Source organism: Hippopotamus amphibius, chromosome 1 (genome assembly GCF_030028045.1).
Source record: "Hippopotamus amphibius kiboko isolate mHipAmp2 chromosome 1, mHipAmp2.hap2, whole genome shotgun sequence".
NCBI classification, from domain to species: domain Eukaryota; kingdom Metazoa; phylum Chordata; class Mammalia; order Artiodactyla; family Hippopotamidae; genus Hippopotamus; species Hippopotamus amphibius.
In genome coordinates this window covers 154,367,387-154,511,565 of record NC_080186.1, presented here as the reverse complement: position 1 = coordinate 154,511,565, position 144,179 = coordinate 154,367,387, and the positions used below count along the sequence as shown (strand labels likewise).

At 38.6% G+C, this 144,179-nt stretch overlaps 2 protein-coding genes and 1 pseudogene across 2 annotated transcripts; 2 read left to right on the top strand and 1 right to left on the bottom strand.

The window, feature by feature from the left end:
• Positions 1-32,412: 32,412 nt before the first annotated feature.
• SCGB3A2 (secretoglobin family 3A member 2) lies at positions 32,413-35,702 on the top strand. Its single transcript, XM_057713979.1, has 3 exons — positions 32,413-32,545; positions 34,961-35,163; positions 35,561-35,702. The coding sequence occupies exons 1-3, from the start codon at positions 32,491-32,493 to the stop codon at positions 35,582-35,584; spliced, it is 282 nt and encodes a 93-aa protein (XP_057569962.1). The 5' UTR covers positions 32,413-32,490; the 3' UTR covers positions 35,585-35,702.
• Positions 35,703-53,299: 17,597 nt separating this feature from the next.
• Positions 53,300-63,037, bottom strand: C1H5orf46 (chromosome 1 C5orf46 homolog). The gene is made up of 2 exons (XM_057748275.1): positions 62,893-63,037; positions 53,300-53,953 (listed from the first exon to the last, which is right to left on the bottom strand). The coding sequence occupies exons 1-2, from the start codon at positions 62,960-62,962 to the stop codon at positions 53,814-53,816; spliced, it is 210 nt and encodes a 69-aa protein (XP_057604258.1). The 5' UTR covers positions 62,963-63,037; the 3' UTR covers positions 53,300-53,813.
• A 16,133-nt stretch (positions 63,038-79,170) lies between these two features.
• LOC130842284 (eukaryotic translation initiation factor 3 subunit E-like) lies at positions 79,171-111,167 on the top strand (annotated as a pseudogene).
• The last annotated feature ends 33,012 nt before the right edge of the window (positions 111,168-144,179 follow it).

Sequence of the window (144,179 nt, the reverse complement as noted above, 5' to 3'; positions counted from 1 at the left end):
TCCCCCCACACAGAAGCCAAGCCCGCAAATGTCTGGTTGCTCCTTCTCTTTCCTTCTCTTTTACCCCCTTGACTCAAGAACAAAACCGCAGGCTTCTAAAGCAGGACCAAGTGACACCTAGATCCTTAAGATACCGTATCCAACACATTATTTTCCCAATGAAGAGAGTTCTTCCCCCAAGTTAAATTCTGGTGCCAGCTCTTAAAATAATAACATTTTCAGCGTGTTATATAATGACTGAAATCCCAGTCTTTGGAGAATGACAGACCTCATTTCAAATCTCTGCCTGTATGGCTTTGAGCTAAACTTCACATTTATCACTCTCAGTTTTCACAATCTTTTCTCCAAAATCCCTGGTTGCCAGATGAGTTTTGGAATTCAGAGCTTTTATGTAATTTTAGAAATGTCATATGATACATATACTATTCATTATAGAAGGCTCAGTGGTGTCTAGGGTGACACCCTCTAGAAAAGCACACTAGTAATTTTGCAGCAAAATAAAACAAAACAGAAACTTTTGGTTTTCAGAACTCTGTATTGTTTGGGATTATGAATTAGGGACTGTGGACCTACACCTACTCCATGGAGCTGTCATTAGAAATAAAGTTGATAATGTATATGACAGTCGTGGCTCAGACCATGACACTAAAGGCTTAATAAAACCATTACTACTGCTGCCACATTATAACTTATGATAGATTTGGGATCAACTTCCTGCCCTTTCTCTTTTCTCTGATTGGTAAAATCTCTCCCTAATATATATTTAATTTATAGGGAACTTCTGAACTACTCCTGCATTAACTTTTTAAAAAAGCGGCAAGCCATCAGTGTTGGGGACTACCTCCCATGGACCCAGAATGGTTGTGCCCACCACCCAGCCATGTTTTCTTGTTGATAGAGCCCTGAGTCTCACTTTCCAGGAGCTTCACTCTTTTCCCAACCTGGCAGTAATTCCCCTCCAGCAATGATTAACTAAATACTCAAACAGAGGAGAAGGAAACAGTTCAGTTGAGATATGTAAATATTTACTGGAAGAAAACAAAATGTTTTTGTGATATATGGAAACCCAGAAAAATTCTATAGCTAAAGGTAGAAGCATATATTCAGGGACAAAAGATCAATATATAACCAACCATGTTTCAAATAAGAAAATGTAGGTCGGTATGGAGCAAGCACAGCAAGAGGGAGAGAATGTTGAAGGAAATGAAAACAATTGGAGTAGATTCTGGCTTCTGGTCCTACTACTCTTAAACTAGCCTCTCATGTTTTATTGATGAATTCATTCTTGCCAATTCAAATGATCTTTTCTTAGTCTTTCTCACATCTCTAGATTTATGGTTTGTGTCTCCAGACTCTACCTAGCTTCATTCTACCTTGGAGCATTTCCACTGACGCCCTGGCATCATTTTCAAACACTTTACCAAACAAATCTGATCATCTTTTCTGTCAGTCCTCCTTTTCCAAACTTCTATTCTCTTGTGAGTCATCCTCATTTCAAATCTTAGGCTTAAAGCCATCTCTGGTCCCCACTTTTCCATGGCACTCGGTCTAATCAGCTATGGTTTTCCTAGTTCATCTTTTATCCACATCCCTCTTTCTGTTTCAATCCTATCACCCTGCCGCATGCCTGGATTAGTTCTCTATGTTCTTTCAGATGAGCTCTCCTGTATGCTATATACTGTGCATTTAATGGTTCTAAAGGGGCGGAGGACCTGGATTTATGACTTGGTTCATCCACTCACCAACAATGTACTCTCTGTCCTCTCTCTCTATATCACCAGTTTCCTTTGTCCCCTAACACAGTGACTGAGTCATGTTGAACCTACTTTCAAAATCCTCACTGTGCTCTCTGCTGGCACAGTGTCTCTATAATTCAGACTATTATCAACTCATTGAAACAATCTCCGAACTGTTCTCAATACATCCTGCTATTTTTTAAGGAAATTTTATTTTAGGATAGTTTTAGATTTATAGAAATATCCAAGATAATACAGAGTCTGTGTATACCCCTCACCTCGTTTTCCATATTGTTACATTATCTTGGTAGCTTTGTCAAAACTAAGGAATTGACACTGGAACCTTTCTGTTAATTGAACTTCAGACTTCATTCGGATTTCATTGTTTCCACTGCTGTCCTTTTCTTGTCCCAGGATCTCACCCAAGATACGCTATCATATTTAATTGTCATGTTTCCTTAGTCTCCTCTGATCCGAGACAGTTCCTCAGTTATCCCTTGTTAATATGCCTTGCCTATTCCTGCCCCAGTTTTGTGAAGTACTGGCCATATATTTTTAGAATGTCTTTCAACTTGCATTTGTTTGAGTTTTTCTCATGGTCAGACTGGGGTGGTGGATTTTGGGAAAAACATTACAGAGATGATGAGACACTCTTTCTGATCATGCGTCATGGGTACATGCTATTAATATGACTTGCCAGTGATGATGTTAAACCTGGTCACCTGGTCCAGGTAGTGTTGGCCAATTTCCTCAACTACAAAGTTATCTTTTACCCCCTTTTCATAGTCTATTATTTGGAACAAAGTCATTAAGTGTGGTCTACATCAGGGAGAAAAGAAGTTAAGTTCAATCTTTTTGAAGAGGGAAAATCTATATAAATTACTTTGAATTCCTCTATACGGAATATTTGTCTCCTCTCCCTTATTTGTTTGTTCATGTATCCATCAATTATCTGTACTATCAGGGAGGGCAAAATCCCTGCTTCGACCCCTCTTGAGTTCTTTTGGCTGGGCCAGACATAAAATTGACACAAGACAGATTAACGAGAGAAAAAGAAAGAAATTTTAACTCGTATGCATGAAGTTCTCATAAAGTTGGAACCTAAGATGTGGCCAAAGCAGGAAGCTTGTATACTTTTTAGACGAAGAAACTCTTTAGAAGAAGAGTTATTAACAGGACAAAGAAACTTAGGTTTTGGGTGCTCAATCAGTGAAGAATCTGAACAGAGTTTGAGCATTGGGTAGTAAATTAAAGCAGTAACAAGGTTTATTTATACAGCCATCTTGGCCCCAATTCTCTATCTCTGGCGATAAGGGTGTCCTTCTATCTCCAGATGCAGGGAGTGCACTTTTCACATGGGAGATTTATTTCCTGCTGTCAGGGAGACGGAGAGGTGGGTCAAAGTGTCCCTCCTGCACTGGCCATTTCTTAAGTCACTCTAATTCAAAATAATCAATATGTTGACTCGCCCCGAGCCCCAACAGTCTAGATACTGATGTAAGTAAGTACAAAGTCTCAGGAATATTTATTTTATGTGTTTAAAATAATCCAATACTACACTGGATTTTGTTGGTCAAATCATTCCAGCTTTGTCATTGGGAGTGATTTCTGCTTGGCTCTTGTAGCCCTATGACATGCTCCTTTTCTTTTGTTTTTTGAACATTTCCTTAATTTCAGTCACTACAAGATGCTTGAAACTCATCTTGTATTTTTCCTGCCTCAGCCCTAGAATCAGCCATTTTTCTCCTCCCAGTTTTTTAATCCTCTAATCTGTTCTTCACTTGGGAACAGGATGATAACTCCCTTAATGGTAATGTAACTCCCTTAATTCAAACTTTTCATTGACTCCTTTTTTACAGTTATAATAAAATGAAAATTCTTTAACATGGCATAATTGATCCCTTATGATTTGTCCCCTTTTTGTGAACCAATTCGCCCACATCTCAGTTTAGATTTCACTTCTTCTCAGAAGCCATTTTTCACCAAAGCCCCACTCCCCAAACATGGGTTTATAAAACCTTTCTGTGTGTTTCCTTAGTGCTCTGACTGCATGGTAGTAGGCTGTAAATAAACTGCATTGAATGAATAATATTGTAATCTTTACAACAGCAACTAACCCCTATGTCCTCATTGAAAATTGGGCATGGTGGCTTCTTACAGATTTTTAGTTTGAATGTAATGAAATAGATTTTTGAAAATTCTAAGTGAATTTTAATCAACTTACAGATATAAATTATGCTTGAAAATAGGGGTGAGGAATGAAATAATGAGACCTCATGAACCCTCTCCCCCCACACACTCCCCCTTCTTGCCAATACAGATTGTAAGACAAGAAGCTTACTTGGCAGGAAGCAGGAGGAAAGGAAATGGATATGTAAGACTATATATATATATATATACACACTATAATATAAAAAAATATATATATATAATACATTATTGGCCTGATTACCACTGTGGGATGTCAACTGCGATTGGCACTCGCCATTGGCACCTGCCATCTACCTCTGCAAAGATTACATCATGTGCTGCTACAGCTGCTGCCTGCCAGTGTTCCCCTGAAAGGTGTTCAGGGTGGAGAGTTGAAATGAGGCACTCTGTGCTCTGTGAAAAACTGGGAGAACAGGTCTTTAGATAGTCAGATATTTTCAGGAGCCAACTTTATGAGCCCAATTCTTGTATCTCCTCATATCTAGAAAAACACTAAAATCCTTCATGGTGACGACTGCTCCTTGTGACTAGCAGTAACCTTCTGTAAACAACATGTGCTTGATTGCATGTTTTTCCCCTTTCACTGAAACCACATGTATACTGATCTTCCCCCCACCTCTCTGGAAGTCTCTCAGAGCTATCTGGGATGATGTCTCCCTGGCTGCAGTCCTCATTTTGCCCCAAATAAAACTAAACTCGCAACTCTCACATTGTGCAATTTTTTTTTTAAGTCGACAGTGCAATTGTAGCTCAGTCCCCACTGGAGGGTCCTGAGGACATGTATAAAATTGGGAGCCAGAGTGTTTATCTGTGGAACTCTGATTCCCTTTGCTTAAGGGTTGGCTCCAGGAGGGTGCACTTGCCTGCATTTGCTTTCATGCTCCTTAGAGGAGGAAAACAATTCTGAGGCAGAAAGCCTGAGAGACCCAACAGTGTTCTCAGGTGAGACACTTTCAGTGTGCACAGAACTGGTCATTGCAGCTGTTCATACTGAAATCAAAGGTGGGCTGAGGGGTTGTGTTGGAAAGCATAAACATCACTTGCTATGCAAGCATATTCGTGGGTCCTCGTGTGGATAAAGTCATATAAGAGTTAGACACAGAGAACATGATAAAAGAAAATGAAGGACTGGGTTGAACAATAGAGTTATTAGCTTGTATGAATGGTCAGAACAGTGTAGAAATTAATACTTGCCAGAGTTTTTTTGAAAACATCATTAAAAGAGTCCTTGAGATGAGCCTTGAAAAATACTTAAGATTTGGATTAACAGAGAAAGGGAACTTCATTTCAGTCTTATTTTTAAGACTGCCTGGGATACGACTATTTGAGTACGCTGGTTGACAAAATATGACAGACCTACTCTTTCTCAAACTTTTATTACTAATGCCTTGAATTATCAGGCTCCTGTCACACAGGGAAACTTGACTACCAGCTTCTTTTACTATTGTGAAAAGTGCACATCAGCATTCAGAGTGTGATATGGGTAGATGGGAACTATGGAGAAGTCCTTAACCTTTTTGTTGGGGAGGAAGAAATTTTTCTCTACCCTTCTAAGTTCTTCTGTATGGTCTGAGGATTACATTGACATGCTACAGATTGACAGGAGAAAATCGAACAAAAGTTTAATAATGTATAGGTGAGCAAAATTTGCCACCCCAAATTGTGCCTCTTTGACATGAGGATTAATTTAGGCTGATTATTTTTAAGGCTCAAAGACTCAGGAAGATGTTTTGACCTTCTCCCTAACTGCCTAAAGAATGTGGATGGGGAACCTGCTCCAGGAAGGGAGCCGTCACCATAGGTAACTATAGCAGGAGCTACGTGTGTAGGCAGGGAGGAACCTAGCAAAGCCGTGGTTAAAATTTTTTTGTGTCCCTTTGTCTCTGAATGGCCCAGCAAATATTTGTTTACCAAACGTTTGCTTTTCCATCATTTGAGCATCTACTGAGTGTGGAGAGAATGTGAAAATGAATGAGACATACCTTTCCCCAGGTTTTGCTGCCTAAATGAAACGTATGCAATCAGAGAGTAAAGTGTAAAACAAAATCCTAGAGACCAGATTGAAAAGGATGTTTCTTGGATGCCTGGTCAAAAGTTTGTACTTTAAAGGGAATATATTGAAGGTATTTATGTGGGAGAGTGTCAACTGAAACAAAAATGCACAGTGTGAGAACTGTGAGTTTCAGTATTATTCAGGGATCTTGCTGAGAAATATAGCCTGGGAGTCAGGCTCTCAGATACCTCTGAGGCACTGTTCTAAGAGGTAAGGGAGGAGCTAGGATATATAGGAGATTTTGCTGAAAAAAAAATGTAGTTGAACATCACAATATTACTGTTAATCATTAAAATAGACATCTTGAGTTACTGATTTTAGTGCTTTTCTATGTATGGTAAGATGCAAGAGTCAGAAGTCATTGAAATTCTTTCTTAGATATGCATCTTAACTATCTAGGGCCCCTCTATCCAAAGCACAGAATGCTTCCTGTTTTTTTCTTCCTGAATTCCCCTCAAAGTGCAATGCTGGTAGGTGATTGCAATGGGCTGTGATTTAACACTTTGTCTAAGGAGATGATGAAGACACTCTTTGTTCCTTTTGTTTAGAGCCTGCTCTCTTTTGGTCATAAGTTCAGCCAAGTTTTGGGGGGCATTTTGTGACTGATTTGTCGCACAGTACTATGAAGGCTCATTCCTAGTCCAGGTGAGGGTTTTGTTGATAGGCCATTCATGTGCTATATCTAGATTAGCCTCTGTTAATAACCTGTAAGTTCTCTGGACTATATGTCTTACTTGTCTACCATGATCCAGGAAATGTTTTCCCTTGTTGCTTCTTCACATAATGAGAGTTACACTATACAATTACTTCTTTTTTTCTTTTTCTTTTTGGCCATGCCACATGGCATGCGGGATCTTAGTTCCCCAACAGGGATCAAACTCAAGCCCTCTGCAGTGGAAGCATAGAGTCCTAACTACTGGACTGCCCAGGGAAGTCGCCTAGACAATTAATTTCGTGTAGAGCTATATATGTGGTCAATTGCCTCAAGATGTTTAGCCATCATTAATTTTGTTACATACTTGGTGACACGTGAAGTAGATAGGATATAAGTAATATAGATAATAAAACTACTAAGGTCATAAATAGAGATTTAAGCCATGAGCTCCCAGAATTAAACTCTGTAGAAGATGACCAATACTAGGAAGTAGATCGCTTAATGCAGAAATCTGATTTTTCATGTGAGTCATTAAATGTCTTATATTAGAGGATTCATCTGGTATAAAAACAAAGCATTCAGTTTGAATTATGGTGCAGGTGGATCCTTGAGATTCTGGAAGGATATTGAGGGCTATGTGATTTTCTAATACCACTTTTCTCATCAAAGTGACCTCAGAATTCAGTAGGCTAATAGCCTGATCACTGTTGTTTAAAGCCTGTTGGGTGAATTTTGTTAAGGCTTCAATGTGGGCAATTACATCTTCCAATCTTACTGAAGGCTCAGAAATAGGTGCTAAATGGTCATACCAATGGAATACAGATCTCTTGGTACATCAGGCTATTACTAATGGTAAATTTACTGGAGTCATATCTAAATTGGCATGCATGTGGACTTGAGACCAAGGGAATCCTAGGGTGTCCTTAAGATGGAAATCTTCCTTTTCATACTGGAGGAAGCTAGGGGCACAAATTAATGCTGAAAGCCATTGAGTTTCATTAGATGTGACCTGGTATAATCCTGTTTGCCTGACCCAGTCTGGTCCATACCAATTTCTCTCTTTAGGGGAAAGGATATGTTGGTATTTTTTGTAAGGCACACAGCCTAATTTTCTAGCATTATTAAACTGATTATTTTTTTTTAATAAATTTATTTATTTATTATTTATTTATTTATTTATTTTATTGGCTGTTTTGGGTCTTTTTTGCTGTGCGCGCGCTTTCTTTTTAGTTGCGGTGAGTGGGGCTACTTTTCATTGTGGTGCGCTGGCTCCTCATTGCCATGGCTTCTCTTGTTGCGGAGCACGGGCTCTAGGCACGTGGACTTCAGTAGTTGCAGCATATGGGCTCAATAGTTGTGGCTCATGGGCTTTAAAGTACAGGCTCAATAGTTGTGGCGCATGGGCTTAGTTGCTCTGTGGCATGTGGGATCTTCCCCATGGAGCAGGGATCGAACCCCTGTCCCCTGCATTGGCAGGCAGATTCTCAACCACTGTGCCACCTAGGAAGCCCTAGGCTGATTATTTTAGTATGATTTAATTGTTCCCAACATAGGGGAGCCTTAAACTTACCTGACCATAGCTTGGTGTTAGCCATATAAATCCATCCCATAACTGCAGGTGGGTCCCTCCTAATAACTGATTAGTTATATTCTTTAACTGAAATTTAGCTCATTGCTCTGATTGAACTTGAGTGACTTAAAAGAATAGTATTATTTATGGCCACAGTCAGAGCAAGTATGATTGACTGGCCAAGTGAGGGGATCCTATGTAGCAATATCAATAGCAACCTGAACAGAATTACAACTTCTTTCTTCTAAAATAAATTTTCTAAGGGTCATCCAATTAGAGCCTTGGAGAGAAGAAATCCACCAAGGTAAACCAGAAGTACTGGGTGTAAGTAATTGACTACAAACCCCGCAATTGGATTGATTTCTAAAATTTGCATAGGATGTATCCATGATAGAAAAACATTTGATTCATACGTGAAAGTCTAAGAAATCAAGAAAACACTCTGCATAGTCATACAGGTCATGTCTGGCGTCTTGGGATGGCTGTCTACTTCTATTGTCATCTTCTTCCATCCTGGTATGGGTGTCATTTCTCCTCTGTTTGAGTGTTGCTTTAAGATGAGTTCAAAATCAGCAGTCCTCTCTATAGACCAATCCAGTGCAGGAGTCCTTTTTAAGTGAAAAATGTGAATCCATGAGTTAATTCCCTTGAGTTTTGTTGCTCATGAGGTAGTTAAGAGTACCTGATAAAGGGTCCTTTTATCTAGATGGAAGACAATCCTTTAAGTGGTGCTTTTTCCAGTGCACATAATCTCCTGGTTGCAGTTCATGGAGCATCTGATCTTCATCCAAAGATAGATTTATGTGATAAACTTCAGAAACAAGCTTAGAATGTCCTTTTAATAATTCAATTAAACTGTACAATAATGCAACATAGTAACAAGGAGCCATCTAGGAAGTGAAACTTCTAATACAAATCCTCAAAGACAATTAAAACTAGAATTTAATATCTGCTGAAGCATAATTTTTTCTCTCTTAAAATTACCTTCATTTCTAACAAATGTGGCCAATTTAAGACTAATTTGTTTGCAAGATAATTCTGGCTTTTAATAAACTTGACCTGATTATTTACATAAGTGTGATTGATCATATAGGCTCTTTTATTTTTCTTTTTGTTTGTTTTGTTTTCTTTGTTTTCTGTTTTGTTTTGTCAGAGTCTTAACAACTAGACTGCCAGGGAAGTCCTGATATAGGTCCTTTTAAATTGGCTTTGCTAGAACTTTTCATAAGGAATCTCAGATTGAACTTTCAAAATATCTCTCAAGACCTAGAGAGCCATGCCAAGGACTTGTCATCAGATTTCACCTACAGTACCTACAGATTCATATCAGTTCTTCTCTTCTCGAAGTTCTCAAAATATTTTTAGGTTCCTATAACCTGCCAGAAAGTGACCTTTCTTATTTACCTGGTAAGGTTTCTGGGAACTCTGTAAGCAAGGTACCAGGTTGTTTTTCCAAGAAGCCTTATGGCTCCATAAAGTCCACCTTAGTTCTTTAAAGCTGTGTAGTCTTACCTGATTCTATGAACATTCTCAAATATGACATTCCAGTGAAAGCCATGGTAATAAGACCAGTGTTTCCAATTATGTCCTATTATAAGAAAAGCAGATTCTCATTAAACTTAAGCAAATAATTACATTGTCATGAAAAAAAGATCTCATTAAAAGTTTGTAGATTGTGGAGTGATCTGTTAGAGAGAAAAGATAAATGTTTCAATTCTTCTCACAGAGGTATAATTTACCAAATTGCTGTAAGCCATAATTAGCTTAAGGGGAAAGGTTTCCTTGTATCTGGAAAACAAAGATTAAAGCCAGTAATAGTTCAGAAAATAAGTCATAAAAATTATCATTCAGCCCTCTATAAGTAATTCTTGTTGATCTTGATCTTCTTTTAACAGTTTTATGAAGCCACCAGGTTTTCCATTAGAATTCTTTAATTTATTACCCAGTTAAGTGGTATGATCTGAAAATTATCAGAAAGTGTGCTTGCCAAAAAATCCTTTCTATGGTTCTTCTTGAAGATGAAGAATTTTTGCAAAAGCACCATAGTGAAACAATAACTGTCTATAAATGACAACAGACTCAAAAAGTCACAGTTAAAGGCCTGATTACAATGTAATTGTCAAAGAAATTTGGTTATTTTTGTGACATACAATATTAAAATGTTACCTAGAATTATGACTGATAACATTATACCAGGACACATTCAATTATTAGAAATTCCATATAATTTCTAGAACATTTATATTAATGACATTTACTCATACAATATGACCTAAAAAGGTTTATCACCATCCATTTGACAATGTTTCCCATATAATTTAACACACTAAATAAGCCTAATTAATTTAATATCTCTCTGAGATGTTCCAGGGGCCCTCTGAAGCATGTCAAAGTTAGCTAGAGGTCAAAAGAATTTCATTTAGAATTCGACTTAAGGAAGTTTATCAAAGATATCAAAAGGTTTTAAAACACTTGGTCAAATAAGATCATAGGTCACTGTGAAACAATACTTATTCATTTAGCCCAGTGACAATAAAAGATTTCAAAGGAAAATACAGAGAACTGCAAAAGATTACTTAAAAGGTAAAGAAATTTTATAATCTGTTATCAAAAGCAAATCACTAATTCAACATTGTAAATCAACTATACTTCAATAAAAAGGAAAAAAAAAATCAGAGCAATAGTCCAAGAAAACTTTGGCCTCTAAACTTAGAGAAAACCTAATTCTGACTTTGTACTACCTTACCTTTAACATTAAAATTCATTCCAATCTTAGCCCATTCTGATCATATATAAAACTTGTTTCTCAGGGTTTCTTTTCCACAAAACTACAGATTCCCTCTTCACCTTCGGATTCCATCCTTTTCTCTTTTTTTAACCTCTTTTTAGGATAAAATCGCCTTCTTTTCCCTAAACAAAATGTACTTCCATTCTTTATATCTTCTTTCTTTTGCATACAATGATGTTTTCCCTATTAATTTTTAGTAGTTTTAATTCATATTTTAGAATCTTTAACCTTTAAAAACCTTAATTTCTAGTAAAAACTAAGAAGTAAGCAATTATAAACTGTCCTTTACATTAGCATTCTGTAGAATGACAATCTTATAAATGCTATTTATAATCTCTAAAAACATGTGCTTTCTTATAGAAAATGTCCCAATATGGCCCCAAACATATTTATTAATAGTGCTGAAGGTTTTTAGTTTCTCTGCAAAAGGAAGCCTACATTCAGTAATGCTTCCGTATCTTATTTTATTTGGGAATGATCTAAATACTCAATAAACTTCCATCATTTCTATCTATGTTGTCACAAATGGCAGGATTTTCTTCTTTCTCATGGCTGATAATATCTATCCATTATTTCTCCATGCATAATATCCATTCATTTATTATTGACGGATACTTAGGTTGTTTCCATGTCTTGGCTATGGTGAATGACATGGTAATGAACATGGGGGTATAGATATCTCTTCAAGATTCTATTTTTCATTTCCTTTAGATATAGACCCAGAAGTGGGATTGCTGGATCATACGGTGGTGCTCTTTTTAAATTTTTGAAAAACCTCCATACTGTTTTCCATAGTGGCTGCACCAATCTACATTCCCATCAACAGTTCATCAGGCTTCCCTTATTTCCACATCCTTGCCAGCACTTGTTATCTCTTGTCCTTTTCATCATAGCCATTCTAACTGGTGTGAGGTCATATTTCATTGTGGTTTTGTTTGCATTTCCCTGATGATTATTAATGTTGAGCGCCTTTTCATGCACATGTTGGCCATTTGGATGTCTTCTTTGGAAAAATATCTCAAGATTCTTTGCCCATTTTTTAATTGGATTGTTAGTTTTTCTGCTTTGAGTTGAAAAAAACTGTTATGAGAAATTTTGACCTGGAAAAAAAGATTTACAATAACATAAATTTCAAGAGGTTAAGGACTGCATTATTTTCCCTTCTGTTGTACTCCCCTAGTGCCGAGTACAGCTTCTGATAGGGTAGTAAGTAAAATTTCTTTTCTAAGTAAATTGAATAAATAAGTAATAGTTTAAAACATACAAGAATGATATGAAGGGATATAAGATATATCTGAAGTGTTATCGAGTAAAATGGGAAAACAGTTTCCTTTGTGGTACCAGAAGGTAGAAGTAGGAGCGATAAGTAAAAGAAGACAGATTATTAGGCAAAAACTTTTAAAGTACTTGTCAATTGTCAGTACTGTCCAAATATGTAATGAACTGCCTGAGGTATTTAGGAGGGGATGGGTGGCCACAGGACAGAAATAGTTTTACAGAGGGATGGGACATTGGATTAAGGTCTTAAGACTTTTTTCAACAGAGTATTTCTGCTGTGAACTGATAGAAACATTCAGAGAAAGGGATGTGCTTAGAAATGTAAAAAAAATTTTTTTTGCATTTAAAAAATTCTTTATTTGATATTGGAATATAGTTAATTTATGATGTTTTGTTAGTTTCAGGTGTACAGCAAAGTGACTTATTTATACATAAACACATATCTATTCTTTTTCAGATTCTTCTCCCATATAAGTTATTACAGAGTATTGAGTAGAGTTTCCTGTGCTATACAGTAGGTCCCTGTTGAAATGCCAAATCTGAAAGGTTTTGGAGTTTCTTTACATGTGTTCAGCATCCATTCTCATTTGACTTCTCCCCTAAATTTGGGCTTTATCAGAGTTGAGGGGAGAATGGTCCTCAGGCACTGGTGGTCTCTGAAGCTAGTAAAGTGCCTAATTCAGATATTATCAAAATTAAATCATCACAAATAACAAGTTTAGGAAAATGTCTACCTCTGTGAGTATGTGGTTACTAGGTAGGAGGACTGAAAATGCAGCTTACGTTATTGGTAATTCTTTAGTCTAGAAGCCAAAAATAACCCTTCTTCAGTCAATAATAATGGCAAAACCAAAAATAATTATTAATAAAAGCAGCAATAAAAATCTATGATAAATAATAAAAAATAAATAATGAAAAGAACTCATATACCAAGAACTTGCCTTATTCCATAGGACTCATTTGATACTACTAAACACATTAGGGACTGTTATTATCCCCACTTAACAGGTAAGAAAACTGAGATTATGTGGGTTAAGAAACCTGCTTGCCACACTTGGAGCCACACTGTTAGAAGTGGCAGTTAAAAGCAGATCCTAGTAAATAATGTGATTGTAATCTCACAATCACATTATTACACATATAAGAAACCATCTTCTACACCTGCATGCTCCAGTAAAGAAACTGGTGCAGATGAAATATTTGTGTGTGCCTCTGGAAAGTAGGTTATGCCTTAAACATGTGAGCAAGTTTTTCCTTTTTTATATTAGAAAGGATTAAGGAGGAATCGATAAGAACAGCATGTTTAGTCTCAGGTTGGAATTTGAGCACTCAGGAAAGTCGTTTGGTGAAATATTACATTGTCTACACAATTCAGGTTAGAGTGTGCCAATTAAGAGTCTTAAAATCCCATAAGTCATATGCTGAACTTTACATTAAGACTTTTAACAAACACTGACTGCTAATACAATGTTTACCAAAGGAAATATTTTTTCTAAAGTTTACAGGAAAGATCCAATGTTTAAAAATATTTAAAACACTTAAAAGAACAGGTTTTGTTTTTAAACCATAAAACATGCTCGTCATAAAATTTGGTAAAAGAAAAGCAGTATAAAAAGGAAATTTTATTGTTAGAAAAGACCTCCTTTCTAAGCCCTCACGGATCATAAAACTTCTACATATTTGTTCTGACTCAGGCTTTTGGAGACATATGGTCCAAGCCCTCTATATTTTCCTTAGATAGACCATCATGTAACTGAAGGAAGTGACCCACCCTCCCACCTCCTTACCAGACTGGATCTTCTTTTCTGCAGTCTGAATGTGGTAATAATGAAAATGTGTTGAGTTGAGGAAGTTGGCTTTAAAGGAACTGGGACCCACTCAGGAGAAAAGGTTATTCATTAGAAAGGATCCACATTGGTGCTAGAAAGCCATCAGAAGCTGTGATTGCTTTAGGAATCATCTCCATCTTTTAAGGCAACTCTGCTTCCTCTCTGCTCTACTCTTTCTCTCTTGACAGCAATTTCTCTATATCCTTTATCTTAAAGTTTCTACTTCCTTATAATTTCGCCTTGCCGCGATCCCTCTTGACTCAAAGCAGTGTTTAGATTTCAGCTTCTGCTACCTACTGCCTCATTTTCTTGTACTAGCACGTTCATGTTTCTAAAATGCAAATTCTGACCTAGCTCAGTGTGTGTGTGTATGTATTTATGTACCAGGTCATACCATAGTTCATAGTTCTCAGGCCAGCCTGTAGCTTGTCCACTCTGGAGCTAGGTGCTTGGTCCCTGGATAAATCCATTAAAGCCTCTGGATTGGGGCCTTGTGGTAAACCTCATGGTTATCAAGTGAACAGGGGCTGAGGGAGAGGCAGCCTCCTTCCACCAGCACGGCAGGCTCAGCTTATCCAGTGGAATCATAACCCCCTACATTGTCTTAAAGATATTTAAGTACAAAATGTCCTCAAATACACAGGACTCGTGTAATACTCACCAACACTGTGAGGCTCTACTTTTCCAATTTTAAAGAATAAAAAGCTAAAATGAAGTACTGAGCCCAAAGTCAACATTGTTAACAAGAGTTGTCTAGAATTGTGGTCTATTTGATCTTAAGACAAGTGTTCTTTCTTCTATATCAGAGGTTCTCAAACGTTGACATACACCAGAATCGCTTGGAGGGCTTATTAAACCTCACGTTGTTGGGCTGCAGCCCCAGAGTTTCTGATGCAATGAATTTAAGAGCAAGCCAGAGAATTCGTTGACAGGTTTCTAGGAGAGGCCCTTGATGGTGATCTAGGGGTCATACTTTCAGAATCACTGTTGTACATAAGTGGCTTCATCTGAGTCTCTCACTGACAAGCAACTGTAAGATGCAATTTTTTTGGTTGCCAAGTGAGCTGGTGACAGGAGAGTGTCATTCTACTTATCTCCTTTGTAGTCATTCAGGACCTCATAACTTTTTGTCTTCCCTGGAAAAGAGGGTGGGAATAGACCCAGTCATTTACAGGGCTGCGTCAGGGCCTTGGATACCTCTCTGAATATCATTTTGATTTGAGCAGTCCAATCAAACATCTGCATCTGTGTAAGTCACTCAGATTTGAAGACAGTCATAGACCACCAGAAAAACAGCTGCATTATGAGCCCTGAGTTTTGCTCAGTGGGTAGCAGGAAGAAACTTAGATTGAGAAGCAGATGACCTGGATTCTAATCCCAACTACCAATTCATGGTATGACATTGGGACCCTTTCAAATAAACCCAAACCTGTTTATTTCTCTGTATAATAGAGATATTAAACTTGTCAAATTCCTATATTTTGTGAATATTACATGGAATTATATATTTATTTCAAATATAAATATATTTTATAGTTTACAAAGAGCACTTTGTAAACTATAAAACCTAATCCATATAACGATTATGATGATGAAGATGATAGTGTTGGCCTTTGAGTGCTCTTATTCTGCTCTGTAAATAGAGGTGTTGAAGACAAGTTAGAGATTAAAAAATGAAATTCAGGCTTCACACCCATTAGGAGTGCTATTAAAAAAGAAAGAAAATAACAAGTTATTAGCCAGGATGTGTAAAGATTGGTACCCTTGCTCATTACATGTGAGAATATAAAATGGTGCAGACTCTGTGGAAAACAGTATGAAGTCTCCTCAAAAAAATTAAGCATAGAATTACTATGTGATACAACAATTCTACTTTTGGGTAATATTCAAAAGAACTGAAAGTGGGAACTCACAGATATCCGTACACCTAATACAATATTTGTACTGTGGATCACAGCAGCATTATTCACAATAGCAAAAAGATGAAAAGCATGTAAGTGTCCATTGAAAAATGAGTGAATAAGCAAAAGGTAGCATATACATTCAACAGAATATTATTTGGCCTTAAAAAGGAAGGAGATTCTGATACATGCTAAAACATGGATGAACCTAGATGACATTATGCTAAGTGAAATAAGCCAGTCACGAAAGGATAAGTATTTGCATGATTCCATTTAGAACTTAGAATAGTCAAATTCATAGAAATAAGAAGCAGAATGGTGGTTGCCAGGGAGAGAAGGAAACGGGGCATTATTGTATGGGTACAAGTTTTAATTTAGGAAGATTGGAAAGTTCTGGAGATAGATGGTGATGGTGGTTACACAGCAGTGTGTATGTACTTAATGCCACTGAACTGTATACCTAAAAATGGTTAAAACAGTAAATTTTGTGTTATGTATATACTACCACAGGGAAATTCAAGGAGTTGGTGAATTCTGAGCAACTGTGAGAGTTTAGGGAATAGCCTGACTCCTCTTGTTGAATTAGGAAAAATTTATTCTAGAAGTGCTATAGGCATGTCAGCCTTGCTGTCTGGGGTTTATGAAATAGCAAGTCTCATTGGGGAAGATTTGGGTGGGGCAACTGATCTTAGGGGAAGTTACTAGAAGAAAAGCTGATAGGGGACGCCCCTGGTGGCACAGTGGTTAAGAATCCACCTGCCAATGCAGGGCATATGGGTTTGATCCCTGGTCCACGAAGATCCCATATGCCATGGAGCAACTAAGCCTATGCACCACAACTACTGAGCCTTCGTGCCACAACTACTGAGCACATGTGCTGCAACTACTGAGCCCACATGCCACAATTACTGAAGCCTGCTCACCTAAAGCAGGTGCTCTGCTATGAAAGAAGCCACTGCACTGAGAAGCCCGTGCACCACAACAAAGAGTAGTCCCCACTCACAACCACTAAAGAAAGCCCAAGCGCAGCAATGGAGACCCAATGCAGCCAAAAAACAATAAAAAAAACTTGATGATGTTGGTTATTATTATTTTTGTTGATGTTATTTTTGTTGTTCTTATTATTTTTCATTTGGTTTATACGAGCAATTCCATAAGTATTTGAAAAGAGGAACTTGAAGACATGTGTTAAGGTTTGTCTAAAATCCCAGAATTCTTTTAGAGCCCAGGATAAGAACATTTTTTACTTATCAGGAACTTGAAGTTTGGTGGCTATTTGTCCAGATAATTGAAACTTTTAGGAAATGTAACCTTATCCTTGGTGGAATTTCTGTCTAAGATTTTTTTAGCAAATTTTTTTTTTTTTTTTTTTTTTTTTTTTTGGGCACACGGGCTTAGTTGCTCCGCGGCATGTGGGATCTTCCTGGAGCTGGGATCAAACCCGTGACCTCTGCATTGGCAGGCGGATTCTTAACCACTGCGCCACCTAGGAAGCCCCTTAGCAAATATTTTTAAGAAGACCAATAAAAGAGTGCATAAGCATAGTAAAGTTTGACATTAATTTTAACAGTAATAGCTAATGTTTATGGAGTTCTAGGTAGAGGGCAACTTTAACCTCTCTGTTGTCCTGTACTTTGGTGTCAGAAGCATGCAATAACAGCATTCTGAAAGACCACATGAAATAGAGACTAAGAAAACAATAGAAAAGATCAAAGAAATTAAAAGCTGGTTCTTTAACAAGATAAACAAAATGGACAAACCTTTAGCCAAACTCATCAAGAAAAAATGGGGGAGGGCCCAAATCAATAAAATCAGAAATGAAAAAAAGTTACAACTGAAACCACAGAAATACAAAAGACCATAAGAGACTACTACAGGAGAAAATATTTGCAAACAATTCAGTAGACACAGGATTAATTTCCAAAATATATAAACAGTTCATGCAGCTCAATATCAAAAATACAAACAACCCAATCCAAAAATGGGCAGACAACCTAAATAGTCGTTTCTCCAAAGAAGACATATGGATGGCCAAGAGACACATGAAAAGCTGCTCAACATCACTAATTATTAGAGAAATGCAAATCAAAACTACAATGAGGTATCACCTCACACCAGTTACAATGGGCATCATCAGAAAAACTACAAACTACAAATGCTGGAGAGGGTGTGAAGAAAAGGGAACACTCTTGTGCTGTTGGTGGGAATGAAAATTGATACAGCCACTATGGAGAACAGTATGGAGGTTCCTTAGAAAACTAGAAATAGTTACTATATGACTCAGCAATCCCAGTACTGGGCATATACCCAGAGAAAACCATAATTCAAAAAGACACATGCACCCCAATGTTCATTGCAGCACTATTTACAATAGCCAGGACAGGGAAGCAACCTAAATGCCCATCAACAGATGAATGGATAAAGAAGGTGTGGTACATATATACAATGGAATATTACTCAGCTGTAAAAAGGAACCAAATTGGGACATTTGTAGAGACATGGATGGACCTAGAGACTGTCATACAGAGTGAATAAGGCAGAAAAACAAGTATCGTATATTAATGTATATATGTGGAATCCAGAAAAATGGTACAGATCAACCAATTTGCAAGGCAGAAATAGAGACACAGATGTAGAGAGCAAACATATGGACACCAATGGGGAAAGCGGGGGTGGGGAGGGGATTGGGGTGGGATGAATTGGAAGATTGGGATTGCTATATATACATTACTAATAAAAAAATCAAATTGTACACTTTAAATACATGCAATTTATTGTATGTCACTTATATCTCAATAGAAGTTCTAAAAAATAAAAAAAAAATTAAAAAATTAAAAAAAAAACCAAAACAACAAAAACATTTGTTGCAAGGCATGTCTACCGGCCACAGATTCTCTCAATTTTTGTCTGAGAAAGTCTTTATGAAGGATAAAAGTCACTTATGAAGAATAATTTCACAGAGTACAGAATTCTAGGTTGATAGGTTTTTTTTCTCTCAACATTAAATGTTTCAGTCCACTCTTCTTGCTTATGTGCTTTCTGTGAAGTCATATGTAATTTTTATCTTTGCTCTTCTCTAAATAAGGTTTTTTCTCCCCCCTCTGGCTTCTTTCTGAATTTTTTCTTTGTCTGTGGTTTTCTATAATTTGAAAATGATATGCCTGGGTGTCATTTTTTGGCATTCACCCTAACTGGTGTTCTCTGAGCTTCCTGGATCTGTGGTTTGGTGTCTGACGATAATTGGGGGACATTCTCCGTCATTATTGTTTTAAGTATCTCTTCTGTTCCTTTCTCTTTCTTCTCCTTCTGGTATTCCTATTACATGTATGTTACACCTTTCGTAGTTGTCCTAGAGTCCTTGGATATTCTGTGTTGTTTTATTTTTCAGTCTTATGCTCTTTGATGTTCTGTTTTCAAGGATGGTATGATATATCCACTAGCTCAAAGACTCTCTCCTCAGTTAAGTCCAGTCTACTACTCAGCCCATCAAAGGCATTCTTCTGTCAGTGACAGTGTTTATTTTTATCTCTAGCATTTCTTTTTGGTTCTTTCTAAGGATTTCCATCTCTCTGCTTACATTGCCCATCTGTTCTTGCTTACTGCCTACTTTATCCATTAGCACCCTAAGGATATTATCATATTTGTTTTAAATTCCTAGTCTCATAATTCCAACATCTCTGCCATGTCTAGTTCTGATACTTGCTGTCTGTCTCTTCAAATTGTATTTTTTGCTTTTTGGCCCACCTTGTAATTTTTTTTTTATAGCTGGATATGATGTACTGGGTAAAAGGAACTTTGTGATTCATTACTGCCCTGCAGCACAGGCCCTATCATAAAGAAGGTATTCATGAACCTCGTCTATTGTTTTACTTTGTTTTGTTTTGTAGACCTGTAAATAGGTCTACAGTGATGTGGTGGTGAGGTTTTGGGGGAGGGAAAGTATCCTTTTGTCCTATGATTAGGTCTCAGTGTTAGTGAGCCTATGCCTCTGGACTCTGAACTTCACATGTGTTTCTCAGTTTTCTTCTCCCCACTTAGGAGGGACAGGGCTAGAGTGGGCTGGAGCTGGCTGTTTCCCTTCCTCAGATCCGTTAGGCTCTGACGATACTCCAGCTGCTTAGGCTCTGGTTAACTAGCTTTCCCTGATGCAGGATTTGTTAAGAACAGAGTGCTCTGGTATGCTTCAAATTGATTCCTTTTCCTCCTTCCTCTGCCAGAAGCCCAAGAGGTTTTTCTCTTATATTTACTCTGGGAATCTTGTTGAGCTCCTGGAGATAGATCTCACAATATGGTGCCACTCCCCCTACCATGGCTGCGTCCCTCTGGAGTTTTTAACTCCCAGAGTTGTCCACACTGAGCCTCCAGCATTTCATCAAGTATAGTTCAGGTTTTCCTACCCCAGCACTAGTTCCCCAGGTGGCTTCCACTCATGAATCTGCTCCGGTAAGCTGTGACTGCCTGTAATCACCTGGCTTTCTCTCCAGTCTTGGGACAGTTTACCCTGTGTCCTCATGTGTCTTATGGATCCAGGAAGAGTTGTTGATTGTTTACTCTTTTGAGATTTTTACGTTTTGTTAGAACAGAGCAGTGACTTTGAAGCTCCTTATATGTGGAACCAGAAAACAGCTCTAGCTTTTCTATATGCTTTCTACTCCTGTTGATGACAATATCTTGGAAGTCCTGGATTTGGCACCCATAGACTAGGGAATGCAGAGAGGATTGAATATTAATGCAGCCTGTGTTCACCAGAATGCCTGCTTATGAATCCAGGTTCTGGAATGACGGAAAGATCCTGAAGGTATCCCCCTACACTGCTAAATATTTAGGGATGTTGTAAAAACCTCTGAGGATTAGAGGCTCTCAGGGACATTATTCACTTTGCCTACTGCCATTACTCTGTGTACCTCTCCCTCACTGACAAATAAACACCCACATATAACCCCAAACCACTATAATAGTTTCCAAACCTTCTGCTACATTTCAGATAGTTTTTCTTTTAGCTTGTCATTTGAGAAATCAAACAAAAAGCAAAAACAATAATTCCCCCATCCTCACTTTTAACTTTGCAATTCATTACTGCCCTGTAGCACAGGCCCTGTCTTAAGGAAGGTATTCAGGAACCTCTTGCCTGTTTTTCGCTTTGTTTTTTGTAGACAAACCGTAGCACAATCTCTGAACTAGCCACCAGGGGGCACTTGTGAACTGTTTTGGAAATTCATTTGCGTTCAACATCAAACTTTCACCCTCATGGTTTCCCATGGTTTGGACTTATTCCTCCCTGGAAGAAATAAAATGTACAGTTATGGGGCTTCTAGAGCAGGGAGGCATTACCAGACATAATCTACTTCAGCTTGTCAATCTGAAAGCCCCAGATCTCAGGACCTGTGATAGTGTTACTCTTTTAAATATTGGCAAGGCATTGGAGTTATTGTGAATATTTCAAAAAAGAAATACTTTAAGTATTTAAATTGATGCTGGGATCACGTAGTTTTGCTTTTGACTTTAAATTATTACAGCTTTATTCATTTGATAGTCAAAACCTGAAAAAAAGTTGAGACCCATAGGGGAAAATAATTTGTGCATCAGCACTTACTGATTTGGAGACTTCTGCTTGTGGTAGAGTCCTAGAAATGGTGGTGAGGAAGCTTCACTAACCTTAAGGTGGTTTATGGCAGTCTTGAGCACTTTCTTCTTGAATTAAGCTTCAGGTTAAAGAAGCTGTTGGAATCTATGATCATAGAATTGGAAACGGTAATAAAGATGATATAATCTATTCTTTATTATAAGAACCTTGTCTATAGTACGTGTGACATTAGCTAACCTCTATTTTTGGGTTTCGATATTAAGTCACTAAACTGCACATTCTTGTAATTTCTAATCATGTTTCAAAAAACTCTCAAATTCTCTTTTACATCCAAGTCTATTCTTCCTTTGTTGTGATAGGTTCCCAAGTATTTGAACAGTATCTTAAGGTCTCCTTGATTCGTGTTATCTCCAGGCTGATGTTCCCATATTCATTAACTTTCATATGATCTTTCAAAAGTCTGGACACCCCTCATAACATAGGTTTGTTGTGGATTAAATATGGGCACATGTTCTTTCCAGTTCTTCCCACCAAGAAGTAGAGTGTTTTTCCTCTACTTGGCTTGATGGGAATAATAGAATATAGTGTAAAAGATGCCATGTACCTTTTGAGGCTAACCATTAGGACATCTACAGTTTCAATTTTTGTATCTTGAAATACACTTTCTTAAACTCATAGACAACAAAAGCTTCTTGTAGACAGCTTGCTGCTGAGCTCCTGGCCAGAGCCAACTGCAAACACCAGTGTTTTTTATATCCAGGCATCCCAGTGCACTAGTAAATAGAAAGCAAAAGAATGCAGTCATTTCAGAGAATTATGAGGACAATAAACTGTGGTTGTTTCAAGCCACTAAGTTTTGGAGTAATTTGTTGTGCAGCCTTAAATAACTAATAGATCCAGGTTGCAAATGGCTTCAAAGTATTAGATTCAGACCTAAATACGAGGGTGAGTCAAAAATTATCCGCACTCTGGCTGTAGAATTTATAGGTTTGCACTCCAGTTATATTAAAACCTGTAAATTCTGCAGCCAGAGTGCGGATAATTTTTGACTCACCCTCATATGTTGACTGTGTCTAACAACCAGTAACGAAAAAAAATTTTTTTCTTCTTTGATTTTGATACCATGTTTTTATAATTCTGGTACATTTTTATAGCTGTATTTTCAGAGCCTGTGGAGTTTGAAATGATTTCTGAAATCAGAATACTTTTTGCTCATATTGATGTTAAAAAAGATCGTTGAAATTAGTTCTGTCTTATTTCTCAGTTCCCTCTTCTGCCAGTCAAAGAATGAGTCCTGAATTTTTTTTCTAGATTTGATGGAACAATAACCATTATATTCACTATTATAATACCTATAAACCAAGGACATGAACATATGCCATCTCAATTAACCCACACAACCATATGTGGTTAATACATGATGTTCCTTTATAGGTGAATGAGCTGAGATTCAGAAAGGTGAAATAATTTGTTACAGGAATTAAATGAAAGAGATTGATTAAAACTTCTCTGATGCCAGTTAACTGTTCTTTCTGTTTTATCATCAATGTAAGTGAACAAAGCTGGCAAACTGAGGCACGAACATAGGATAAGAACAGAACAACTTCTTTTCCTCTGGAGAACTGATTTAACTAAGAGAAGTGAGGGCTTCCCTGGGGTTTGGCCTGGCAAGGGGAGTCAGGGCCCAGGTAGAGTAAGAAGGGCATCCACTGAGGGGAGGCCCAAATAGCAAGAAAGTCTAAGCCCTTGCAGAGAAAAGAGGGCATTTACATATGACTACATATGTATACATATATTCTCTAGCTTTGTCCACTGGGAGGGCCTTGAAGCAAGACATCCTGATTGAAATGAGTAACCTAGTTCCCGGATGATCCACAATATTACTTTTCTTCTAAAAAGACCTAAGTGTCACTTCTTGGAGAAAGGGTTTATTCCAGGGCTGGGGCAGAGAATATTGAAGATGACCCTGGATCATCTTGTAGTACCAGAAAGCAAGCAAATGCACAAAGAATGACAGGGACACACCAAAAGACAAAGAGGCCAGCTTGCAGGGGCTTTCACTGGCAATATTTGAGACATTTTGGTTATCAAACATAACAGTATAGTAATGGATCATACTCCACTTAATAAAGTGGGAAACCATGTGTCCCTTCTGGTATTTAAGCTGTAAATTGAACATTTGCTTAGGAATGGGATATTTACATAGTTCCAAAGTACATTCCCACAAAACAGTTGTTAATTAAACAGGAAAATGAGCACAATGGAGAAATCTGGCTGACTTCACCTTAATTAAGGGATTAAGATAAGTAAAAGTCAGTAAGGGGATGAATCACGTGCCAACTGATAGGATCCACAGAGAACACAGCCTGGCTTCTTGCATAACCGGAACCTGGCAATGAGGAAACAACAGATGAAGCCACATCCTACAAAAACAAACTGACCTATGGTCTTTAAAAATGTTACGGTCATGAAAGTCAAGGCAAGGCTGAGCAACTCTTCCTGATCAAAGAAGACTAAAAAGACATAATGGCTAAGTGTAATACATGATTCTGAACTGCATTCTTTTGCTACAAAGGACAGTATTCAGATAGTTTGTGAAATTTGAATTGGGTCTAATTCTTAGATGGTAGTAATGTATCATCAATGTTAAGTTCCTGATTATAGTCATGTAAGAGGATGTCTTTGCTCATAGTATATACCAGTATTCCTTGAGTGATGGTACATGGGGTCAGCAATTCACTTTCAAAAGATTCCAAAAAAATTCTTTGTAATGTACTGTAAGTGTGAAGTTATCTCAAATTAAAAACCTTGTACCAGGAAAACCTCCATTATTTGTTTACTGGATACAGCGATTATCCATTCCCCTCCTTCTATTCTATATAGCAAGTCAAAAGAAGCATGGAATTCTTTAAAGAGAACATCTTCCCTAATGGAGGAACCAGGATGTGAATCCAGGCAGGCTGGCCCCAGGACCTGTGCTGTTAATTACTAAAGGAAGAATAAGGGCATTCAAGGCATTCAAGGAACAAAAGAGCAGTCTTGGCACAGAAAAGATTTGGAGAAGTCCAAGACATTGCTAAGCAAACATCATCAACTATGCACATTTGTCTGAGGCTTGCCAGGAGCCCACTTATGGTAGTAAAAAGGCCTATCCCTCCCTGTACTTCTGATCAAGAGTCATAGTGTAAATATTTGGAAAGGGGGAAATGATTTATAGCAGAGGCACTGAGTGAGGACCTGTAACTTGGCAAAGTGCGCCACGAACTTTTTATGTTCTTTGAGTCACACCCACAAGGTGGATGTGCAGTTTGGCTGTTTCTTGGAAGGGTGTTAAGCGCACATGTTCGAGAGAAGGTAAGGCCGAGGCCTTGGCTGATTTAGCTGCTAAAGATACATTAAGCCAGACTTCCCTGGTGGCACAGTGGTTAAGAATCCGCATGCCAGTACAGGGGACACGGGTTCGAGCCCTGGTCCGGGAAGATCCCACATGCTGCAGAGCAACTAAGTCTGCACTCTAGAGCCTGCAAGCCACAACTACTCAGCCCTTATGCTACAACTACTGAAGTCTGTGTGCCTAGAGCCTGTGCTCTGTAACGAGAAGACACTGCAATAAGCCTGTGCACTGCAATGAAGAGTAGCCCCCACTCACCACAACTAGAGAAAGCCCGCACACGGCAACGAAGACCCAACATAGCCATAAATAAATAAATAATTTAAAAAAAGATATAATGAGCCACTTTTAGATTTAGACAGTTTATCACTTTACAGAGACAGCAAAGAGAAGAATAGGCCAAAAGTGTCAGCTCCCAGTCATCTTTGTCCCATACATTAGAAAGGATGACAAGGAACCAGAAGAGGCTGGATGACTCCAAGGGCAGCTGTGGGGAACTAACTTGAGACTGCAGCTGAGAGGCTTTGGGTTTTAGTATTCTGCAGCTCTGTTCCAAGGGGGGTAGGGCAGAAAGTCCCACACTTTATAGGACCTGGGGGGCAATGTCTTATGACAGCCTCCTAGGAGAAATGTGAAGGTGCATGGGAGATGGCTCATAGCAGATTCTGCAGTCCTCCCATCCTCTCAGATTCCAGGAAGATCACAAGGTGTTCCCCCAAGACTCAGATAAGCTATGGTTTGACCCTTCACCTGTGTGGATCCCTGCAAGATCACCAGGTGATATGGTAGTCATTCCCCTATAAAGGGCAGTTGAAAGGCAGGACTTAGAACGTGATCATGTCATGGAGAATGTCTGCTGGACACTGAAAAGCTACCCTTTGGGAGGGTTGACATCCTTGCTGGAAGGAAGGTATAGCAGATGCTATTCTGGTCCCCTAAGAAGACAATGACAGCTGTGGACTGGGCCATGGATTGGGAGTATGAGGTCATCTGGGCCCAGACTCTTCCTCACTGAAAGGCCTTTCTACTTCCCTTACACTAATCTGCTTTATAAACCCCTATGACCAGGTTTGCCCCAGCTCAAAGCCCATATTTCTCACTGTGAATCAAGTCTTGCCAGAACCAATGCTAGTCTCATTCAGGCCACCAGAGTTCAGTTTTTTACAGCCGTACTTTCTCATTAACTCATCTGACAATTCATTGATTGTTTGATTGTAAACTAAACATTTGTTTGAAATCTGCCATGGTCAGGCACTGTAAATGAACAGTGCTCACAGAGAAAGACAGAAGAGACTTTTTCCACATACCTTCCTTTTTAGCTTACTTACCTGTCTCAATTCAGTTTCTTAAAATAAAACATTAGAAATTCTAGTTTTAGTTCTCATCTTCTCTGCTTATCCAAATCTTTGAATTCAAGAACCACTTGAATTCACAAAGTCATCTTTGAAAAATCTAGCCTGGGCAAATCACTTTTATCCTTTTTTGAGGCTTCCTAGATTTTTACTTCCATTTGGTCTTGATTTACACATCATTTCTTGTTTTTCATCCTCATGGGCCCATATTCTATTTGGATTTCCCTGCAGTGGGCTAAAAGTTAGCTTTAAACAACAATGGACTGAATTTCACTAATAGGATTCAATCAATAGAGAAGAGACCCAGGAAATGATTTTTTTTTTTTGCTTTTCTCCAAACTATGTAAGGTTGGTATGTAAAGCTGTGATATTTGACTGTTACATGCTTGTGTTTTTCAAGACAAATTTTGAGGCTATATCCCCTTCTTATTTAGGCTTCACTTTAAGCCACTTTGACCATCCAATTTACAGCAAGTAGAAAAGAAGATAATGAGCAATACCTTGATGTCTCTAGTGTGACTTCCCAGTAACTGTCTCTTTTCAGCTAGAAGGAAGAGTATGAGATGAAATCTCAGACTGATTCTTTTCTTTTTTCTGATCTGTGTCTTGAATCTACATTCAGAACTGTCATTCTCCTCACAGAGACAAAAAGGACACAGTATATCTTTCCATCTGTTTGTGTCATCTTCAATTTCTTTCATCAGCATCTTATTGGTTTTGGAGTACAGGTCTTTTGCCTCCCTGGGTATGTTTATTCCTAGGTATTTTATTCTTTTTCATGCAATAGTAAATGGGTTGTTTCCTTAGTTTCTTTTTCTGATCTTTCATTGTTAGTGTATAGAAATGCAACCTAATTTTCTGTCTTGCAACTTGACCGAATTCATTGATGAGCTCTAGTAATTTTTCTTGTGGTGTTTTTAGGATTTCCTATGTATAGACTCATGTCATCTGCAAACATGGCAGTTTTATTTCTTTTTTTCTAATTAGATTCCTTTTATTTCTTTTTCTTCTCTGATTGCTGTGGATAGGACTTCCAAAACTATGTTGAATAAAAGTGGTGAGAGTGGGTATCGTTTTCTCATTCCTAATCTTTGAGAAAATGCTTTCAGCTTTTCACCATTAGGTATGGTGTTAGCTGTGGGTTTATCATATATGGCCTTTAGTATGTTGCACTTACTGACTCACTTCTAACAGTTTCCTTTAATATAATTAAGATGAAGCAGGAGTCATACCTGCTTTTTTCCTGCTATATTCCCAGAATCTACCACAGAGGCAAGTCCACGAAACTTGCCCAATAAATACTTGTTGAATGGCTAATTGAACTTCCACTGCTGCTTATAAATTTAATCTCCACAAAAAATTTATTCAAAAAACACATTCAAAATTAATTTAGAAACATTGGCATTCATTTCCCTTTTATTTATTTTCATGAATTAATTTCTTAACAGACGCTTACTAGAAAAGCATATTAGTTAAGTGCTTAAAAGTAAAGAAATACAAATCAGAAGAATTATCTGAGTGATCTTGGCAAATAATTCATTGCTTCTAGCTTCAGACTTCTCACTTATAAAATGGGATAAAATCTTCTATCATCAGGGGTTTTATGAGGATGAAAATGATACCATATGAAAAGTGTAGGGCCTGGCACTGATTGGTGATTCCGAATAATATTATCAAGTGTGTCGGATTCTGTGTTGGGATCAAAACATGAATAAGACAAGGCCCCTCAAGGTGTTCACAAATTAGTCCTGAGAAAGAAGACATTAATACAAATATATCAGGATCAGTAGCATAACAAAGGCACAAGAAAAGGCTAGATGGCTGTTTAAAAATATGCTTTATTATTATTCAGGTCACCAGATCAGAAGATGACTGCCATTGAAAAGATAATTTGTTATACTCACAGATCCCAAGAAAAGGGGCATGCCACACCACAGAGCAGCAGGGGCACATAAGCACTGGCTTTGTCAGGAGGGTGGGGCAAGTGAGTGGGCAGGAGCCTTTGCTTTGTTTTCCGTGGGAAGGGACGGGGAGACAGGGTAAGCAGGTTTAGAATAGGCTGGTTTGAATAATTTCAGTGGGCTCTGGGGTGTAGGGACTGTCCCTCATCTGGTACCTGGCCCGGGGGGTGACTGAGGCCGGTGGACAGTGTCCCACTTACTGAGCATGTTTGGTGGATCTGCCTCTGTGGTAGATCCTAGGAATACAGTGTGAGGGCTCCTTGGAGGAGATGGTTAGCAGCCTGCGCTATTCACTTGCTGGTTTGCATATGAAGGGTACACTCCCAGGTGAGCCATTAGCTATCTCTAGGAATTAGCTAGCCCTGGAAGGGGCTGGGGGATGGTTGTCCCTCCAAGGTCAGCAAGACCTCAAAGCATCAGGAATATGGAATAAAAAGACATGACTAATACATGGGCTCAGAACGCAGAAAGCATGGTATTAACCAAGTGTGAGTCTCTTTTCAGGTCTGACTGTACCCCCAATCCTCTTGTTCTTTACAATCAGAGCACCCCATTAGCTTCTTCATAGCACTTACCACTAGTTCTTTACTTGTTTACCTGTTTATTTGTCTGTTAATCCCATATGCTGTCAGCTCCACAAAAGCAAGAAGTTTGCTTGCCTGGTTTACTGCTCCAGTCTCCGTTCCTGACAGTGCCGGGCACAGAGTAGTTGTTCAATAACTATTTGTTGAACAAAAGAAATGAAAACAGTAAAGCTTGAAGGTTATGTGATGTGTCTGTTCACATGCACGTATTACTGTTCATATATGTGTAAGCATATGGACATTTGTGTTTGTAAGTGTGAGAAAGAGTGTGTGTGTGTGTGTGTGTGTGTGTGTGTGTGTGTGTGTGTGTGTGTGTGTTGTATGGAAAGGTTCTAGCCTTTAGTCTAAGCCATCCATGTTTACTATTAGGTTTTGGTCAAGACAATGTCTGGTCAATTATTAGATGGGCCCACCAGAAATCTACTAGCACAGGGATCTGAGGAGCTTCCTGAGAAGAACTCATCTCCAGGATCAGCAGACAAGCTGGAGACAGTGCCATACACTTCAGAGGTAGAAAGGGAGAAACATCTGTGTGTGTGTGTGTGTGTGTGTGTATTGCTCTGTTTCTCTTGGATTGGTCCAGCCCCTTGTGAACTCATAACTTGGCACTTGTGAGAGAGAGGCTATCAGTTTTCCAAACTGAAAGAGCTATTTTTACCTAAAGCTCTGCTATATTTTAGTATGCCGTGTTAGAGTTCAGCCACAAAATCAAAACCATGCCAGGTGATCAAATAGGAAAAATTTAACTTGAAGGATAATTTACAAACTACTAGAAAGGCAGTTAAAGCAACTGGGGGAAAGGCGAGTCTACCCTGAGATTAGAACGTTGCTCCTACTTCTTGGCCGGGAGGGACAGGGAGAGCAGGTGTGGCCGAGTCTGGGGCCACGCTGTGGAAGCTGGAACGATTGTGGGGCTCCCTGGCATGTGTGGGACTGTAGGTGAAAGGGCCTTTCTGGGGACTTCCTTGATGGTCCAGTGGCTAAGACTCTGCGCTCCCAACGAGGTGGCCCAGGTTTGATCCCTGGTCAGGGAACTAGATCCTGCATGTCGTAACTAAGAAAAATTTGCATGCTGCAACTAAGACCCGAGGCAGTCAAATAAATATTAAAAAAAAAAAAAAAAAAAAAGAAAGGAAAAGAAAGAACTTTTCTGCAAGGAGCTGGAGCCACAGAGAAGGGGCCATCACTGCCCAAGATGTCTCCTGAAGTGGAGAGAGGGAGAAGCACCCTGGTTTCTCCCTTTTTCTCTCCTCCGATCTTTTCCCAGTGCCTCCCAATCCTAACCAGAACGCAGTTGGCCAGGAAGTCTGGAAACCACAGTTTGGAAAACCGAGTTTCCTATATAGCGCAGGGCAGAGGTGGGGACGTGCACGGAGAGGAGTTGAGAACAAAATGGAAACAACCAGCAGCGATGAGGGCAGTACTGGTTACATATCCTGTAAAAAGGTCATAACATAAAAATAAAGGATGGCATCGACTGACCACCACTTTACCACACACAACCTTGGCCCTGTGAGACTTCTGGCATCTCAGCACTCCTGCCTACATGATAATTCCCCAGGAAAAACTGAAGTCATCTCTGGCAGAGAAAGCAGTAGAAGGGACAGGATGGAGCACGTGTGGCAGTAATACATGATCTCCTCCACACGGTTTATAACGTAGCAGAAAAATAAAGAAATGGCAGTTGTAACCTGGTAATGTATAGAAATGAACAGCAAGTGACACTTACTAGGTATTAATCTTGGTTTGGTACAGTTACATTCTGAGTCTACATAACTATGTTAAATCCTAATAACAATACCATACCCTCAAGCAGGGCCCCAACTCCTGGCCTTGCACCTAATGGGGACTATGCCTTGATGTATCTTCCTCAAAATGTTCTGAGTACCCCTCCAGTGGTGAGGGATGGCTGGGCCAGCAATGTCACTTGGTTAGGAAGCTCTGAGCTAGGACTGGGACCCACCTTGACCCTGAGCTCTATCTCTCTCCTTCAAGATTTGTTCTTTCTCTCTTTTCATTTGGTTAGGAAGCTCTGAGCTAGAACTGGGATCCACCATGACCCTGATCTCTCTCTCTCTCCTTCAAGATTTGTTCTTTCTCTCTTTTCATTTGGTTAGGAAGCTCTGAGCTAGGACTGGGATCCACCATGACCTTGATCTCTATTTCTCTCCTTCAAGATTTGTTCTTTCTCTCTTTCTTGCACCTGATATCCCAAGGAACTCTAGGATTTGGGCTTATAAATAGGGTCATCCTGGGGCCCCATGGCTGAGTCCTGGTTGCAGGAAGGCCGCCTTGCAAGGAGACTGTTCCTGTGGCCAGCACAGTATTCCTTGTGCATGATTATAAGGAACTGGACTGCCAGAAGGGCTCTGACGTGCATATTTTGGTGACTCAAGTTGTTTATATAGATGGGGTCTTGTAAAAAAAAATTTTTTTTCCTCAGGGTCACACACCTTTGGGGCCATCTTGGTGTTAGCTGTTAAATGTCCCGTTTTAAAGGAGGAGAACAATACTGTAGAATCTAAGGTTACACAAAGAGTAACCATGGAGGACTTCCTAGGTGGCGCAGTGGTTAAGAATCCGCCTGCCAATGCAGGGGACACAGGTTTGAGCCCTGCTCTGGGAAGATTCCACATGCCATGGAGCAACTAAGCCCGTGCACCACAACTATTGAGCCTGTGCTCTAGAGCCTGTGTGCCACAACTATTGAAGCCCAGGTGCCTAGAGCCCATGCTCCACAACAAGAAAAGCCACTACAATAAGGAGCTTACGCACCACAACAAAGAGTAGCCCCTGCTCTCAGCAACTAGAGATAGCCTGTGTGCAGCAACGAAGACCCAACGCAGCCAGTAAATAAATTAAATTAAAAAAAAAAAAAGAGTAACCATAGAATCCCAGACTTTTACAAAAGCATTTTGATTTTAGATCCTGAGTTATATGAGAATACAGAAGAGGCATGACCCTGGGTGTTCCCCCAAATAAATGGGAGACACTAGAAATGGTAGAAGATCTTGTCATCGTAGATGTGTGAGCAGGGATGGGGTGAGTAGAGGTAAATTCCAGAGAAATGTGGCACTAAGTGCCATATTATTTTAGGGCTGAAGGGACCTCAGGATTGCTCTTACAATTGGGGAGCTGGTCAGGTAATATGTTTCTCTGAACTTTAAGTGAATAGAAAGCTAGAGGAAAACTTTCATTCCCTTTAGTCCCAATATGACAACTTCCCTTCTTTTCAGAGTTCTTCCAGGAGAAGGACTCTTGGAGCTCTTTGCTTCCCACCTGCCTCTCTGTGTGAGAGCTTGTGCAAGAGATCCTTGAGAGCACATTAAGTGAGGGTTTTGTTTCTCATGGGAACATGAGGGAAAGCGGAAAAAACCTCCAATTGTTTAGTGTGGAAACATGACCTTCATGCTCTTCTTCCCTGGGGGAGTCAAGTGGTTGTGACTGAAATTCAGGTCTTTGGTCGGTGTATAAATATGTGTGCGTGCAAAAGCCACTGCCGCCCTTGGTACAGCAAAGGGAACCACTGGCTCAGTGGACTCATTAGGTTTTCCAGTTTAATTTGAAACTCCAGGTAAGTATCGCAGATAGCGTACCATGAAGCTGGTTACTGTGCTCCTGCTGGGGACCATCAGCATTTGCAGTTACTCTGGTAAGTAGCCTGGAACACATGATATTTCTCTACTATTCTGCTGATAGGAACACAACTAGTAAGCCTAGGCTCCCAGTGGAACATGGTGGAGGAAGTTTTAGAGCCACAGAGTAGTAAGGTGAAAAGGGACTTCAGATGCCCAGTGCTCCCAGCTCCAAGCTCTAACCCAATGTAAGTACTATCCCTGGCGTGCCCTACGAAGAAGTTAATCAGCTCCCACTGAGGGTCAACAGACACGCTTCATTACTGGACTTTGGCCACCATTGATTTTCCTTAATTTTGACTTAAGATCTGATTTTGTAACTTCTTTCTTTTCTGTCTCTGAAACTATATGGCGTCCTTCTTGCTATCCTCTCTAATCCGATTGCCACGTTGGTTCTCTTGAAACATAGCTACATGTATCTGTTCACACAATCACTGGGTATTTGCTGAATGGCTATGACCTATTGGGCACTGGATAGGTACTGGAAACTGAATCAGACATAAATATTGTTCTCCAGGTTCTTATAATCTGGCAGGGGAGAGAACACTTCTGCAGTAGTCACTACCGTACTAGACCGCTCTAATGCACAATGACAATATACATAGAGCTCTGTGGGAGGGCTGAGGGGCGAACAGTTCCATTTCTAGGTAGGGGATAGGAGCTTGTTTCTTGGAGGAGAATGGGAACTAATCCTTTCTTTTTGGAGGGAGGCACTTTAACTACAGGAAGATATATTTGGGTTCATCTGCAGAATCCATTATAATGGCTGCTGCTCATTTGGAGAACAGAAAGCTCTGAGGGTCTCCCCTCTGAAATATATACATACATACAGAGAAGACACCAAAGTGCTGAAAATAAGAAGTAGGGAGATTAACCATGAGAAACTGTGCGATAGCCATGCCTACATCGGCAACTTTGGCGGGTGAACTTTTTTTGAATTTTTGAACTAATTGGTAACTTCACCAGTTTGGGCTATTTTGTTGTTCTTTAGTGTCTAAGGACACCTGGGAATAGGTGGCAGCAGAAAGATGGATGGAGGAGAAGTAAATATCCCCCTTCTGGAGAAGAGTTTGGGAGGGAAAATAGGTGGTAGAAGATGAAGGGAAAATAGGAGCACAAGCTCCATTTTTATGATTTGAATGGGAAAATAAAAAGGGTTACAGGGGAGAATGAAGTATTGGCAGGGTCTCAGCCAGCAGGAGGATGTGTCTTACGTGTGTGCGTGTGCATGTGCGTATTTGTACACATGCAAGTGTGTTTTGTAAAAATATGTATCATGCACTTTTCCCATTCTCTAACCTCTTCTATGTGAAAGTTATCTTTCTAAAGCTGAAGATATAAAATGCAATTATCCCATATAACAGCCTTGATAGCTCCCCATTACTCTTGGGGAAAAAAAAAGACTCAAACTCATTCGTATGGCATTCAAGTCTTTGAAAATCTGACCCCTCCCAAGTTGCAGACTTATCCCTCCTCAGCACAGCCCACTGGAATTCTGAAGAAGACTCACCATCCTGTGTATGCACTTTCATCTTAATATCGCAGTGCCTTGGTTAATTTTGTTCCACTTTAAAATTCTGCTCTCCTTCTTTACCTGTGATCCTGGCATTGGCCTCAAAACAGCTCTGGCAACATCTATGCTGGGAGGATTCCTGCAATACTCTCCTACATTAGAATTAATCGTCACTACTTTTGTGTTTCCATAGGGCTTTGTTCATAATATTAGCATAGCACATGCTGCACTATGGCATACACAAATCTTTATTGTCCACCAGACTGTGGCAGTTCTCTGAGTGGAATATCTTGTTTTATTCATCTACATATCTGCACCACTGGCATAGAGTCCGTGCTCAGTTATGTTTGTAGCATTGAGTTGAATTGGTTTCCTGGGCTGTGGTTGGATCCATTCATGTGTCCAAGTAGAGGTTCATTACAGCATCTTTCCTTTGGTTTCAAACTTGTGGGCTGTGGAGATAGCCACATGCAAAGTACACCCCTGTCTAGTCGATCACCAGTATCTACTGAGTGTTTACTATATGCCGGTGTCTGTTCTAGGCATGGAGTATGGTAGTGAATAAAACTCAAATTCCTTATTTTCATGGATCCTACATTCTAGTGAGCAGATGAAGGCAAAATAAAGAAAGAAATTAAGAAAGCTAGAGGGTGACAGGTGATGCCATTTTAGATACATCTCTGAGAATGTAACATTTGAGGAGACCCCAAATAAGTGAGGAAGAGAGACATGTACCTATCTGGGGAAGGAAGATTCCAGAGATGTGGAACAGCACGTGCAAAGGCCCTGAAGCAGAAGTTGACATGGGAAATCAATATAAGTAGGGCTGGAATGGAGCCATTGATGGACATAGTGGAAGGTGGTGAGGTCACAGGAGCCGGAAGTGTCTGTTTTACTTGGGATCTCTTTTGCTCTGCAGCTACCGCCTTCCTCATCAACAGTTTGCCACTTCCTGTTGACAAGGCTTTACCTTTACCCCTGGACAACGTTCTCCCCCTCATGGACCCACTTAAGCTTCTTCTGAAAACTCTGGGCATTTCTGTTGAACACCTTGTGGAAGGGCTAAGGAAGTGTGTGAATGAGCTGGGACCAGAGGCCTCTGAGGCCGTGAAGAAACTGCTGGTAACTACAGTTTGTGGGGCTAGCTTCTCAAAGGGCAGGGCTTAGTCACCCTGAGTGTCCACTCACTCCAGCCCACTCCCACCCCGCCTTGTTCTCATTTGTGAACCTGTATTTCCCTCTTGCCTACTGTACTCGTACATATTTGCATGTCCTGGAATCTCAAGGAAAGTGCCACATCCACACTTCTAGGAGGAATTTTTGAATGAGAGAGACTTGTATGCTAGTCATGAAATGAGTGCCACTTCCCAGCTCTGTGATTCTGGGTGGGACTTAATCACTCTGAGCTTTTGTTTCCCTATTGGTAAATTGTGGCAAAATAGGATAGTAAATATTCTTGGAGACATACTGCTGATATGTAAGCTGCTCTTATTTTTGATATTGTCCTTTTGACTTTCAGGAGGCACTCTCACATTTGGTGTGACGGCAGAAAAAAGCAAGAGTGGAGGAGGGAGGGGATGATGCTCTCTTCCTCCTCCCCGGCTGAAACTCCCTCCATCCTAAAAAGTAGCAACCCTCGAAGAAAGTGAATAAAGCAATGAACAGACTTCAGCTTGTCCTATTTTCATTTGGGAGGCTCTATTCAGAAGGCCCTAACTAGATAGTTTTCTCCTTGGGTTATAAACTCTAGAGAACCTATTGTGATAAAGACAGCTCGCATTTTTAGTAAGACGTAGTCATTCTTTCCCTCTCCTTGTCTCTCACTTGAACGTCTCCATTTTGGTCAGCTGTCCTTTATCTGACAGTGTTTCCAGACTCCTCACATTCCTATTCCGCTACTTCTAAAGAAATTAAAAAAATTTTTATTGAAGTATATTTGAGGCACAAAATTATATGTTACAACTGTACAATATAGTGAGTCGCAGTTTTTAAAGGTTATACTCCATTTATAATTATTATACAATACTAGCTATATCCCCTGGTTGTTCAATATATCCTTGTAGCTTATTTTGTACATAATAATTTGTACCTCTTAATCTTATACCCCTATTTTGCCCCTCCCCCCATCCCTCTCCTTACTGGTAACCACCAGTTTGTTCTCTGTATCTGTGAGTCTGTTCCTGTTTTGTTGTATTCACCAGTTTGCTGTATTTTTTAGATTCTACATATGTGATATCCTACACTATTTGTCTTTCTCTGTCTATTTCACTTAGCATAAAGAAACTTTATTTATTTATTTATTTATTTACGATCATGCCACGTGGCAGGTGGGATCTTAGTTCCCCGACCAGGGATTGAACCCATGCCCCCTGCAGTGGTAGCGCAGAGCCCTAACCACTGGACCACCAGGGAATTCAAGAAACTTTAAAGCGTGAAATAAAATATAATTTTCCAAGTATCGTCTGATAAGACTAAGGTCTTACAAACCTCACTGGTTCGGAGTCTACATCACCAGAACGTGAGCTTTTATTAAGTTTGTATTTGTCGTTGGGACGCTCCATAGCTTCACAGACCCTTCCACCGAGTTAGGCCTCTACCATGCCATTCTTTGGCAAATGGGTTCTAAAGTATCCTTTCCTTTCCCCAGTGCTACCGTATGCAATGATTCCAGAATTATCTTTTATAAGACATAATTCTAGCTCTATATGACCACCTATAAAATGGATTTCAAGCTCATACAAGGTCTTTCACCATCTGGCCTTACTTTACCTGTCTAGTCTCATCAGAATTCCTTTCTTCACATGTTCTCCAGCCCCAGCCATGCTGAAAAGATAAGTCTCTTTGCTGCTAACACATGCTATGCCTTAATGAAAAATCAAGCTTCTTTCCACCTAGAGTGTCTGCCCCAGTCTGCCTCCAGACGTGGGCTTCTGCCAACCTTGGGATTGTTTAGCCCTTGGGTCCATTCCCCATGCTTCCCATGCTCTGCTCTGTGTTGGGGAAAGGGAGGGGACATGATGCGGACCCCTGCAGGTTGCCTTTCTCAGGTTCCCAGATCAGTTGACATTTGGGCTGCCTTCTGCCCCAGGAGACCCAGGCAGGAGACAGGAGGTGGGAAAAGGGGAGAGGCCAGAATGTGGACTCCTCTCTCTCTCTGCTTGGGAGACGTCTCTGGAAGTGCCTGCACTATGTTGGAGCCTCCAGGTCCTGCTGGATAGGTTTGTATTGGTTTTAGCTTTTGCCTGGTGACTCCAGTCCCTGGACTCTGGTTATACCATCTCTTCTTTTTCTCTCCAGCGGAGGTTCATGGTGGCTTCCCGCTGTTATCAGCTTCTAGGTTGCCTCACCATCACATACTTGATTTTTTTAGGTCTTCTTTCATCTATTGAATCAGTTCTGGGCATTATATTCCCTCTGTTCTAAGCATTAAAATAGTTTCTGTTTCCTGGTTGGTTCCTGACTAATATAATGTTAATATCATCTCCTCTGTAAAGATCATCTTGATTCCTGCCACTTCTTAAGCCCATGTTTTTTTTACGACTAAAATTGTTGACCTTTGTGAAACTCCTGTTTTCCTTCCTCATTTTACCTGAGTCTATTAAGAATAGACTAGGTTGTCCAGCTGTGTTAATAAATAACTCCAAATCTCAGGGGCTCACACCCACAACATTTTCATTCTTTTCTCACATTATATGACCGCCTTGAGTTGGTTATAGTGCTCCCCATGTTGCCTGAATTCTGTGACCCAGAACTAATGGAACGGTCTTTGGAGCATTTCCGATCATCACGGCGCATGGGGTAACAGAACTTAGTGAACTGTGGGCCAATTTTTAAAGCTTCCTGTTGGACATGATCCTGTCCTGTTTCATTGACCAAAGCAAGTCGCATGACCGTGCCTGACATTTAGGAAGGGCATATACATTTCTACAAATGGAAGGGTACCAAATATAGATTAGCATAATGTAATTTACCACGTTACTTGACAACTTCAAAGTAATTGCCATCTGCAATTTGTAATTTTCTGCTCTGTTGGATTTTCTTTCCTCCCACCTCTAGTATCCTTCTTATTTTTGACCATTATTTTTCAGTTTCTTCAAAATGGCCCTTGTTATCCTGACTTCTCCTGAATGTTGATGCCTCCAATGATCCTGAACTTGATTGCTCTTCTCTTTTCGCTTTATATATAGCCTTCACTGGGGATCTCATGCCTTCCTGTAGCTGTCAATATAATCTCCATGTTAAGAACTCTAAAATCTATAGCTGCAACCTATATTTTTCCTTTGAGGAGAAGAGATTCAATTACCCATGAATCACTCCAACAAGATGCTGGGTTTTTTTTTTTTTGTTTGTTCGTTCGTTTCTTTTTGCTTCAGCTCTTTATTGGAGTATCATTGCTTTACAGTGTTATGCCAGTTTCTGCTGTACAACAAAGTAAATCAGCTGTATTTATACATATAACCCTATATCCCCTCCTTCTTAAGGCTCCCTCCCATCCTCCCTATCCCACCCCTCTAGGTCATCACCAAGAATGGAGTTGATCTCCCTGTGTATGCAGCAGCTTCCCACAAGACATCTATTTTACATTTGTGGTGTATATATGTCAATGCTACTCTCTCACTTCATTCCAGCTTCCCCTCACCCCCATGTCCTCAAGTCCATTCTCTACATCTGCATCTTTATTCTTGCCCTGCCATTAGGTTCATCAGTACTGGGTTTTTGGGGTTTTTTTTAGATTCCACATATATGCATTAGCATACAGTATTTGTTTTTCTGTTTCTGACTTACTTCACTCTGTTGTTTTTAATGTTCAGCAGATGTTTATCTGGACTTCTTGTCTGTCTTTCAAAACACACTCTGATCTAATTTTCTATCTCAGTATATAGCACTATTTTCTTTGTTGCATGGGTCAGAAACTTGGGAATCATTCTAAGTATTCCCTCTTCTCAGCCTTACTTTCTAATTGGTAAGAAAGCCCTGTTAATTATGTCTTTTTCATATCTAAAATGTACATATTTTCATTATCACTACTAATATCACTGTTACTGCTTTTCCAAAAACCTTGTCATTCCTCACCAGACTTCTGTGTTAATCTCCCAGATGGCCTCTGTATTCATTCTCAAAGCTGATCTTTCAGCTACACAGAAGGAAAAGTGATTTCTTAAAATACAGGAGTCACTCCCCATCTTCAAACTCATTGATAGTTTTAGTACTGATTGAAAAAAGTCAGACACTATTTAAAACCAACAAACATATTCAAAGCACAGATTTACACATACTTATTTTCATACTTATTTCAAAATCTTCCTTCTCAATTGTGAAATCACAATTGAGATAGGGACCTGAACTTTTTTCTGTCTGTATTCTCAGCACATAGTGTAGAAACTGTAGGTAGTCAGCGTTGGGTTTGTTTTCATTGAATGGACGGATTTCTTTCTGTTAAGTTTTGTCTTGTTGGGTTGACCCTTTTGTTGTCTCCCATCAGTCATATTATTAAGCTATTCATTACTATTTCTCCTAGCTTGGTGTGTTTTAAATATTTGAGAAGAATGATTATGCCTTCATTTGAAATGCTAAATGGAGGAGACTGGGGGAAGAATTCTGTGTCACCAAGTTTTGAGTAATTGATGTAATGAAGCAGTCTATTGGGTCTGGAGGTTTTTTCCTGGGGGTGTATCAAAGGGAATGACTTAGGAAGGTATTAGAAGACAGACTATGTTTGGGAACATAGGTAGAAGCTGATGATAAACATTTTGGCAGTAGTTGGTAAAATTTATTATGAAAGTGACAACACCAAATGCTGGCAAGGATATAGAAAAATAGGATCACTCATACATTGCTGGTGTGTATGTAAAATGGTACAGCTACCCTGGAAAAATATTTTGACAGTTTCTTAAAAAACTAAACATGGAACTACCATACAATCCAGCAATTATACTCTTAGGCATTTGTCCAGAGAATTAAAATTTATGTTTATGCAAAAACCTGTACACAAATGTTCATAGCCGTTTTATTTGTAATAGTCAAAACCTAGAAACTACCCAGTTGTCCTTCAATGAATGAGTGGTTAAACAAACTGCTGTACATCTATCTATAGGACTGGAATACTGCCAGCAATAAACTGAGAATGAACTTTTGATACACACAACAGCTTGGATGAATCTTTAGAAAATTATGCTGAGTGAAAAAAGTCAATCCCCAAAAGTGAAATACTGTGTAATTCCTTTTATATAAACATAAACATTCTCAAAATGACAAAATTATAGAAAAGGAAAACAGATTTGTGAGTTCCAGGGGCTAAGAAGGGGATGGGAGTAAGAGAGGAGTGTGCTGTAAAAGGGCCCCACGAGAAATTTTTATGGTAATGGAAATGCTTTGTATCTTGTGTGTATTGATGTCAATATGCTGGTTTTGATATTGTAGCATCTTTTTTTAAAAAAAAAAGATTTATTATTTATTTATTTGTTTATTTAATTTTTGGCTGCTTTGGGTCTTTGTTGCTGTGCACGGGCTTCCCCTACTTGAGACGAGTGGGGGCTACTCTTTGCTGTGGTGCACGGGTTTCTCAGTGTGGTGGCTTCTCTTGTTGTGGAACACAGGCTCTAGGTGAGCAGGCTTTAGTAGTTGTGGCTCGTGGCTTCAGAGCTCAGGCTAAGTAGTTGTGGCTCAAGGGCTTAGTTGCTCGGCGGCATGTGGGATCTTCCTGGCCCAGGATCGAACCTGTGTCCCCTGCACTGGCAGACGGATTCTTAACCACTGCGCCACCAGGGAAGCCCCTGTAGCATTGTTTTGCAAGATGTTGCCATTTGGGGAAACTTAGTAGAGAATATTCTACACCTCTCTTATTTCTTGCAGCTATATGTGACTCTATGATTATCAAAAAAAAGTTTAGTTAAAATATTGTGAAGATAATCAGAATATAGACATATATATTATGTGCAATTTAATTAATATCAGTTATATAACTGTATATGATATGTTATATGTATATATAATTATGTGTGTATAATTATATGTGTATAATTACATATGTAACTTTAATTCCTTTCTTCCATAAATCCAACAAACTAGAAGAAACCTGTTCACAGTTTTATGTGGTTTTTCAAGACATTTTCTGCACATTTAAAAGCATGCATATATGAATAAGTCATACCTTACTTAAACTGATATCTATGTGAATATTTACATAACTTCTCATATATTTTTTCTTATTATAAAGAGTTCTGTAGTAAACATCCATATATTTGCATTTATTTTTCTATTTATCTCTTCAGAAAAATCTTGGAAGTAGAAATGCAATGCCAAGAATTCCTTAGTGTTTAAAATTTCAGTAACTACTGACAAAGTTCCATGTAAAAGAGCAGTTGGGATCTGAGATTATTGAAATCAGAGAAGATTCATTCCCAGAGATGGATTAGGCACCCAAGACAAAGCTTAGGGTATAACTGTTCTACCTGAGAAAGCAATAAAGGCCTTTTTTGGCTTGATGTGTTGGAGGGTCTGGAGGTGCAATGTATGAATCATATTATTTCTGGCCTCTGTGTTTAGGTCAAGTAATACAAACAAACAGAAAAGAAAGTAAAACTTATTTGCTGTGCTTTTTTAAATTTTGGAAAGGAACCAGCTGAAAATCTTGCAGGCTGTTGAAGCAGATTAAAGATAGCAGGGAGCACTTGTAGGTTGTTAGCAACATCAAAGAACACATTTTATTCATGTATCTATTCAAGATACGTAATAAAATATCAGTACCTTCTATTGTATTAAAATTTTTCACTGGGAAACACAACTAAATGAAAATTATCCGATGTTCTTCCTTTCTAGTAACTACCTCCAGCTTTTTTTTTTTTTAGCTCTTTATTGGAATATAATTGCTTTACACTCTTGTGCCAGTTTTTGAGGTACACCAAAGTGAATCAGGTGTATTTATACATATATCCCCATATCCCCTCCCTCCCACGACTCCCTCCCACCCTCCCTATCCTGGCCCTCTAAGTCATCACCCATCATCAAGTTTAGCTCCCTATGTTATGCAGCAACTTCCCACTAGCTATCTGTTTTACATTTGGTAGTGCGTATATGTCAATGCTACTCTCTCACTTCGTCCCAGCTTCGCCTTCGCCCCCTCCCAACCCAGTGTCCTCAAGTCCGTTCTCTACATCTGCATCTTTATTCTTGCCCTGTCACTGGGTTCATCGGTACCATTTTTTTAGATTCCATCCTCCAGCTTTAAGTACTTTTAAAAAGTGCATTCTATGCCCTGCTAGGTGTGTGTCTTTGTCTAATGTGAACTTGTTTCCTGGTTAAATAATAGTAACCACTAATATGACTAAGAGTCATAGTAATAGTTGTTGATTATTATGTTCTCTATTTTTAACTCAAGTGGTGATTGAATGTTAATTACAGTATCTTTGCTGAAAATTGAGCACATCAGTAATAAACAAAATGAACATGGCTCCACAGATTTTGCAGTGTAAAGAAAGACACAGAAACTGCAAGTAAACACAGGTAAATACATAATTACAAATTATGATCAGAACAATAAAAGAAAAGAATAGGATTTTAAGGATGGTAATAGTGACAAGAGGTTCCCTATTTTATTTTGAGTGGTCGAAAAAGTCCTCTCTTTGGAAATGTCATTTAAGTTGGGACTCAAGCTTGTGAAGAACCCATCTTAGCCAAAGAATATTCTGGGTTGAGTTTCCTGAATATGCAGATATCCTGAGAGTCATGGGCAGTTTTGTGTCTAGTATCCCCATCTCCATTAATGGCACCACCACAGGTCCACTTGTACTAGTCAGACAGCTGGGAGTCATTTTTGATACTTCAGTTTCCATCACACATCATATCCAACTCATCACCTTGTCCTATCAACCTCGCCTCCTGATATTCTCTTGAATCCTCCCACATGGCTCCATCTGCACTGATACTCCCTCATCCAAGGCTCTCTCATCTCTTGTAAGAGCTTCCTAGCAGGTTTCCTGCTTCTGCTCTGGACTCCTCAGTCTGGTCCTCACAGCAGCCAAGTAATCTTTTCAAAATGCAACAATGAGCATTCTCATTCTAAAGCTTAAAACCCTTTGGTGGCTTTCCATTGTTCTTGGAGTTAAGAATGAAATCCTGATCACGCCTGTAAGGTCCTATAGGCCTAGCACTTGCTTTCCTCCTTTGCTCTCATTTGTTTCCTAGCCACCTTGAACTTCTGTCGCTGAGGATGCCTGATACAGGGCTTTTGCAAATGCTGTTCACTCATAAGTACTTCCTTTTCATTTACTTCTGCTGAATTTTTTCTCATTACCTCCTTGTCATTTTTTTTTTTTTTTTGAATCACAGCTCGAGTCTCACTATTTTAGGAAGCCCTGCTCCCTGTCCAGGAGAGATACACTTATTAGAGGCTCTAATAGAATCATATTCCTTCCTTCCTGAGCATGTCTCTCAAAACCAATTATATGCTAATGTGTGATTATTTGATCATTATCTGTCTCTCTTACTTGTTTGTGAGCTCCAGGAGGGCACAGTCCAATACCTAGTATAGTACAGGGTGCATAATAATATTCAATAAGTATTTTATAATTAAATGTGTGAATAACATGAATTAATATACACCTGTTAGATGATCCATTTTCTAGATATTCTAGAAGGCATTTCATTTAAAGAAAGGATAGGAGACTACATTCCCATCAAGTTAGTCTAGTATTAGTCCGGCTTTAAGTTAACACTGCATTCTCCACCCACATTGGTAAGAGGATTGCACTGAAAAGCTAGGAGTCCCCTGATTTCCCCCACATATTACCTGGAGCTAGAGGTATATCAGTCATGTGTTTCGGCTTTCCCAAAGTAACTCAGGACCCACATAACCCAACTAGACACATGATGTTGTCAAGTGTTTTCTCAGTGCCTGAGACAGGACTGAAAACATGGTAAGGAACAAAAAAGAACTTCAAGTCAATCTCATAATTCTAGAAAGTGCAAGCTAATCTATAGTATCGAAAAGCAAATCAGTGGTTGACTGTGGCTAGTAAAGGGCGTGGTGAAAGGGAGGAATGGATTACAAATGACAAGAGAAAACTTTTGGAGGAAATGGATGTATTCAGTATCTTGATTGTGGTGGTGATTTTGTGAGTATAACCATGTGTAAAAACTCCTCAAATTGTACACTTTAAATATGTGCAGTTTATTATACATCAACTATGCCTCAATGGAGTTACAAAAAGTTACTCGTACACTGTGAGATACAGAGCTAAGCTAATTTTTGTCAATACAATGTCAATTTGGGCCAGTAAGAGAATTGCTACATTTTGAAGATTTTTTAACTATATCCATCATAGTTTTTATTTTTTAATTTTTAATTTTATAAATGTATTTATTTATTTATTTATTGGCTGTGCTGCGTCTTCATTGCTGCACTCGGGCTTTCTCTAGTTGCGGTAAGTGGGGCTACTCTTTGTTGTGGTGCGCAGGCTTCTCATTGTGGTGGCCTCTCTTGTTGCAGAGCACAGGCTCTAGGTGCATGGGCTTCAGTAGTTGTGGCATGTGGGCTCAATAGTTGTGGCTCACGGGCTCTAGAGTGCAGGCTCAATAGTTGTGGCTCACGAGCTCTAGAGCACAGGCTCAGTAGTTGTGGCACACGGCTTGGTTGCTCTGCAGCATGTTGAATCTTCCCAGCCCAGGGCTCGAACCTGTGTGCCCTGCATTGGCAGGAGGATTCTTAACCACTGTGCCACCAGGGAAGCCCTATAGTTTTAAAAAATGCCCTTTGATGTAGCAATTCAGTTTTTGGACGTCTTTTATAAAGAAATAAAAACATCCATACATGTGTTTATATGCATAAGGATGGTTATTAAAACAACCTATAAGGGCTGAAAAAGTAGAAAATATGAATTATGAATGCCCATCAACAAGGAAATTATAATGTCTTAAATTTTGAGCTATCAGGTAGATTTTTAAAGATTTGTATCTACTTATCTAAAGTAAATGCAATGAGATGTTGTTAAATAAGAAGGGCCAGCTGCAGAGGGCACACGCATATCTCCCTCGACATTTGTATGCATATTTGGATGGACAGGAGAATGGAGTCAGTGCTTGCTGCTGGGGGGGATGACTTGGGGATGATGCTGTTTGAGTGAGAGATGGTTAACTTTTAAAATGTATACATTCCACACGTTCCCCCACATTTTCCCCCTTAGGGTGAGCATATACTACTTTAATCCTTTTTGAAGAAGAATTTTGAATGAAATATCTTGTCAATTAACACATTTTAGACAGCAAGGTTTCCTCCCTCTCAAAATAAAAGCAAAAACAATGGAAGGAAATCCTATTAAAAAACTAAAAAGCAGTGAAGTAAAAACCAGGGGCTTTAGGCTCACACAGACCTAAACTTCTTCAAGTTCAGGCTCCAGTGGTAGTGATGTGAGTGATCTCGGGCAATTTCCTTAAACTTTCAGGTTCTCAACTGCATTATTTCAAAAGGGAATACTAATATCTAATTTTTGCACTTGAAGTGAAAATGAAATGAGGTAACATTTCTGAAGGTCCAAGTGTGGGTAATGTCCTAACGATGTCTATTCCTTTACCAACTTAGGTAGCTTTTAAAGAGCCACCATTGAATGTCAAGCATTGTCACAGTCCAAGCTTTAGTTTAAATTGTTCCCTGTGGTTGAAATACCTTCCTCTTCTTTCTCTGTGTCTCCAAATTCTTTCTCATCTACTGAGATACAACCCAAATATTATTACCCCTGAGAAGTCTTCCCAGAGCTTCCAAGGAAGCATTAATGGCTGTCCCGGTTCATATGCTATCGTGTCTGTGCCTTTGTTATACGAGATCATGCTGAGTGTGGTTACTTGATTATGTGCTCATATCTTCTGCCGCAAGATTGTGAGCTGCTTGAAGGCAAGAACCATGGGATGTCTAAATTTGCATCCTTACTATCTTGTCCTTAGGTAGAAATTTTATGGTTTTAATTTCTTTGCTTATCACAGAACGCAATAAGAATTTATTGACCAGTTACTGTCTGACCGATACTGATCTAAATGCTCACTATAGTTGCAGGAATATTGAACAAAAGAGGTAAAATTATTGCCTCATAAAGCTTATAATCTATTGGGGGTGCAGAAAAAGGAACAATATAAAGAAGTTTTAACACTGTGTTAAAAGATGAGTGCTATGGAGGAAAATACAGCAGCCCAAAGGGATAAGAAACGGTGGGCCTGGAAGGTGCAATTTTAAGCAGAGCACCCAACAAAGGTCTCCCTGGGAAGGTGATCTCAAAGAGACGATTTAAAGAACTGAGGGAGCCAGCCAGCAAGCCTCTGGCTGTCTTGAGAATGGGTATTTTAGGCAAAAGATAGAGTAAATGCAAGCCTCTGAGGAAAGAACATTCCTGGAGTGTTAAAGAACAGCAAGGATCGCAGACGGATAGAGTGGAGGGAGCCCAGGAACGAGTGGCAGTAGAAGAAATGTGGTGTGCATAGCTCAAGGAGGTTCTCAGCCCCCATGGTAAGAACATTGAAAAATATAGCCGTTGTTCAGAACAAGATGGGACGTCGCAGATGGAATGGATACAATTTGAATTATATTTTAAGAGAAGTACTCTTTCTGCTTAGCATTTCTATAAAGTGCAAGAAGTAAATTCCCTCAAATGTTGATGTTATAGTAGGGACTTTGGGATTGAGGACAGAGTGATGCTGTGGACTGTGTCCTCAGGGTGTCACAGGGCAGCAGAGTTGTGTTGGAGGTTGGACCAACGTCCCACTCAGCCTCCATCAGCTCTCATATCTTAGGTATGATGTCCATTAGCTTCCCTGAGCCTCGGTTTCCTTGTCTGCTGTGTGAAGAAAATAATACCTGACCAGGTTACTTCAATTGTACTGCGATTATAAGGTTACAGTGAGATAATAGTGTGAAGGGATTATAAAAAATCATGAGTATATGAGAGATTCTTGATCTTCAAAAACAGGTGTTTCTGCTGGCTGCAGAGGGGTCTTATTAGAGGGTGGGAAGAGAGGTAACAAAGGGTAGGGAGAGGAAAGGTGCATTGTAAAGCAATTGGGAAATCCTCACAATCTCTATAAGTTTCTGGAGATCTTAGACATATATTTCTTCGTAGTGCACCAAATCCAGTACTGATTTGGTACCTGCTTTTTTGTTGTTGTTGCTTGTTTTGTTATGCTGTGTTTTGCTGTTTTACCAACATGAAAGAGAGATTTCAAATTGTACAACAAATAGGTGAAGATAAAGCCGAAAGCTCTGATAGGGTATGTCTCTCTCGCATACAGAGTACACTGATTCTTTTACTTATAGTAAATATATTTCCAAAGCACAAGTTAGGCACTCAGAATCTGAAGAGGAACTCTTGGGTTACATTTGTTGGAAAAAAGCAGTCTGCATGTCAGATGCTGAATATAATAGAAATCTTAAGGTTTGATTAAGTAACTTTGATTAAGAGGATGTGATGTTTAAATTTAGCACAGTCTTGAAATGATCAACAAAAAGAAAAGGTAACCTATGGGATGGGAGAAAATATTTGCAAATCATGTACCTGGTAAGTAATTAACTTCCAAAATATATAAGGAGCTCATACTGATCAATAGCAAAAACAAATATTTTTGTTAAAAAATGGGAAAAGATCCTGAATAGACATTTTTCCGAAGAAGACATAAAAATGGCTGACAGGTATATGGAAAGGTGCTCAACCTCTAATCACCAGGAAAATACAAAACAAGGCCTTGATGAGATATGACCTCACATCCTTTAGAATGGCTGTTATCAAAATAAAAGAGATAACAAGTGCTGACAAGGATATGGAGAAAAGGGAACCCTTGTGCACTGTTGTTGGGAATGTAAATTGGTACAGCCATAATGAAAAAGAGTATGGAAGTGCCTCAAAAAAAAAAAAAAAATAGAACTACCATATGATCCGTCAATCCTAATTCTGTGTATGTATCCAAAGGAAATAAAGCCACTACCTAAAGAGATATCATACCTCCATGTTCACTGCAGCATTAATTACAATAACCAAAATTTGGAAACAACCTATGTCTGTCAATGGATGAATGGATAAAGAAGATGTGGTATATATATACAATGGAATATTATTCAGCCTTAAAAAAGAAGGAAATCCTGCCATTTGCAACAATATAGATGAATTGTGAGGGCGTTCTGCTAAGTGAAGTAAGTTAGACAAAGAAAGACAAATATTGTATGACTTCATTTATATATGAAATCTTAAAAGAAAAAAAGTCATCAAAGTAGCGAGTAAATTGGTGGTTGCCAGGGGCAAAGGAGGTGGTGAGAGAAATGGGTGAAGCTGGTCAAAGGTTACAAACTTCAAGTTATAAAATCAGAAAGTTGGGGATCTAATATACAGGATGGTGACTATAGTTAATAACACTGTATTGTGTACTTGAAAGTTGCTAATAAGAAAGTAGATCTTAAAAGTTCTTACTACAAAAAAAAAGGTAACCATGTGAGGTGATGGATGTGTTAACTAATCTTGTCGTGGTAATCATTTTGCAACGTATATGTACATCAAATCATCACGTACATCTTAAATTTACACAATGTTACATATTTCAATGAAGTTGGGAATAAAAAGAGACTGGAAGTCTCTGGAGAATTAGAAGGTGGATTATCTAAATTTATTGTAGAAAGTAATACATGTATTTCTTTTTTTAATATATGTATTTCAATATTTAGTAGGTATTCACTCTTTGTTTAGCTATCTGCATTATTAAAGGTTCTTTGTGTTGCATGCAAACTTATCCTGGCTTAGCAAAAATAGGAAGACAAACAAACAAAAGATTTATCGAAAATACACTGGAGTTGCTTTCAGAGTCAAAGTGCTTGGGAAGAACAGGATCAGAAGCATGTGGGTCTTTTATTCTAGACTAGAGTGCTGCCATGATTATCACTGTGCTTTATGATTTCCGTCTTGTCTTACTGTCCACATTAAATAATTCTGGGAGAATCTTCCTGGCTCAGGTGGGTCAGGCTTGACAATGGTTCAATCCTTTATGACCACGAGGGCAGGATCTGCACCAATGGCCACTGAGGACCCACATCTGTGTAACAAGGTGGTAGAAGAAATGAAAAGTCTGCACTAGACTTGTCAAAACCCTTCCATCCACCCTTTTCAAGTGTCTTCAAGGGCACTCTGCTAGTCTATGAGAATAAAGACTGTGGAACAGCAATAACCTTGTTACATTTTTTTTAAAAGATCAGTTTTTAAGTTTACTAGCCCAGGATAGTGGGCTCAGGTTTTTGGAAAGACTTTTCCAAAAAGGATTTATGAAACTTTTAACTCTGAAACCACATATATTTTTAGGGGTTAAGGACTTGTTCTTTGGAGTCAGGTTCAAATCCTCTTTCTGTCATTTACCAGTTCTGTGACTCTGGACTTATGTTATCTGAACTTTAGTTTTCTTAATTTCAAATGTTCTTCAGTTATTCTGGGTAATAATAATTTTTATATATTTCGTTATTAAAAACTTTAAATATGCTCAGGAAAAATAACTTCCACCAACAAAAGTCTTCTTAATGAATTAGGATATGTGACCCCAAAGAGGACACATTTATTTTGACTTCTAGAAGCAAAAATGCAAAGTCAGGATGTTCAAAATAAGCCATGTTTGGTTGCAGCCAGAACCTAAATCCTGAGAACCTGCTGAGAGCTGCTTTGAGGCCTCTGTCCTGGAGGACTGGTGAAACAGAAGAACTGGAAAAGCCGGATTTGGCTGCTCTTGACTTATTTTGGAGCCATGTAGGTGTGTCCTTAGAAACACAAACCAGAGAGAAGGAAACAACTACCAGCTGGAGAGGGCTTAATTAAGACTTAAAAATACAAAGATATTTTAATCTTTTCTTTAACATTTTTATGTCTCTGCACTTTAGAATATGAGGTGATTTATAAAGAAATCAACTATAATGTATATTTGAAGAAACAAGCGACAACAAAAATGAAAAAGCAAGATATGTCAGCAAGAATCAACAGGGATGAAGGAAGAATGCACACTGGGATAAACTGAGTCATGAGTTTCTCTTTCAGTTTCTGGATAGGAAGAGTACATAAATGAAATAAACCAAGCTACATAAATCTTATAACCAGAAATGAGGAAACGGTCCTTAGGGAAGGCAAATTTTTTTTCTCTTGCTCTAAAAGAAACATTATCCATCAGACTTCGTGGAGTGGATATTGAGTGATGTCATGCCCATCTGCAGTTTTACTCATTAACTGCTTGAGGATTTCCTACTAAATTTATTTATCCCTAGCTCCCTCCCTAGGAAGTTCTGACTTAGCAAGTCTAAACATGTCCTCTAGTGTGTCCAAGTATATTTTTTCTTAATTCAAAAAATGTATATAGATATTAAGCATTTGCAAAGTGTTTTCCCTTCTTTCACTTCTTTCAATCTTAGTGAGGTTCGTTGGATTCTTATTTAACACAAGAAAGGTAATTTATACTTTAAGATGTCAAACAACTTAAGACACTGGGAGACTTGGATCCCCATGATTTCAAGTGATGCAGGACACTAGGACTTAAGACTGTAAGTCTATTAACATAAGGAAATCATGTCAATGTGATTGAGCAGAGGTTGGGAGAATCTCAGATTAATTAGGTGTCCAATTACTGGATGATTTGTTTTTGAGAACTTGTCCCTTTCTGTTCATCATCTGAGACTGCATGTGGAAATTCACCTTCTTGGTAAAGCCCTCTTAATGCCCACCCCTTCCTCCAGGTCTTCCTTTCTCCAAGGCATGCCCGTGGCACTTGTGCATAGAACTTTCTTGTTTTCCTGTACAGTCCTAGGGTGCACTGTGCTAGGTGGTAGTCCAAATTATAAGCTTCTTAATGATGGGAGTGTTATTCATCTTGGTAGCACTGGCAGAATCTGACACATAGTAGGCGTAAGTTAAATAAGCATTAAAGGACTAAGTAAGAAAGAGGCATATGTTGCAGGAGAAAGATGGGATATCTATATATGTATCTATTTATCTGCCTATCTTAATTTGGGAAATACCTAGAACTTTGGCCAAATTTTCTTTCCTATAGAAATAGGCATTGCTATGAACCACTAAGTCTAGAGTGATGATTTGCTTTTGATTAGATGAGGCAATTATCTCATATAATACAAATGCAACTTTTAAAACTATTTATTAAATGAATAGTCACTGGGGTTTAGAGAGACAGCCTTGATCAAATCATCCAAAATTTAATCTCTGCCTCAGAGGCTTCCTTCTCTCTAGTCCATTTGTTTTATATCCCTAGAGAGAGCTATTCCTCCCTGGCCATTAGGGCATCTACAGTTGGTTCACGAATCCACTCAAACTTTTCTATATGCAGTTAAAAAAATTCTGACATTAAGGTCTGGAACAATTAAGTTCCAAACATTTTAAATATTAATAAGGAGTAAAGTGAGACTCAAGGAGACCAACTGACCTCACCATGGTCACACAACCAATAACAGGCCAAGATAGAAGTTGAACTTCTATCTTCTCTATGGCTTTTGCTCTTTCTAAAATTTCATGTTGGACCTCCCTGGTGGTCCAGTGGTAAAGAATCCACCTTTCAATGCAGGGAGACGTGGGTTCCATCCCTGGTTGGGGAACTAAGATCCCACAGGCTGCAGGGCAGCTAAGCCTGTACGCCAAAGCTATTGAGTTCAAGTGCCTCAACCAGAGAGCCTGCATGCTGCAAACTACAGAGCCCATGCACTCTGAAGCCCATGCACCACAACTAGAGAGAAGCCTGCACATTACAATGAAGATCCCTCGTGCCGCAACCTAGGACCCAACGGAGCCATAAATAAGTAAGTAAGTAAATAAATAAATAAATAAAAAATCTGCCTTCCAATGCAGGGGATGCGGGTTTGATCCCTGGTTGGAGAACTAAGATCCCACATGCTACAGGGGCCACAACGAAAGATCCTGTGTGCCACAACTAAGACCTGATGCAGCCAAATAAGCAAATAAATAAACATTAAGAAAAAATAAAATTTCATGTTGCCTTGCCTATTGGACCGTCTCATACGCTGAACCTTTAGGGTGGCACTCCAAAGGTTCAGGGTGTGAGCACCAATGAGCCTGAATGAAGGCAAAGTGTTGGGACACCTGCAACAAGAGGTAGGCTGTTCCCTGAGAAGGTAAGAATGGAAAGATGCAAACATAAGGGAGTGTTTTCAGAAGCTTAGCTGTCTTTGGGGTGAGGTTCAGGCGTATCTGGTTTGGACACATCTTCCAATGCCCAAGGCTGATTTATATTCTTAGAAGCTTATGGAAAAGGGTGAGCTAAGTTCCAGGGTGTATGATAGTAGCTTTCTAAGCTTACACTAATCACTCCCTTGTTATGAAATGAAGCCAGTAGGGAAAAAAGTTGGGAAAGGCTTGCTTCCTGGAGTTGCATATAAGGTAACTCAACTAACCAAAGGGATAGTGTTTTATCCCTATGGGCACCTTGAGGCATGTCTAAGATCACACAGCTTAATCATTATTCTCTACTGCCTCTTCCTGCACAGTTCTCCTCTGTTCTCCAGTAGCTCTTCTGCTTAGTGATAGAGCACGGACTGGAATCAGGCTGCTTGAATTCAGCTCCATCCCTCCTCCCTTACTAGCATGGCTGCACTAACTAAGCTCCCTGAGACTCGGTTTCCTTATTTATAAAATTTAAGAATAACAATACCTATTTTTCATAGGGAATGTTAGAATTAAATTAGGTACTACATACACAGCACTTAGCGTAATGCCTAAAACAGAAGTACTCAGTTTATGCTAGTTACTTATAGAATTACTTTCTCAAGTCTAACATTTCTGTAGTTATGTTTCAATATCCATTCTCAGGAGAGAACTGGATAAGGAAACAGCAGGTATCTCTGAGCACTCAAATGAGACTGGACATAAGTCTCACTGTAGGATTAGAGAGTTTACTAGTCCTTTCTCCTGGAATTAGGTTCAGTAAAGCTCACCCTTCTCATGAGTAACTAATTGCATGATTCCATGGTTCCTTAGATTTTAGTGCATTTAAGTCCTTCCTTTCACAAGTGGAACTTACACAAATCAAGTTCTAAGCAGAGTAGTGACAGGACCAGGTCTCCTCACTTTCAGTGCTTACTTGTCTCATTCCACAATTGTGCTCCTTCCCTTAAGAGAATCTTATTAAGTCAGTGACTTTGAGATGATAAAAATACACCTATTTAAAATTAATTTAAAAGAAAGACTGTAAGAACAAAGCAAAAACACACAAAAAAATACACCTTTTCTGCTTATAAGTAAACATGGATGCCCAAATTTATTAAATAAATCAGACAGACACTTTTTCCTTTGTTCAATATATTATTTTTGGGTTGTAGGTTTTTAAGTTAAAATCATTTGGGGAAATCACTTTGATGAATGTTTTCGTTTATCACCCTATTCAAAAAATCCTCTTGAAAAAAATAGAGAAAAAATGAATTATGATTTAGACTGATCAGGAATGTTAGAATGATCACTAAGATATAACATTTGAGCACTACTTTTCTTCTCCAAGTTTTCCTATGTCATTAAGCAATAAGATCTAAGATTTCCATAATAGTTCAAATTTGACAAGTCACGTGTGCATAATTATCTCTTTAAATCTATTGGTTTGGTGTTTATTCCTGCAAAGCATTATGAAATCCCAGGGTCTGAATAGTTGAATTTTCTAATCATAGGGGTCTGTGGTGTCTTCACAGAGCTTGTCTTTGGATTGGATTTTACAAAATCATTAGACTCAGCAGGTGGACAGAATGGAGTCGAGGTTTGTCTCAGCGCTCACGTGCCGCTCCTCAGGGAGCTGAGGACGAACGCCACGGCATTCTCAATGATCTCTGAGCCCAAGAGGTTTAGGAATTTGGGGAACTCTCGTTGTGGGTTTTTGTTTGAGTCATCTGGCTTGCCAACTGGTTTGTCATCTGAAAAACAAAACAGAATCTCAGGAGTGATTCTCAGCAATAAGAAAGGGAAGTTTCTTCTATTGTAGGGAACCCTAGAGCCATTTATACCCCCCTCCCCACTAATTATATAGCCTTATATGGTTATATTTATTACACCTCTAATGCCTGCCTGGTTATTGTCTTCACGTGCATTACATCATTTATTCCTAAAACCAAAGAGACCAACAGATATTGATGCTTAGATAGACATTGGTTCTCTTTCCAGATGAGAAAACTGATGCTCCCAGACGTTAAGTAACTTGTTCAGAGTTAAAGCAGCTGGTAAATGCCAGTGCCAGGGCTGAAATACAGAATGCTTGGTTTTCATGTATTTTTCTCATGTAATCCTTGGGCCTGTGGAAATGATAATAAGGAGGATGATATAATAATAGGTAACGTTTGCTGAGCACACCTGTGACAGGCAATCTATGTGCATTATCTCATTTTATTCTCATAGCAACCCTATAAAGGAGGAAAAATTATTATTCCCAGTTAAAGGTAAAGAAATGGAAGTTGAGAGAGGTTTAGAAGGGGCTCAAAGTCATAGAGTTGGTAAGTGGCAGAATCAGAATTCAATCCCATGTTTGTCTGTTATTAAAATCCAGGTTCTTAAGCACTCTGTGATGAACTGCATAGTCTTTGACAGAAAAGGTATGATCTAACTACAAGTGTCTTATAAGATTTAAAGTAGTATAATAATGATGACAAGGAAAAATTCTATCACTCGTACAGCATGTGATAGTTCTGTAAATAATGATTTTACATCTACTGCGTAATTTTAAGCTTGGGCAACCTTGTGGAGTATGCAGATTTTAGCTCACTGGACTCAGAAACTGAGAACATTAAGTGACTTGCAGAAGATCTTCCAAGTAGCAAGAGAAGATGGGACTGTAACTGCAGATCTCTTACTTTGATATTTAATCAAGTGCCTTTTGGAATGCGGCCAAATATCCAGAGAGTGAAGCTGGTGAAATGCAAGTTCTCTTGGTGGGTTTTGGCTTTGCTTAGTGATCTAACTGGTTCAGGAGATTAAAAGCAATAGAAGAGGGCAGTTAAAAGGTATAAATGGCCTCCCCTTTGCACACTGGTGCCAGGATGAAGTAGGACCTTTATCTTTTAGTTTTATTGTAGCTTCACAAGTAGTGTTGGCAGATTTGGTAAATCAAAACAGAGGGTGCCCAGTTAAAGTGGAATTTCAGATAAACAACAATACTTTTTTAGTGTAAAAATGACCCATGAAATATTTAGGACATACTTAAACTAAAAAAATTATTTAGTGTTTATCTGAAATGCAACTTTAAGGGGGGGCCTTCTATTTTTTCTGTCCATCCCACCACAAATTTTGACTCAAGTAGTCCCAACTTCTAAACAAGGTACCCCATGACTCTGAATGAAGGAGATGTAACTAGCTTTTGGTGTGGAGCTTTTGGCTGTCAAATTAGCGAGAAGAGTTGCATTTATATTATATCCTAAAATAGAAACTCTTAGTAAAAAATATGGCTCTCAATTCTGCAAATATTTATTGTTTACTATGCCACAACCAAAGATTTGATAGGAGTGCTACCAATCTGGGACGTATAACCAAGATCAATATACTAACCACCAAGTATTCATTTCTTCAGCCGTTGGTTTTTTCATTCAAGTGTTTTTGAGCCCACTATTATGTACATAGCATATGCTGCTAAGAGTCAAGGTAAAAATGGACATATATGGACACGACCCTTACGTAAAGCACAGGGCAACCATGGTAAACAGAATTGCTTTGTTTTCATTACAGGAAGGAGAAGTCAGAGAAGGCATTTTTTTTTTTTTTTTTGCATTTATTTATTATTTTTTTTTTATTTTTTTGGGGGTACACCAGGTTCAATCAACTGTTTTTATACACATATCCCCGTATTCCCTCCCTTCCTTGACGCCCCCCCCTCGAGTCCCCCCCACCCTCCCTGCCCCAGTCCTCTAAGGCATCTTCCATCCTCGAGTTGGACTCCCTTTGTTATACAACAACTTCCCACTGGCTATTTTACAGTTGGTAGTATATATATGTCTGTGCTACTCTCTCGCTTCTTCTCAGTTTCCCCTTCACCCCCCGCCCCCTCCCATACCTCGAGTTCTCCAGTCCATTCTCTGTATCTGCTTCCTTGTTCTTGTCACTGAGTTCATCAGTACCATTTTTAGATTCTGTATATGTGAGTTAGCATACAATATTTGTCCTCTTTCTGACTTACTTCACTATGTATGACAGATTGTAGTTCTATCCACCTCATGACATATAGCTCCATCTCATCCCTTTTTATAGCTGAGTAATATTCCATTGTATATATATGCCACATCTTCTTTATGCATTCATCTGTTGATGGGCATTTAGGTTGCTTTCATGTCCTGGCTATTGTAAAGAGTGCTGCAATAAACATTATGGTACAAGTTTCTTTTGGGATTATGGTTTTCTTTGGGTATATGCCCAGGAGTGGGATTACTGGATCATATGGTAGTTCTATTTGTAGTTTTTTAAGGAACCTCCAAATTGTTTTCCATAGTGGCTGTACCAACTTACAGTCCCACCAACAGTGCAGGAGAGTTCCCTTTTCTCCACACCCTCTCCAACATTTGTGGTTTCCAGACTTTGTGATGATGGCCATTCTGATTGGTGTGAGGTGATACCTCATTGTGGCTTTGATTTGCATTTCTCTGATGATGAGTGATGTTGAGCATCTTTTCATGTGTTTGTTGGCCATCTCTATGTCTTCTTTGGAGAAATGTCTATTTAGGTCTTCTGCCCATTTGTGGATTGGGTTATTTGCTTTTTTGGTATTAAGCTTCATGAGCTGCTTGTATATTTTGAAGGTTAATCCTTTGTCCGTTGTTTCATAGGCAATTATTTTTTCCCATTCTGAGGGTTGCCTTTTAGTCTTGTTTATGGTTTCTTTTGCTGTGCAAGAGCTTTTAAGTTTCATGAGGTCCCATTCGTTTATTCTTGATTTTATTTCCATGATTCTAGGAGGTGGGTCAAAAAGGATCTTGCTTTGATGGATGTCATAGAGTGTTCTGCCTATGTTTTCCTCTAGGAGTTTTATAGTGTCTGGCCTTACATGTAGGTCTTTAATCCATTTGGAGTTTATTTTTGTGTATGGTGTTAGGAAGTGTTCTAATTTCATTCTTTTACATGTTGCTGTCCAATTTTCCCAGCACCACTTACTGAAGAGGCTGTCTTTTTTCCATGGTATACTCGTGCCTCCTTTGTCAAAGATAAGGTGCCCATATGTGTTTGGGCTTACTTCTGAGTTCTCTATTCTATTCCATTGATCGTCCTTTCTCTTTTTGTGCCAGTACCATACTGTCTTGATCACTATGGCCTTGTAGTATAGTTTGAAGTCAGGAAGCCTGATTCCACCAATTCCATTTTTCCTTCTCAAGATTGCTTTGGCTATTCGGGGTCTTTTGTGTTTCCATACAAATCGTAAGATTTCTTGCTGTAGTTCTGTGAAGAATGCCATTGGTAATTTGATCGGGATTGCATTGAATCTGTAAATTGCTTTGGGTAGTACAGACATTTTCACGATGTTGATTCTTCCAATCCAGGAACATGGTATGTCCCTCCATCTGTTTGTGTCGTCTTTGATTTCTTTCATCAATGTCTTAAAGTTTTCTGCATACAGATCTTTTGCCTCCTTAGGCAGGTTTATTCCTAGGTATTTTATTCTTTTTGTTGCAATGGTGAATGGGATTGTTTCCTTAATTTCTCTTTCTGCTCTTCCATTGTTAGTGTATAGGAATGCAAGAGATTTCTGTGCATTAATTTTGTATCCTGCTACTTTACTAAACTCATCAATGAGTGCTAGCAGTTTTCTGGTAGAGTCTTTAGGGTTTTCTATATATAATATCATGTCATCTGCAAAGAGGGACAATTTTACTTCTTCTTTTCCAATTTGGATTCCTTTGATTTCTTTTTCTTCTCTGATTGCTGTGGCTAACACTTCCAAAACTATGTTGAATAACAGTGGTGAGAGTGGACACCCTTGTCTTGTTCCTGTTCTTAGAGGGAATTCTTCCAGTTTTTCTCCATTGAGAACAATGTTGGCTTTTGGTTTGTCATATATGGCTTTTATTATGTTGAGGTAATTTCCTTCTATGCCCATTTTCAGGAGAGCTTTTATCATAAATGGATGTTGAACTTTGTCAAAAGCTTTTTCTGCATCTATTGAAATGATCATATGGTTTTTATCCTTTGATTTGTTGATATGATGTATCACATTGATTGATTTGCGTATATTGAAGAATCCTTGCATCCCAGGGATAAACCCCACTTGATCATGGTGTATGATTTTTTTAATGTGCTGTTGGAGTCTGTTAGCTAGTATTTTATTGAGGAGTTTTGCATCTATATTCATCAGTGATATTGGTCTGTAGTTTTCTTTTTTTGTGACATCTTTGCCTGGTTTTGGTATCAGGGTGATGGTGGCCTCATAGAATGAGTTTGGGAGTGCTCCGCCTTCTGCAATATTTTGGAAGAGTTTGAGAAGGATAGGTGTTAACTCTTCTCTAAATGTTTGATAGAATTCGCCTGTGAATCCATCTGGTCCTGGGCTTTTGTGTGTTGGGAGATTTTTAATCACTGCCTCAATTTTTGTACTTGTGATTGGTCTGTTCATGGTTTCTATTTCTTCCTGGTTCAGTCTTGGAAGATTGTATTTTTCTAAGAATGTATCCATTTCTTCCAGGTTATCCAATTGATTGGCATATAGTTGCTTGTAGTAGTCTCATGATGTTTTGTATTTCTGAGGCGTCCGTTGTTACTTCTCCTTTTTCATTTCTAATTCTGTTGATTTGCATCTTCTCCCTTTTTTTCTTGATGACTCTGGCTAATGGTTTATCAATTTTGTTAATCGAGAAGGCATATTTTTGATGCTCAGGTACTAGGATGTGCTTTCATCACATGCCTAATCCTTATTCAGTTCAGTGATAGGATTACAATTTTATAGGAGAAAAACAGATATTCAGAGAAATTAAATGACTCACCTAAAGTCACACATCTAGAAAGTGGCTGAGCCAGGGTTTGAACTTAAATTTTTTAAAAATTTCACAGAGCACGTTCCTTATGTGATATAATACTGCCTTCAAGCAATTGTTCCCTGGAGACATTTACCAGCTGTGAACCAGAAATTCCTTGCATGAAAAGTGAGTTCCTTTTTTCTGTGTTCCTATCTGCCTACTTGCATAACAACTTAATTTTATTATTTTTACTTTAACTTTTTATTTTAATATGACGCTAAATGCTAACTTTTCAAAATGCCAGGAGTCCTGGATTGCAGTGTGTGTGAAGATCAAATCCTTGGTTCCAGCCCTTGGATGGGATATATAATGAAAGGTATTAGAGTGTGGCGGGTGATGTTTTGGAGCCCTATATACCTGTTTGACTCTTGCCTTCAGCAAAAAAATTCACCAGGTAACCATGTAAACAATATTTAATTACTCTGTCTCTCAGTTTCTTCATTGTGTTACTGTCAAGATGGAAAGATACTTTGTGATGTATATCATATATATGTATGTATATATATATGTGCATATCTATATATGTGTATATCTATATTGTATAAATCACTTCCGGCAGTATCAGGTCTAAAGTAAGCCCACAATAAATGCTTACTGTATTATTATTGCTGTTGTTCATAATAATAGCAACAGAATGATTCATAGTAGCTTTCTCCTCCAGTGCTTAAAGACATTATGAAAATTTAAAAATGCTGCTAACATATTAAGAAATTTGAAAATGTTGAAAAATAATAAAAATTAAATTTGACATACCAGAAACAAATTATCAAAGCCAATAGTTGAATATTTTCTCCTTTCAAATATAATATGGGGTAGCCTCTATTTCCATTAATTACCTGATTGAGTTTCTTAGTGAATATAATCATAAAGTTATGAAAAAATATAGTAATGCTGATACTTATACAGTTTTTATAGTTTACAAAATGATTACAAAAGTATGATTATTTCGGCGGATGGTAACCTGTGAGACCAGTAGCCATGCGCGGCTTGGAGGAGCCCGGGCCTCGCCCCACAGCGACCCTGTGCAGGTGCGTGAGGCCGGCTCTGGAGACAGGGAATCTTTTAACTGAGCCAATTGGTTACTTGGAACCCTGTTTCTCAGCTAAGAATGGTACTCCAAGGCAGCCATCCATTTGTAGCCATTCACCGGCTTGTTTGAGGATTAGAAAAAAGCATTTTTAATAATCCTGAGCATTTCTTGATGGACTTAGAACAGTTTTCTCATGTTTGGATTTTGTTTGTTTTTCACAAAAATGGTCATTTGAGCTGTAAGGCAAAAATGCAGCCTCCCAGGCTGAATAGTGCAAAGACTGGCGTTTTCTCTACAAGGAGCCCACATCGTCCCAGTGCAATAGGACTGACTGTGGCCAGAATGGAAAAGGTAGAAGGTGGAGCCATATACCTTTCTGGAATTGACATGATTCATGGCACACAGGTACTAGACATAAAGCCCTACATAGCTGATTATGACTCGCCACAAAATTTGATTGAGCCTTTAGGGGACTTTAATTTACAGAATAACAAATGTAAACCAAAAACTGTGTCCTGGTGTGATGGCAAGACTGATAGCTGTGACCAGCAACCGCTATCAGGGTGCGAGGAACCACAGCCCTACAGCGGCACTAAGGAGAAACCTATATGTCCCGAAGATAGAACTTCGGGAGAAAATGATGCAAAACACAACAACACAGCAGAAATCCAGCAAAGCTCAGCTGAGCCCAGGGAGAGAGCAGCAGATTTGGGTGAAGAATCAGGAAGTGGTCCGAGTGCTAGGGTGGCAGAGGGGCAAAGTGGCCCACGTCACCTGGAGAAAAGCTTTTCTGAGAAACAAGCAGACAGCGGGCTGAGGAGAGGGGAAGCAGTAGTGGTCCCACAAGGACACAGCGCAGAGATGCTGCCCCAGGCTCTTCCGGTTTACTCCTCACGCGGAGATGGACCTTGAGCACCTCAGCTCAGCTGAACCAGGTGTTGGTAAGGCTTCATTTAAATATTTTCAATCAGCGGAGGAGGCAGGGCTGCCACTGAGGCTGTGTTGTCAGCCGCCCCTCGGTCTGCAGATCTTCGGAAACCCTGCCAGGATCGTCTTTTCTGCTTTACCGTAGACGTAGCACGCGTCACATGCTGGTTTGGTGATGGCTTTGCAGAGGCCCTAAGGATCAAGCCGGCTTCTGAGCCTGTTCACATGAGTGACCCTGCAGAGTCCTTGGTGTCTCTGGGATCGCGAGTAGCCTCCATCGCGTCTTTACCACAGCCTAGTGACTTCAGTGTGGCTGTCGAATTTTCTGCATAAGCTAATGAGGTGCCTTCCTTGCAGAAAGAAGCAACACTTTGTGATCTCACTGCTTGGATTGATGTCGGTTGTTCAGAATATTTATTTGAAAAACATGTATTTTAATAAACTAAGGGATATAGAATTTGGAGAAATTGCCATATCAGATCGCTTTTGATCAGTTAATATTGAAGAATCCAAAGCTGATGCTGTGTCATTGTTTTCTGAAAGAAGTCAATTATTCTTGGCATTTGATAAAACTGGACAGAAGCTGGGGAGGGGGAGATGTGTTCAACAATTCATGTTGGTTTTTTTGTCTGAAAAAGCCTGATGTCTCTATTTTATTCTCAAACTGTTACGCTATCTTAAGAAACTAATAAATCAAAACCAAATGGTTATAAAGATCAGAAAAAAAAGTATGCTTATTTCACCTGGTGCAGTTGGTAATCATCCCATTTTACAGATAAGGAAATTGAGGTTCAAAGCAGTGAACCGATTTAACCAGTTTCAAAGTTCGTGAGAGACAGACCTGGAACTGGTCTCTAGGATATAAATCTCACTTTTCACTCTACCACGGTGATTACTTTAGGGGTAGATGGACACAGTAGTCTCTGAGGCCATCCCTGCCGTAGCTTTGTTAGAGCGTCTGCCTGTGTGTTGTGCCAGTGGACAGTGGGGTGACCGAGCTTGGGAGTTCTGCCAAGTTATATTTAGAACAGCTCAGAAGGCTCTGTTACTATTTGTACTGTCTGTGTTTTCTGACCTATCATTCTGAATACAGACAAGTTAAGAGCTCACTGTCTTCTGTAGACCAAAAATTAATTAATGAGAATTCTGCATGCTGGCTTTTGGTCCTCTATGTGCTTGGAACAGACATGAAAGAAGTGGATGCTTTATAATAGAAAGAATCAAAAGACCTGGGTTTCAATCCTAGGTGTGCCACTTCTACCTGAGTCTATGTTCAAGTAACATTCCCTCTGCAGGCTCAGTTTATTTACCTGCAAAAAGGAAAATGATAAAACTGTGCCTGTTTACTTAAAAGGATTATGAGAATCAAATGAGATAATACATGATAACAATAACATTTAACATTTATTGGATGCTTATGATGGACCAGATACCTTTCCAGTATGTTCAGTCTCTCTTTTTTTAAAGTTAACTACTGATATTCCCTTTTAAGTGTGGCGCCCATAGAGGTTAAATAGCATGCCTGAAGTCACATCTCTGATTAGTGGTAGAGTCCGGCCTAGGAGTCTTATTCCAGACTCTTTGCCTTTGAATATTAATCATTAAAAAAAACACCCCCAGCTCTCAAGGAATTTATAATATAATAGTGTCAGCTTATCACATGAGGGTATAAGAAAAAAAATGATTCTAAACCTTATACACTCACTGAGGATAGAGGCTGTAACTGAAGCACATTTGAATAAAAGTCCTACTTTCTTTTGTTAGAAGACCTGCCTCTTGTCTCCCAGTCCCGTGCTCTTTCTGCAGTGCCCAAAGTTCCCCTCTCTCCCCTTTCTGTTCTGGATCAGCACCACTGACTTCCTCCAATCATGGCTAACTACTGCACAATGCATGAGCTGCGATTGGAGGTACTTACCCGCCTGGCACGTGAGGATTAAGACAAGCAGTCCCCAAACAATTATCAGCTGAAGCCTTGAGACAGCCATGTTGGTAGCAGTGGGTATCGATGCAGATAAGTTGTTCAGATGCACCCGAAGCTTTGATCCATTTATAGGGCATTTATAGGTGACATCATCTGCTGTGGAATTCAGGTTGTTGCATAAGATATTGACTCAACTTGCTTTTGGATCTCTACCAATGAGCCCTGCCCTATCTTTCAAACCAAGAGTTTTACAGATAGGGAAGGAAAAGCCCTCTTGGTTTTTCCAAAGTGTGTTTATAAGTGGCACTAACATTAGAGAATTAGAATCAGGCAAAACTGCTTTTCAGTGCCAAGGAGGAAGCAACAAGCCAGTTGGTGAGGTGCACCTACTCGCCTCCCCATGCCCTCTGCTCCTCTCCCGTGCTTTGAGCTAGTGTCTTGTCCCCACGTGGGGATGTCCATTTGCACCCCCATGCTGTTGCCCATGCCCTTTGTTTTTCCTGGGATATCATCCCTATTATCTCCCCTTGGCACATTCCTACTTATTCCTCAGGCTCAGGTTCAGATGCCCTCTTCTCTGCAAAGCTTCCACCATGGCCATTCTACCCTACTCCAGATAGTTGCTCCATCACCTGCCATACCCGCCTTGGCCCGTTGTTTGGGAACTAAGTACTTTAATACCTCTCTTCTCCTTTAGCCTATAGATCTGTTAAGGGCAGAGTGTTTTATTCACTTTTGAATTCTCAAGGAAGCTCATACAGTGCTTGGCATTGGTCTCAGCTTTGACTTCACTTCCTTGGGAAGGTTGTTCTGGTTCTCCCAAGCAGAGCTAACTGTTCTTCTTATGTACCTGATAGGTACCTGTTTAAATATCTCCACCAATTGCCTGTAGGCTCCTTGAGGGCAAGACTGTCTTTTCCAGAGTTGAATGTATATTACTCAAGGCCTATCGCAAACATTAAAAAAGAGAAAAAAATAATTGAATTACTGCACTCAGTGTAAAGGAATATTGGGTTTGAGATGGTGTCATATAGCTCAGATGTAAAATACCCTTTCTTTTGGATACAGACATTCAAGGGGATAAAATTTGGTTCAAGTCTAGGTGATATTGGTTATCTTGAAGAACGCTGTAATAAAAGGGTTACCTGGGATGAGGACTTGACATTGGTCCCTAAACTTATAGATCGACCAAAACTTATACGTTGTGAGTGTCAGAGGGTCATTTTAATAAATGGTGAAATTAACTGAGGTACTGAAAAAGGAGGCTTGTTTAGTGTCACAGGCCCAAAACTAGGCCCTCTTTCTCCTAGTTTAGTACTTGAAAGCCATCAGGCCGCTCTGCTCGCTCTCTTCCAGGCCTCTCCAGCCTCTCCTATGGTCCTGTCTCTCCTGTACAAAGGTTTGTCACCTGGAGATAGTGTTCGCAGCAGGGAATTTCAGCAAGTTAGATTTGTGCCATCAGGGACACTGCTTAGGACTGAGCACTGTGTTGTCCAAGGGACCAGTGGGGAAATAACATTCAGGTTAGCCTTGCCACAGACCCTGACAGGGGACTCTGTTTGCCTGGAAAATGCTAATAATACCTTTTACTTTGCACATGCTTCAAGTCTTCAGGGCTTAATCCACCCAGAAGGGGGCATATTTTTTTTTCTAATTCACCACAAGAACACTGTACAGGCAAGCAAAGGCTCTGGATATTACAATCTAGGAGAGAAGGCTGCTGGCTTCTCAAAGGTATCAGCTAAGTGGGGCATGCAGACAAGTCCCAAATCAGCTTCTCTCAGAGGTCTGTTGTCAAGGAAATAGCACCATCCTGAGGGTTAGGATTGCTGGCTTCTATTCCTGTCAGTACCCCTGATTAAACACCCTCCAGACCTGACACTGTTTTCTCTGCTGTGTTCTTATCACTTCTCTTCTTTCGGTTGATCCCTTCTAGCTTCAGATTTCAGCTAAAACGTCTTTCTCACTCTCTTTTTTTGTGAGAACTTCTGTGACCCTCTAATCCAACTCAGATCCCTCTATTATAATCTTTTATACGCTCTGTATTTGTCCTTCTTAGCACTTAAGTATTTTTTGTTTGATTATTTTAATGTCTCTCTTCCCAAGAAATCTGGTGTATGTTGTTCACTGAGCTAGCTCTGGTTTCTAGGATAGTGCCTTATACAGAAAAGATACCCATCAATATGTACTGAATAAATGAGTTAATAAATAATTTTCAGAAGATAAGCATGGATTCATGTAAGTAGTTCTAACAGTTATTATCTGTGTGACTCTGGCAAATGACTGATACTACTCTGAGTCTCAGATTCCTCATCTGTAATATTGAGACATAATTTCTTACCTAGTTATCTGCACTATCTTAAAGATACAGGAGATAACAGATAAAATGCCTGGTAAACTGTAAAGAACCTTTAATGTGTGCCATATCAAAAGCATTCAGGAAGTTGTGATTTACCCCACATTGGCATAAGCAAATGGATTTGACTAGGTAGAAGAGAAACTGAGATTATGAAAGACAGTTTTACCCAAGTTGGGAAAATGTAATGAGGACCTTCTTACAGAATGCCATTCTAGTTTGGCAAGAAGATATGAAAATAAAGGGAGTATGGCATGCTGTAATACCTATGAACATTTCCATGTGTAACTGAAAGTCAGCAGAGTTCTTTCTTCAGGTGGGAAATAGTGTAGTCTCATTGGGAAATCTCATAGAGAGATCTTGATGTGTGTGTTAGTGGTTAAAAGCATGAACTTTGGGCTCAGACATCTGGGTTTAAGTTTCAGATTGCCACTTACAAGTTGTGTATCTATGTGATCTTAGAAATAGTCCCTAATTTCTTTATGCCTTGGATCCAATGTCTACAAAACAGGAATAATGATATCTGTCAGGGTTGTTATGAAGATTGGATGAAAAAACACATGCAAACAAAGCAGTATCTTGTATATACAAAGTGAGAAATAAATAGTAAACTTGCTTTTCTACTCTATTCTATCCTATTCTATCCTGTTCTACCTTGGATTGTTCCAGAAGGGAGGGACAGTTAGCCAGGCAAGCAGCATTAGGGATGTTACTAATAACAATGAGAAGAAGAGTAATAGTAATAGTAGCAGGCTAATGTTGTTAACTCCAGGCAGGTGTCAAACTAGATAAAGTATATCAACAGAGCTATCGAGAGGCTGCCATTATTATCCTAATTTTATTTTATTTTATTTATTTTTTTAAATAAATTTATTTATTTATTTATTTATTTATTTATTTATTTATTTATTTTATTGGCTGTGTTGGGTCTTCATTGCTGCACATGGGCTTTCTCTAGTTGGGATGAGTGGGGGCTACTCTTTGTTGTGGTGCGCAGGCTCCTCATTGTGGTGGCCTCTCTTGTTGCAGAGCACAGGCTCTAGGTGCTTGGGCTTCAGTAGTTGTGGCACATGGGCTCCATAGTTGTGGCACATGGGCTCCATAGTTGTGGCTCACGGGCTCTAGAGCACAGGCTCAATAGATGTGGCACACGGGCTTAGTTGCTTTGCAGTGTGTGGTATCTTCCTGGGGCAGGGATCGAACCCATGTCCCCTGCATTGGCAGGCAGAGTCTTAACCACTGTGCCACCTGGGAAGTCCCTATCCTAATTTTTTAGTAGGAAATTCAAGCTTGGAGAAGTTAAAACATCTGACTAGCATTACAAATCATGTATGAGCCAGAGAAAGGAATTGAACTCAAGGACATGTGACTTCAAAGTTTGTGCTTTTTTTTTTTTAAATAATTTTTATTGGAGTAGAGTTGATTTACAATATTGTGTTCATTTCAGGTGTTCAGCAAAGTGAATCAGTTATACATATACCCATATCCACTCTTCTTTAGATTCTTCTCTCAGATAGGTCAACGCATCGAGGAGAGTTCCTCATCAAGGTCTGTGCTCTTAACTGTTATATTATTTGCACTGGCACAAGCTCAGTGCTGCAACTGGTGGAAAGCCTGGCTCAAACAAGGAACCCTGCCATCACCAACCTGTTTATGCACAGATTCATCTGTATCTGCTCTGGTTTCCCCCATTAGTCTCTAGATTTCCCATTGGCCTACATCATTCACCTCTGTTTTAAGCTCAGTTTGATGTATCAAAGGTGCAGGGTACAGAGTGCCTTCTCAATCCTTGGTAGAAAATGAACTGGAGATAGGGCTGCAGAATTAGATACAGAATGTATCATTAAATTTGAATTTCAGATAAACAGTGAGTAATTTTCTAAGTATAAATATGTCTCAAATATTTCACAGAACATACTTTACTGAAAGAAAATTTGTTGGTTAGCTGAAATTTAATTTTAACTGGGCATCCTGTACTTTGTTTGCTGAATCTGGCACCCCTACCTGGAGAGGCCCTCATCAGTGTTTTCTTACATTAAACCTCAGATCAGAGAGTAAAGGACAGGACTGAGGGGGATCAAAGAAATGATTGAAAGGTAGTATATGAGAAGTTAAAATCATATAAGGAAATTGGAAGTTACTGAAAAGCACCAGTTCCTCTTTAATGTCATATCTGGAGCATATTTCACTCCTGTGTTACTCATAAGAAAATCATCAGCCCCTCTCTTGTTCTTGGTTCACTCTACCTAAATTTTCAGACCAGCCCCAAAAGGGATGCAAGTGGCTGCAGGAAGAGCTCCCATTCCTGTGGTATCCATATGCTGAGGAGTGGCTAGTCTTTGTCACCCTAATCACCTTTCTACACATACCTTATAACTTATTCAATCCTCATGCCACCCATCAATTTATTAATTTCTTATTCAATGGATACCTCTTAAGCTTGCGCTGTTTGCCAGGTGCTCTGCTAGGCACCGGGGACAAAACAGTGCAAAACACCAGTCCTGGACCTTGCCTTTGTTGAGGAGGTAAACAAGTAACCAAACAATTGCAATATAAATATGAGAAATGCTGATGGAGGTATGAACAGATTCCTATGGAAGACTATCAGGGAGTGTTAACATTGCCCAGGGAGGCAACCATGGGGGTATCATTTGTTTGGAGCCTGGAAAAATGGGTTTGTAAGTGTTCACTATGCAAGCAAGGTATGGAGAAGGTGCTTTAGGTAGGAGGAATGGCATCTGCAAAGGCATGGAGGCGTGGAAGAGCAGAGCGTATTCCTAAGAATGACCCCTCAAATTCCTGAGTGTTGATATTAGAAGTGAAAATTAAAGTGAGCTAACTGAATTTTGAAATATGTTTAAATTAATGAACATGCTAAGAAGAGATAATAGAGAAAGGGAGGGAGGGAGAAGAGGAAACAGAGAACACTGAGGGGAGTAAGAAATCACAAATCACTAAGTATTAGAGCTCAGAGTCAGCTTTCCCCTGCTCTTGTTTCCCTATTCCAGTCTCAGGTAAGCACATTGCCATCATCCAATTACCCAAAGTGCAAATTTTCTTTAACTCTTTATTTTCAGCACAGAACCCATTTGCACACAAAGTCCTATCAATTCTCCGCTCAAATATCCTTCAGCTTTATAAATTCTCTTCATTTCCACAACAAATGTTATCATTTGGGCCATTGTCTTGACTATGGCAACAGTAATCTAGTCTCCCTGATGTATGCCTCCCTCATCTCCTCCACATTGCTGTCATTTTTGTCTTTCTAAAAGATAATTATGTTTACATCTTCTGTCATTTCCCATCTCTAATAATTTCCATGCCTCCTTACTGTGTATACCTAAAGCCCTTCATGTTTTATTCTCAATCAATATTTCCAACTTTATCTTAGTTGTAGTATAGAATAAGTGCTAGAGCACAGGGTCTGTAGTCAGATGGCCTGGATTCCATTTCTGATTTCATCAAGCTAGTATTTACCTGGCATGTCCTGGAATGCTCACTCTGCTTGTTTATATTCGGTCCACTATGAAGGGTCAGTATTTGTATTCTCATTGTTACATAGTATAATATCCTCCCAGTCCTTTACACTGTGATTTGGCAAGTTGGTAAAACTCTCCTAATTTCAGTTCTCCATCTTCATTATGAAGATAACAAACGTGTCAGCCTCACAAAATTTTTATAGCATAAATGAGATCTTGCTACAAAGAACTTAGCACAGTGTGATCTAATACCTGTTACTATTTGCATTATAACCTCCCACTACTCGCTAAGCACATAACTTCCCCTGCTACCTCACTAGGCAAACCTCCAGACTGTTACTTACTCTATCATTAGTTTTGCATGAACTATCCAACCCCAACCAACTCAACTTCAAATATTACATCCTTCAGAAAAACATCATGGTCATATTCCTGACCTAATCCATGGCAGAATTCACCATTTCTGCTGTGGGCCCACACTGCACACACCTCTATTGTAGTATGTATCGCATTGAATCATAAGTTATTGTTTTGTTTGTGACACCTTCATTAAGCTACAGGTTCCTCAAGTGTGGGCCATGCCTATTTATCCTCAAATACTATTTGTCTACAGCCATGACGAGCAAGTAGACGGTGATGAAGAAATGCAATGTGTTCAATGGATGCTCATCAAATACTAAATGGACAAATGGAGCCAGTGGCACACATGATTCAGGAGCCTCACTGGAATGAGAGCCAAAGCTCAGACTAAGAGGCCAGGTATAAACAAGGAAGGTTAGTTAAGTGTCTAGTGGCTTTTGTTTTTCCAGCAGCTGGAGCTATGGCTGAGGGTGGAGGCAACATTCCAGAAGAGGTACTTGGTCACGCCTGTGGCACATGGGATGGAATGAGGGGGAGTTAACAAAAAATTAAGCATAAATTAATCACACGGAAATAGTGACTTTCCCCCAAATTATGAAGACACTAGCACTAAATTCACAGTATAAAAATTTCTATGCCAGTCATATATAATTTATCTTTGCCAAATCAGCATATAATAATACTTAAATCACTAGCTTTTTCTGGTATCAAATGATGCAGTGGACACAGAATTGATTTGAAAAGTATAAATTGTCAAACTATAAATTGAAAACTATAAGTTGAAGAAATACTGTGATTAATTAATGTCTATTGAGTCAATAATGAAGATAGGATTTCCCTGGTGGTCCGGTGAGTAAGACTCCACACTCCCAATGCAGGGGGCCCGGGTTCGATCCCTGGTCTGGGAACTAGATCCTGCATGCTGCAACTAAAGATCCTGCATGCTGCAACTAAAGATCCTGCGTGCTGCAATGAAGATCCAGAGCAGTCAAAATAGATAAATAATTAAAAAAATAATGAAGACAAAATAGACCCATAAAATATTTTTATAATCTAAAAGAAGGCAAAAAGTAGGGGAAAAGAGAGACTTCCCTGGTGGTACAGTGGCTAATCCACCTGCCAATGCAGGGAACACAGCTTCGATCCCTGATTCGGGAAGATCCCACATGACACAGAGCAACTAAGCCCATGTGCCACAACTACTGAGCCTCTGCTCTAGAGCCCGTGAGCCACAACTACTGAGACTGAGTGCTATAGTTACTGAAGCCTATGTGCCTAGAGCCTGAGCTCTGTAATAAGAGAAGCCACCGCAATAAGAAGCCCGTGCACTGCAATGAAGAGAAGCCCCCACTCACTGCAACTAGAGAAAGCCTGTGCACAGTAACGAAGACCCAACACAGCCAATAAATTAATTAATTAATTTAAAAATAGGGGAAAAAGAATAGATGGAATCAAAAGAAAACATCTTACAACATTGTAGATTTTAACACAGCCATGTTAATAATTATATTAAGTGTAAACAATATAAACCCATCAAAAATAAGACAGATTGTCAGACTATACTGTACACAGAAACTCACGTTTTATTTTTTTTTTATTGGAATATAATTGCTTTACACTCTTATACCAGTTTTTGAGGTACACCAAAGTCAATCAACTGTATTTATACACATATTCCCATATTCCCTCCCTCCCTTGACTCCTCCCCACGCTCCCCATCCCGGCCCTCTAAGGCATCATCCATCATTGAGTTGATCTCCCTTTGTTATACGGCAACTTCCCACTGGCTATTTTACAGTTGGTAGTATATATATGTCTATGCTACTCTCTCATTTCCTCCCAGCTTCCCGTTCACCCCCCGCCCCCCCAACCTCGTGTCCTCCAGTCCATTCTCTGAATCTGCATCCTTATTCTTGTCACTGGGTTCCTCAGTACCATTTTTTTTTTTTTTTAGATTCCATATATATGAGTTAGCATACAGTATTTGTTTTTCTCTTTCTGGTTTACTTCACTCCGTATAACAGACTCCAGGTCTATCCACCTCTTTACATATAACTCCATCTCATTCCTTTTTATAGCTGAGTAATATTCCATTGTATATATATGCCACATCTTCTTTATGCATTCATCTGTTGATGGGCATTTAGGTTGCTTCCATGTCCTGGCTATTGTAAATAGTGCTGCAATAAACATTGTGGTACATGTTTCTTTTTGGATTATGGTTTTCTCTGGGTATATGCCCAGTAGTGGGATTACTGGATCATATGGTAGTCCTAGTTTTAGTTTTTTAAGGAAGCTCCAAACTGTTTTCCATAGTGGCTGTACCAACTTACATTCCCACCAACAGTGCAGGAGAGTTCCCTTTTCTCCACACCCTCTCCAACATTTGTTGTTTCTAGATTTTTGATGATGGCCATTCTGACTGGTGTGAGGTGATACCTTATTGTGGCTTTGACTTGCATTTCTCTAATGATTAGTGATGTTGAGCATCTTTTCATGTGTTTGTTGGCCATCTGTATGTCTTCTTTGGAGAAATGTCTATTTAGGTCTTCTGCCCATTTGTGGATTGGGTTATTTGCTTTTTTGGTATGAAGCTGCATGAGCTGCTTGTATATTTTGGAGATTAATCCTTTGTCCGTTGCTTCATTGGCAAGTATTTTTTCCCATTCTGAGGGTTGACTTCTTGTCTTATTTATGGTTTCTTTCACTGTGCAAAAGCTTTTAAGTTTAATTAGGTCCCATTTGTTTATTCTTGATTTTATTTCTATTATTCTAGAAGGTGGGTCAAGAAACTCACTTTAAATATAAAGACATAGATGAGAATAAGTGAATGTGAAAACGTACATCATCAAACACTAATCAAAAGAAAACTGGAGTGGCTTTATCAATACCGGAAAATGTGGTATTCAGATCAAGGAATATTACCAGAGATAAACAAAGTCATTGTATAATCATAAAGGAATCAATTCCTTAAGAAGATATAATAATCTTGTATGTGTATGCAACTAACAATTGAGCCTCAAAATCTATGTAGCAAAAACTGACAGACAAGAAAGGATAAATAAACAAATCCACAATTAAAGATAAAGGCTTCAAAACTAGTCTCTCAGTGGTTGATAGAAGAAGATAGAAAATCAGGAAAGATGCAAAAAACCTGAATACCACTATTAACCAAATTGACCTAAATTACATTATAAAATATGATACCCCAAACAGTGGAATACACATTTTTTGTTTGCAAGGGAAAACATTGTTTAAGACAGAGTTATTGGGTCATTAAATAGCCTTAACACATTTAAGAGAGTTGTTATAAATATACTTTGTATTATTTCTATAATGTGATCAAACTAGAAATCAAATAATCAGATATGTCAAAATTTCTTAAATATTTGGAAATTAAATTTTAGAAGTCTTAAATTATCCATGGATCAAAGAGGATGTCCCAAGAGATATTGAAACATATTTTGAATTGGATTAAAAAAAGCTATTTACAATAGCCAGGACATGGAAGCAACCTAAATGTCCATCAACAGAAGAATGGATAAAGAAGATGTGGTACATATATACAATGGAATATTACTCAGCCATAAAAAAGAACAAAATAATACCATTTTCAGCAACATGAATGGACCTAGAGATTGTTGTACTGAGTGAGTGAAGGAAGTCAGACAGAGAAAGACAAATATCACATGATATTGTTTATATGTGGAATCTAAAAAAAAGGGTAGAAATAAACTTATTTACAAAGCAGAAATAGGGTCACGGATATAGAAAACAAATTTATGGGAGAGAGAAATTGGGAGACTGGGACTGATATACACATACTACTATATATAAAATAGATAACTAATAAGAACCTGCTAAATAGCACAGGGAACTCTACTTAATACTCTGTAACAGCCTATATGGGAACAAATCTAAAAAAAACGAAAGTGGATATATGTATAACTGACTCAGTTTGCTGTACACCTGAAACTAACACAACATCATAAATCAATTATACTACAATAAAAATTAAAAAAAATATATATATGAAAATTTATGGGAGCAGCTAATGCAACGCTTAGCAGTGAATTTATAGCATTAAAAACCTGTATTAAAAGAGAAAAAAATCAATAACTTCACCTTCTACCTAAGAAACTAGAAAAAGATCAAGATAAACTCAAATGGAAGAAATAACGATAGCGATAAGACCATGAAACAAACCGAGAAAGAGGAAAATCAGTAAGACCAGAATCTGGCCCTTTGAAAAATACAATAAAATTGATAAATATCTGGACACACTTGCCAATCAGAGAGACAGAAAGAGAAATTAAAGACACAAATTACCAGTATCAGGATTGGAGAGGGGATATCACTGTAGACCGTACGGTTATTAAAAATAATAAGAATGTGAACAACTCTAGGCCCATAGATATAACTTAGATGAAATGTGTTCCTTGACACAAACTGAAGAAGGTCATTCATGAAGAAATTGCTCGTTTGAATAGTTCCATATCTATTAAAGAATGATATTCATACTTTCAAACTTTCCAATAGAAGAGATTCCAGGATAAGATAATTTCACTAGTAAATTCTGTGAGGGAACTAATAATAATGGATCTACGGAAGACTCATCCCGAATGCAGAAGAGGAGGTAACAGCTCCCCACTAATTATTTTAAGAGCTTTACTGAGCTATATTTCATAAACTATACAATTCAACCATTTAAAGTGTACTGTTCAATCTTTTTGAGTGTATTAATGGAGTAGTCATAATCAATTTTATCCTTTTTTTCATAGCCCCCCCCCCAAAGAAAACCCCCTATACCTATTAGTAGCCATTCCTCATCTCTCCCTAATCCTTCCCCCTCCAGTCCTAGCCAATCATTAATCTGCTTTTGGTCTCTATAGATTTGCCTGTAATGGACATTTCATATAAATGTAACCATATAATAAATATGTGGTCTTTTGTGCCCAGCTTCTTTCAATTAGCATAATGTTTTCAAGGTTCAATTGTGTTGTAGCCTGTATTACACTTCGTTCATTTTTATTACCAAATAATATGCTAATGTATGGATATTCTAAATTTTATTTATCTATTCATCAGTTGATAGAGCTATGGATTGCCTGCACTATTTGGCTATTACGGACAATGCTGCTATGAGTATTCGTGTACAAGTGCTTAAATGGACATATGTTTTTATCTCTCATAAGTATAGACATAGGTAGGAGTAATATTGCTGGGTCGTATGCTAACTGTGTGTTTAATCTTTTGAGGAATGGCCAAACTCTTCCAAAACAGCTATACTATTTTACATTTTCACTAGCAGTGTAGGAGGGTTCTAGTTTTTCCATATCATAACCGACCGTTGTTGTCTTTTTGATTCTAGCCATCCTAGTAGGTGTGAAGTAGTATATAATTTTGATTTTGACTTGCATTTCCTTAATAGCTTAATACTGAGTATCTTTCATTGTGCTTATTGGCCCTCTCATTTTGTGAGACCAACGTTGCCCCGCTCCCAAAATCAGAAAAAGAAACTACAGGACAAGAAAATTGCAGATCAATATCCCCCAGAAACATAAACATGACCCCAAAGAAAGTACTAGCAAATCAAGTAAGTTAGGCTCATAGCTGGAATGCAATTTGAAAATCAATAAATGCAATTTATCATGTGGCTAGATTAAAGAAGAAAACCCATACAATTATCTCAGTAGATACAAAAATTGTTTAACAAAATTCCATATGCATTATATGCATATACTTCTCAACAAACCACGAAGAAAAGGAAAATTCCTCAACTTGATAAAGAGAATCTATAAAATATCCACAGCTAAGTTCATGTTTAATATTGAAAGATGAATGGTTTCCTGCTTAGATTAGGAGCAAAACACAGATATCCTCTGTCATTACTTCCTTTTGATATTGCACTGGAAGTCCTTACCAGTGCAGTACAGCAAGAAAAGGAGTCAAAAGGCATACTGATTGGAAAGGAAGAAATAAAATTCTTTCTATTCACAGAAGACATGACTGTCTACGCAGGGAATCCTAACTAATCTATAAAAATGCTGTTAGAACTGATAAGTGCATTTAACAAGGTTGCAGGATGCAAGACTAAGATACAAAAGTCATTTGGATGTTTCTGTGCTTACAAAGAACAAATAGAAGTTGAAATTAAAATATATCATTTCTAATAGCACCCCAAAGCATAAAATACTTAGGAATAAATCTAATAAAATATGTGCATATTATGCATGCTGATAACTATACAACTTTGTTGAAAGAAATTTAAGAAATGACCAAAATAAATTAAGAGACTTAGCATGCTCTTGTACTGGAATACTGAATATTGATTGCTAAGATGTCAATTCTTCCCAAAGTGATTTTGCCAGAGAAACTGACAAAGTGATTTTAAAATTTATATGGAAGGGCAAAGAACTAAAATAACCAAAATAATTTTGGAAAAAAGAAGAACAAAATGTGAGGAGTCACTCTAGCTGATTTTAAGACTTCTATAAAGCTTAGTAATTAGAATAGTATTTTATTAGTGAAAGGATAGGCATATCCATGGAACAGAATAGAGTCGAGAAATACATTCACACTTATATGGTCTGTTGATTTTCAACAAAGATGCAAAGGTCATCCAGTGGAGAAATGATAGTCTTTTCAATATTTGATCCTGAAACAATTGAACATTCATACCCAAAAAAACAGAAAGAAAGAAAGAAAAACTGTCCATCTATACCTGTATAATAACACAAACATTAATTCAGAATGTGTCACAGACCTACATGTAAAAACTTAAACTCAAAAATTTCTAGAAAAAAATACAGAGGAAGACCTTTTTTGTCCTTGGGTTAGACAAAGATTCCTTAGATGTAACACCAAAAACCTGATACACTCACACAAAAAAAGACACTACTAAGAAAAAACTAAAACAAGCTTGCTGGTAGGAATGTAAAATGGGAAAATAGTTTCACAGTTTCTAATAAAGTAACATACCTACTTAACCATATGACCCAGCCATCCCATTCCTAGGTATACTCAAGTGAATACGTATTTATGGTCACACAAAAAATGTACATGAATGTTTATAGCCTCAAACTGGAAATTATTCAATGTCCCTCAGCGGGTGAATGGATAAACCAACTGTGGTATATCCACATAAAGGAAGACTACTCAGCCCAAGTAGGAATGGCCTGCTATTCATGCAGCAGCATACTGTGTAATTCTAATTTCATTTATAGACATTCTGAGAATGGCAAAACTACAGGGAAAGGAAGCAAATCTCTGGTTGCCAAGCATTGGTCAGGGAGGGAGGGGCTTAGTATAAATGGGAGTGAGGGAACTTTCAGGGTTATGGACATTTTATGTCATGAGTGAGGTGTTTGTTTTGTTTTTGTTTTGGCCGCATTTGGGTCTTTGTTGCTATGAGGGCTTTTCTCTAGTTGTGGTGAGCGGGGGCTGCTCTTTATTGCAGTGCGTGGGCTTCTCAGTGCAGTGGCTTCTCTTGTTGTGGAGCGTGGGCTCTAGGCACGTGGGCTTCAGTAGTTGCAGTACGTGGGCTCAGTAGTTGTGGCTCACGGGCTTAGTTGCTCCGCAGCATGTGGGATCTTCCTGGCTCAGGGATCAAACCCATGTCCCCTGCATTGGCAGGAGGATTCTTAACCACCGAGCCACCAAGGAAGTCCCCACGAGTAAGGTTTTAGTTATAATTTTTTTTTGTTTGGTACAACTCACAGAACTTCATGTTAAAAAGGGTAAATTTAAACTGTGTGTAAATTATACCTTAATATTTTACCATATGTAAATTACATGCAAATAAAGAAAAAGAAAAAAATACTATAATAGCCTTGTGGATGGTGGAGGTAGTCAGAGTGGTTGGGATGTACAGTGGGGTGGTGGCTTATATTCGTATTCCAGCTATGCAGCTAAGTTGTTTTTCCCTCTTCTGGGCCCAAGTTTCTCCGTTTTTTCCAACGAAAATGTTGAATGGGATGATGACTAGAATAAAATGCCTTCTAATCTTGGCATTCTATGGTGACTGCAGATCTGATTTCTCTAGCTGCTTTGTATTCTCTCAGTCTTTGGGACCCTCACTTTGGTTGAGGTTTGGGCTAGGCTTACATTCTGAGCCATTACCATGCATAACAGGTAGGTGTGTGTTGTGGATTTCTAGGGCTGGAGTTATTCTTGCCACCACCTTTTGTCCTTCACATGCTTCCTTTACCAAGCTGAGCTGTGAACAGCTACCATCAATAGTTACCTAGAGCCATGGGATTAAAAAAAACGAAACATCCATTTTGCACACTGCCAGGTATCCTATTCATTGCCTTTCTTGATAGAATGGTTCAATACAGTCTAGTAAGATTAATTCCTGTTCCTAAGGCCCTCTCCCATGTGAGAACTCATGCATTCCTCACAATTACCCTACCTGAAATGTAGGTCAGAGTGGGTGTAATTATCCTCATTTTGTAAATTATCAAAAAGAAAAAAACAAAAACAAATTAATAGCAACAATGACAAAGTAAAACAAACTAAGGCGTAGGCATTTTAATTCGCTAATCTACTGTCATGCTATAGTAAGGGAGAGCTTAGACTTGAACTGAGTTCTATCTGATGCAAAACCAATGATAAGAATGCATTTTACTTATTTCTAGTCTGAAATATGGGAACCTGGTTACTTCTCATAAACTTATTTATTAATTCCTGCATTTACTCATTTATCTACAAATATTTTCTGACCTATACTCAGTAGAGAGGACTTCACATAAGATACAGCCATCACTGAAAAATAAAGCCATGGGAATAGGTGAGACTATTCAAAGACAGTGGATAGAATTAGACCTGCACTTACACAGGAACTTGAGAAATATCATCATGTAAGGACCCCACAAAGCAAGAAGTCCCTGTAGGAGAAGTTTAGCAAAAGCTGCCAGAAATAAAGAAGGAAAAAGGATATTTAGATGCTACAGAAGCTAAGGGAAGAGAGACTTAATGGAAGGGGTACTATTCTGCTGTGTTGGATATGGCTCAGAGATCAAGGGAGATAAGGATTGTGATATTTTACAAATCGAGCAGCGAGGTCTTTGGTCACTTGCAGGAGTACCAGGGGAGTGGTGGTGAGAAGCCTCATTACATGCTGTGAGAGAATCAAGGAAGTAGATTCCATGAGAAGAAGCATCTCTCAGAGCTGGTTTCCTTATCTGTGAAACACAGGTGTTGACAGCCCCACTCCATTTCAGAAGTACATGAAATGTAAAGAACATTACTATAAAGCAGACTATGATGAAGTCATGATCTTGGCTTAGAGAGGAGAAAGAGGGAAATCATTTTCTGTTCTTGCTCATTCTGCTGCTTCCATCTTAAATGTCCTGTTGAATTTATCATTGCATATTATGAAACTATTTAAAATTTAAAGTTTCATGTAATTGGGAAGGCTAAAATCAGGGTTGGAATTACTCTCAAAGGTTGCCTTCAGCTCATCAGCTTCTTGGAGCCTCATTCCATTGTTCCCCCAAGTGCGCATCCAGGCTCTGCTTTTACACTTTCAGACATGGGCAGTTCACTGCCTCTTCAGACAACATAGTGGTTGCTCCGTGGCATAGGCTTGTCTCTGAACTCAGCTCTGCCTGCGAGAAGCTCAGAAATCAATGCCCCAGAGGCAAGTGTTAGTGGAAATGGAAAATGCTGCTTTTAATCAGAAAGCCAGAAATCTGGGTAGAAGGCAAACTCAGTGTCCTCAAAAACCAACTCCCAAGATTTTGCTCAGTCATGAAAGTTTTTAAAGGGAAAGAGGGAAGTAATCTCAGTTAATCATTGAGATAGGGTGTCAGAGTTTTCACCATCCCCCACTGCGGGTAGGCTCATCAACTTCTTGTGTTCTTTTTTTTAGATACTATTCCATTCACATGGTTTGTTCACACAGTTTGTTCTTGAGATTACTGAGGGGGAAGCCAGGGAAGAGATCTGGTCATCTGTGAATTACTGTTTCTTCATTTCTACTTCTTTGATCTATAGAAAGAACCAGAGGGTTAGGCAAGGTATTGCGTGATCAAAAGATTTGAAAGTTGTGCTTGGGCCAGAGATGAGTAGAGCATGGGGGTGCCTCGTTTAAGGTGAGTTACAACATAGCTCTGCTAAAGTGAGGAGAGAAGAGGGGCCTCCTGCAGAGAGTTCTTTCCTGCCAGAGACTGCTTATAAATCCCCACTTGTCAGAAGCTCATTCTATGTCTACGGAATAAGAAATGAAGGTCTGTCTCCTGTAACTTATTCATGCTGACACAAAGTGCCGTATTCTTAGTGTGGAAGATGTTGACGTGGGTCTGTCGCGTCTCTTTGCTGGCAGTTTGAGTTGCCCTTTTACAAATAGGGGAAGAACAAGTTACAATTATTTTGATGCCCACAAAGATGTAGATTATTATGAGCAGTAGTGTTAATCCCATTCTCTTAAGGCCAGTTCTTGGAATTGTGCTAGCCATGCATTCAGGACCGCACAAGACGGAGCAGCTTCTGTCATGGCTGCGGTCCGGTCATCATACACTTAGCTTGTTCCCTCTGGTGGCAGCTATATTATATGTAAAATGACTCAGGAATGTGCATCAGATACTGAGTCTGTGACTTTATTGTCCCAATCATTAACTGCTTGAGCCTGCTCTTTTGTGCCTCAGGGAGGCCTGGGAGAGTTCAGTTTTTCTACAAACAAGAGGCAGGGGGCATGGAGGAACCCTGGAGGTTGAGGGGTGCAGGAGGCTGCAGGGTTCTGCTCTGTTCCAGGCTCTGAAGTCAGGCAGGACTAGATTCGGTTGCCGCTCTACCAGTGATATCTTGGGCAAGTTACTTAAGCTCTCTAAACTTCAGTTTTCCTATCTGTAAAATGGAGATTATAATACTTAGCTCTCAGACTTGTTAAGAGACTCAAGTGTGATGACACGTGGAAAGCAAACAGCACAGCCTTCGGCACAGAGAATACATTAAAAAATGATAGATTTTTTCATTGTTTTCTTTTTCACAACTTGGACTAGCGGAATATTTCTTAATTGTTTTGGCCTAAAATGTTTCCTTCTAATTCCCAAACATTGGCCCTCATTTTTGCTCTTGGGTCTGAGCAGCAGCAGCAGCAAGTCTAACCTACTTTCCCACAATCGCCCTTCATAGTTAGTCTCTCCTTCATGGTAAACATCCCAATTTCTTCAAACTATCCTCAAAAGCCATGTGTTTAAAGCCCCTCTCCATCTTTGTTGCTATTTTTTCCATTCACTCCAAGGCGTTCCTAATCCTTCAGAGTTGAGATGGAAAGATTATTAATGGTAAAAGGCATAATTTAGATGTGGGATTGGGAGGGGGGGCAGCAGGCAGGTAAAGGGCATTTCTGGCTGAGGAGCCAGCAAGCAAAATACCATGTGAAACCTTATGGGGTACATTCAGGGACGGTGAAGAGTTAAGCTGCAGTGAGGCTGTGGGATGGGAAGTATTTGAAAATAAGCTTCAGAATATAGGTTAAGGAATCAGATTAGGGAGAGGCTTAAATGCCTTTCTAAGGAATTAATTCTATTCAATTGACAGCAGAGATCCCTTAATGTTTCTGGAGTGAGTGTGAGCCATGGTCAGACAGTCATTTTGGCCCATTGTTCTGGAAGTGGTATGAGATGCAGCACAAGCAGTACTGAGAGTTTATAGTGATAGACACCAATATTAAAAAAAGAAAGATCTCAAATGAACAACCTAACTTTAACCTCAAGGAACCAGATAAAAAGAACAAAGACCAAAGTTGGCAAAAGGAAAAAAATCAAGCAGAAATAAATTAGATATAGAATAAAAAATAGAAAAAAATCAGCAAACTGAGTTTCTTTTTTTAAAGAAGCAAAATGGACAAGCCCTTAGCTAGACTAAAAAAAAAAAAAAAAAGAGAGAAGACTCAAATAAAATCAAGAATGAAAGGAGTGATATTACAATGGATGCCTCAGAAATAAAAAGGATCATGAGACTATTATGAACAAATATAAGCCAACAAACTAGATAACCTAGAAGAAATGGATAAATTCCTAGAGACATGCGATGTATCAAAACTCAATCAAGGAGAAATAGAAAGCCTGAACAGACTAATAACAAATAAGATGGTTTTATCAGTAATCTAAAACCTTCCAAGAACAAAAAAATCCAGGGCCAAATGACTTTGTGGGTGAATTCTACCAAACATTCAAAGAGAATTAACACCAATCCTTCTTAAATTCTTCCAAGAAATTGGAAAAGGGGGAACACTTCCAAACTAATTTTATGAGACTATCATCACCCTTATAGCCAAACCAGACAAAGACTAAAAGGAAACAAAACTACAGGCTGATATCCTTAATGAACATAGCAGAGAATAAAATGGTGGTTGCCAGGGGCTGTTGGTAAGTAGAAAAGGGGAGACATTGGTTAAGGTGTACAAAGTTTCAGTTATTCAAGATCTCCAAGTTCTGGAGATCTAATGTGCAACTCTGTGCCTGTAGTTAACACTACCATATCGTATACTTGACATTTGCTGAGAGAGTAGGTCATAAGTGTTCTCACCACACACAAAAACATCATGATGTGACATGATGGATATGCTATTTAGCCTGATTGTGATAATTATTTCACAATGTGTCTGTATATTGAATCATCAAGTTGTACACCTTACATATACATGACCTTGAATTGTCAGTTATACCCCAATAGAGCTGAAAAGACCATGATTGCATGAGAAGTAATAACTTCAAAATTTTAAGGAGAGATTCATGAGGAATTTAACACTGTATATATGTGTGTGTGTGTGTCTATATATATATATATATATCTGTGTGTGTATATATATGAGTATATATGTGTTTGTGTATATTGTCATACAAAGAGTGTTAAAATCCGTGTACTATGTGACTGAATAGAATCTTTTCTTTTTTATAAATTTATTTCTTTATTTTTCTTTATTTTTCTTGGTTGCATTGGGTCTTCCTTGCTGCACACAGGCTTTCTCTAGTTGCGGAGAGCGGGCGTTACTCTTTGTTGTGGTGCACAGGCTTCTCTTTGCAGTGGCTTCTTTTGTGGAGCATGGGCTCTAGGTGTGTAGGCCTCAGCAGTTGTGGCACGCAGGCTCAGCAGTTGTGGCTCATGGGCTCCAGAGTGCAGGCTCAGTAGTTGTGGTGCATGGGCTCAGTTGCTCCACGGCATGGGGGTTCCTCCCTGACCAGGGATCAAACCCACGTCCCCTGTGTTGGCAGGCGGATTCTCAACCACTGCACCATCAGGGAAGTCCCTAGAATATTTATTTTTTGTACTTCTACTCTCCAAACTCACTCATGTGACAAAACAATTAAACACAAACACATAAACAAATTTTAAAAAATTAAAAACTCTTTCCAAAAAAAGCAAACAAAAACCTAAGAGGTTTCAATCTAAGAGATCTTTGGGTCAGTTTTGAAAATAATCAACTTTCCATTCAAAAGGAAAATCTGTTGCCTTTTTGTATTATAGCAACTTTTATTTGTTACTTTTAAAATAAGTTTAAAACATTATGAAAAAATGTACCATATTAAACCTGTGTAAAATAAGTCATGTTTTAATTGATAGCTAATAATGACCAACAAGAATAAGATGAGAAAAATTTAGATTCTGAATAAATTTCTAGGGAATTTGATGAGATGAATGAAAAACTTTCTCCACATATAAGGATGGATTAATAAAGCTTGTTTTTTAATTTTTAATTTAAAAAAATTTTTATAGGCCTGTAGTTGCTTTACAGTGTTGTTTAGTCGTTGCTGTACTGCAAAGTGAATCTGTTATGCATATACATATACATATGTCCACTCTTTTTTAGATTCTTTTCCCATATAGGCCATTACAAGAGTACTGATTAGAGTTCCCTGTGCTATACAGTAGGTCCTTATTAGTTATCTATTTTACAATATATATAATAGTGTGTATATGTCAATCCCAATCTTCCAATTTAACCCCCCCCCCCCCGCCCCAAAACCATAAGTTTATTTTCTACATCTATTACCATTTCCCTTTTGTGGATAAGTTCATCTGTACCTTTTCTTTAGATTCCACATATAAGCAGTATCATATATTTGTCTTTCTCTGTCTGACTTACTTCACTCAATATGACAATCTCTAGGTCCATTCATATTGCTGCAAATGGCATTATTTTGCTCTTTTTTATGGCTGAGTAATATTCTAATGTATATATTTACCACATCTTGTTTATCCATTCCTCTGTTGATGGACATTCAGGTTGCTTCCATGTTCTGGCTATTGTAAATAGTGCTGCAGTGAACATTGGAGTGCATGTATCCTTTCGAATTATGATTTTCTCCAGATATATGCCCAGGAGTGGGATTGCTGGATCATATGGTAGCTTTGTTTTTTAAGGAACCTCCATACTATTCTCCATAGTGGCTGCAGCAATGTACATTCCCACCAACAGTGTAGGAGGGTTGCCTTCTCTCAATACGCTCTCCATTTATTGTTTGTAGATTTTTTGATGATGGCCATTCTGACCGGTGTAAGGTGATGCTTCATTGTAGTTTTGATTTGCATTTCTGTAATGATTAGTGATGCTGAGCATTTTTTCATGTGCTTTTCAACCATCTGTATGTCTTCTCTGGAGAAAGGTCTATTTAGATCTTCTTCCCATTTGTGGATTGGGTTATTTGCTTTTTGGGTATTAAGCTGCATGAGCTGCTTGTATATTTTGGAGATTAATCCCTTGTTGGTTGCTTTGTTTACAAATATTTTCTCCATTCTGAGGGTTGTCTTTTGTCTTTTCGTTTTGTTTATGGCTTTCTTTGCTGTGCGAAAGCTTTTGTTTAATTAGGTCCCATTTATTTATTTTTATTTTCATTATTCTAGGAGGTGGATCAAAAAAAATCTTGCTGCGATTTATGTCAGAGAGTGTTCTGCCTATGTTTTCCTCTAAGAGTTTTATAGTATCCAGCCTTTCATTTAGGTTTTTAATCCATTTTGAGTTTATTTTTGTATATGGTGTTAGGAAGTGTTCTAATTTCATTCTTTTACATGTAGCTGTCCATTTTTCCCAGCACCACTTTTTGAAGAGACTGTCTTTTCTCCATTGTATGTTCTTGCCTCCTTTGTTGTGGATTGACCATAGGTGCGTGTGTTTATCCCGGGACTTTCATTCCTGTTCCATTGATCTATATTTCTGTTTTTGTGCCAGTACCATACTGTTTTGATTACTGTAGATAAAGCTTATTTTGAATGAAGACAATGTGAAAATAGTAAAATACATTCTTCCTATGAAACATAACGTTACTTACTTCCTATAGAAATAACTGTAATGACCATTGTATTATGTTAGGGGATGTGGTTTTAGAATGACGTAGCTGTTTTTTTCTCTCTTTCATTATTGAAATTGTGTTTTCTTGTTCTGTTGAAAACCTTCTTTGTCTTCTCTCTCCTTGTCAACATAGTCATAATATGTGTCCTGAAATTCTTCTTTCTTTGAGTATGAGAAGTCTGTTTCCTCTGCTCCCTTTCCCAATTCTGAGCTTGCTTCATCTTGCCCTCATTCTTCTCCTTCTCTTCCTCCTCCTCCTTTTCCTCATATTCTTTGGGTGGACCAGCTCCATCCTCCACATTATCTTCATTATCTTTGTTTTCATCCTCATCCTCTTCCGCTTCAGAGCTTATGTTCCTTATCTTTCCTACTAACTCCCTCTAAGAATGTTCTGGTGCAGGAGTTAAAAAATACTTTTTCAACTCTTAGGATTGTGATCTCATAGTTAAGTCATGACTTCTATTTTTTTTTTTAATATTTCATAGATCATCATGCCTCCTTTTATTTATTTATTTTTTAAAATTTGTTTATTTGTTTATTGATTGATTTTTGTTGGCTGCATTGGGTCTTCATTGCTGCACGTGGGCTTTCTGTAGTTGCGGCGAGCAGGGGCTACTCTTTATTGCGGTGCTCAGGCTTCTTATGGCAGTGGCTTATGTTGCAGCAGAGCACCGGCTCTAGGCGCATGGGCTTCAGTAGTTGCAGTGCATGGGCTCAGTAGTTGTGGCTCACGGGTTCTAGATCACAGGCTCAGTAGTTGTGGCACACAGGCTTATTTGCTTCACGGGATGTGGGATCCTCCCAGACCAGGGCTCGAACCCGTGTTCCCTGCATTGGCAGGCGCATTCTTAACCACTGCACCACCAGGGAAGCACATGCCTCCTTCTTTTAAATGCACACTGCAAGGCCTTAAGTCATTTCAGCTTTCTAAACATTGCAAATGGGATCTTACGAACATTGGACTACATTAGCATTTCCTGAAGTGTGCTTCATAGAGCAGCAAACGTGTGCTTCTCCATGGAGAAAATAAAAAAGATATGTGTAACAAATTAAATTGGCGAATTTATTTCTCTATCAGGAGATCACGGTACACTTTTACCATATTAAAGGCTTCAGGAAGTTCTAAGTAAAACACATCTTTAACTTGGAATAATTCAGCATTTCTGGAACTTATTGCGAAGATTTCTTTCTTTCCTTCCTTCCTTCCTCTCTCCCCCCCTCTCTGTCTCTGTCTCTGTCACAATAATTTGGGGAGATGTTAGACTGGCTCTTTAAGGCCATTTGTGAATATTAAAGTTTGTGGATCTATCTTAGAAAAGTCAGGAAGGAAGGAGGATTTTGCTAAAAGTAGTCCTCCATAGTTGCTGGTCAGGACAACTCCCAGCAGATATTGGGTTTCCCAAGAGGAGGCATCAGGTTTTAACAAAAGAGCAGGGGATTAGGAGCACAGTCTGTTGGAGTTATCTGACATTGAGCAAGACTGGTCCTCCGTTTCTGCTTCTGTCAGAGGGCTGGGATCAGCCTGGTGACTCTGTCATGGTCTGGTATGCTAGGGTTATGTCTGAGCTGCATAGGAAATGCCCACTTACCTGTGGGTGAGGACAGCACCATGTGTTGGTGCCTATGAAGTTCAGAAGTGAACTCTTAGTGCTCTTCTTGTTTGACTTGGAGACGGTGTTTTCCCCAGTGAAAGCTGGGCTTCCTCTCCAAGGGTAAGGATTTGGAGACCTACATTTGGGTTGAAGAGGGCCTACTGACATAAAGTGCCCAAACTTGTCCCAGTTGCTTAGGCTCTGGGTTTCAAAAATATGGCCACAATCCAGAAGGAAACCCAAAGCTTGTCTGAACAGGTATTTAGACATTGTCTACTCTCCCACATAAAGTTCCCAAGCCTTTGATGTGAAGAAGGATTTCTTATCAAATTCTTGAAGTTTACTTTCCTGTATACTGATAAATAGAAACTGTATAAGCTAGTAGATTCTGGTTTAGTGCAGTGGAAAGGAAGATAAATGGTAATACACCAACAATTTCAAACAGGGAATTCAGCCAACTAGAGGGAGTAAGCATGGAGAAAAGAGTACTGAGGTCATGGGGAAAGGTTTCTGGTCACACTCAGAGAAGTTTTCTTCTGGACATCTAGATTCAAAACAGATGCTCAGATATAAGAACTACACAAAAGTCCCACCTATATGGGCATTGCAATGTAGTTTTTTTTATTATTAATTTTATTTATTTATTTATTATTTTTGGGGTACACCAAGTTCAATCATCTGTTTTTATACACATATCCCCGTATTCCCTCCCTCCCTTGACTCCCCCCCCACCCTCCCTCGAGTCCCCCCCACCCACACCGTCCCAGTTCTCTAAAGCATCTTCCATCCTCGAGTTGAACTCCCTTTGTTATACAGCAACTTCCCACTGGCTATCTATTTTACAGTTGGTAGTATATATATGTCTGTGCTACTCTCTCGCTTCGTCTCAGCTTCCCCTTCAACAACAATTTCAAACAGGGAATTCAACCAACTAGAGGGAGTAAGCATGGAGAAAAGAATACTGAGGTCATTGGGGAAAGGTTTCTGGTCACACTCAAAGAAGTTTTCTTCTGGACATCTAGATTCAAAACAGATGCTCAGATATAAGAACCACACAAAAGTCCCACCTGTATGGGTATTGCAATGTAGTTTCTAAGAATATAGGCTCAGAGGAAGGCAAACCCACATCCAAACCTGGGGGAGCAGATTATCAAGAGGACGTGTCTGCTGGTTTACCTGCGAGTCAGACCCAGGCACTTGGAGGCTCTGAAACGGAGCAGAACACTATGGTCCTTGCCACCCCCCGACCCCCATGTCCTCAGCCTTCCTTTTATTTGTAGAAAAACCTTAGCCAAAGAATGTTTAATCAGAGAAGTGAGAAAATATAGAAATAAAGGAAAACAGTTAAAGGAGACCAAATAATAATAATTTAGTCAGTAAACATAGTCAAGGACCTTTAGTTCCTCCTTAAGGGCTACAGATAATATTCTGAACCATGTCCTGTGAGCTGTCTTATAGATGCTGAAACCTCCACCAGGTGGAAGAAGTTAACTACTGTAGCCATGACATAAGCGGCCATAATTCTGAGAATAGACCTCAAAGAAATGGAAACAAACCAACCCTAGAACTGAAGATCAACTGTACCTAAAACAGTCAAGATGACACTGGTTGGATCATCGATGACCAATTTCAAGATGACTCTCAGAGCTGACTGTACTCTTTCTACATGTAGCATCCTCCCTCAACCTATAAAAGCTCTTGCCCACTGGTTATAAGAGGGGGTGGAGTAGGCCTTTGGACGGGTGTCCGCCCTCCCCTCCAGTTGCCAGCATCCAAAATAAAGCAAACTTTCCTTTCTACCAACCTGGCCTCTTTATTGGCTTTTGACCGGTGAGCAGCCAGACCCTACTTTCGGTTACAGCTCCTCACTATTCTCCCCTGCCCTTGGAATGTCTGTTCCACCTACCAGTCCCATAGCTGGAGCTGCTTTCAAGTCATAGCCTTGAAAGAGTAATTTATTGTTGAGACCCTTTGCACTAGATTCATAACTGAACCCTGCTAAAGTTTTCTATATAAACTTTTAAGATTCTGACAGGAAGGTGTAGAGATCTACTCATCTTGGGGCACCCAAGACAAACCTTGAATGTAAGTTCCCTTGCTTAGTAAGCCTGACACCTACCCATTTAGAGTGCTCTGCCTCTTTCATTATCACTCACATATTTTGATAATTCAACAAGAGATTTTGAAACTATATTATAATGGGAACAAACAATCTGTCAGACCTCTCTGTTCAAAACCTGATTCTGCTAATTATCAGTTTGGGAAAGTTATTTGAACCTCTCTGAAACCTTACAAGGTTATGAAGATTAAATGCATGGTGTACCCATGTACCTGTGATTAGGATCTGCCTTCTGCAAGCTTTCAGTAATAATAGCTATTTTCATCCCTAATGTAGAATACTGGAATTCTAAAATACAAATGGATAAAGAAGTTGATAAACATAGGTCCAGAGTGGAAAAATGACTTATCCAAAGTTATAGAAATGTAGGAACTGGAACCAAGCTCTAAGCCAAGTGTTTTTGCCTCTACACACTCAGCGGTCTCCATTACATAGTATTTGAAGCACATTTGAACAGTGGAGTAGTATGGTGAGATGTCCCATGGAACCGAGTAGACCTGTAGTCAGAGATTGAAGATAAAATCCAGTTTTGCCACATACAAGCTGTGTGACCTTGTGAAAGCCCTGCAACTTCTATGACCTTCATTTCCCTCATCTTGTAAAATAGTGGTAATGACCCTTGCTTGCTTTCCAGGAATGTTGTGAAGTTCAAATGAGATGAAAAAGGACACTGTAAAGAACAGCATGTGTGTAAGGGATTTGTGTTTATATTACATACTTAAAAATGGCCAGGGAGAATAATTTGCTTCATATCGATTTAGCAGTATTTTGAAAATGATTATTTGAACAGTTCTGTTTTGGGGCAGGGAGTAGCAAATGGGGTAAGAATTGTGTATTCCATCTTGTTTATGGTTTTCTTGCTGTGCAAAGCTTTTAAATTTAATTAGGTCCCATATGTTTATTTTTGTTTTTATTTTCATTACTCTAGGAGGTGGGTCAAAAAAGATCTTGCTGTGATTTTTGTCAAAGAGTGTTCTACCTATGTTTTCCTCTAAGAATTTTATAGTGTCCGGCCTTACATTTAGGTTTTTAATCCATTCTGAGTTTATTTTTGTGTATGGTGTTATGGAGTGTCCTAAGTTTATTCTTTTACATGTAGCTGTCCAGTTTCCGCAGCACCACTTATCGAAGAGACCGTCTTTTCTCCATTGTATATTCTTGCCTCCTTTGTCATAGATTAGGTGACCATAGGTGCGTGCGTTTATCCCTGGACTTTCTATCCTGTTCCATTGATCTCAGGATGGGAGAAAATATTTGCAAACAAAGCCAGTGACAAGGAATTAATCTCCAAAATATACAAACAGCTCATGCACCTCAATATCAAAAAAACAAACAACCCAATCCAAAAATGGGCGGAATACCTAAATAGACATTTCTCCAAAGAAGACATACAGATGGCCAACAAACACATGAAAAGATGCTCAACATCACTAATTATTAGAGAAAAGCAAATCAAAACTACAATGAAGTTCCACCTCTCACCAGTCAGAATGGGCATCATCAAAAAATCTACAAACAATAGGTGCTGGAGAGGGTGTGGAGAAAAGGGAACCCTCTTACACTGTTGGTAGGAATGTAAATTGATACAGCCACTATGGAGAACAGTATGGAGGTTCCTTAAAAAACTAAAAATAGAACTACCATATGACCCAGCAATCCCACTACTGGGCATATACCCTGAGAAAACCATAATTCAAAAAGACACATGCACTCAAATGTTCATTGCAGCACTATTTACAATAGCCAGGACATGGAAGCATGTCCATCAACAGATGAATGGATAAAGAAGATGTGGCACATATATACAATGGAATATTACTCAGCCATAAAAAGGAATGAAATTGTGCCATTTGAAGAGATGTGCATGGACCTGGAGACTGTCATACAGAGTGAAGTAAGCCAGAAAGAGAAAAACAAATATCGTATATTAATTCATATATGTGGAATTTAGAAAAATACTACTGATGAACATATTTGCAAGGCAGAAATAGAGACACAGAAGTAGAGAACCAATCTATAGTCACCAAGGGAGGGCGGGGCACGGGTAGATGGATTGTAAGATTGGGATTGATGTATGTACACTAACATGTATGAAGTAGTTGGCTAGTGAGGGCCTACTTACTGTATAGCATGGGGGGAGAAAAAGAAGGTATAATCTGTTTGCAAGACATATATTAAGTTAACCTTAAAAATGCATTCCAATATACATTAGTTGCAGATAAATACTGTTTGATTCCACTTATACAAGGTACCTAGAATAGTCAAATTCATAGTCAGAAGGTACATTGGTAGATGCCAGGGGCTGGGAAGTGGGGGATGGGGGTGAGGAAGGGGAATGGGGAGTTAGTGTTTCATGGGGACAGAGTTTCAGTTTAGGAAGGTAAAAATTTTAGGAGATGGATGATGGTGAGAGTTGTACAACAATGTGAATGCAGTTAGTGCCACTGAACTGTGTAGTTAAATATGATTAAAATAGTATGTTTTATATTGTGTGGCTTTTACCACAGTAAAAAAAATTAACAGCAACAACAAAAAAAGAGTTGTGCATTTCAGCAAGGTGGGTGTATGTGTGGATGCCTCTGACAGGTGTTGCTCTAACCAGAATAAACCTGAGGACTCCAACTGGCTGAAGTTCTTTGTGCATTCATCTTCAGAGAAACTAAGTTCAATATCCAAAAGTAATTACACTGATTCGATCTTTACTTGAATCTCTTGGCAAACATCAACAGGGATGTAATTTATACTCAGTTAATCTACAGTCCTGCCCTGACCCTTTCCCCTCCAGTCTTCACGTCTCTCACACTCAATCCTCCATGAAACTCATCTTGTTAAAAATACAAAAAAAAACTAAACCTCGGTGATTCTTTGTTCTTCTCTTCTCTCATCCGTTAGCCTCCATATTTTATGCTCTTAATTGAGGAGGTATTTACCTTTCTCTCTCTTTACTTCTCCATTCGTCTCTCTTCTCGTTTGCCAATTCTATGTCAAAAATGGGCCAGAAGCAGAATGGAGAATGCTGAATCTGTCTTTTGAAGCTGAGGAGGGATTGAGGTGTAGTGAAAAACCCGGAATAATGCAGAATTTTCTTTAATACAGTGGAAAAGGGTGAAAGAATGAACACATCACTTAATACATACATAGTTTAAGTTTATTATAGCTTGTTTTCATCTCTCCAAAGGAAGGACTGAATTAATAGTGCAGATATGAGGATGTGAAATTTGTGGTATGAGACCAGATGTAGGGTAGTTAGTTTCAAGAAGTTGCTTATTTTTTGGTTAATATTCATAAAAGTTTTTCCTTCATATTTTCTTCAAGCATTTAAGTGCCTCTCTTGTGCCCTAAATTTGTGCCACTGACCAAACCACCTATCCTATCTTATTTTTTGTTTTAACTTTACTCTCTTAGTAACTTTCAAAAATGCAATCAAGTATTATTATTTATAGTCACCTTGTGCATTACATTCCCATGACTTATTTACTCTCCTTAAAAAGTAACTTAAAGTCTTGCACTTCGAGGAAAAAATGCCTTCATTGAAAATACTGACTCACCACCAGAGGGCTTCATTTTGAGTTTCTTGTTCTTTTCATGAGAGGGCTTAGCTGAACAAGCCATGCTGTATTGCTGAGTGTCACCTTGTGGATAAATAATGAGCTATGCTGGTGTAACTGGCATGTTACAGCAGTGTTAGGGCCAAAATTCTTGGATTCAAATTCTTAGTCTGCCATGTATTAGCTGGGTGACATGGACAAGCTGTAAGTACCTGGGTCTCAGTTTCCACTGTAAAAGGGGATATTTTAGCAATCCTGTGGTAGCTGGTATTACAGTAATCACAGAGAACTACAAAAAGGATGTCTTTGTATATCAGAGTTTGAAGACATTATCAAATAAAACTAGATTGCTAAAAAAAACCTAGATGGCTAGATAAGAGCAATCATAATAGCAAGTATTAATGATATTATAGATAAGATAATAGCTAGCATTTACTGAATGCCTACTTGTGGCAGATGCTGAACTATTTTATTTACTCTTCACAACTGTCCTTTGTATTGAATACTCTCATTATGCTCAATTCACAGATGAGGGAACTGAGACTCTGAGTAACTGATGTGTTCAAAGTTACACATCTAAGAAAGGCAGAGTTGAAATCAAATCCAAGTCTGATGTCACAACATGTCTTCTTAGCTGTTCTAAGATATTGTGACAGGGGTCGGCAAGTAAATAATATTTATAGGGAGAAGACTGTGTGTGTATGTGTGTGTGTTACACACAGAGGAAGGAAGAGGAAGGGGTATGGTGGAGGTATGGTCTTTGTCATAGGGGAAGGAATCCCATGTTTTTTCCAAATGACTCCAAATATTATAATATTTTAGGTGAACAAATTTCTGCCCATTTATTCAGAATAACTGTCTAATAGCCCGAGTTGCCCAAATATGGAATGATCTGCCCTTGGAAATATCTTCATTAGTTGGCTTTCTTAAGCAGAGTCTGCTGATAATTGGAAGAAGTAGTGTAGGGACTGTGTCTCACCAAAAGGAACCATTAAGGTATTTTCAAATCTTAAGATTCAGCATTTCTATAGTAAATTTCAAAATGCAGTAATTTTTCTGGACCACAGTAGGCTCCATGGCAGAAGTTATCCTTCAGCTGGATTTGTGCATTAAATAGGTACTTTTGGTTACAAGTAGTAGAATAATAACTCTGAAGAAAAAAAAAGTTAATTATAAGAATCAGGAGGTGTCTCTACAAGTCCATAGGCGGAGGAAAGAGCTGAAATTAGGGTCTTCTCTCTCCATCCTGAATTTATGCTCCTGCCTATAGATTATATTTCTTTCTTCTTTACTTCTCTCTAGAACAGCTTTCTCTCATTTCTTCTGTCCACATGGCAGGCAGTAGGTATCCATTTGATTCTTTCTGAGCTGACATGTTACAGATGCTGCAATCTTAAAAAACAAAAACAAAAAGACCTTTCTTTTGGTTTCAATTCCAACTTTTTTGGTGGAACACTTTTTTTTTTCTTTTTTGGCGCACAGGCTTAGTTGCTCCGTGGCATGTGGGATCTTCCTGGAGCAGGGATCAAACCCGTGTCCTCTGCATTGGCAGGTGGATTCTCAACCACTGTGCCACCTAGGAAGCCCTGGAACACTTTTTTATTGAGGTAAAGTTCACGTAATATAAAGTTAACCTCTTTAAACTGTACAATTTAATGGCACTTAGTACTTATAGAGTGAAACTATCACCTCTATTCAGTTCCAAAATGTTTTCATCACCCCCAAAGAAACTTTTTACCCATTAAGCAGTCACTGCTCATCTCCCTGACTCCAGGCCCTGGCAGTCACTAATCTGCTGTCTGTCTTTATGGATATACCCATTCTGACTATTTCATATAAATGAAATAATACAATATGTGAACTTTTGTATCTAGCTTCTTTCACTTAGCAAAGGTTTTCAAGGTTCATCCATGTTGTAGCATGTACCAGTACACCAGTTCTTTTTTATGGCCAATTTCCCTTGTGTAGATATATCATTTTGGTTTCTCTACTCATCTGTTAATGGGCATTGGTGTTGTCTCCACATTTTGGCTATTGTGAATAGTGCTGCAGTTTTTGTTTGAATACCTATTTTTAATTCTTTTGAGTATATCCTAGGAGTGGAATTGCTGGGCCTTATGGTAATTTTATGTTTAACTTTTTGAGGAACTGCCAAACTGTTTTCCACAATGGCTGAACCATTTTACACTCTTATCAGCAATGTATGAGGGTTTTGATTTTCTACATCCTTGCCAAAACTTATTTTCTTTCTTCTTTAAACAAAAAAGTCAGCCTAGCTGGTGAAAAAAGCTATCTCCTTAAAGTTTTGATTCTTATTTCCTTATAATTAATGATATGGATCTCTTTTTAATGTTCTTGTTGGCCATTTGTATATCTTCTTTGCAGAAATGTCTTTTTAAGTCCATTGTCTGTTCAAAATAATTGTGTGTTTATATTTTTCTTGTTGATTTATAACAGTTCTTTATATATTCTGATAAAAGTCCCTTATCCGTTGAATCCCAACTCTGGCATTTGCCTTTGGCAAGTCATTAAACTCTTGTGAACTTTGTTTTCTCTTTTTAAAAATATAGAGAAAGGATACACATGCATCATACGTGTGTGTGTGTAGAGAGAGAGAGAAAGAGAAAGGATCTCTTCTCTCTATATATATCTTACTATCTCTCTGTCTCAAGCCCTATCTATCTATCTATCTACCTATCTATCATCTATACCTAGGAGAAATGTTTCAGTTTTTGCTAATTCATTGTTCATAGTGACTTTCAGAATGTAAGTATCACAAATAACAAGAATAGACTGTATGATTTGCAAATATTTTCTTCCATTTGGTATGTTGTCTTTTTACCTTCTTAATAGTATCTTTTGTTGACCTAAAATAAATAGACTGCCAGCTATTTCTCCAGCAAAAATGGGTTTATTTGCAATCAGAAAGAATTGCAATTTGGAATCTGCCACCAGAGCCACTGCAAGTCCCTGCAGAGCAAGGGGAAAAGCATTCTTTTAAAGAAAGAAGTTGCGAATGCTATAGTAAACAAAAAGTTCATGGCTTTTTATTGGCCAAGTCCTTGCCAGGAAAAAAGTCCTTCCTGTTGAGCTCTTGTTGCAGGGCATGAGAGCTCCCCTTTCTGGTCTCCTGACTATTTAACTGATGCTTTTGTTTATTAATTTTTTTTACATTTCTACTTTTTGATCAAGATCTTTCTCTGAAGCATCACTGATCAAGAGTTAGGTTTTCCATTTTTAGTCGCTTTTTCTCTCTCATGCCAAGAAGGACCTTTCTGAGGTGTAGTATCTCATGTTGGTGCACAGATTGGAAACCTACTGGGGTCACGTTCAAGTAACAAGGAGGAGTAGGAAGGAGAACTCTCAGGCAATTTTTATCTAAAGTCCGTATGTTATCAAGATCATAGATATTGGAGATCATCTAAAGCATTAGGTCATCATCAAAGGTTTGGTGACAAGCTTCCAACAGGCCTGGTCTGGATATGTTGGGAAAATGGTCTCATCAAATGTTGTCTTCAATTCAAGGAAATCTTTACTTTCAGGTCACCAGATGACATGCAAATCTAGTCAGGCTTCAGTGCTTTCTTAAGGTGTGAATCCAAGAGTCTATTCCCAGGAATTTGGAGGAACGTGGGTTGTTAGAAGGACTGATAAGGGCCTTTCCAGTGAGGTTGAAGAGAGTCATTCTGGAGGTTTCTTTTCTAATAGATGACATCTCCAGGTTGCAAGGTATGATACTTAAGGTCTTAATCTCCTGAGAGTGCACTGTGAAAAGACTGCTCTACCAGAACATGATTATTTTTAATAGAAGCAATTAGGCCTTTGCAATAGGGGAGTATCTCTCCTTTTATCAGTTGTGGTTCACAAGAGGCAGGGGCCAAGTGCATTGGATGTCCGGTAACTATCTCAAAGGGCGAAAGCTTATGAGTTCCAAAAGAGGTGCATCTAAGATTTAGAAGGACCAATGGTAATGCTTTTGGTCAAGATACTTGGAAGGCCTTTACAAATTTTGCCAACTGAGTCTTAATAATGACATTAGTGTGTTCAACTAAACCAAAGGATTGAGGGTGTTAAGCACACTGGAAGTGTAAAATTGGTCAAAAAAAAATGTAGATTTGTTGAATGCCTGACCAGTTAAATGGGTTCTTTGAACACTATAAAGTTTAAGAGGAGTTCTTCAGGTAGGGATAATTTTTTCCGAAAGGACTTTATCCACAGAAGAGGCAGCAGTCTATTTGCAAGGGGAGGCTTCAGTCCAGCATGAAAGCATACAGACCATGACTAAAACATATTTATATCCATGAGATGGAAGAAGTTGTATGAAATCCATTTGCCAGACCATGAATGGTCCATTAGGCAGTTTAGCATGCCAGGAAGTAGTACCAACATGCTGCCCTGGGTTGTGTTTTTAACAAGTGGGACAAGTGAGGAAGGACTTTTTGCAGCTTTGTTCATATTTCCCTACCAATATTGATTCATGAATGCTATTATTTTGTCTGTAGACCAGTGGTTTAATGCATGTAGAGGATTAGGAGTGGTAATTTTAGAGTCTCCAGCAGGACTGAATTGTTATTTGGCCCAAATCAGAGCTTTTTCTTTTTATCAAACCAAAAGTTGTTAAGTTTGCAATCTTGGTTTTTTCTTTGCTGAGGTCAATTGTTGGGCTTCTCTAGCCAATTTTTCTAAGTTATCATTTGGGGAAATATCCCTTTGGACCATTGCAGAGGTTTGGCTGCTCTTGGTCCCTTTAAGGGCAGCATTCTTTGCAGAAATATCAGCTAGGTGATTTCCTTTTACTTCCAGAGATCCAAGTTTAGAATGCCTTGGAATCTTCATAATAGCAAAAGTGGCAGGTAAAAGTATTGTATCTAATAATTCTTGAACATAGGGGCGGTTTTAAATTTTATTTCTGTTGAAAGTAAGGAAGCTATATGCTTTCACCACATTCCAAGACTATGAGTTGCTCCAAAAGCATATCTACTATAAGTAAAATATTGGCAGTTTTACCCTTAACTAAGGTGAAAGCTCATATAAGAGCATGTAATTCAACCTGTTGGGCTGAAGTAGCCATAGGTAAAGATGCTGCCTCAATAACATCAAAAGGAGCTGCAATAGCATACACAGCATTATAATTACCACTGCCATCTTTTTAAATAAGGACCATCAGTACACCATGAGAAGTCAGTGCTACCAAAAGGAATTTCCTGCAGATCGTCATTAGGAGTCAGGAAGTGACCCATCAGCACGAAGCAGCTGTGAGGGACTTTGTCAGGGACAGAGGGGAGAATAGCAGGCTTACCGTTATTACAGTGTTCTTATTAAAAGAGTTATGTGAGGAGCAGTTTAAAAAAAGGACGTCATAGGATGTGAGGTGACTGACTGAGAAACGTTGAGTGTGATGGGAGTTTAGGAGGGCTTCTACTGCATGAGGTACAAAAATGGTTAAGGGAGATCACACAGAGTTTTTCTCAGTGGTCTTAACCAAAAGGGCAGTGGCAGTGACGCTCCTAGGCCAGGGCGGTTCTCCCCTTGCAACTGGGTTCAGTTGCTCGTTATGGGTCAATGGCGGTCCCCGTGTTTTTTGATGAGTACCCCAAGGGCATTCCAATTCTTCTTACATAAGGAAAGGAAAAAGGGAGTCTGATAACTGCCATGCTCAAGGGCAAGTGGGCTCACCAAACTCTTCTTTAAAGCCTTAAAGGTGATGTCCTTGGGTTCCTTCCGTAAAATTGTGTGGGCATTGTTATTCTTTAGTAAAACACACAGAGGTTTGGCCATAAGAGAGAAATCTGGAATCCAATTCCAGCAATAACCAACTAACCTGAGGAAACGTCACAGTTGGTGCTTAGTTTGGGGGTTTGGGAAACTTAGGACACCGTGTTCTCTGGGTCTAGGTGAAGTCCTTGCTCTGATAGCAGGTATATTAGGATAGCCATAAACATCAAACCTGGGTTTGGGCAAACTGCAACTATGCCTTGGTGATCTTATGTCCTTGTAAGGCTAAAAGCTTTACCAAGTGCATCCTGTCTCTGTGAGAAGGCTTGAGAATGAGAGGAAAGAAGTAAATTATCCACATATTACCAAAGTAGAACCTCTAGGGAACTTTATTTCATACCTATCAGCCTTTAGGATTTGTGAGAAATAAGAGGGACTCTCGGTAAAACCCTGAGGTGTTACTGTCCAGGTGACTTGTTTTTCTTCCCGAGTGAAGGCAAAAGGTATTGGCTAGCTCCATCAACTAGAATACTAAAGAATGCACTGCGTACATCAATTATAGTAAGGCGTTTTCTTCCAGCGGGAATGGATGTTAATAGCACATGGAGGTTAGCTCGTCCTAAACAAAACTGCACCCCTGGCCCTTAGGTTTTCTCACTGTTGTGGGAGTATTACAGGGACTAGTACCAAGGATAATCAGGTCTTGATACTTATAACCTTCTACTATGGGCTTTATGCTTTGAAGGGCTTCTTAACTCATAGGGTATTAATTAATTCTGGGGAGAGCTCTTGAGGGATCTTTCTGAATCTTGATGGAGGATGTGCTATGAATTTTGCCAATATCAGTTGGAGATTTTGCCCATAAGAAAGGTGGTAGTTGATTCAATAGAGACACGTGGCCAGTGTTTCCAGAATCAGCTCTAGTATAGTCAGAAATGGAGCAAATAAAGATGTAAAAGCATCACTTAATTCATCTGGTTGGCCACTTCGATTTTTTTAATGTCGAATTCTAGACCTACTTTCCCTTTTTGGGGAAAAAGAAATTCCAGCATGATATTTCTCTAAGTCTTTGCCTAATAAGTGGATAAGGGCAGCAGCAAAACTAAAGAGAGAAGGGCATGTATCTCTCAGGCGGCTTAAACAAAAGAAAATAGGTTCGTAGACAGGAAGCTCTTGAGGTTCATTACAGATCGTCAGTGTCTGACTTATTTTAGTACTCCAAGGCAGGGACTGCTTTACTATAGTGGGGTTGAGCACTGAGAGTGTGGCTTTGGTGTCCGTTAGAACAGGAAGAAATTCATCCCTAATCTCGAAAAATGTTTATGCAAGCTGATGAAGAGAAGGGAATGGGAAAAACCCTGTCATTTAAAACTGAGAGGATGTTAGAAAGACTGGAGGCACCTGAAGTGCTTAAACTTGTAACAATTATTTTTTCCCATTGGTCTGGCTCTTTGAAATAGTAGCAGAAACCAGGAGGGTTTTGGTTTTGTTTAGGGGCCTTCATGTGCTGAAATTGAAGATTAAGAATTTTATCTGTCTTGATGAATGCATGAAGAAGATGTGATATATATTATATACACATATAATATATGTGCATATATAGTATATAGCATATAGCATATAGTATATAATATGTATACTATGTATCAATATATAATGGAATACTACTCAGCCATAAAAAATGAAATACTGCCACTTGCAGCAACATAGATGGACCTAGAAATGATCATACTAAGTGACGTAAGCCAGATAGGGAGAGACAAATACCATATGATATCACGTATATGTGGAATCTAAAATATGATACAAACAATTTATTTACAAAACAGAAACAGACTCACAGACATAGAAAACAAACTTATGGTTACCAAAGGGGAAACTTAACGTTACCAAAATGTTATACTCTATATAAAATAGATAAACAACAAGGTCCTACTGTATAGCCCTGGGAACTATGTTCAATATCTTGTAATAACCTATAATGAAAAAGAATATATATATGCATATATATGTATAATGTAATCACTTTGCTGTACACAAGAAACTGATACAACATTGTAAATCAACTATACTTCAATTTTAAAAAATCCTAAAAAAAATAAAAAGAGAATTTTAGCTGTCTTCCTTTGAGGTGATTCATCCACAGTGTGAGAGAGCTGGTTTGCCAGATTTACTAAATCTGGAGTGGACATAGTTTCCCATTCCATCCTGGTTCTTGTTACTAGAAGGGTAAGGTCCTGGTTCGGCCCATGAATAACCCATTTTAACATAAATTTAAAAGCTACCTGGGTGGAATCGACATCTGAAGGAAGACCACAATTTTCTTTAAGAATAATCTGAAGTTGACTGTAATAGTCATAAAAAGATTCATCAGATTTTTGTGTGCAAGCCTGAATTTTGTTCCAATCAATAGGCTTTGGAAACCCCCTAAAAATTACTGGATGAAGTCACTCAGCCATTGCCTGAGCCTAATCATATAATAAGTTAGTGGACTGGTCTCCTAGTTGTAATTTTAGAGACCTTTCAGAATGTTTCCAATTAGTGATTTTCATCCAGTGCTGGGCTGGCCTTCATGGACAAGCATGTGGACTAGCTGCCATAAGTCAGAGAAACTAGGTTGATAGGTTTGAATGACTGTATTAAATTCCTCAGAAAATCAGTGAGGTTCTTCAGTTACTATGGGAAAATCTTTGACTGTGGCTCACAGTTTGGCTTTAGTCCAGGAAATACAAGAAATTAAGGGTTAGCCTCTGGATCCTCAGAAAGCTTAATTTTAAAGGAACACATTCTGATAAGTTCAGAGGAAAAGGAAGTGAGGCAAGTTTCTGAGAAAAGGGGAATTTTAGTGAGAAAATTAGATGGGGGAACTGAGGGTATAGAGGCGTAGGTGGCATAGAAAGAAAGGAGAAGGATGGCACCAGAGGCAGGGCTTGGGCACAAGGAGTGGAGGGAGACAGACACGATGGCACTGGAGGTGGAACCAGGGGCGGAGAATCCAAGGAAGAAGGGCCTGTAGCTTTTAGAGCCATTTTCTTTTATTTAACCCTTTTTTTTTGCATCATTTAATCTTAAAATCTTATTTTGCAGAGAGGCAATTTTGGGCTCCTGATAATGCTTGGAATCCTCAAGATACAAATCAAAATAGACTTCTATTTAGTTTCAGAAATTTTAAAGCTATGGCAGTCTAATTTATTTATTTATTTAAATTTTTAAAATTTATTTATTTTAATGGCTGTGTTGGGTCTTTTTTTGCTGTGTGCGGGCTTTCTTTAGTTGCAGTGAGTGGGGGCTACTCTTCATTGTGGTTCGCGGCTCCTCATGGCTTCTCTTGTTCTGGAGCATGGGCTCTAGGCGCATGGGCTTCAGTAGTTACAGCACATGGGCTCAATAGTTTTGGCTCACAGTCTGTAAAGCGCAGGCTCAATAGTTGTGGCGCACAGGCTTAGTCGCTTCACGGCATGTGGGATCTTCCTGGAGCAGGGATCGAACCCCTGTCCCCTGCATTGGCAGGCGGATTCTTAACCACTGCGCCACCTAGGAAGCCCTAGTCTAATTTATTTTTAAGAAAAGTAAGTTTGGAATAAATGTTGGAGAGGGTGTGGAGAAAAGGGAACCCTCCTGCACTGTTGGCGGGAATGTAATTTGGTACAGCCACTATGGAAAACAGTTTGGAGCTTCCTTAAAAAGCTAAAAAATGGAACTACTATATGACCCAGCACTCCCACTACTGGGCATATACCCTGATAAAACCATAATGCAAAAAGAAACCTGTACCACAATGTTCATTGCAGCACTATTTACAATAGCCAGGACATGGAAGCAACCTAAATGCCCATCAACAGATGAATGGATAAAGAAGATGTGGCACATATATACAATGGAATATTACTCAGCCATAAAAAGGAATGAAATTGAGTTATTTGTAATGAGGTGGATAGACCTAGAGACTGTCATACAGAGCAAAGTAAGACAAAAAGAGAAAAACAAATACCGTATGCTAACTCATATATATGGATCTAAAAAAAATGGTACTGATGAACCCAGTGACAGGGCAAAAATAAAGTTGCAGATGTAGAGAATGGACTTGAGGACATGGGGTTGGGGGTGGACGGAGGGTGAAGGGGAAGCTGGGATGAAGTGAGAGAGTAGCATAGACATAGATACACTACCAAATGTAAAAGAGATAGCTAGTGGGAAGTTTCTGTATAACAAAGGGAACTCAACTTGATGATGGGTGTTGCTTTAGAGGGCCAGGACAGGGAGGGTGGGAGGGAGTCGCAGGAGAGAGGGGATATGGGGATATATGTATAAATACAGCTGATTCACTTTGGTATACCTCAAAAACTGGCACAAGAGTGTAAAGCAATTATATTCCAATAAAGAGCTTTTTTAAAAAAAAAAGAAAAAAGAAAAGTAAGTTTGGGAATTTCAAAAGTTCCTCTTAATGGTCACTGATATTCTAAATTGCTTTTGGTTAGGTTGGTCCATTTAGTTAGAAACTCACATGAGGAAAAACTGTGATTTTTAAACATAAAATCAGCTCAAATCCCTGTAGGGGAAGTGCCCTCAAAATACTTAGATAACTGGGGTCCCATTCTCAGAGGTTTTTCTCTAGAGTAACAGAATAATTTTCAGACCACCTAAACAGCTTACAGCTCAAACAGCTTATAGCTCAGACAGTTCAAATATCTCAAACAGCCTGTAGGCCTAATAGTGGCCATTTCTAAGAGAACAGTCTGGTCCTAGCAGAACCTAGCTGAAGGCGTCACAGCTCAGTCCCCATAGAACAGCCCTCATTCCAAAAAAAAAAAAAAAAAGGCCCAAAGGCTGAACCAGTCCCAATTGGAACAATCTGATTTCAAATCAGATGGAAGTGCCAAATGAACACTCGCCTATAGAACAAGGCCTTAACTAGAAAAGATGAAACCTTGAAATAGACCTCGAATAAAACCTAGAGAACTTCAAAATGCAAAGAGGAGGTGAGGCTTGGATCCAGGAGAGAGACATACCTTTAAACTCTGGGGTCGGGGAGGAAAGCAACGAGTAACAGTGAGCTCTGTGTGGGTACTGCACCTGTTTCTCACCATCCCTGGCGTCATTGGGGGTCTTCTCTAAGTTCCTGTGTGTGCCACCAAAATGTTGGCCTTTTAAAACAAAGAGACTGCTAGCTATTTCTTCAGCAGAAATGGGTTTATTGGGGATTAGAATTGCAATTTGGGGTCTGCAACCATGGCTAACAAGCGACATGCAAGTCCCCACACAGCAAGGAGAGGAGAACTCTTTTACGGAGGAGAAAAGAAAGTTGGGAGGGCTGTAGCAAACAAAGAGTCCATGGATTTTCATTGACTGAGTTGTCGCCAGGAAAGAAGTCTGTCTTCTTTGTGTGGGGCTCTGCTATTTTTGAAGGGTGTGAGAGCTCCCCCTTCTGGTCTTCCAGCTCCATTTAATTGAGGTTTTGGCTTATTAATTTTTTACACCTTTGAATGTTTGTTTTGTGGCTCATGCCTCCAATTCTAACTTTTGAGAGGAAGTGACTTTACTTAGTTCAATCATAGGGGAAGCTACTATGCTTGGGTGTGTGGGATTCCATTCATTAATAAGTGGCCACAGAAGCACTTAGGAGAGACGGTTAATTGAGGTATCCAGCATTACACAGCTAATAAAGAGCAGAGCTGAGACTTACATCTGATGTTAAAACCAGTAATCTTACCTGAAAAATCTCTCCAAATGACCTTCAGGTATCTAGGCTAATAAAGGAATTGAATGTGAATAGATAAAGAAAGAAAGAAAGAAAACCAGTGACGATGATGGTGATCTCCTGCTCCTCCTTCTTCTACTTTTTGTCTTTTGGCTAATGAATATTTTATTTTATTTGTTTAATACATCTTTATTGGGATATAGCTGCTTTTCAATGTTGTGTTAGTTTCTTCTGCACAACAAAGTGAATCAGCTATATGTACACTATATCCTCATATCCCCTCCCTCTTGAGTCAGCCTCCCACCCTCCCTATCCCAGCCCTCTAGGTCGTCACAGAGCACCGAGCTGATCTTGCTGTGCTATGCAGCAGCTTTCCACTAGCCATCCATTTTACATTTGGTAGGGTATATGTCAATGCTACTCTCTTACTACGTCCCAGCCTCCCTTTCCTCCCTCCACCCCCCCCGCCCCGCCACCCCAGTGTCCTCAAGGCTGTTCTCTACATCTGAGTCTTTATTCCTGCCCTGCCACTAGGTTCATTGTACTATTTTTCTAGATTCCATATGTATGCATTAGCGTATGATATTTAAAACCAGTGATCTTCACTTCTCTATGCAGAGAAGAAATTATGGTGAACTCAAGGTGATCAACTTTCAAAGAGTGGGTAGCATTTAGATAAAGAGGAGAAAGGAAGAACTCTTCTTTGTAAGGGAATCTTGTTTGTAGAAGACGTATTCAATTAGAGCAGATTAGTATAAAAAAGAAATGACAAACCCTATCACTACCTCAGCTTCTTTGTTCCTGCATTTCACCCTGATGCCCTAGGCCTTATTAGATGTCCCTAATACTTAGCAGGGTTGGTTTTATCACTAACTATGGACACAAGAGGGTGCTAAAAGATCTCTCTTTTGGTTCTTTAGGCCCAGGTGTGGAACAGTCACGTTCTCTTTCCTTTAATGCCATTTCCATTTTCAGAAAAGAACTTTGATTACAAAATGCAGAAAAATCTTAATAGAAGTAATGAAAATACACCATAATATCAAATGTTTAGATTTCAAGATTAACTGAAGGATAGTCCCAGTGTTGCTGATGATTTTGTACAATTTTAGATGAATGCAATAGAGTTTCATAGCTAGAAAGAACATGTAATACTATCTTTCTTTTTCTTCCTTCCTGCTCCCCTCCCTCCCCACCTTCCTCCCTTCCTTCTTCCTTCCAGAGACACTTTGTTAAATGCAATCTTTTCAGTTTGGAAAAAATAAACAAAATATAAGCAGAACTGTTCTTCTTGAAATGGAGATAGGATGCTACCATAAACAGGCCCTGAGGCATGTCTGTTAACCCCAAGGTGCCACATAAAAGAGTTTGGAAAATCATTGCTGAAAGTCAGGTGGTTGGCAAACTGCATTCTTGAATCAAATCCTGCCCCCTGCCTCTATTTGCACAGCCTGTAGCTAGTTTTTACATTTTTAAATAATTTGGAAAAAGTCAAAGGAAGAATATTTCATTCCACATGAAAATTATAAGAAATTCAGTTTCAGTGTCCATAAATAGAGTTTTACTGGAACACAGCCATGTTCATTCATATATATCTATATTGTCCAAGGCTATTTTATGCAATGATTGCAGAGTTGAGTAGTTACAACAGACACTGTATCTCAGTTTCTTTAATAGACATAAAATGATATAAGGTAATAATTATACTGTTAGATTTGTAACAGATATGATGAAATATGTATAACAGTAATAGCACAAAAAGGAGAAAGAGGGAATAGAGCTATATAGGAGTAACATTTCTATCTCACTTTGATTATATTGGTATAAATCTGAAGTAAGTTGTGACAAATTAAAATGTTTACAGTAAGCCCTAGAGCAACCACTAAACAACAACAAAACACTAAAAATAGTTTAAAAAAATCAGTAAAGGAATTAAAATGTTACAGGAGCAAATATTTAATGCAAAAGAAAGCAGTAAAGTAAGAATATAGGAACAAAACAATATGAACAAATAGAAAAGAAAATAACTCATGTAATAAATTCAACCATAACAATAATAACATTAAATGTGAATGGATTAAACAATCCAGTCGAAAGGCAGAGATACCAGATTGCACTAGAAAACAAGATCTAGCTATATTCTGTCTACAAGAAACACCTTTAGATTCAAAGATATGAATAGGTTAAGGGTAAAGGGTGGAAAAAGACATATTATGCAAACAGCAACCAGAAAAGCTGGAGTGGCTATACTAATATCAGACAAAATCGTCTTTAAAACAGAGTATACATGGACTGCAAAGTCTGAAGTGTTTACTATCTGGCCCTTTACAGAAAAAATTTGCTAACTCCTAGATGCTTATGATGACTCCCTGGGATGAAGGAAAACATGAAATTTTTGACTATGTTTAAAAAGTCTAATTATTTAGAAACTTTTTGTGGTGTGTTTTATGTTGTATATAATATATTGCAAATGAATATGTATTCTTTATAAATAAGTAAAATACTCATAATTTCACATGCATGTGTAGAAATGTTTTTCTGATTGAAGTGCATAATCAAATACTTTTGGAAACCACTCTAGTTTAAGTACATGGTTTTACATTTGGGAAAAACAAAACTCAGAGTGATAAAATGATTGTTCAAGGTCCCAGAGCACGTAATTGGCAGGTAAGCTATAGGCTTCTGCCCCTTTCATTGTATCGTTTTATAAACATGCTCACCCCGTCTTTTGCTGTCCTCCAGCTTGGGGTTTCTGAAGTGAGGCTCACCTGTGGTGACTTCAGATTCTCTTTATCACTAGAACTATGCTATGTAACACATTCACAAGCGTTTTCCTAGTCTTTTTATGAACCTTGGTATGTTCTGGCCATGTAATTGCTCTTTGGGCTCTAGCAAGAGGTTGAGACATACCCTAAATTCATCCCAAATGTCTTCCCTGAGCTTGTGAATATCTCACAAACAGATGAAGTAGAAATCTGCACACATACTGCATGGTACAGATATCCTTTGCTTTACGAATGTGGTGTCAAGAACAAGACCAGAAAAGTTTCTGTAGTTGATTTTGGACTTCCCTAGTTGGGATGACACAGCTTATTTAGGAAAGTCACAAGTCAAGAGGGACACACAAAAAAATTGTGCATGTTCAAAAGGAGGTCCAGGATGATGAAAAATAAGAAACACCATGTCTTAACATTTATTACTGTGGATCCAATTGTCGGGTGTTGAGGTATCAGTTCTTTGAAGACATAAATTTTAAGGAGGTATGGGAGGAAGAAATACATTTTATAAAACGTTACAATGAAGCTCATGACTGACCTTTGAATAGTAGGAGTTTTAAGTATGCTGTTAAAAATCTGTAAGGGACAGTTGAGAAAATTATCAGATTGTAAAGAGAAACATGTGAGCAAGGGTTTCAGTGTAGATTTCGTCTTTATCAAATGAAGTTAAAGGAGCAAGTTAACGTTTGAATGGAAGAGCCTGCGTTGTTATTCCACATCTGGTTGTTACTGTTTACATTTCTTTATTGTGCCCACATCTTCATCAGCTTCTTAGCAGGTCTCAGTATATGTTGAACACCTCTGTTTCATGGTCAAGACAGGATCAGAGGCCATGGATACTGGCAAACGATCTGTCTGTTTTCTTCTGTCTTCTTCTATGACTGTATCTACTGCCTCATCTTGATTTACAAGCAAAACCTAGAAAACCTACAAAAATAAGTGTTTTGTGGTTTATCTAGGGATCATACAGAAAATATTGCTGTTATTTTTGGTGAAGAAAATCAATTTTCTATAGTTTATTTCAACCTAAATAAAATGTGAATTTTATTTAAAGTTCAGGTATATTATTTTTGGTGGGGACAAAACAGATTCTTGTGGTAAATTCTCTTCAAAAATATTTATCACCTTCACTATTGAAGATAAGTTCTTTTTTTTGTTCCTGTGGTATATGGTTTACTACCTGGGGGAATAAAAATAGCCATTTTAATTGTGAAATTATTAAATGTAAGATTTATCTAACTTTTAAAATATTATATGCTGTATAGCCTCGATATAAATTGTTAGTGTTTGCATAATTGTTGCTGGGTAAAATGTAAATGAAAGAAAGAAAAGAAAGAAAGAAAGAAAGGAAGGAAGGAAGGAAGGAAGGAAGGAAGGAAGAAAGGAAGGAAGGAAGGAAGGAAGGAAAGAAAGAAAAAGAAAGACCATGTCTGTGAAGAAGGGTAGAAGGAACTGCGTGGTAACTTAGTTCAGAGATGACTCAGGTGCCCAAACAATTATCTTCAAGCGTCTTAATGATTGTCCTGGGAAAGGAGGGACTTAGCTATTTCATAAGCCCGGATCTAGGACCTATGGGTAGAATTTGCTGGGATTTAGGCTTGGGTTCACTCGCTAGAGATGTCCAATGATGAAATGGGTGTCACATAGACTTTGACATCAGAGAGATGTGAGTATAATTCCTGGCTTCATCTCTTATTGCCTATTTGACCCTGGGAATTATGGTTGTGGAGAAGAATAATATATTGCAATATTGTACATATAGCCCTCTTTTTTCCCCCTCTCCTACATGCCCTTGAACTTCATGCATCCAACTGCCAGTTTATACTGTCAGGGTATTGAAATTCAAGGCTGAGAGAATAGTTTGAGAAAAAGGATTTTGAGTCTGGCTTTTAGAATCAAAGGCCAGAATGTCTGAAAGGAAGTAGAACACAAAGTATATGCTGAAATAGTAGGTTTGAAAATATAGCGTAGGAGTCACACAGCACTGCCCCCTAAGACTAAATAAAAATTCCATGGGCTGGAAGTTATAGTGTGGAGGAAAGACAATATTGTGGGAGGAGATTGGTGGAGCCTAGCCTGCCTGGGACTCAACATACCTAAGGGAACCAGAGGGAGAGCTGGAATTTGCACTAAGACTCATCAACTACCAACAGAGAGACACCATGTACCACCAGGTGGGGGTCAGATCATTAAGGCACTTCATGGGATCGCATTAGGCATTTGGACCATTGTTGTAAATCATCGATGCCATACAGCTGCCCTCATTATATCTTGTAAAGAGCTCTCAATGAAACATTAGCAGAATGCTGGTCATTGTGCTGTGAGAGTTACAGCTCTTTGGGACCAAAATTTGCTCAGCTCTATTCTACTTTCCCTGTGTGGAAATGATGCGTATTCACCAGGTATATTCTAAGGCACTGCTGAGATGAGGAGGTCTCCTGAACACCTGCAGGAGGAGAGATTGTGTGGAAGGCAATCCTCACATGGGTACCTTGGTAGGAATGAATAGAACTGGTTTGAGATCCTGTCTGCTCCACCCCAGTTGCATTAAAAACAGCAATTCCAGTTGCATGTTAACCATACTTTTACCCTTTCCATGTGGTTACAGTTAACTTTCCTAGATCTTTTTTTGCTGTTGTTTTAAATTATAACCTTAATAATTATTTTATGATTGCTCTGAGATTAAACAAGATAATACATAAAAATATTAGAACATTGACTGTCTTAGGATATGTTCAATAAATGGAAGCTGTTAGTATTATTCAAGAGGTGATAAGATCATAATCCCTTTAAGTGTTCTTATGAAACTTAGTGACCACTTGGTGTTTATGTGGTAAAGGACATTAACATTTCTGAATGTGATAGTGGTCTCAGAGACTGATTTGTCAGTTTAGATCCAGTGTTTTTCAACCTGCTGTGCATGGGCTAGTATAGGCTGGCTGTACAGCATAGACCGAAACAGTGTTAAAAAATACGTAGCTCTGGGCCCAAATCCAGATAATCTGATTTAGCATATCTAGAGAATGGCTCAAGATTCTGTGTAATTAACAAGCTGCTTCCTTCTGGAAACTCTAGGAGAGAATCCATGTCCTTGCCTTCTTCAGGTTCTAGAGGCTACCCACATTCTTTGGTTCACAGCCCTACATCACTCCAACTTCTCCATCCATTGACAAAGCTCCCTTTCTGATGCTCCTATTTCCTTGTTATAAGGACCCTTATAACTACCTTGGATCCAGGATATTCCAGGGTTTTCTTTTCATTTCAAGATTCTAAACTTAACCATATCTGCAAAGTCTCTTTTGCCATGTAAAGAAACATATTCACAGATTCTAGGGATTAGGATGTAGATATCTTTGGGATTCATTATTCTGAAAATCATAGAGGGTAACATTTTTCTGGGTGGTCAGCTACACGAGAAATCCCTAGATGACTTCATTCATTTCCACCTACTAATTCCATGTTTTAGGGGATTTTTATTCTGTAGTTCCACCCCTCTAAGTGTCTATTTCTTTGGTATACAAGCATCCCAGGAGGCTGATGTAGACTTGACAATTCTACATTTAGATACAATCTACAGGTAATCAAAATTCCAATATAAATGTGGAAATTACTCTGGAGCAGCAAACTATCTTTACTTCTTTAGAGTGTTGGTTCCCACAATGGATAGAATTGCTTTGAGTTCACTCTGGGGAAAACTGGCCTCTGAAATCTTTGTGTGTGTTTGCGTGTGTTTTAATATTTATTCTTAAACAATATGAGTAGAATTTACCTATTGAAATTGTCTTCTTGAAAGTATGCTGTTTTTCTTTCTTTTTTTCTTTATTGGAGTATAATTGCTTTACACTGTTGTGCCAGTTTCTGCTGTACAACAAAGTGAGTCAGCTGTATTTATACATATATCCCCATATCCCCTCCCTCCCACAAATCCTTCCCACCCTCGCTATCCCACCCCTGTAAGTCATCACCAGTCATTGAGTTGATCTCCCTGTATTATGCAGCAGCTTCTCACTATCTATTTTACATTTGGTAGTATACATATGTCAGTGCTACTCTCTCACTTCGTCCTAGCTTCCCCTTCGCACCCCCCAACCCCCATGTCCGCAAGTCCATTCTCTACATCTGCATCTTTATTCTTGCCCTGTCACTGGGTTCATCAGTTCCATTATTTTAGATTCTATATATATGAGTTACCATATGATATTTGTTTTTCTCTTTCTGGCTAACATTGCTCTGTATGACAGACTCTAGGTCCATCCACCTCACTACAAATAACTCAATATGATTCCTTTTTATGGCTGAGTAATATTCAATTGTATATATATGCCACATCTTCTTTATCCATTCATCTGTTGATGGGCATTTAGGTTGCTTCCATGTCTTGGCTATTGTAAATAGTGCTGCAGTGAACATTGTGGTACATGTTTCTTTTTTGGATTATGGTTTTCTCAGGGTATATGCCCAATAGTGGGATTGCTGGGTCATATGGTATTTCTATTTTTAGTTTTTTAAGGACCCTCCATACTGTTTTCCATAGTTGGCCTCTGAAATCTTAATGCAGAATTGGGATGCAGCCATGCAAGACCTCAACCTCACGCAGCTAAAACAGACCATAGGTTCTGTGATTTTGCCACTTCAGTCTCTTTAGCAGCAAACATGCTCATTCATTGGTCTCTGTTTGTTTTCTTCAGTCACCTCAAAGGTGTGATAACATCACTGATCTCTTCCTTTACCAGCCACAGTATCTTAATGCAATTCAGATGATGTGTCTACATAGTCTCTGCTGTTTGACCATAGCAGTCATAACAAAGATGTTCAAAAATGCCGGCAGGTACTAAAAGATTTGGTCAAAAGTATTCATCAGGAGTCTTACACGTATAAAAACCCAGTTACAGAGTTTGTTGAATGCTTATATGTTAACTTTGACTTTTATGACTTTTATAGGGCTCAGAACAAGCCGAGGGACTATGAATCAGAGCTAGTGAAAGATTTCTTCTTGGTGGCTTGTCTGGAGGATTTCATTGAAAATGCCTGTCTCTTTATATTTGAGATTTTTTTGTTACATCCATCAGTGTATGAGCATTAACATGTTGGTAGGTAAACTGAACATGACTCCAGAAGAAGCTGAAAGGTGGATTGTAGATTTGATTAGAAATGCAAGACTGGATGCCAAGATGGATTCTAAACTAGGTCATGTGGTTATGGGTAACAATGTAGTCTCACCCTATCAGCAAGTGATTGAAAAGACCAAAAGCCTTTCATTTAAAAGCCAGGTGTTGGCCATGAATATTGAGAAGAAACTTAATCAGAATAGGAGGTCAGAGACTCCTAACTGAGGAACTCAGGAGCCTCTGACTTTGGCTTCTACTGAAGAACCGTACAAAAAAAATATAAAACTATAAAAGAGAGGTGAAATAAAACCATTATATAAACACGAAACATTTTGGAAACAATTAACTTATTGAGTATAAATTTTGGAAATATGAATAAAATTGGCTGTGTTTCATTAAGAAAAAATCAACAATTGTAGGGTCTGCTGGATGGGAACAGAACACGCTTAAGGGTTAGGGTATAAATGGCTGTCACTCCTGCTTGATGATCAGTGTGCTAGATGCTAACTTCTGTCAATGGAAGGAACTTATCATAGCTCCTCAGTACAGGCAGCATATAAGACGGCATGTCTGAAGGCAGTGGCTTCTGTCCCTGGGCCCTGGCTACGTATGACCACGCTCAACTGGACACTGGTCATTCTCTGGATATTGACTCAATACTGTTCTTCTGGTCCCTCTGGCTACCTCTCCTCATTCTTTGTCCAATCATCTTCTAAATCTCTTATCTTTTTCTTCTCAGGCTGGGGAATCCATCCTTTGTCTTAAGTAATTTTTCTCTTATCATTTATATCATCTTCATATCATATATTCTCTCAAAATCTCATGTGCCTATAACTGCGTCATAATATATGGGTTGCTAAACTCAAAACCAGTAACCAGCTCTCTTTGCTTTCTTTGCTTTCTTCTGTCAGTTCATCTCCGAGGCAGTGATGGAGACTGCTTAGCTGATTGAATGTGTGAAGAAACAAGGAATGAAGCAAATTCTGGAAACAAGAGCATATTAATATTTTAAAATATTATCCTTCATGATTTTTAAAATTTGTTCCAACATCGAAATTCAAAGATACAATTTCCTAAGTCCAAAGCTAATGCTTGTTTCTACTAAACCATACCCCCTTGTGCTGCCTTTAGCTTATTCATTTCAGTAACTTTTTCAACAACTCCAAGACCTTGGAATCCAAATTGGCACATTTCCCCTTCACCAGGACAGCTCCCACTCTTTCTAAATCTCCACTCTCACTATGAAAGCATCCTGCTCTCCAGTTCCTGGGAAAGGCTGAGTAACAAGAGATCTGCACCATCCTCTCTTAAGCTGCTGATCTGCCTTTTCACAGTATCAGCCAACTGCCTCTGACTCAGCTCTCTGTCTGCCAGGCAAAGGACTTGTAGAAAACATCCTCCTACTGCTTCTCTTCTCCCAAGGAGTATAGGATTAGCATTACCTGAGCAATGGCAGCTCCTTTTCAGTTTGTTTGTCTGGCATTAAAAGAGGTTGGGAACTAGCTTAAGGTCTGAAATGAATTCCTCCCCACAGATACCTGCCCACCCTCTAATACCCAGGTACACAGCAAGAATGTGGACTCTGCTGGCCGTTCAACTGGTCCAGCTTCCTTAGTGCAAGTAGCTGCTTGTCTAACTCTGTCTCACCATTCCAGCTCTTTTCTTTCAATTTTATAATGAAATAATCAGTACAGAGAGGCAGCCAAGATTAATGTGTACGTTACTCTGTGTTTTCATCAGAAAAAATGTGGATCGAGTCCCAGTTCTGCTGCTTACTAATTGTGTGACCTTGGGCAAATTATTTAACTTCCTCAAGCTTCTGTCTGCTCCTCTGTAAAATGAGACTGAAGACATCTACACCACTGGATTGCTAAAAGGATTAAATAAAATCAAAGAAAGGTAAAACACTTTATCAAAATCAAAAAGGTAAAACATGTCATGCGTGGTACATAATGCTCCATAAACGGAACTCATATTTTGTTTTATTTAATAAAGATGTGCTGAGTCCTTATTATGAAAAATGCCATGCTTGGTACTATGGAAGTAAGAAAAGGAGACATGGTCCCTGTCCTCAAAGAACATTGCAGACTAGTGGGAGAGAGAAAACATCAAAGTAGGCAAAGGGAATGGGTGAAGGAGGGGTAAAGTTATAGGGGAAGAACTGAGTGAAGATGAAGTTGGACCTATGCAGCTTGGAGGAGGGTCCAGAGGGAAACTTCACTGCAAAGGTGTGGCAAAGGCCACCTTGACATAAAGTTCCATCCTGTGGGCAGCAGCTTTTCCCCATGTTTCTGAGATACCGTGGCCAAGGAGATGTATGTCTGTATTACTCTGTACCTTTTGGATACTCATGGGTTAGTTAGGGGTCTCTAGGGAAATGAACAAGAAATATTTCTTTCTCATCCACCTGTCTTTCCCTTACACCACTGTGATCATCTGGGTCATCTTTAGAAAGCTTAGATTTTTTTTTTTTGACTAGATGGCAGTTCAATCACAGGTAATTTCCTGGGCAGATTTTAGCCATCTCTAAAATTTAGAATGAAAATTCACTGAAGTATATGTACACCAAACCGGATGCACATGTGCCTTCTCTGTACTACATAAAGCCTGCAGATTATCTGAATGTCTGACCAGATAGTCATCTCATGTGTGGGCTGAATAGTACATGGGAAATTGGCTGGGTCATTCTTCAGCCGACTAGCACAAAAGTTACAATATTCTCCTGTTCCCCAGATGTCACTAGGAGGTAGTGAAGTATTATAATGAGAATCAGAGCACCTGTGTTCTAGTGCTAACCCGGCAGTGATAATTGTATGTAAAATCAGGTAAATTTTCTTAATTGCTTTCTCAATAAGCAAAATAGGTGAAATAACCCCTGCTGATGTCTCTGTAGAGCACAAATGTAATTTTCTTTTCAGAATCTGATACTTCTTATAAAATGGTAAGAAATGATAACTTCTGCTTGAACCACTTCACCTGGTTGTTGTGAAAATCAGACTATAGAAAGGAAAACATACATACAAACATACGTATGTACATCTTCTTTTCCCATTCATCCGTCAGTGGATATTTAGGTTGTTTCCATGCCTTGGCTGTTGTGAATAGTGCCTCAACGAACATAGGGGGGTGCCTGTATCTTTCTTAATTATAGTTTTGTCTGAATATATGCCCAGGAGTAGGATTGCTGGATCATGTGGTAACTCTATTTTTAGTTTTCTGAGGAACCTCCATACTGTTTTCCATAGTGGCTGCACCAACTTACATTCCCACCAACAGTTTAGGAGGGTTCCCTTTTCTCCACACCCTCCCCAGCATTTGTTATTTGTAGACTTTTTAATGATGGCCATCATTCCCTGTACAGCAGTAATTAACACAACATTGTAAATCAGCTGTATTTCAATTAAAAAAAAGAAAAGAAAAGGAAAACATTTTGGCAACTTTGTTTCCAATTCTGGGTTTTAAGTGACTGGGAAGATTGACTGTGTTCCCATTAAAATTTCTCTAGGTTGGTTATTTCCTGTTCTTCCAAGCTCACAGAGCAGGAATTCCGGGTGTCTGACTTCCCTCCTAAGCAGGTCCCTCCAGGCTGGTAACTGGTTGTCATTGTCTACCGCGTATACATTCATCAGATCGTTCATCAGCCTCCGGTTTTGCAATTGTAGTCAAGAGACAATAGGAAACGAAGTGTCTTCCAAGATTTGTTTCTTGAAACAAGGCATTTTAATAACCACATTTCAGTGTTCTTAAATTATTCTATAGACTTCTCCTCACACTTGGAATAAAACCCTAACTTGTTACCACTGCCAATGCGCATATGCTCTCGTGCTGGCCTACTTTGGGCAACACACATTATGATCTAGTCACATGGGCCTTCTATTTCCATACATGCCAAACCCACTCCTGTCACAGGGCTTTTACTCCTCCTCTTTCCTCTATCTGAAATGTTTTTCCCCTAGATCTTTGCATGGCTGGCTCTCATTCCTTCTTCCTCTTCTTCTTTTTTTTTTTTTTAAATTTTTTGGCTGCATTGGGTCTTCGTTGCTGCGTGCTGGCTTTCTCTAGTTGTGGTGAGTGGGGGCTACTCTTCATTGTGGTGCACAGGCTTCTCAGTGCGGTGGCTTCTCTTGTTGGGGAGCACGGGCTCTAGGTGAGCAGGCTTCAGTAATTGTAACGTGCGGGCTCAGCAGTTGTGGTGTTGCAGAAATCGGTCCGTTGAGAAACCAAGCACCACACTTGGAGCATTGGAGAACTCAGGTTTATCAAGCCAGTGGCCCCAGATGAGCTAATGCTCCAAAGTTCTGGGCCCCGAGTTCAGGGTGAGTTTTACTTTTATAGGGGTCAGTGCACATGTTTACAGTTAGCATGGGTAGATTGGTTACTTGGTTTACAGAGCTGGAAGTTTCCAAACAGAGACTTACAAGGGCAGGTGCAGAACATTCCATTTTTAGCAAAACATCTTATGGTTACATTGGATTGCTAGGTCATCCTGTTTTGTTTTTTTGGTTTTTTGTTTTTTTTCTCGGCGCAGCAAGCATATTTTACAAAAGCAGAACAAGTATGGAGTTATTTTTAGCTAAGTGCAAGTTCCTAATTTTCCTCTTCAGTGGCTCGCGGGCTTAGTTGCTCTGCAGCATGTGGGATTTTCCCAGACCAGGGATTGAACCTGTGTCCCCTGTGTTGGCAGACAGATTCTTAACCACGGAGCCACCAGGGAAGTCCTCTCATTCTTTCTTCCTTATTCCTGTCTCAGCAAAAATCTCACTTCCTCAAGCAGCCTTTCCTGATCATGCAATTTGAGGTCCACCCCCGTCCCACCCCCATCACCATCTCATTCCTTTATAGCTCTTATCACAATTTGCAATTGAATTATGCATTGTTTCATTAACTTGTTTGCTCTGTATCTCCTCAGTAGAATAGAACCTATTTTTCCAGGGTGATATTCCAAATATTTAACAACAGTATCACATGGCACTAATCAATCAGCACTGACACTGGCCAAGGTCCTGGAACAGGGTCCAGGAGGCCACCTACTTGCCCTCTGACATTTACATTGTTGGTGTGCAGGAGTCCAGAGGGAGGGGTTGGAGAAGAAAATCAATGAATGTTAACTAGCAATGCATGTTAACTATGTATCCATTATTATGGAAATACTTCAGTATCTTAGCAATCAGTGTGACCATTAGTTTGTACTGTTTGAATATCAACCCTACTTGTCTCCTATATTCAACATTATATCCCAGGCCTGGAACAATGACTAGAATACAGCAATCCCTCACATGGTGACTTACTTGACTATCAAGTGTTGTCCACATACACTTGATGTTTCTCTAACTTGATGTTTTCTGGAAGAGCTATAAGGTGGTCTGGGTTCAGTCACTCATAAGGTTAAGTAATGGTGTATTTAGGCTGTCTGGTTTGCTTTAATGATAACTAATGTCTGTAACTCTTTATAGTTTACAAAATCTACATGTCACTTTTCTCATTTTATCCCCACAACCATGCTGAGAGGCTGGCAAGACAAGACATATTCATTTCTCAGCTGAGTAAACTCAGACTCCTATAAATCAAGTGATTGCTAAAGGGTGGGTAGAGCTGTGAAATAGTTCATGTCTTCCTGAGCACAGAAGCAGCTACTGGACATAGGTGTAAAGATTCTGGGCTCTACGTCTAGTATTGTATATGCCCTTATATAATAACAACTGCGGCTGTTTTACAAAATAGGGTAGTTCAAGCAAGAGTGACCAGCCCAGGAGGGTCTAGAGAAGCCTAGAAACCTTGTCCAAGAGTTGGAGGAACAGGAAATGACCAACCTGGAGAAGTCTTCAGGGAAATATAATCTCAGACAGTTGAAAACCAGTCTTAAAGACAAGATTGTCAAGACTTTTTCTCTGTAAGCTCACAGGGCAGAGTTAATACCAACAGTGAAAAATAATTGCAAAAATCAAGTTTTTAATTCAGAAATACGTATTTAAAAATGAGAAGTAATGTAGCCTAGAGCAATGTTTACCAAAATATGGTATATACAAAATGGTGCTAAGAAAGGTGTTTTTATTTAGGACATGATTGAACATTTTGAAAACTTTTATTAGTTATGAGTTTATTTTAATACATAGGGAAAATATATAACTAGTAGATATATTTTGTGATTTCAGATATATAAGAAGTGGTTAAAGTGGATATTTAACTTTAAAAAAAAATGAAACAAAGCCATTCAAAGAGACGTTTTTGGTGCATAACAGTAAAGGTGATTTTCAGACGTTACAAATGAAATGATAGATGAGTGACTGAAGTTTGTGAAAATCATATTCTTTGAAGCTAGCTCTATCACTTTTCATGGCCTTAGACATATTCTTAACATTATGATGCTTAATTTGCTCATGTGTTTAATAAGTTTGTCAGGGATTACTGGTTCAATGCATGGAAAGTATTCAGCATAGTTTGGCACATAGTGAGAACTGAATAAATGTTAACTATTGTTTTTATTTTCATCAATAACAATGAGAACCATTGAACCATGGACAGGTACCTTGTGAAGCAGAAAACTCCTCATCATGGAAGGTGTGTAAACAGGACTAGACAGGTATTTTTCAGGGATGGTGCAAGGGAGATTCCTACATGGGTGGGAGCTAAGCTTGAACTTTGAGGTCATTCCAGCTGGGAGATTTCTGTGAGTCTACCTTTTAGTGAATTCCAGGATGCAAAAGAGACTTGCAACTAGAGTTTTCCTCCTTCGTCTTGGGAGGATAATTAAGGTACTGCTCAACAGGACTCAAAGAGCCATTGCTCTGTGAGCACTGCTGTTGACCTTCTCATAACCCACGTAACTGTCAAGGAGAGCTGAGAACCACACAGCTGTTGTCCCATAGTTCTTACCCAACCAGGAAGAATACCCATTCTGTCCTCACAACCTTCCTCACAACCGTGGGAAAGGCTGTGAGCATTTCTCATGGGTACAGAGAGGACCCATCCTGTCTAGCCCTCAACTGGAACCTGGCCTTTACCCAGCAGTGGCTGCTGACAGCACCTTGAGGGCTCTGGCTATGGGAAACACTTCATTAAAGAAGCTGAAATATGTTTCTCTGTAGCTTTCATCCACATGTCCTAGTTTCATCTCCTTCAACTACAAAGAGCAAGTCTCCCCATTGCCTCCCCATGGGAATCCTTCAGACGGTTGCAGACTGATGGAGTGTTTGCCCTGTGGTTATTGATTTCCATTCTTCGTTGTTCCCACAGACACACTGTTTCTGTCAAGCATAGTCATTGACATCATATTCTAATACAGTTTGCCTCTGCCCTTTTTTGAAGGCAAAAGATTGTGGAATCTGGGCCCCTTTTTCTTTATAAAGGGAGATGCTTTCAATAACAGTTCAGTTACACAAGATCCAGTAACTGTACTTATGGGATGCTGTTAATAACAGATCATGGTGTATCTGGTGCTCTTTAGAGTTCTGGCCCCCTTTTTAACTCTGCAAATGATCCCAAGAGATCTCCTCCAGGTCTGCTGCCTGAGTTTGCATCCACAGACTGAGGATTCTAATGTCTAATTCAAATGGCATTGTTCTCCTGAGTTCCAGGATCATGTATAGCAACCTGCTGGATATCTATGCAAGAGTATCTTACAGGTGTTCTAATCTCACCAAGTTCAAAATTGGACCCATCCACTTTCTCTCTATGACCCATCTTTGCAATGAGGATAGTAATAGTATTTACTTCACAGTGTTGTTCTACGGATTAAATGAACGAGTGTGCATAAAGCACTTAGTACAGTAACTGATGAATTTACTTATATATATATATTGCTATTATTGGAGGATACAGGAAGACAAAAAAATATATAGTATATTGAAGACTGAATGATTATGTGGAAAATAATGAAGCAAGACAGATTGAGAAGAATTCGTAGGAACAGGACAATGCCATAGGGCAGTTTTCAAAAAATGACTATATATTCCTCAGTGTTTGTCTTTGGGAAATAAATTTCTGAAGAAATTCTTGGTATATCCTTGAACATTGGTTATTCTGAATCTTTTTTAAGATGATGAAAATGCTCAGCATGAGGGGCCTTCTCTCCTAAAGCTGAAGTCACTTCTTGGTTCAGGATTCCTCCTCAGAGGAAGTGGGTTCATGATGTGATTAATTTCTAAGGAACAAGGACTGCATTTGGAGATGGCAGTAGCCTGCTTTGTAAGGACGTATGCAAGTCAACTGCCGACTTGCTGCCAAGAGGGACTTGTGGGCCAGGCAGGGTCATTGGTTAGTCATGACACGTAGAGCGTTGCTACTCAAAGGGTAGTCTGCAGACTGGTGCTGGTCCTCAAACTGTTACTGATCTGCATGTGATAATTATAGGATTGGGAATAAGCATTTAAACAGCTGTATATCCGTCTTCCAGAGTGCCTTTATGTCTGTTAATGTAGACTCATATTTGGCATATGTGTGGTAGGGGACTGGAGTATCTGTGGATTTCAGTATTCATGAGGGGTCCTGGAATCAATCCTCCACAGAAATGGAGGATTGGCTGCGTATGTTTCATTTAATTCAAAGCATCGGTTAGTGATGCATAGAAAACAAACAAGAAAAAAGACAAGAAGGAAGAAGAAGTTGGTTCTTTATAACAAATTGTTTGAAAGCACTGAGGCAGTGTGGAGTCATGGGTTCTAGTCCTGTCTCTGACACCAACTCATATGAAACCATCATATGAGAGACCCTTGGCAACTCATTCTTCTTTCGGAATTAACTTTCCTCATTCATGGATTAGAGGTCTCAGAATAGTAGATTTTTAGTTTCCATTTCAGTTTCACAGGTGCCATAATCCTAAGAATCTTTAAAAAAAATTAAATAAAAATTGACTGAGTAAAGCTCCATCGCTTGATTTTAAGCTAAATAATCCTGCTTTTTGGTAAAAACCTAACTGAAGCATAGACTCAATGCTTTTCTTCAGATCCCCATAAGAAGCATGTTTTTTAATTTGGGTGGTTATCAATCAATTTGTCACTTTTCACTGTAAAGATTTCTTTTTCTTGCTGCTCTCAAGTTTTCCCCATGAATTCAAATATTTTATAGGGAAACTTTTCTCTACTGAGTGTTCACAGACTGATGAGCTTCTGGAATCCCACTGAATTGCATCAGACTAGCAATACTATTTGTGGAATTCATATGGCTTGCTTGGTCACAATGCTGCTAAGTGAAACTTGAAAGGCATTGTGAGAAAATACCTGTAGGTGTGGAATTGCGTAATGTATAATTATGGCGATTTTATCTGTATGCATGTGTGAACTTGTTTGTACTATGTAAGTGCTATATTTATGCTCAAACATTACCTATATTTTGATGGGATGGGAACAGATATAATATGGGACAAGGGTTCAGAGCAAGGGCTTTGGAGTCAGAAAGACCAGTGTTCATACTGCAGCTTACAGGCTTCATGACAAACTTACTTAATTTGCATGAATTTTAGTTTCATCAATTGAAAAATGGTGATAGTAATATCTACTTCAGGGTTGGAAGTGAGAATGAAATAGAGTAAAAAATAAGAAACATTTAGCAAATACTGAGAAAAATAGAACTCTAATAAATGCTAATTGTCATCATTGTTGTTCTTATTAATAGTAAAACTCACTTGGTGCATATGTATGGATGGATGGAGACTCTTGCCTGAGTGACAGTCCCTGGAATGGGACAGATGAGTAGAGATGATCACTCATGTGAGGAAGGAACATCATTTTTGGAGTTTGCACCTCCCTGGTCTATGGAGCAAGTTTTTAGAATCAGAGTCAGGATTTGATTGTCTATTCCTTTTCTCTGTAGCTTCTAGAAATGGAAGAAGCTTGTGGGTTCTGAGATTTATGAATGAGAAAAACAAAGGAATAAAATTTTGTCTCTAGCCTCTTCCAAAATCATTCAGTGAATTAAGCTAGATAAATAGGGAGAAAAGCAAGGAAGGTGATGGTACTGATCCAGTAAAGAGAGTAGAGAAGAAATGACACACAGGCATGGTTGGGTCAGTTGGTGGAACTGTCTTTAGGGTTAAGGCATTTGGAGAGTCAGTAAAATATAGTGGTTACAAGGGGCATCTTTAACATCAGGCAAAGCTGGGTTCAAATTCCAGTTCTATCAGTAACTGTGTGTAGTTGGGCAAATTACTTAAATTCTCTGTAAAGTACAAACTGAAAATAAAAAAGAACACACTTCTCACTGAGATGAGGTAAATATAAGCAAAGTGTTTAGCAAAGTGGTAATTTGGGGGGCTACTTTTAACAGCTAAGAACCTGAAGCTTCCTCTTTAGAAATTTGTTTTTCCCTGAAATGATTGCCTTATGTTTCTACTTGGCGTAGACTGACAAAGATGTAAATTTCAGAAATGAACATCTAATAACAACCACTCTGCTGTACAGTGGAAATTAACACAACATTGTAAATCAACTATACTTCAATACATTTTAAAAAATGAACATCTAGCCCGTGACCTGTGGCGAACAATGTAATGTTTTTGTGCCTCAGTTTCTGCATCTGTAAAATGAAATTATAATAACATTGATATAATATTGTAATATTAATTAATAATATTCATATTAATAATATTAAAAACTGTTAGAGTGGTTGGGAGGATTAGATTAGGTCATCAGTGTGACATTGTTAGCACAGAGCCTGGAGCATTGTAAGCCCTAAGTATTACTAGTTATTATTATTAAATCATTCCAAATTATTCTTAAGGAGACAGAAGATTTTAAGTTCATATTAAGATTTGTTTTAAGATACACACCAGTTTCTTGAAACTTGCACTAAAAACTTTACTCAGAAGACACAACGGAATTATGACATGACTTGAATCTCAGCTTTTCTTTCAATAAGTACATATAAATAATGCTGCTTCTATATCTGTTGTATTCCAAACCCACAAAACATAATTATACCTCATTATATAATAATAATGAGAAAGGGAATGGTACCATCACGCTAATTTAAACTGAGCCACTGCTCTACTCTCTTTCACCCTGTTTGGGTCAACCCATGATTTTTCCAAGCCTGATGGTGTTCCTCTTGAATTGTTTCTGATAAATTTTGTAACCATCTTTCTCTTTTAAATACATTTAATTAGCACATTTTCTCCTAAACAAGACATTCAAAATGAAATTATTTTAATATCTATAATTGTTTGTGGAGATACTAGCTAATATTGTTGCATCAGTGCTGTAATTTACAGTTAACCAAGTAGTAGATTGTTATGTTTAAGAGCTTTTTTATTTGTTGAAGTATAGTTGATATGCAACATTATGTCCGTTTCAGAGGTACAACACGGTGATTTGACATTTAGATACATTACAAAATGATAACCACAGTAAGTCTAGTAACCATCTGTCCCCATCCTTAACCCTGGCCCTGGCACTCAGAGCTATATTACTGGATGTTTCCAGGGATTGCCATACATATAGGTTATGACATCAATGGTGCCAACTAGAGTTTGACACTATGACAGTTCTCACTGGCACATTATTTAAGCTCTTGTGTCTTGGTTCCTTATTTATTTATTCATCTTTGAAATCTATCAATATTACAGGGTTTTTGTACAGTTTAGGTTATGTAGATCAAATATTTAATACAACATTTGGCACATAATAAACCATACACGGGAGCTGTAATTATTGTTTTCATGATTACTATCTCCCTTAAAGCATAAGGCAATTCTCTGAACTTGATGGCCATTATTATATCCATTTTACAAATGAGGAAACTGTGGTACTGTAAAAAATGCACATTTTTTTCCAAAGCAGAAACACAGTGTGCTTCTAGGCTGAGAGATTCTGCCATAAAATTAAATAGTATAATATTGTTTTTATATAATTATATATTTAATTTTTATTTAAATTGTGATTTTTCATTAACTAAATGGTATTCTTTGCTGTTGTGTGAATATATGTGAAAACTAGAGTTTAAAGCCCAAGCATGAAAAACAAAAAACAAAACAAAAAAAGCCTAACATGAAAATAGCTGAGTGGCTGTTTTACTGCTCTGGCCATGGAAAGTCGGGTAGGAATATGCTACCATCCTCACATTCCTGAAGACTGAGAATCCTTCGGCAGGTTAACTCCCAAACACATCACTCTGAAGGTGGCTCTCTTCTGATGACACCAGATGTAACAATGCGAGAACTGACTATTCCAGTATTCCCCCCTTACCGAGCAATGTGGATGTACACGTGGGGAAACTCTCTCTTTAGTCATTAGGTTTGTTAATGGCAGGTGTTAGTACTTTATGGGTTAAATAATGCATTTATTGTTCAGTGATAGTCTGAAAGGTTCTTTATAATGACAGTGAAAGAATGTGTAATATTTAGTCATGGTGGTTCGGAACAGAATGACTCATGTTTGAGAGGTGTTAAGAGTCAAGGGAAAAGCAGCAATTTGTAAAATCTCGGACAGGTCAACTTTATATTAGAAGGATTTCTTCTCATAGTCCCAGTTTTGAGTCTTCCATTAAATAAGACGGCTACTTCTGAATTATAAATTAGTTCATCAAGTTGAATAATCTTTTAATAGTTTTTTGGGGGGCGGGGGGAAAGATTTGTTAAACACCAACTACACAGGATGCACCTGTCTAGGAGGTGGGGACCCATGATGAGATGAAACAGACATAATTCTTGTCCTGACAGTCAAGCAAGGAAGACAGAATGAACTGAAATGATCTTAGATAAATCAAGGGTGCAGAGGGATCATGTCACAGGGAGCGCATCTCTTGTCGAGTGGGTCATGGAGGACCTTACCTGAGGAAGCCAGGTACAAGTTGATATCTTAAAAAATGAGCAAAAATTAGCTACATCCTAAGGCAGGTCTGGTTCCATGCATTCATTTATTCATTTATTCATCCTTTTTTTATGACAAATGTAAGTTGTTTTCCTATAGTTCCAAGAACTCAGGAATGAACAAGCACTTCCTTTCTAAAACAAGGGAATAAATAACTAAACAAATGTATAATCTCAGGTCCTGGTAAAGAGCAAAAATGAGAAGGAGGAGGGAGGAGGAGAAGATAATTACAATAGGAAAATGTGTTAGCGGAAGATGATCTGGGAAGGTCGCTCTGGGGAAATGATCCTTAAATTAAGAGGAACCAGCCATGCAAAGAGCCTTTTCAAGTTATTCTCAGTGTTTTACCTTTCTTTCATTATTCACATAGCTTCAGTAAATTCTAGTCAAAAAGTAGAGCCTTTGTTCAGGGATGTTTTGAGTAGCAAAGGCACAACAGTTTGGGGAAACCACCTTCTCCAGATGATAGCTAAGAGAGTAGCAATGCTGATCTCTTCTGGACAACAATGTAACCAACAAAATAATAAGTTCCAAGGATCACTAGCAACAGAGTCTTTAGATTGGTGGCTTGATGAAGAACTGAGGGCACATGAGCTAGAATTTCTATTTCCTAACTACATAAATAGCAGGAATGGGGAAGATCTCAGAAATACTTGAGGGACCTGTGAGGATGGATGATTTTTGACCAGAGGTTCATTAATCCCATCACAATTTGGTTAGGAAAAGGAAGTATGCTCTCATTTTATTGTCACATCCTGGTGAAGCCTGGATGAGTATGTACATTATACTTAGCTGTGGACATTTTATCCAACATCCTTTCAAAGACTACTTATGCTGTAATAATTAACACTCTTCGAACATTATTAACTATGTCTCACCCTCCCATCTAAGTGCTTACATATGTTAGCTCATGTGATACTCATAACATTTCTATGAGGGCGCTATTATTATTATTATTTTCTTCTTTTTTTAAATTTTATATCTGAGGCAGGGAGGACTTACAGAATTTGCCCAAGTTCACAGTAGATGTTCAGGAGTCGAATACAGGCAGTCCAGATCCAGGGCTCTTAATCGTTTTGCAAGCCTGTTCTTTATATGCCAAGTCTGTGTTTTTTCCCCTCATCAGCTGCTAGGTAAGCATCAGTGTGGTATTCTTTACAGGTTGAGGAGCAAATTGTGGGAGAGAGACACGGACAGAGAGAGAGAGAGAGGGAGGGAGGGAGGGAGGGAGGGAGAAAGGAGGAGAAAGGTGTGGATAGGTTACAACACCAGAATTACTTTATAAAAAAATTCTGAAGAAGAAAAAGAAAAGCACAATTTTCCAGGTATTATTCCAGGTGCAGCTCTTATTTCTTTTGTCTCAAAGCAAACAAAGAAACAAGTTATTTTTAGCCCTGTTTTACAGATGAGGAAATTAAGCTCAGAGAAGTTGAGCAACTTGGCTCTGCCTCATGCCAAGTTTCTGCTCCTTATGTATTGTTCGCTATGGATGTTGTTTAAGAAGAAAAAAAAAAGGCAAAAATAAAGCCCTTATCTGACCTGTCTTCCAGCCCTAGATCCATGACACTGAGACAGGCTTTCACACATAAAGAAAAAATGAAGGAAGCTTTTTCTAAGCATTTTTTTGTAGTATACTTGATTTACAATGTTGTGTTCGTTTCAGGTTACAGCAAAGTGATTCAGTTATGTACGTGTATACATACAAACATTTTTTTTTACATTCTCTTCCATTATAGGTTACTACAAGAGAGTGAATATAGTTCCCTGTGCTATACTGTAGGTCCTTTTTGGTTATCTATTTTATATATAGCAGTGTGTATATTTTAATCCCAAGCTCCTAGTTTATCCCCCCATCCCATTTGGTAATCATAAGTTTGTTTTCTTTGTCTGTGAGTCTATTTCTATTTTGTAAATAAGTTCATTTGAATCATTTTTAAGGTTCTACATGTAAGCAATATCATGTAATATTTGTCTTTCTCTGTCTGACTTACTTCACTCAGTATGGTAATCTCTAGGTCCATCCATATTGCTGCAAATGGCATTATTTCATTCTTTTTTGTGACCTAAGTAATATTCTGCCATATATGTACCTATCTATCTATATATATGTATATATCACATCTTCTGCATCCATTCATCTGTTAGACACTGAGGTTGCTTGAAGGAAGCTTTTTTTAGTGACAGTATAACATATTTCTGACCTTATAAAAAATCTGTATGATCCACTACCAAAATACACTTCATGGAAGAAATGAGGACACTCCAGTGTTCTCAGTGCAATGCTGGGAGCTTTACTAGTATCACACTGAGGATGTTGGAGTGTCTTTATTTGGTGCAAGTCTAAACACACACAGGAGGGAATAATGAAAATTCATTTGTACAAAAAAGAATGTACATATGAATATAAACCACATAAGAGGCTTAACATAAAAAGGCCCTTTCATTAATTTAGGAAGGTCTCTAAATATGATTATTCACCTTGGTTAAGTTACATTTACTTTATTATTATTGTTATTTTCATTATTTTCAGCCTGTTCAGCTTTCTTCTTGCATTGTATTTTTGATATTTTGGATGTTTTGATATAAAGTCACCCATGTTGATGGCACTATTTTAAAAGTTCATACTCCTTTAAAGGACCACTTTCTAATGTATTCTCTCTTCTATATTACAAAGGTTATGTTACTGCTTTTTTCTTGATTAGATTCCATGATTTTTTTGGTCTATATTGCTAGTAATATTTAAGGTACTGGGCTTGATTAATTTAAATGTGCTTCTAATTTCTTATAGATATAACAACTTTTATGTAATTGATTTTCTTTTATTTATTTTATTACAGTGTGGTTTTATTTTACTTTTTGCTCTGAGTAATTCCTTGACCAGATTCTATAAATACTAGTATGTAGGATTTAAACTCTTATCATTTTAAATATTTTTCAGTGGTCTGCTTTTGTCACAGATTTCTGTTTTACCTGCGATAGATTCATTTGTTACATTAATATAAAACATTATATTTGTTTCTAATCATTTAAAAATATAACATATTACACTTTATACATTCCTTTCATTCATAATGTTTTCATATATTTTTAAATTATTTCTTTATTATAAAATAAGCCTCTGAAACTTGCTTACTATGTTTTAATTTTCTTTTTTTTTTTTGTCTGAGGTTGATATTGGCAACCTTGTTCTTTTGTTTAGACATGATTCTAAAACATTTTCCCCAGCCTTTTATTTTATTTTATTTTTTAAATTTATTTATTTATTTATTATTTTGGGGGGGTTACACCAAGTTCAGTCATCTGCTTTTATACACATATCCCCGTATTCCCTCCCTCCCTCGACTCCCCCCCCCAGGCTTTTAAATTAATTAAATAGTAGTTAGTTAATTTGAAATTTTGTTTTACAAATGTCTCTTAAAAGCAGTGTTGCTAAATTTCTTTTCAGATACAGCTGGAGACTCCTCGCCTTTGATTAGGAATATTTACCCTTTGAATTCACTGAATAATTTTTCATAATTTATCATCTTTTTGTTTACTTCCTTGGATTTATTTATATTAATTGATTGTTTATAAGTGTATGGACTACCTCTTTTTTGATTTTATATTTAAAATTTTGTGTGAGGAGAAAGCTTTTTTTCTATGCCATTAGTTATTTCCTAATATAATTTCAAACATTATTAACTATAAAATTACCTATGCTCATATAAAACATATTTTAAACTTAATTTTATAGGGAAAAAAGACCATTCTTATTGGAGATTTTTTTGTTTAATCTGGAGAACGAAAACATCTTTAACTACTTTTTTTAAATATTTTGTCATCATGACAAACTTCTTCAGAACGTTACATTAATTTGGGGTGTTTATTAGCTCCAACTATTCCCTTTGCAGTAATGCTTTATTTTATTTTATTTCTTTCTCTAACGTTGGTTGGTTTCTTTGATCATCTTAAGATTTTTTTACCTTTAGTATTTAATGTATCAGTTTTCTTTCACTGAGTAACAAATTATCACCAACTTACTGCCTTAAAATGGCGTAAACTCATTATCTCATAGTTTCTGTGTGTTAGGAATCCAGACATGGGTTATACGGGTCCTATGTTCAGGGCCTCACCAGGATAAAATCAAGTTGTCAGTTGATGTTTAAATCTCATCTGAGGCTCTGGGTTTTATTCCCAAGTCACTGGTTGTTGACAGAATTTAGTTCCTTACAGCTGTTGAACTGAGGCCCTCAGTTCCTAGAGGTCACCTTTCATTACCTGAGACATGGCCCTCTTCAAAATATGGCAGTATTATTCTTCAAGATCTGCAGGAATGTGTATGCTACTGCTTTGAAATTTTGACCTTATGTCTCTGACCTCTTGCTAGACTATCTTTCAAAGGCTCACCTGATTAAGTCAGGCCTACCTTGGGTTATCTCCCTTTTAATTAATTTAGAGTTAATAGATCAGGGACCTTAATTACAGCTGCAAAATTCCTTTCCTTTGTCATCTAACATAGCCTAGTCTTGGTGGTTGTTGCTCTCATATTTATAGGACCTGTCCCACTCAAGGGCACTCACCGAGTATGTGCAACAGGGGGCAGGAATCTTGGGGGCCTTCTGAGAATTCTGCCTACTACAACATCTAACTTAAAGCATACAAATTTTGCACGGTTTTTGAGAAATATTTTTAAAGACTTACTTGAGGATTTCTTTCTGTGTGAATATGTTCTTTGATGGTTGAAAAGAAATTCTTGGGATACATTATTACTCTCTGAAAGTTTTATAAAAACTTTTTGTATATATAGATGAATTTAGAAGAAAAATATATTGTACAATATTGGTAAATTTGTAATGAAATGTGTATTCTAGCACAATAATTCTAATACCTGTTGGGATCATTATAAATTAGCATAACATTATAAAAGATTAATTTGCCTTAAATTGTTTATGCTTTTGGACCAATAACCCCACTGATAAAAATCCACACTAAGTGTTAAAGAGAAGGAAAAATTCTTATGTACAAAAATGTTTATTTTAACACTCTATCATAGCGAATATCTGAAGTAAGATCAAATTACAAAGTTGGGGAAATGTTAAGGAAATTAGTGTGAACTCCCCGAATGTATATTGTACGATAAATAGGAATACGATAAAAATATGAAAGATGTGTACAACACATGTGAAATAAAGAGCACAAAATTATATGTACACTATGATTAAAGCTATGTAAAATATGTATGTGGTTGCTGTAGGATTATAATAATGTATGAGAAAACAGTAGTGGTTGATGAAACAGGTTGTCATAACATGTGCACATTTTTAAACAATTTATTTAACACTACCAAGAGGTTTACACAAGGTATAAAACAAAACTGGGTCAGCTTCCTAAGTGTCTGGGAAAGGGTAGGTGTGGACCTCCTTGACCTCTGATTCTCTTTCATCTGCAATCTGCTGAGCCTTTACTAATTGAAGGGTGAAATCTTCTATTGCCACTGATGAGAACTAAGTGAATTATATTGGGAGTAGACAAACCCGGCCCATCCCTCAAGATGATGACTAGTTGACAAACCCTCCAGATGGGATGTGACCTAGGGCTGACCCTTGATGACTGGGGATGAATTACACAAAGAATGCTCACTTTTCCCTGCTTTACTATGAGGTTTCAATTGGGACTGGGGTATCCCAAGCAAGAAGGAATTACTCTGTCTTCTTAATAAAGAAATCAGTGCTGAAGGGACTGGAGATTATAGTTTGATGTTAGTTCTTTCATCCAATGTGAAAATCCCTTCCAGTTCATGTGTGAGAGGATCATCATTTTTCTTCTCCGTGTATAAAGTGTATCTTCTGCCACTGAATGTAGCCTATGCGTTTGATAAGCAGCAAACTTCTTTGACAACAGACCACCTTTTTTCATGAAACACATCCTAGCAGCACTGCTCTCAGGAACATAATTTGTGAAAGACAGGTACGAATAATCCTTTAATCTTTGTACAGGGCCATGTCAAATAAAGAAACATGGGATGTGAAACAAGGATTATATTTACTTTTCAAGGTCCCAAGAGGGTTAAAACTAGACTGGAAGTGTAAAATTATGATGTTAGATAACTATGTAAAAAGGTGGTTTTGTTCTAGAAGTCAAGCTTCCCATCACGAGTAGTTCTCAAACATGGATTTGATAATCATTTGCTGTGACTATTGTGGAGAGGATTCAAGAGTTAGACCAGAAATTAGAGTTTGGAGGATTTGTAACTTTCAGCCCTGATTGAGCATGATCTTCTAATTTAGTTTAAAAAAAAGAAAAGAAAAAAAGAAATGAAGGAAAGAAGGTTAGAAGGAAGAAAATAACCGGGCCCCATCTAAGTGCTACTAAATTGGAATATCTGGGTTTTGGGCCAAGGAATTTGAATTTTTGATAAGCTGCCTAGCTGATTCTTGTGTATACAGTTCAAGGGACTAAACATTGAAAACCAATGAGCCAAACTGCTTTTGAAGGATACCCAATACAATCTGTTTCCATAGTACAAACAAACAACATGGCAAATTAGGTAACTGGGAATGCTAAACAGGTAGAATTGCTTGTCTTCTGGGAATCAAAAAACAGAAACCCAGTTTCTGAGATTTCCAGTCTGAGCACACTGTGACCTGTCTGTGCTGCTGAATTTCTTATTCTAAGAGATAGAAGAGCTAGAAGGGCAAGTGAGAACTAGGGAAGGAGGAGGTGGCCTGGGAAGGTAGTTTTGGAAGCAGCTTTCTCCACCCACGTACAATCCCTTCCTTGCACTCTGCTGTGCAAGCCTAAGATTTTGATTGCTTGAACCTGTGGCTGTTGCCTCATGGCGTATAATGAGGTTCATCCCATACAGAGAAGCTGCAGGACTTCTCAGACGGTTGTTGCAGGGAGTGGCTTCTTGGATCAGAGCAATTTATATAATCTCTCCTCCACTAACAAGGGTCTGGCCAGGATGTGTCTGCCCTGCCAGACTTCCAGTTCTAACAGGGCCAGCTGGTTTTGCCCAAATCAAGGAAGTGGCCTCAGACAGAGTTTGCCACAAATTTCAGTTTTAACCAGAACTCTTAGTTCTGCCTAGTGTTAAATAGAGATCCAGGAAAAGAGGCTGACACTTGAGGAAAAGTACACCTAGACACTGGTTCTGGAAGTGACTCGGAAACCTGGATACCCCTCCCAGACATCCCACACTCTTGACCCTGATATGTGAGAAATCATTTCTCCTCAGGGATGCCTAAAATCTGGGCAGCTGGAAGGTATTAGCCAAAGCCTCTTACTTATTCAATTATCTATGCGTATATTTGTCCAGGGTCAACTATGTGCCTTCACTGTACTATCGGCACTGAAGATAAAATAAGGGGTAAAAACAGCCAAGAGTGTACAGTCTGGCCAAATTTCTGTGCTTGCTCTTTGTGACTGGGAATTGGCCAGCTCCTTATTGACATAATAGTAGTTACCACTTATAGACCTGGCACCCGTGTGCTAAAAACTTTTTAATAGCATATTTCTAACAAGATAAGTAATATTATTATACCTATTTTTCAGCTGAGAAAGTGGAGATACATAGGTAAGGTAACTGGACCAAATTTATAGCCTCCATTCATCCTGAGGGTGGGCAGGAGAAAGTGGAGATGTAGGATTCCTTTACCACATCCTAGGAAGCTGGATCATGCTGGCTCTGGATCTCTGTGGTTAGGGTCTGAACCAGGCCAGGCTCTGTTAGTGTTGCCTTAGTACAATGCAGTCTCCAAACCCAGTGAGGATCATTCTTAGAAATGGGGATTATATTCAAGCCTTGAGTACAAGAAGAGAAATAGGGTTGATAGCAGCTAGCTTTGGAATCTCAGGGGACCATAGAGACGCAGGAGAGGAAGGAAGGATTCTCAGAGTGTGGAGATGGCTGCAAGTTTTCCTCTGGGTGGACCAGAGGGCGAGGCTCCTTATACTAAACGCTTGTACTTTAAGGAGTCAACAGGAGTCAACCTAAATCTGACTTCCTGGGTTCAGAGAGTGGGCTGGACCTAACCCCAGTGGGTCAAGGGGACTGGCCAAAGCTGAAGAGCAGGGTCCTGGCCAAGTAGCTCAGATTTAGTTAAGTTTTGTTCATGTAATACTGAAAAAGCTTCATGGATGTGATTCATTTTAAAAAGATTTAGATGTAATGTGACAGAGTTTAGGTTCCTCCAATTTGTAAATGCTGAACTATTTTACAAAGATAATAATCTTTTAATATAAATCACAATTCTCTTTTTAAAACAAGATTCTCCCTCATGTTCTTAAATTATTAGCTTTTTTTTTTTTTTTTTTTTTTGCTGCTCCATCAAAGGAGATTCACCACATTCTAGATTACACATTTCTATTCTCCAAGCCAAGAATGATGTCCTGTCTTTGCAGCTGCATTCAAATATTTGCTGTCGTCTTTTCAAAACAAAGTTGGAATATTATACTATATATGATTTTGTATTATTTTTCTCCCTTAACATTTTCAATAATATTCCAGAACATTTCCTTATGTCAGTCACCCATTTATTACTCATTATTTTGGAGGGGTGAGTGATGTTCTGTCATTCAGATAGACTGTAATTATTTAACAGTTTCTCTCATTATTTCAAGTTTTCCCTCTTTCATTTTACTATTCATATTTATAACAATGAGAAAAATCAGGAACAATCTGAATGCTAACACTGTTTTGAACACATTCATCCATAAATCTTTTCAGTAAGTTATTAGACTAGGTCAAACTTTGATACTTTGTTTTCTTATTGTATAGAATCTCAGTAATCCTCAGAATGATTGTATGACTTTCATTCGTGTCTAGGAAGGTTTCTGTGCCTCAGACCCCTCATCTCTAATACAGGAATCACATTAGGGCTTCATAGAGTTGAGGTGACGTATGGAAAGTACTGCACATTCTGTGTAACTGTTTGCTATTTTTATTGTGTTCCCACCAACAATGTACTTTAATGCCATTTTTGTGGCACGTTTGACAGCTCTTCCTTTTGTTATATATTAAAGAATACTAGCTTAATGGATACCATTACCGCTTTTATCTGCACTTCGATTCCTAGTGAAGTTTGACACTTTATTTTGTATTTGTTTAGCCCCTTGTAGTTTTCATGAATTTTATTTATTTGCTAACTAGATTCTCATCTTTTTTTCTCATCAATTTTATGAGCTTTTTTTATGGTGACCCTTTCCTATCTATCATCTATGTTTCAAGTATTTTTTCTGGTTACCATTTGTTTTGCTCTAGTTATTTTTGATTGTGGGTCAGAAAGAGCTGAGAAGCCTTCAGGAAAAAAGTCGCACTTGGGCTGCCTATTGAGCACAGGTAAATGGTCTTTGCAAACTGCAGGGGCAGTTGACAGTAGTTGAGGGGAAAAAGTCCTGCACTAAGGATCAGAGACCATAGTTTTACTCCAGATTTTGTCCCTTGGACAAGCCAGTTAAGTCTGAACTCAAATACTCATCTATAAAATGGCTCTTATTAGTGATTGCAGAGTACCCATCAAGATCAAATTAGTTAGCATATATTAAGTTTCTGCATAAACTAAAGGAACCCCAAGTAACTGAGCATATTGCTATTTTTAAAAAAAAAAAATTTGATATCTATGTATATAAGAAGTTACCTTTGCATTTAAAGCCTGCTCTGCTTGGTCACATGGGCTTCCTAGCCCTCCAGGCCTGGTTAGCTTGTTACACAGATATCAGTTCCATTGACCTTCTGCTGGAACCCCCCCCCACCCCCACCCCCACCCACACCCCCCTCCTTGATTAGGTCACATCTCATGTTATTGTCTTTCAGTGTTATGGGCTCTTTCCAGATTCTTGGACAGCAGTACTATAGAAATGAATACTGCTTCCACAAGACTTTTAGGCAAGCAAACTTTTTATTAAAACAGATAGCTTGTGCAAAGGGAGAAGGCAGAAAACATTGCCAGCTCCCTGAGTAGGAGGGGCAAGTAGCTTTAGGAACAGTAAGGAGGGTTTGTCTCATGATCACTGGTAACGTCCAGAAATCATCAAGCTCCTGGTCAGCAGCAGGTGGCTGCACGGCGGCTGTCAGGGCCCGGGAGCGCTTCCGTGAGGGGAAACACACAAGAGTTTTCTGCAAGAAACCACAGGAACGGATAAGCTTCAACTCTGTAGCTGAGCTTCTTGTCTTGTGGCAATTAGGTATACTCCTTATTGTGACAGAGATAAAGTCACTCTTTTATTCCTTCGAGCCTGTTTTTTCCCTCTGGGATTCAGGCCCCCAAAACCTTTGTTTGTTTAGCTTCCAAGGTCTGTTTTGCCCAAGGTCGTTCCCAGGTCCTTTTCTAAAATGGCTGTATTCTTGTCTGTCTATCCCAATAGCACAATGCCTCTTAGTTGTGTACTAAGTACTCAACAGAGTTACAGTTTCACATTTACTTATAAGAATACTTGAGAAATGCCCATTTCTACCTCTCATCTGCCAGCTCTGTCAGGGCAGAAATCCTTTTCTTTTTTTTTTGCTCACTGTAATGTTCTATGTGTTTGCTATGTCTGAGTAGGCCTTTGATTAATATTTCTCTAATGACTCGTGGGATGGTTGGATATGCATAAAAGCATTTCAGAGGGCATAACAATGTAAGAAACATGTAAGGAATGAATATGTCATGCTAGAGTGTTGATGAGGAGACAAGGATGTCTGGATCAGAGAGTAGTATGTGGAGGAGAGACGTGGGAGATGGGACTGGAAAGGGGGACTGGGTTTGATCACGAGGAGCCTTGGGTACCGGGTGGAAGAATTTTCATGAATGCAACATGCGGCTGTGAGCCGTTGAAGAATTCTGAGCAGCTGTGGCGTATAAAAGACGTGTGCAAAGAGGATGCATGTGGCGTGTAGAATGGATTGGAAGAGAAAGGCTGGAGGGGGAAAACCCGGTTTGGGATTTGCTGCAATATTTCCTTTTAAAAGCCATTGAGCACCTGCTTTGGTCAGCTTTCATTGGAAGTGGGGAAAAGTGGGCAAATGTGAGTGACACTCCCAGGAAAGAACTGGCATTACTGTTGGCATCATCTGGCAGAGAGAGAGAGAGAGAAGTAGAGGGAGAAAGTAAGTCTCACTACAGGTGATAAAATATTAGTTCTGGAAGGAGCCTATTAGATCATCTCAGGTAACATTCTCAACTTTACAGTTGGGAAGTTGAGGCCAAGAAGAGAAACAGCTCTGTTAATGCTGTGCAGCGTGCACCGTATTGGTAACAGACAGGAATCGTGACAACAGCTTTCCTGAATCACACTTATTGTCTTTTTTTTAAAACTCAGTGACTAAGGGAGTGTGTCTTTGCTACAAACAATGAGGTGAGTTAGTAAGGGGATTATAAATTCTATTTTATGTAGGTTGGGTTTGGAAAAATGGTGAGATAATCAGATGAAAATGGCAGGCATGTGGTAGAAGGGAGTCTGGTAGGGAGGTCAGAGCTGAGGTTACATATTTTAGACTTGGTGGTGCAGAGGTGGTGACTTCAGATGAGCTGAAATTTTTCATTATGAATTCATTTATTGTCCCTTCAGTTCCCCATTTTTGAAAAATATTTGATAATATTCAATAGAGATTTATTGAGCACTTACCACATGATACTTAGCCAGCATCTTATTTTATCTTGTCATGAACCATATGAAGGAGATATTGTTACTCTTATTGCTTCATTTTACAATGAGGAAGCAGGGTCAGCTTTCCCAATGTCTGTCAAATTCCTGGCAATCATTTAAAGCAGGCTTTCTCAATCTCAGCACTGTAAACATTTTTGGCTGCGTAATTGTTTTGTTGCGGAAGGGTTGGGGGAAGCTGTCCTGTGCTTTGTAAGATGTTTGGCAGCATTCCTGGCCTCTACCCATTAGGTGTCAGTAGGACTCCCCCTCCAGCTGTGACAATCAAATGGGTCTACAGACACTGCCAGAGTTCCTCTGGTGAAGTTCACTTAACCTCTTCTATTAAAAATTGTTCCTGAATCAATGTTAGTTGATATATTCTTCCTCTGTATTCTTGTGCCACTTATTGCCAAATTTTAAAAAATGTTTTTGATTTTGTTTTCTATACACCTTATCTTCCCAAGAAGCTTATGAAGTTTTTTAAGACAAAGTATTTTACCTTTAATACAATGTTGGAAGTAAACATTTTTCATTTTGCTCTCTCTTCATTCCTAATGTCACCCTCTGCCTCCCAACCCCAATTTAGACCCTCACACGTCTCACCTAAACTGTTGAAATAAGCTCATCTCCCAGCCTATATTCTCCCCTCTTCAAATTACATCATTCCTTCCCTATTTGAAGACTCTCCCTGAAACACAAATATGATATGATAATGCATTTCTTTCCTGCATAAAACTTTACTCAGAAACCGTCCTTAGCCTAATATTAAAGGTATCCCATATTCTGGTCTCAGTATTTCTTTCAAAAGTGATTTTTCACCACTTATTTTTGTGTAAGCTTGGCTCCAGTCATAAATAAAGATGTTCACTTTATACGTCCCAGGGCTTCCTATCTCCTGCTCTATTTCCTCTCATAGTCATTTGATTTCTCTGTCCTTCAAGGCTAAGCTCAAATACCAAAGATACACATTCCCACTTTCTGCCCTTAAGCAGGAAGGGGTTTCATTCTTCTTTAGATACCTACAGACTTCTATCAATACTACTCTTAGGCCTCTTAGCAATACCTATCTGTATCAGAATTAGGTATGTGCGTGTCTGTTTTTTTCCTTTTGCTTTGTGGGTTTTAAAGTCAAACAGAACAGTGTTTGAATCCTAGTATTCACTAACTAGCCATGTTACCTTGGTGAGTTAATTTAACCAATTTAACTCACTAGCCCTCTGTTTTACTTCTTCATTCTTAAAATAGAGATAAAGTAGTAGCTACCTCCTAGTGTTGTTTGAGAATTAAATTGAAATGAGGGAAAAGTGCATGACCTAGAGCTTGGTAGGTTGGAAAATAGTAAGTGCTCAATAAGTATCACCTACGAATTTTCAGCATAATCATATCATTATTGTCAACTTTCTCTGCAATAGGCAGGCTAGATTAATTCGTTTCTTACTTTGCTTGGTGATGATGAGTAAGAGATTTACTTGTGAAGCCTGACAAGGCAAGTGTCAGGAATTTAAAGTTACTGATTATAGAACAAATAGAGAAATGACATGTGCCAATTCTAACCCCTCAGAGGAAAGTAGCTTTTGAAAGGACTTTGCAACAGAAATTAGGAGATTTAGTGGATAACGAGGCTCGCCCTACTGAGAGCACTCACAGGAGCTGACTGGAAGGTTCCCATGGCCCAGAGAGAACGCTGTGAGCTAAAGCAGGTGGCACAACATCAGAGAGCAGTGGGCGGATAAAGAGCATGGAGCTGAAATGCAGAAGACTGAATGGGAAGGCATGCTTCAGGGAACATGAAACGAAACCCCGGTCTTTCAGTCTGAAGTAAACAGTTCCACTTGGCTGCCAGAATCTGTTTCTGTACAAAGCCCAGTTTGGCAGACAGATGATGTCCATTTGTGCTTGAAGTCATTACCAGGAGCCCATGATGGGCTGATCCATCACAGACATGTCAGAACCAAGGCTAATGCTCTCAGTGAAACAGGGTAGAGCAGGAAGAGGTGAAATTTTGAGACTTGATACACCTCAGATAAGTTGGGCACACAATCTAGGAGCACTCCAAAAGTAGTTTAAAAGAGGGCTCTGATATGTCTAGGTGGCTCTAGCCATGCACAGTGCATAGAAATATACTCAGGTTTGTGGGTGGCTTCAGAAAACGGAGCTAATACATATGAATTGACATTTGGGGGAAAGCCCCTGGAGAACAGGTAATCATAATATTAATAATGGCTAACATTTATTAAGCAAATACTACACAGCAGCCACTGTGCTAAGAGCTGTGTGTGTGCTGTATCTTTTAACCTGCATAGTAACTCTATGAAATAGGTGCTATTGTTATCCTCATTTTAAAGATGTGTGAAGCAAATGCAGATTTTAAATAATTTGCCCATTATCACATTTGCAGTAAGTAGCAGAGATGAGGTTTGAATCCAGCTTGTTTTTATTTTATATATATATACAGACACACAATATATATACAGTAAATATTTACATTATATATGTACATATATATATATTTACTGTAGCACATCTGCTCTTAACTACAACTAAAAAAAGAATTGTTGCAGTTCAGAAGAAGAGACTGAAAGACAATATGGTACAATTTTCTGATTCTATGGAAAAGCTAACTAAAATTCAAAGGCAGGAGTTACTGCCCCAAGTTCCATGGAGAACCAACCAATGGTAGAACTGGAGTGGGAGACTTGGACTTCCCTTATATTATGCTCTACTAGGAAGGAGGCCAGAGTTGGAGAAGCAAGAAGGCTCACCTGACCACTTAACCTTATCCTTCTCTTGACTAGGACCATGGTTGGCCCAGAGCCTGCACAGAATAAGCCTGAGGGAGCACCTGTGTGACCAGAACATAAAGATTTTAAGGGCTGCACGTGCAGAAAGCCTGACAGCTTGCCCCTCTGAGATGGCCAACACAACAGAAGTGAGACAGAGGGGCAGACATGCCACTTTCCCCTGTGATCTTTTTATTCTTTCTCCTTACTTGAGCAGATTGCCTCATGAGTGATCAGTCAGACCTTATTTCACAAGAAAATGATGCATTACAAACTTTAAATGTGCCATCATATCTCAATTGGAGAGAAATTTGATTGCCCTTTGCAGGTGGATCCCATCAGATATGGGAAGAAGGTATTTAAAATATAAAATACACTTACATAAGAAATCATCTATCAGAAAGAAAGTATAAAATTATCATGACATGATAAATGAGATTAAAACTTCTGCTTTTTCAACTTCACATTCAAGAAATGCTCAACAGGTATCTTCCTGAGAATGTGATGCCTATTACAATAATTTTCACAGAATAATTACTGCAATTACAGTGAAAGAATTATATCACATGGTTGAGAGCAACGTTTCACCAGATGCCAGTGTTATTTCAGTGAGCTGGACCAGAAGTGAAGGAAGTTAAGCAAAAGTCTAATGATTAATTTCTGTTGCTAATACTGTATGTTTCCCAGTGTAATGTATTCCCCAAAGGTCTCCACAGACAGGATAACAGTTTTTAATATTTAGTTTCAATAGTGGATGCCAGATATAGGACTTGGATGTCTACTTTCTGAATGCCTACATGAATGATCATAGAGAAGTATGCCTAATATTTTTCCTCTTGTTGATATTTTTCTTTAAAATATCTCCTGTCCCAACCAGCACTGATATTGTCATTATTACATTGTATTATAATTCTGGTGATGATTCTGTTTAATTACCTATCTCCAGTTCTAAGCAACTGCACACGCTGTGGGGACAGAACCAGGTCCCTTTTGTCTCCTACAAAAGTGAATTTACTCTCAAAATCCAGCTCTAACTTAAACTACACTGTGAAGTTCTCACCGGATTTTGATTTGTTACCTCCCTTTCTTTTTTTTTTTTTTAAAGATATTTATTTTATTTATTATTTATTGGCTGCATTGGCTCTTCGTTGCTGTGTGCGGGCTTCTCATTGTGGTGGCTTCTCGAGCGTGGCCTCTAGGCATGTGGGCTTCTGTTGTTGCTTGCAGGCTTAGTTGCTCCGTGGCATGTAGTTCCTGGACCAGGGATCGAACCCATGTCCCCTGCGTTAGCAGGTGGATTCTTAACCACTGTGCCACCAAAGGGAAGTCCCTACCTCCCTTTGTTTCTGTTGCACTTTATTCTATTAGAGTAGTATTTATTACATGGTAGTAGAGGAAATTGGATGTGTCATGCTTTTTGCTGTATATTGAATTCATGTTTGAATAAAAACCTTCCTTATACATATTCCTAGTACAGCACTTGTAATATTTTGCTGTTTTAACTTAGTAACTAGGCCTATCTCAGCAATCTCTCATTCAACCTTTTCAAAATTGACAATTTTACCTCTAAAATATGCCCTTCCTTTTATAGTCCTAGTGTTGTTGATGGGTCTTCATCTACTCATTCTAACTTGCCAGAACTCTGGAATTTAATCCTTTCTACCTTTTCACTATCCACTCTCTATATCCAATTAGTCACCAAATTCTATTAAATTTAACTGTCTCTAGTCTGTCCCTTTCCATGGTTACTTGACTTAATTGAAAGTGGTCAAATCTATTGCTTTTCTGGGTCTCCAGCCTCACCCTTCCTCTTTAACCCATATTTGGCAAAGTTTTCAGAGTTAATTTCTAAAGAAAATAAATAAGATCAGGTATTTTTCTTGCTTAAATTTCTTAAATACTCCAAATCCCAACCCATTGAATTAATGCTATGGACCCCATTTCTTCATTCCACAAATATTTCATTGGATATTTTTCTTGTATCCATTCATTGCTAGCCACTGGGCAAGACACTGTGTTTAATATATATTGGATGCATGCAATATCAAATATATTGCATATCATATATATGGGTATCACATATTGGGCAAGATGATGAAAAGGGCACAATGAAGACTTTGAGAAGCTAATGCTAGTAGAGAAGACCTCTATATAAACTCACACATGTGACTAGGTGTCATACGACTGTCGCATTAGGGAAGACACACAATTTTATGGGCGTAAGAGGAGAGATGTCTCTACTTCAGAAAGTCAAAGGCATCAAAGAAGATGTCTGCATAGTTAAGCAGGAATTTGTCAGATGGGCAGAGGGGAAGGAGTCATTCCAAACACAGGTGATAGCACAAACAAAGATAAGGAGACCTGTAAGAACTTACTGTATTTGGGGAAAGGTGTAAGGATGTATGTTGTTGCAGTGAGGGGCAGTTACTGGAGAGGAGACTGGCACGGTCTGGTGAGCAAGATTTAGAGCAACATTTAAGCAATCCTAATGATTAGGAACTTTTCCTTACTTAGAGAACTTTACAATTCTTTATTACTCAGAGAAGAGTGAAACAATAATACTTGCATGTCAAATAGATGGCTCTGTGCGTGCTCCTGTGTGTGATGAGGAGGAGAGAGACTGGAAGCACAGAAATCAGTATAGAAACAATTGAAATGACCTGGGTTTGAGAAGAATGAGAATGCGAACTAAGGTGGTGTTGATGGCAATGGAGAGTAGATGCTAGATTCCAAAGAGAAACCTAAGTTTGAGTTATCAGGACTTCTTTTAATTGAGGTGTGCTCAAAGTGAAAGAAAGGAAAGAATGTGATATGGTAGGTGAATGAAACTGCTGACCAGTATGAGAGGGAGGCATGATTCTTCATCAGTATACAATAACCCTGAAGGTCCCTGACATTCAGTTCAATAAATAAGAATTCTAGTTTTTGAACAATGAAGCAAAACATAATGAAAAACAAATCAAGGCAAACAAACAAAAACCGAAGGCTATCTTCTCTCTGTAGTACTCCTTTATAATGACAGATAAATGAGGATTACTGTGAAACCATTTCAAGATCAGTCCAAAAATATGAAATACAAAATTTTATAAACAATTCATCAGTTTAAAATTGCATGCTCTTCTGAGTTTTGTGGTGAAGTCTCACCGTCCTGCTCTGTCACGTCCCGGGTGTGAATCAGCCCTTGAGCTTGAGTGGGACCTTATGCTTTAGCTCCTCTGTCTAAAGAGTTGTGAATGGAGATGAGCTTTGTCACTTCTGAGCTGAGTGTACTTCTTTGCAAGTTCCCTCCAGAGCACGCTGCCTGGGTATTACCTGGCAGCATTCAATAGTGTGCCTGCTCTTCAGCCTAGGTTGTTGAGTCATGAAATACGCAGAGTCCCTGATCTACAATGTACATGCGATGTTTTAAGAAGTAACTTTTGTAGTTCAAAGATGCTGAGATTTTAGGACTGTTTGCAATGCAGCATCACCTACCGTATCCCCATTGACGCGTTTGGGTCCTACATAATCTAAGCAGTGAGTGTGGTCGTAAGAAATGTATGAAACAAGGTCGAATTTTGACGAGTCGTAAATCATTTTTAAAGTTTTATCCGTTTTTACAGGTGTTCTTTGACAGTCAGAAAACAAGGATCTTCTTGATCCTCTGCCATAAAAATTAAAGATTTTTTAACTGGCACTGGATCAATTGCTTTATTTTTTAAAAATCTGATTGAGGTGTAATTGACAGACAATAAACTGCACATAGTGAAGTGTATATAACTTGATAGATGTTGACACATGCATACACCCATCAAATAGTCACCTCAGTCAAAACAGTGACTATTTCCATCACTTTCAAACTTTTCTTTAGGGCCCTTGTAACTCATGTCTCCCACTCTCACATCCCTCCCCAGGCTGCTGATACTTTCCATCACTAGATACTAGTTTGCATTTTCTTGAGTTTTACCTACGATCATGCAGTATGTAATCTTTTGTCTAGTTTCTTCCCCTCAACATGATTCTTTGGAGATTCACCCATATCGTTGCATGTATGAATAGTTCACTCCTTTTCTTATTACCGAGTGGTGTTCAGTTGTATGGATATAACACTATATGTTTATCCATTCACCTGTTGTTGGACTTTTGAGTTGATTCCAATATTTGGCTATTACAATAAAACTGCTTTGAGTATTCCAGCACAAGTCTTTACATAAAAATATGCTTTCATTTGTCTTGGGTACCTAGGAGCACAATGGCTGGAAATAGTAGGTATAAAATTAACTATTTAAAGAAACTGCCAAATTATTTTATTTATTTATTTTATTTATTTATATATTGGCTGTGTTGGGTCTTTGTTGCTGCATGCGGGCTTTCTCTAGTTGTGGTGAGTGGGGGCTACTCTTCATTGTGGCGCACGGGCTTCTCTTGTTGTGGGGCACAGGCTCTAGGCATGCGGGCTTCAGTAGTTGTGGCATACGGGCTCTAGAATGCAGGCTCAATAGTTGTGGCAAGTGGGCTTAGTTGCTCCGCGGCATGTGGAATCTTCCTGAGCAGGGATCACACCCATGTCCCCTGCACTGGGAGGTGGATTCTTAACCACTGCGCAACCTAGGAAGTCCCAAATTATTTTTTTAAAGTGGTGTTCCATTCTGCAGTACTACTGTGTATGAATGCGGCTGTGTATGAGAGTTCTAATTCCTTCACATCTTCTCCAACACTCAGTATGGTCAGTCTTTTTAATTATATTCATTTTTTTAGGTGTGTAAAAGCATCTAACTGTGGTTGTACTTTTCATTTCCCCAATCACTCATGATACCAAGCATCTTTTCATGTGCTATGTGCTAATTGTTTCTTTTTGGTCGAATATCTGTTCAAATCTTTTGCCCATTTTTCAATTTGGCTTGAAACCCTATTCTTATTGAGTTTTGAGAATTCTTCGCAAAGAGACATGAGAAAATTTGGGGGTAATGGACATACTTATTTCATTGATTGTGATAATAGTTTCACATATGTATACATATGTCCAAAATTATGAAATTGTACATTTGAAATATTTAGAGTATGCCAGTTGTATCTCAAAAGTAAGAATAGGGTGTGCATATTTGTAATTTCATATATTTATAATAAACAAGGAAGTGTAGTTAATTGAAATTACAACCCTGTAAATAAATTTGAAATGGTTGATTGAATAATTGATTTACACTTATCCCTTCAGGTTGATATTTTGCTATATTGCTCTCAGTATTGCAATATCTAAGATAGTTAAGTTTATCAATGTTGCTAAATTTATGAAAATTCATTAGTATTAAAAATTATTTATTTGTTAAATCAAACAATTAAATACTGGAAAGGGAAATTAAGTTTGTAAATGTAGTTTTAAAAATTTTAGGGTATTTAACTGACTACATTTTCAAAAGACATCCCTTATTTTTCAGAGGCTATTTAAAAGCTGTAAAGTAAAGAATGTTGCCCACCGTCCCGTTCTACATGGATTACGTCATTAGCTACTGCAGTCACTGAAAGGAATTCAAGACAAAAAACAGAATGAGGCACTCTGTGCTTTGGAAAAACAGGCCCCTTAGATAGTTAGATGTATATCTCAGGAAGAATTTTAATAAACTCGAATTCTTGCATCGTCCATTACATAGAAAAGCATTGAAATCATTAACTGAGATACCTATTCTTTGTGACTAGCAGTCATCTTTTACCAAGATGTGTGCTTGACTGAATGTATATCCCTACCCAAAAATCATATATGTACTGGCTTCTCTCCTTACCTTTTTGGAGCAGTTCCCTCAGAGCTACTGAGAGGCTGTTTCCCAGGCTGTTGTCCCCAGTAAGGTCCTTGAATAAAACGGAAACCTACGACTCTTAAATTGTGCATTTTTCTTTCAGTTGACAAAGTGATTTTTAAAATATGGTTAATTGGAAATGTTTTGTAAATGGGACAAGATTTGCAAATTAATTTAATTGCTTTAAAGGTAATCTCTAAGATTTTACTGCCCAAGGGAATTTAATTTAGAGGGAAAAGCTATTATTCTGTGGCCTCTACCGTAGACCTCAAGGTTCTG

Excerpts from the sequence above, each read along its gene's own strand:
- SCGB3A2 (XM_057713979.1), top strand. The coding sequence starts at position 32,491 with ATGAAGCTGGTTACTGTGCTCCTGCTGGGGACCATCAGCATTTGCAGT. Across the intron at positions 32,546-34,960 it reads CAGCATTTGCAGTTACTCTG|CTACCGCCTTCCTCATCAAC; the intron begins GTAAGTAGCCTG and ends TTTGCTCTGCAG. Across the intron at positions 35,164-35,560 it reads AGGCCGTGAAGAAACTGCTG|GAGGCACTCTCACATTTGGT; the intron begins GTAACTACAGTT and ends TTTGACTTTCAG.
- C1H5orf46 (XM_057748275.1), bottom strand. The coding sequence starts at position 62,962 with ATGGCTGTCTCAAGGCTTCAGCTGATAATTGTTTGGGGACTGCTTGTC. Across the intron at positions 53,954-62,892 it reads AATCCTCACGTGCCAGGCGG|ATGACAAACCAGTTGGCAAG; the intron begins GTAAGTACCTCC and ends TTTGTTTTTCAG.